The sequence below is a fragment of the Bubalus bubalis genome, chromosome 8 (assembly GCF_019923935.1).
Source record: "Bubalus bubalis isolate 160015118507 breed Murrah chromosome 8, NDDB_SH_1, whole genome shotgun sequence".
Classification (NCBI taxonomy): domain Eukaryota; kingdom Metazoa; phylum Chordata; class Mammalia; order Artiodactyla; family Bovidae; genus Bubalus; species Bubalus bubalis.
Genome location: NC_059164.1, coordinates 25,438,605 through 25,582,783, shown reverse-complemented (window position 1 = coordinate 25,582,783; position 144,179 = coordinate 25,438,605). Strand labels below are relative to the sequence as shown.

The 144,179-nt window shown below is 37.8% G+C and overlaps 1 protein-coding gene, 1 long non-coding RNA gene and 1 other non-coding gene across 3 annotated transcripts; 2 read left to right on the top strand and 1 right to left on the bottom strand.

Annotated features, from left to right (window-relative positions):
- Nucleotides 1–75,562: 75,562 nt before the first annotated feature.
- Nucleotides 75,563–128,398, bottom strand: AHR (aryl hydrocarbon receptor). The gene is made up of 11 exons (XM_006059489.4): nt 127,695–128,398; nt 116,219–116,406; nt 98,061–98,164; nt 93,077–93,166; nt 90,202–90,325; nt 88,268–88,398; nt 86,216–86,418; nt 85,431–85,540; nt 84,483–84,624; nt 80,600–81,842; nt 75,563–77,643 (listed from the first exon to the last, which is right to left on the bottom strand). Exons 1-11 carry the CDS (start codon nt 127,757–127,759, stop codon nt 77,509–77,511), a joined length of 2,535 nt encoding a protein of 844 aa, XP_006059551.3. The 5' UTR covers nt 127,760–128,398; the 3' UTR covers nt 75,563–77,508.
- LOC112586686 lies at nt 86,452–86,513 on the top strand. Its single transcript, XR_003111179.1, has one exon. It is a non-coding gene; the product is annotated as a small nucleolar RNA SNORD31 (small nucleolar RNA).
- A 7,015-nt stretch (nt 128,399–135,413) lies between the features above and the next one.
- On the top strand, nt 135,414–142,221 carry LOC102395971. The gene is made up of 3 exons (XR_327640.3): nt 135,414–135,964; nt 139,160–139,256; nt 140,797–142,221. It is a non-coding gene; the product is annotated as an uncharacterized LOC102395971 (long non-coding RNA).
- The last annotated feature ends 1,958 nt before the right edge of the window (nt 142,222–144,179 follow it).

The following is a 144,179-nucleotide window of genomic DNA, read 5'->3' as shown; positions in this document are numbered from 1 at the left end:
CACACCAATTTGAAATTTGCCACTATCAACTCCTAGGATGATATTTTCGCAGTATTTTCTGAATAATGTCTGCTAAGAAATATTCCAAACCAAGCACATTTTCTAACCCTCTTTCTGTTCAACAGGCTACTGGCTATATATCTCAATGCCTCTCTTTCTTATTGCACAAATGGCTTGTCTCTCAAGCCTGTTCTGTCATTCATCTAACTTAAAAATGCACCAGCCCATTTGAGAACTGCCTTGGTACTTAAAATCCTATCACTTCCTGATTTTATTGTACCCTGCTTCACGGTTGATTGATCTGCTGTGAATTACCAGTGAATAAATGGCTAGGTGTTGGTTTTAGTGGCAACCGTCCAATTCTACAGTAGTGATAAAAGACAGCTTCAATAAAGCTCTTGTTGGAATGATTGGGGTGGAAGTTCCAGAGTTATAAGTCACTTCACCACCAGAACATCAGCTTGAGGTCTGGTTTTCAGCTGTGTCCCTGAGGCAGGATGCAGGATCATCCATGACTCTAGAAATGGCTAGTAGAGCTGGTAGCTTGGGGCCACTCTGAACATTCCTATGATACCTACCTCTCCATGTTTTGTAGTAAAGTATCTTTTTATATAAAATTTGTAAATTATGCTCATCAAAGGATATTTGATTGGAAATGTTAGTAGAGAGGGAATGTCACTGAATATCAGATGATAAGATCTGGACTTACAGCTTTAGCAGTTGGCAAGAAACTGGGATGAAGACTGTGCTGAGGAAAGCCCCCATCTGCACCAGCAGCAGACCTGTCTGGTCCAGTTTCCCCTTCTGCTCCAGCTCCTGAGTTGCAGGCTCCTTCCCTGACTCCTCATTCACTCTGTCCTCTAAATAGTCCTCTTCCTGCAGTCTGTGTGTTCCCAGTCATCTCTTCTCACTCCACCTAAGCTCCTTATATACAGTTCTTGACGCCAGATTTACCCTCATGATTCCCGTGCATGTGCTGTTAGCTCTGATGGCCATCTGAGTTTAAGGTACAATTTCAAATTCTTTCTGGTTCTTTTGTTTAGAGGCACCAAAAATTCAACATGGACTATAGCCTGCCAGGCTACTCTGTCCATGGAACTCTCGAGGCAAGAATACTGGAGGGGGTAGCCGTTTCCTTCTCCAGGAGATCTTTCTGACCCAGGGATTGAACCCTGGTCTCCCATATTGTAGGCAGATTCTTCACTGTCTGAACCACCATGGAAGCCCCAAATTCAACATGACTGAAATTGAACTTTCTCCCTACTTGTCAGCTGTCAGATCTTATCATACCAGCACTGAATAAAATCTCTTTGTACTGTATTCCTTTCAAATTGCTCCATGAAATTAAAGAAAGCCTAAATATAGCCAAGGAATAAACCATCTTTCTTAATCATTAGTTGTAATTTTACCCACAACTCCAGTTGTTTTTGATGCAAGATGGTCTATTGTTCACCTCTAAGTAAAGAAGTTAAGCATGCTTTGTAATTTCTAAGTTCCTCTTAACCTTGAAGATTTACTCTCACCTCTAGGTTTACAGCTAAGTTCCTCATGGCTGATACTGCTGAAAGCTTCATTTAATAAAATGTTAATGTTTATATAAAAGAAATTATCTCACTAGAATTGTTTAATTGAAAAAAAAAGATTTAATGATAAAGACAGAAGCCAATATTAAATCTCTAAGTAATTGTAGACAACAGACAGGAAGAAAATAACCCCAAACCACTGGCTTCCCACAACTCTAAACCCAACATCTCTCACTTCCTGCTTGAAGCAAAGAAAGCAGAGGGACTTCATTCCATATGTTGCCATGGTCACAAGATAAATATGAGGTGTTATCATTTCTAAATCAATAAAGATGGTTCTGCTGCTCCTTTGGCAGCTGTTTGAGCCAGCCACTTCCTCTTCCCAACTCCAGTCAACAGTTCTCACATCTTGTGAGAAAATAAGTGGATGATATTTCCGCGAGCCTCTGCTACTGAGGTTGCCCACATTCAGGTAAAAGCACAGGAAATGGCTAAACCACTAAAAAGCCATTCCTGAAAAACAGAAGTAGAAAAAAGAATTTTACACATAAAAAAGAGAAGTTGAAGTGTTGTGGGGGAGGGGGTGAGGAGACAACTCCGTGAACATCCTCTCAAGATAAAATAAAATTGACGTGTCTGCTGCTATATTGGCAGAAGCCAAGACCCGTCTTTTTATAGCCACTCAGAGTGTCTTCAGGATTTCCAAGGTTTAGATATCTTCAACTTCAGCACCTGGGGCAACAGGAAGGGTGTAGACAATCCTGTTAGCTGTGCCCTTTGGAAAGGAAACTGGGTGAGCTCTTCAGTACTGCTTATCATTTCCCTTTTGTGAAGATAGGAAGAATTTAGTGACCTTTCCATGTAGCTTTATTTGAATTCCATGTGAGAGCAAAAGAAGAACATGATCACATTTCTTTTACACTTATTAGGTTTTTAAGGTCTGCTTTTGCATTCCCTGGTGGCTCAGTGGTAAAGAATCTGCCTGCCAATGTAGGAGACATAGGTTCAATCCCTGGGTCGGAAAGATCCCCTGGAGAAGGAAATGGCAACCCACTCTGGTATTCTTGCCTGGGAAATCCCATGGACACAGGAGCCTGGTGGGCTATGGTTCATGGTGTTTCAAAGAGTCTGAGGCAACTTAGTGATTAAACAACAACACAAGGTCTGCCTTAGGAGAAAATGAGCCAAGAAGAAAATAGTAGTACCTATGCTTCAGGGAAAAAAAAAAAAAAAAAAAGATAGTCCTGGTCTCACAATTGACTGTCTGCTGCAATGAACGTTGAGTTTGGTATTCAGGTTACTGGGTCTTATTTCTTTGTGTCTTAAGTTTTATTGTGTAGATGTTGAGTAATAAGGTGAGAGAGAGAGAGAGAGAGAGGATATGAATTCACAGTATTCATTGCAGCTTGATTTGATTTGGACTGGAAAGGATAGAGGGTTGCTACAAAGAAAACCAGACGACTTAGAATAGCTGCCTTGGTGCAGAGAGAGAAGATAGGAGCCATCTGGGACTGGATTAAGGAAGAGTTTGGGTCAAACTGAGATAAGGGACTGCAGCTGTCTTTCTGAAAGTGAGACAATTATAGGAGTGACAACAGGAAAAGAGAATTGAAAAATATTTTTCTGCCTCATGATTTGATGTCTCTTGGGCACTTTTCAAGATGCATCCATAGAGAATTAAACTGCTATTTAGCCGTGGTTTGTTGGTGCCCCTTGGATTGCAATGGGATCCTGAGATGGGCTGTAAGGAAGAAACAGAAAGTTCTAGCTGTTTACGTAACTTGAATCCACCCTACCACAACAGGCATTACATTCTCCTTAAGAAGAACCTACGTGGGTGTGACAGCAACATCTGTACTGGTCCCACCAGTACAGAGATAAATAATTCAATTCTTTGATCACAATAGTTTGTTACCTTAGTCCTTGTTATACTAGTATTTATTGTTACTGGGTGGGTGTAGTGAGTAAGGAGTTGTGTTAAGTGTTATGCCTGAGATAGTTTGGTTAATCCCTCTAAGAACTCTAGGAGGTCGGTGCTCTTTTTATCCTTATTTAAAGGCTGAAGACACTGAGACACAGATTTAACAATTTGCTCAGTCATACAGCAAATAAGTGGCTAAGCCAGGATTTGAATGGAAGCTGTCTGACCTCTAAGCCTGGAATTTTAAGCTCTGCCTCAAAGGATCTGTTTGATTTACATTAATCTGAAAATGGAACCATTGAGACAATTTCATATTGAGAGGTTAAAAATAAGTACTTAGATTTTTAAAAGCAGAGGCAGTGGTAATATACCCCTAAGTCCTGTCTTTGAGTTGACTGGACTAATCTTCCACTGGGAAAATGATACTGGTGTCCTTTGGAGAGAAAATGATACTTGGATTCTGTCACTAGAGCTTCCTCCTCAAGAGAGGGATTTTAAGTAGAAAAATGTTTCCTTTTCCTTAAAGCTGTTCCACACACGCTTACGGTTAAGTGGGAAGATTTTAGCTGTGAGATTGACTCATTTCCCTCTTTTCTCAAATCTAAGAGATCCTAGAGACGACCAATACAGGGTCTGACACCAAGATAGACTCCTTGTCATTCATCATCTTTGAATATCACACATCATTAAATGTGACATCAGTTACCCTCAAGAAACAAAGAAATGGACCAAGGAGATAGAGGGAGTTCTATTTCTAGCTTCTCATTCCACAGTTTCAAAACTTGACTTTCGTAGATTTGCAAGTGGACTTTGCAAACAGTATCATGTTCTTCCCAGATGGCTAAGAAAATGAATGAATATGTGAAAGAAAAAGGGCATTTTGTTTCTTTAGATCTTGACATTACAGTGACTATCTTTTCATTCATGTGCTCGTGCATGTGCACGTGCGCGCGCGCGCATGCACACACACACACACACACATCTTCCAGCTTGTACTCTGAGTCTCCACAATGGTATGTATACCACACACATACACATGTACACATACACAAACACTTACACACATCAAAACATTTTGATGTTTAAGTCACAATTCTTTTTAAGACGAAAGCTTTAAACAACACTATTGATGACTTCCAAACTGCAAGCTTCTAGCAGTTGAAGAATGTAGAGTTCTGGAAAGTCCCTAATGGATGCCACCTCACAAATAAAAACTTGTACTTTGAACAACTGCCTCTCAAAACATACTCCCTCATACATTATTCACTTGGGTTATCTGACAACATGTAATGAAAAGAAATAGTAATGTGACATGATTAACCTTAGAAAGGTGAGAATGACAAATGGCTGCCCAAAAATATATTCACCTACATGCAGGATGTGCTCCTTTATGAAAAGCATTCTAAGGGGAAATGAATAATTGTACCTTGAGTTGGGTATGTGAATATACAACACACAAATACAAATAATGCACTAAGGTAAGCCTACCCTGGTTTCAGAAAATTATAGAGTTTTTTTTTTTTAAAAAAGGAGAAAATCCTGGAAACTAAACTCTAAAGTTCTTTTTCTACCTTTCCTCTCTTTTAAGTGCTTTTTGACATGATTATTTGTAATTTTGAAATTACAAAATTCAAATCGTGTTCGAGCACAAAAGTGTTTTCTTTAAGGACTTTGGAAGTGTTTTAATATCATGACTGCAGAAAATGCATGTCACACACAAATGCACACACGCACACACACATGCCACACCCATGTATACATGTTCACATAGAAGCACACACAAATGCATGGGGGTTTGCATGTACATGTGCGTGCACACACACACACACCTTTTCCAGCTTTGACTGTCTCCCTGCTTTCACTATATACCTATCAACAGCCAGAATAATTTCTTTACAAATTGTGTCTTGTCTCGCTTATGCTCTCTTTGGCTTCCAGTTTTAATCAGGATAAAAGACAAAGCCTTGTCTCTGGCTATCAACGTCCAGTGTGATTTGACTTTTAACTCTTCAGCTCTTGCTGTCTATCCAACCCTTTGTTTGTGATCTCCTGCCACTGGGGTCTCATTGCTGTTTTTCCCACAGGCCAAGCTCATTTCCATCCCTGAGCTTTTTGTCAGCCTGAAATGTTCTCTTCTTATGGCTGGCTCCTCACTTTTCGTAGTTACTCCCTCCCTAAGAAAAGCCATCCCTTATCATCCAACTTGAAATCAGTCTCTCCCGTGATACTGTTCTCTGATGATACTCTGCTCATTTCTGCATATGCTTGTTAAAGTCAGTCTCTTCTGCTAGACTGTCAGTTAAAAGAAAGGCAGGAACAATATCTGTTTAATTTTCCATTATATATTCAGAACCTAGCACATTGATACACGGGTGTAGGCACATGTACTTATATAATTAATCAACTTCCTTTCAAATAAAAATTGTTTTACACTAAGTCACATGACTTAGTGACTAAGCAACAACAGAGCCTACTTTTCAGACTAATGGTGCAACTATTAAGAAAGAGAAACTAGTATTTGCTTATAAAAATGTACAGATAAATTGATACAGCGTACAAACTTTAGAACAATCTTAAGGTGAGGTTTGGAGGACTGTTTGTTAAGCTACATTTGGTGGCAAAAACTTTCATTATCTTTCTGAGATGGTTGAGTAAAAATCCCCTTCACTTTTACCTCATACTGCCTCCAGTTATCTCACAAGAAACTGAAGTTACAGTGAATTTTACAATGAAGTGAGGCAATATGAGACACTAAATACAGCTGCTGGTAGACCTCTTAGCCAACAACTGATTAACTAAGGAGATGTCACTAGCATCTTTTCTGGAAGAATTCCAACCTGAAATTTTGGTCCGTCTCATTGATTATCTGAGATATGGTGGGCAAGGTCATCCCAGACCTTAAAACTCACTTTCTATTGTATCACAATGACTACCTTAAAATTTGCCCCTATCATCCATGTTGGCGCCCCAACTATTCTGATAATGGAAAGTAGAAAACAAAACCAGTCAGATTGGTGGTTTCTATGGTGTAGACCAGGGAACAAGTTGGCCAAATTCTTCATTATCCACAGTTATTGTACTGTTGTGTTGACCCTGTCTTTAGCTTTAGACATTCTTCCAAGTAGTCACTGAAATTATCATATTTCAAAATGGTCTTGTTGTTGATGGCTGCTACTTACTAAGGCATGGAAAATAGCATGTCAGTTAATATGGCTCTAAAGAAACTTAGTATTTCCATCATTTTTTTTGAATAATGTTAGTTGGATCACTTTACATATTTCAGTTGCCATATTGGTTCACAAATAGAATTAAATTTCTCCCTACAATGCAGACTTTTTTGATTGCACTTTTGTAAAATGAAAAAAATAACTCTCTATGCACTGCAGGTCCATCCTCTGAGTGACTTCTCTTTCCTCAACACCATCTTCTAGCTCTTCCTTAGTATAGAGCTCTTCCTCACTGTTGCTACCTTTACTGCCATCACTGGTTCATTAGTATTTGCTTATTATCTTGTGGTAAGCCTACTTTTGGTGTTTCCCACATGACTCAGTGGGAAAGAATCTGCCTGCCAATGCAGAAGACATAGATTCTATCCTTGGTTGGGAAGACCCCTGGAAAAGGAGATGGCTACCCACTCCGGTATTCGTGCCTGGGAAATCTCATGGACAGAGGAGCCTGGCAGGCTAGAGTCCATGGGGTCACAAAGAGTTGGTTACGACTTAGTGACTAAACAACAACAAAACCTACTTTTCAGACTCATGATGCAAATATTAAGAAAAAGAAACTAGTACTTGCTTATAAAAATGGATAGATAAATTTACGCAGTGTACAAACTTCAGAAAAACATATGGACAATCTTAAGGCAAGCTTTGGACTACTGTTTGTTAAGCTACATTTGGTGTATATTTGGTGATATATATTTGGCTATATTTGGTGATAGAAAACTTTTATTATCTTTCTTTAGATGGTTGAGTAAAACTCCAAATTATTGTTCAAATATGTGTATGTATTTCAGTTTTTAAAATTCAGACACATATTAATCTTGTAGCTGGGCAAGCAAAAGAAAAACAAAGTTTCTAACTCCAACATAATATATTTTGAAAAATAAACAAGCAAACAAACAAAAGACAAACCAATAGTCACTGTGTTGGATCCATAAGCAACACATTTCAGATGTATTACAAAAAAATTTACTATAAAACTTGTATAATCCCAGGTAAATTATACTTAGGAATAAGTTTGTCAGTTGAAGAACATACCTCACAATTTTGGCTTGGAACAATACTTTTCAAATGTTAGTGATTGCTTCTTTTTTTAACCTAAGGGTATAGAAACATGAATTAGTTCTTTGAATTTATAAAAAAAAAAAAAGTGGAAAGCAAAACAGGAGTTTATTAGTATTGGATGCTTTTGTGCTTATGTAACAGAAAAATCTGGCTGAAGTGCTTTGGCAAGTATGCAGTGCATCATATAGGATCATAACTTATGGTGTTTGGAAGAAAAATAAAAGCTGCTAAGATATTGTGGTTTTGAACTTGGCAAAAGAGTTGTAGAATGAACTTGGCCCATCCACTTTCATAAGAACTTTCACAGTGGATAACAGACTCTCCAAGTATTACATATAATGAAGTAATAAGCAACTTACTATGTTGAATCCTACTGTAACCTTTTGAGTTTTCATATATTAAGAGGGTCTTGAGGTTATTTTATAGAGAAGGGTCCCTGGAACATCAACAGATGAACCTTTTAAATATAGTTTAAGAAGATCATACTTTATCTTATATTAAGGAGAAATTGCAATATATCAGTGTTGTAATTTAACATCAAAAAAGTAGAAACAGTGACATATTTTCTTTTCTTGGGCTCCAAAATCACTGTGGACAGTCACTGCAGCCATGTAATTAAAAGATGGTTGCTCCTTGGAAGAAGAGGTGTGACAAATCTGGACAGCTTATTAAAAAGCAGAGACATCATTTGCCAACAAATACCCATATAGTCAAAGCTATGGTTTTTTCAATAGTCATGTATGGACGTGAGAGTTGGGCCATAAGAAAGGCAAAGTGCTGAAGAATCGATGGTTTCAAATTGGGATGCTGGAGAAGATTCATGAGAGTCCCTTGGACAGCACGGAGATCAAACCAGTCAGTCCTAAAGGAAATCAATCCTAAATATTCACTGGAAGGATTGATGCTGAAGCTGAAGCTCCAATAATTTGACCACCTGATGCGAAGAGCCAACTCATTGGAATAGACCTTGCTGTTGGGAAAGATGAGGGCAGGAGGAGAAGGGGGCAACAGAGGATGAGATGCTTGGATGGCATCACAACTCAATGGACATGAGTTTGAGCAAACTCCAGGAGATCGTGGAGGACAGGGAAGCCTTATGTGCTGCAGCCCTTGGGGTAGCATAGAGTCAGACATGATTTAGCACCTGAACAACAACAACCCATTTAGTGAATACCTCCTGTGTGCTGGTATCTATAGATGATACAAGTATTAGTAAGAGAAGACAGATTCTTCCTTGCAGAATTTGTTTTGTGCTCTCCCATGTAGACATACGGGCCTCCCAGGTGGCTCAGCAGTAAAGAATCCACTTGCCAATGCAGGAGACACAGGAGATGCGGGTTTGATTCCTGGGTTGGGAAGATCCCTTGGAGGAAGAAATGGCAACTGACTCCATTGTTCTTTCAGGGAAAATTGTATGGACAGGGGAGCCTTGTGGGCTACAGTCCATGAGGTCAAAAAGACTTGGACATGACTGAGCATGCACACATGTAGGCATATAGCCATAATAGGTCTATATGCAAAATAATATAAGTTTATAAGAGAGGTAAAATATTTGGATGTTTCAGGTAGTGGGTCAGGAAAAGGTTCTACTGGTGTCACTCTCTAGTCACTAGGGGAGAGCTGACTATTGCCGTTTTCTCAATCAACAGCAAAACATGAATCAATAAGTAAAACCACTTTCTCCAAAGACAGAAGAATAATATGTGAGCCACCATGGGATAAAGAAAAGGAAATCCTTAAATATGCTTATTTAAGATATTACAATAGTGAGTGGAGCATTCATTCATTTCATGGGAGGATAGAAGAGTTTAATTTCCCTCTTTGTGGTGCTTTTTTTTCCATGAGTGCTGATATGGCTGATGTGGTCTTTATGGGATTGTCCAGGGTTCTGAAGCAGTATCTGTTTTAGGGCTTTTTGGAAAAAGAGGCACCTCTTATTCTTGGCATTGTATTGATAATAAAAGGATAAGGGGCAGTGGGTGAATTATAAGTGACCCAGCTCTGTGCACTCGAGCAAGAGGAGAGCTGAAGATTTGTTCCTAGTCCTTATTTTGAAATCAGGAACCTGTCACATTTTTTTTGGAGTGAATCCCATGAAAATAACCCTCAGAAATAAGCAGAGGTGTTGTCATAGGCCCCTGGCAGCTCATAAAGGATTTTAGGGTTTGGTTTCCCAGCTGTTCCTCCTTTACAAGCTTTATGAAAAATCTTTTGAAGTTAACCTTGAAAGTCACAAAGGATTTCAAATGGAAAAAAAAAAAAAAAGGGAAGAACATTCTAGAAAAAGGAAATAGTGCATATGCAGCTATGTAGAAGAATGGTGCAGGTTTGGAATAGAGGTAGCAGAGCTGGGAAAAAGTTGTAGGTAAGCATTTCAGGAGAGACAATGCTGGAAAGAAAGGTCGGGGTCATACTGAAAGCCAGCATGAAAAAGTCATGATAAATTTAGCAAAAGTTAATATGTCTCCAAAATTTCTGCTTGAACATATGCTGCTAAGTCACTTCAGTTGTGTCCGACTCTTTTCGACCCCATAGATGGCAGCCCACCAGGCTCCTCTGTCCCCGGGATTCTCCAGGCAAGAACACTGGAGTGGGTTGCCATTTCCTTCTCCAGTGCATGCATGCTTGAACATATGACCAACGTACTTTTCATATGTTCTCTAGGAAGGGGCCTTTTTTTCCCTTTCCATATCTGTCCCTTGAATCCATTCTGTAGACTTCACCCTCTTATTCCTGGATGGAATCTTGTGTAAATCTGGTAGCTTTCCTAGGTAATAAATAATTAGGTTCATTTTCCAAGTATTGAAATTCCTTGTTCAGTGTAATATCAAAACCAAAGCTGTCATCCAAAATACAACTTCTGTTTTTTATTGAGCTGGAAATCTTTCTTAAAAAATATACTTATTTATTTTTATTCAGGGTTTCATTTGAGGATTATTAAGGTCTAACACATGTACAACACATTTCATTGTGTTTCACTGGTTAGTGAGTTTTAGCAGATTTTATTTTATCCTGTAACAGCACTGTGATCAGGATTAGAGAATATTTGCATTCTAACAGAGCTTAGTCTCAGTTCCTTGCAGTCTCCCCATCTCCCAGTCCCTGCCAGTCATTCATGTGATTTCTGTCCCTATATTTTGCCTTTTCTAAAATGTCATATAAATGAAATCATAGAGTATTTTTTTTTTGGTTGGGATTCTTTTCTCTAATTCTTTGTGTATTCATCCAAGTTGTTCATATATCAGTACATTCTTTCTGCGGCTGAATAGTATGCCATTGTATGATACACCTCAATTAGTTATCCATGGAGCATTGATGAATATTTGAGTTGTGTTCAGTTTTCATCTGTTATGAAATTAAGATGCTATATAAAAGTCTTTATATAGAAATACGTGTTCTCTGGGTTTAATACATAGAAATGGAACTAGTGGGATATATGATACACACGCACGCACGCTAAGTCACTCCAGTCGTGCCCGACTCTGTGCGACCCTGTGGACAACAGCCCACCAGGCTCCGCCGTCCACAGGATTCTCCAGGCAAGAATACTGGAGTGGGTTGCCAGTTCCCTCTCCAGGATATATGATAAGCATGTACTTAATTTTATATAAGAAACTGCCAAAATATTTTCCAAAGTGGCTTTAACGTTTTGTACTCTTATTAGCAATGTATGAGAATTGCCCATTGTAGCAATTATAGTGGATATGTTCTAAATAATGTTTGAAGTTATCTTTTCTAATGACATCCTTGCCAGGTTTTTGGTATAAAGGGAATTCTGGCCTCATACAATGACTGAGTAGGAATTCCTTCTCTTACATTTTCTGGAAGAGTTTACTTTGTCTGTAAGTGTTTATTAGAATTCACCAGTGAAGCCGTCTGAGCCTGGCTTTTTTTCCCCAGGAAAAACTTTCTCTCCTTTTTGTTTTATCAATATATGGCTGACATACAGCACTATATAAATTGAAGACGTGCAGCATAATAACTTGAGTTACATATACTACAAAATGATTACAAAAAAAGTTTATTTTTGTCATCATATATAGACACCAAAAATAAAAGAACTTTTTTCCTTTTCTGATGAGAACTTTCCAGATCTACTCTCTTGCTGCTGCTGCTGCTGCTAAGTCGCTTCAGTAGTGTCTGACTCTGTGCAACCCCATAGACGGCAGCCTACCAGGCTCCCCCGTCTCTGGGATTCTCCAGGCAAGAACACTGGAGTGGCTTGCCATTTCCTTCTCCAGTGCATGAAAATGAAAAGGGAAAGTGAAGTCGCTCAGTCATCTCTGACTCCTATGGACCCCATGGACTGTGGCCCACCAGGCTCCTCCGTCCATGGGATTTAGAAACTTTCAAATAGATCTTCCAGCAGTGTTTGCTATAGTCATCCTGCTGTACATCCTCAATACTGATTCACCTTCTAACAGGAAATTTGTAATTTTTGACCAGCTTCATCCAAGTTTCCATGAGTTGGGACTCTTGCTTTGGGAATAGGGAGTAGTTGTTGCTTTTCTGCCTTGAAACACACTTTCTCCCTTAATTGTAGATGCATTTTCTTGTGATTGAAGAAAGGCAGAGAAAAGAGGGATGTGATTTCTTGATTGGTATAGTTAATAAGGCACTAGGGAGAAGGCAATGGCACCCCACTCCAGTACTTTTGCCTGGAAAATCCCATGGACGGAAGAGCCTGGTAGGCTGCAGTCCATGGGGTCGCTAAAAGTCGGACACGACTGAGCAACTTCACTTTCACTTTTCACTTTCATGCATCGGAGAAAGAAATGGCAACCCACTCCAATGTTCTTGCCTGGAGTATCCCAGGGACGGCGGAGCCTGGTGGGCTTCCGTCTATGGGGTCGCACAGAGTTGGACACGACTGAAGCGACTTAGCAGCAGCAGCAGTATGTGACAGAGGATGAGATGGCTACATAGGATCACCGACTCAATGGACATGAATTTTAACAAACTCTGGGAGATGGTGAAGGACAGGGAAGCCTGGCGTGCTGTAGTCTATGGGGTTGCAAAGAGCTGGACACAACTGAGCAACTGAACAGCAACAATAACCATCTAGTTGTGGCAGATGACAAAAGCTGACTCTCTTGTAGGTGACTTTGCAGAGTTCCTTGAACCCTGTGCCCACTTCACTTCCCAGACCTCCCACTCCACTCAGTTTCCATAGTGGGTATTTCTCTAATCATGGCCAGAAGCCCTCTTCCTTTTTAAGAGAGCTTGCAGCCAGCTCCCCACCTAGCCCATGGGAAACGTGCACACTTTATTTACCATTGGTCAAAGGAGAGCCCTTTATTTATTCCCTTTGCCTTCTCAGAATGCTGCCAGTTTATTGCTCTGGATTTAAAAATTTTAGACCATTCCCAGCCCTACACTACAAAGAAATATGACAAGTTCTTCAAGTGGTTCTTTCAAAACTCTCTTCATTGATTTGACACAAATAGGAAGACTTCCTTCCCCTACCCCATGGGAGAAACACATAACACATTTACTCGTTGCTTCAAAGTTATTACTACCTTCCATGAAAGGATTTATTCTATATAACTGAATGTGGGTGATTGGTTGGACAGTTTAGCTTGTGCACCTCCATTTAGGATCTTGGGCTTCTTGGAACTTTACTCGTTTTAGGGACTTCTGCCAAAATTTGGCAACAGAGAAGGTCTAATTTAACATCCTATTCCATGCATAAACAGGAGACTCAGTGTTATGCATGGCATATCTAAAGGTCTGGAGTGGGCTGCCATTTCCTTCTCCAGGGGATCTTCCCAACCCAGGGATTGAACCAGGGTTTCCTGCATTGCAGACAGACGCTTTACCATCTGAGCCACCAGGGAAGCCCATCTAAAGGTCTACTTGTGAGTTATTTATACAAATTCTCCTTCATTATTAAAGTTAACCAGATCTGTCTGGATATCTAATTTAAAATCTTGATTGAGAGTTATAAATCTGTTCTCTCCTACATTCTTAGAAGTTTATGTATCATTTCAACCTCAGGCTGAAAATATTTTAGAATTTTTTTCTGTGTTTGTTTTTTGATGATTACTGAGGTTTTTCCTTTGTTTACCCAGAATTATGAAACAATTGTTCGCAAAATATTTTGCTTTGTATGGCTTTTTACAGCAAAAAAATTTAGGTAGACTATTTGGAGAAGACCTGGTAAGAATACTTAAGAACTTAAAAATAGTGATCAGAAGTTTCTCATGTATATATGAGATTTGTATAAAATGATTTTTAATGCCTTTAGAACTTATATGCAAAGAAGCATTGCATCTTCAAAGTAATCACTATAGACAGATGCTGTCATTTCTCAAAGTATTTAAACACAGTCTTACTGCTTCATAGTCATATCTAATATAAATATGTAATACCAGTAAATATCACACATACTGCTACAAGTATTTATAACGATCACAAGATTTAAACTAGACACAGTAGCTGATTTTAAAGTTCTTCTGTATTCCAATAGAATATTGTTAAACTTTAGTGTTCATTGGAAGGACTGATGCTAAAGCTGAAACTCCAGTACTTGGGCCACCTCATGCAAAGAGTTGACTCATTGGAAAAGACCCTGATGTCAGGAGGGATTGGGGGCAGGAGGAGAAGGGGATGACAGAGGATGAGATGGCTGGATGGCATCACTGACTCGATGGACATGAGTCTGAGTGAACTCCGGGAGTTGGTGATGGACAGGGAGGCCTGGCAAGCTGCGATTCATGGGGTCGCAAAGAGTCAGACATGACTGAGCGACTGAACTGAACTGAAACTTTAGTGTAAAGTGAAAGTGTCAGTCACTCAGTTGTATTTGACTCTTTGCAACCCTATGGACTATAGCCCCCCAGGCTCCTCTCTCTCTGGAATTCTCCAGGCAAGAATACTGGAATGGATTGCCATTCCCTTCTCCAGGGGATCTTCCTGACCCAGGGATCAAACCTGGATCTCCTGCATTATAGGCAGATTCTGAGTCACCAGGAATTTTAAAGTTCTTCTGTATTCCAAATAGAATATTATTAAACTTTAGCATAATAACATTTGATATTTCAGTACTAGTCATATGGCCTTTATTTTGTAAAACTCTGTCCTTATTTTGCATGACTCTTGAAGCTACCCATGACTGAACTAGGTTATAGTCTAGACACTTATTTCCACACATCATAAGGAAACTCAAAGAATGACAACAAACCCCTGCCCATTAGCCACATACTATTTTTCTTACAAAACCATTAAACTGCTTCTTCAGGTATTTTATCTCTTGAAAGGGAAGAAATCTTCCATTTCTTCTTGGCTAAAATCTGTGACATTCAATAGGACACTGTACCAGCACCAACTCTTGGCTTGGTGACTTTAGTGTCTTCAAAATGTCTTTAAACTTCAGTCCCAGACTAACTGTAATGTTTTTTTGTTCTATTAATACTTGGATTTTGTAAGACTCTCTGTTGAATTCTCCACAATGTACATATGACTTAAGACAGCTCTTGGTATTAACTACTTAAATATTTAGAGAAAATAAATGCTTTTCTTAAATTTTTATCATTTTCTCAGTTGTACTGCCAAGTCAATAAATTGAATAGAAGTTGAATAAGAAGTATTAAAGACCTGATTATATCTACATTTTTAAATTGAAAGAAAATAGACTTGATTATTTCATAAGTTTCTAAAGAAGCAAGAGCTTCCTAGATTTAAAAAGAGTGGAAGAAATCATAATTGAAAAAGCAAAAGATAAAAATTCTAAACTTACATTTCTGGAAATAACTGAAATAGCCACTCTATTAAACATAGACATAAGCTAAGTAATTCCAGTGGGAGTATTATGTTACTTCTGTTTTAGAACTGTTTATTCAGAATGATGAGAAAAATACTAAGATGTCTAATAAATTCACATTCAAAGAACTAGCATGAACTTCACAAAAGAGAAGATATAAAAGGGAAATTTGCATGAAAGTATCTCCACTCAATGGAAGGGACATAAAAATACATGTAAAGATATGTTTCCCCATGAACTTAACCAATTAAAGTTATAAAAAAAATTCAGTGTTAGTGATATGTGGCTACTAGAGTACACTTTAGTGACTGTATCTGGGAACTATAAGTTTAAAAACTATTTTGGAAAACAATTTAGTAATGTGCATTGTTGTTGTTTAGTCGCTAACTTGTATCTGACTCTTTTTTGTGACCTCATGAATTGTAGCCCAACAGGCTCCTCTGTCCTTGGAATCTCCAGGCAAGAACACTGAAGTGAGTAGCTATTCCCTTCTCCAGGGGATCTACTCAACTCAGGGATCGAACTGAGGTCTCCTGCATTAAAAAGATTCTTTACCACTGAGCTACAAAGAAAGCCCAATGTCCATTATTAGTCTTCAAATAATCATGTCTTTCAATCCAGTAATTCACAAGTCTTGGGCACCAAATGATAGTTATAGTGTCATTTAAATGACAAAAATAAAAGCAATTTAAATGTCAGCATAAAGAAAATGGTCAAGTAAACTATGGCATAGTAACATGATGGAATGCTTTGATTCTACATAAAAAGATACGTATCTTAAAAATTACTCTGCTTAAAAAGCAGAGTTGTCTGCAGCCTGCCATTTTTCATATCCCCACTTAGTAGCTGTGTGTCCGTGGGCAAGTGACATATCCTCATAACATAATGATTGTCTTAATTAAAAAAAGGGGAAATTATTGAAGCATTTGATTTAATAAAGAAGGGCATGATATCTGTGCTCTTGAAGTTAAAAATTCAACAGAGGACTAAAGTTAAGAATAGACAGAACTATTATTTGGGGCAAAATATATTAATTACTAGCACAAAGAAAGTAGGGGATTTATCCAGCTGAGGATGGGTGAGACGCTTACAGGGAAGTAGCATTTAATTAATACCTGACTGAATTAGATTTAAATACATGGGAAGGTCTACCCTTTTCAGACTGTGAGAACAAGGATAAAGGTGAGAATTGAAAGGAACAGTTGCCAACAAATCACTTGAACCAGTTGGAACCTATGCTACTTGGACAAAAATTGAAAAGGTTGTTTGGCATCTACAGTGGAAGGTCTTAATTATCTTCTGAAAGCAATTGGGTGTATTCAGGTTTTTATTATCCACCATCTATTTAGAGGAGGCTATGGAGATCCAACCAGTCTATTCTGAAGGAGATCAGCCCTGGGATTTCTTTGGAAGGAATGATGCTAAAGCTGAAACTCCAGTACTTTGGCCACCTCATGCAAAGAGTTGACTCATTGGAAAAGACTCTGATGCTGGGAGGGATTGGGGCAAGAGGAGAAGGGGACGACAGAGGATGAGATGGCTGGATGGCATCACTGACTCAATGGACATGAGTCTGGGTGAACTCCAGGAGTTGGTGATGGACAGGGAGGCCTGGCGTGCTGCGATTCATGGGGTCGCAAAGAGTCGGACACGTCTGAGTGACTGAACTGAACTGATAAATGAAGGTTAACACTCACTGAAATATTACCTTCTACCTAAAAATATTAGACTATAAAGCAAACAATATTGCTACAGGCCTTTGATTCTTCAAAATGAATAAATTCTTTTTTTTAAGCCGGAGAATATATAATTACATTTGATTTCATTTATTTTTATCCAAGGTACAGATTTTTGTTTTCTTTTATTTTTTAATTGAAGGATAATTGCTATACAGAACTTTGCTGTTTTCTGTCAAACATCAACAAGAACCAGCTATAGGTATACATATGTCCCCTCCCTCTTGAACCTCACTCCCATCTCCCTCCCACTGCCACCTCTCTAGGTTGGTACAGAGCCCCTGTTTGAGTTCCCTGAGTCACACAGCAAATTCCCATTGGCTATCTATTTTGCATATGATAATGTAAGTTTCCATGTTACTCTTTCCATATATCTCACCTTCTCTTCCCTCCCCACCAACCCATGCCCTTAAGTCTGTTCTGTATATTTCTCCATTACTGCCCTGCAAATAAATTCATTGGTACTTGTCTTTCTAGATACCATATATATGCATTAGTATATGATACTTATCTTTCTCTTTCTGACTTACTTCACTCTCTATAATAGTCTCTAAGTTCATCCATCTCATTAGAACTGACTCAAATGTGTTCCTTTTTATGTCTGAGTAATATTCCATTGTATGTATGTACCACAGCTTCTTTATCTGTTCATCTGTCTATGGACATCTAGGTTGTTTCCATGTTCTAGCTATTGTAAATATAATGAACACTGGGGATACATGTGTCTTTTTCAATTTCAGTTTTCTCAGGGTATATGCCTTGGAGTGGGATTGCTGGGTCATATGGTGGTTTTATTCCTAGTTGGATTTTTTTTTTTTCTTTTTAAGGAATCTCCATATTGTCTTCCATAGTGGCTGTATCAATTTACATTCCCACCAACAGTGCAAAAGGGTTCCCTTTTCTCCATACCCTCTCCAGCATTTATTGTCTGTAGACTTTTTGATGATGACCGTTCTGACTGGTGTGAGGTGATACCTCATTGTAGTTTTGATTTGCATTTCTCTAATAATGAGCGATGTTGAGCATCTTTTCATGTGTTTGTTAGCCATCTGTATGTCTTTGAAAAACTGTCCGTTTAGGTCTTTTTCCTACTTTTTGATTGGGTTGTTTGTTTTTCTGGGATTGAGCTGTATGAGATACTTGTATATTTTGGAAATTAATCTTTTGTCAGTTGTTTCATCAAAATGAATGCATTTCATAGTGAACTTGCTCACATTAGTAACTAAAGTCCTCTGGTATCCGATTGCACCTGACTTCCCCAAGCTCTGCCCCTGGTGGCCTACCATCAATCTCCTGAACAAATATTCCTTCCCACATTTCCAATTTTGGTCAAGAAATCCTTCTGTCCTCCTGCTTATCTTTTTGACTGCAATGCAGATTTAAATTTTTCTACACTCAGCTCATGTGTGCCAGGACAGTCCTCTGTGTCTCTCTGTGCTTTTTGTCTCCTAAGACATGTTTAGTCTGTTGTGTACTGCCTTGAGATTCCTCAGTATTCTTGCCATGAGTATATGTTTTGGGCCTGGTGTTCATTTCGAGGAATTAAAAGTATATTTGGGTTTAGGGTCAATTGTGATACTTCTTGGTGTCCTCTGTGGACAATCATTTACACATAGTCAGTGTTCAGCTCATTTTTTTCAGTGCTTATTTCTTTGACCTAATCAATAAATCGGAGAAGGCGATGGCACCCTACTCCAGTACTCTTGCCTGGAAAATCCCATGGATGGAGGAGCCTGGTGGGCTATAGTCCATGAGGTCGCTAAGAGTCGGACACAACTGAGTGACTTCCCTTTCACTTTTCACTTTCATGCATTGGAGAAGGAAATGGCAACCCACTCCAGTGTTCTTGCCTGGAGAATCCCAGGGGCGGGGGAGCCTGGTGGGCTTCCGTCTATGGGGTCGCACAGAGTCGGACACGACTGAAGCGACTTAGCAGCAGCAGCAATCAATAAATTACTAAGCAACACTCTGGATGTACAAGAACTCCCTTTGTGGGTCCCATTCTGTTTCTACTCAGGAAATAGACTTAATTTTCTCATGAAATCCATGTAATGTTTAGTTGTTATTAGTGTTTGTGCAGTTCTTATAAAACTTATAACAAGTTCTAGATACTTAGCCATCATTTCCAAATAACCATAGTCAAACCAGGTTGGTTTCTAGTTTAAGGTTATCTCCTTGTATGATTTTTAGTTGTAAATGGAAATAATAAGATCTATATGTAGAACATTACTTGTTTTAATATGCACTGGGTAATGTTTACAGTTTAAAGCAGCCCATTTGGAGTCAGTTAAGTTCGGCTTCAGTTTTGCAGCTAATAAAAAAAGGTGTATAAAACCAAGAAAAGGTCCAGTTGATAGTGGGAGGATACTTAAGACATGTCATGATAAATGCCCTGAGAAGTAGTATTGAGATTTATAACTGATCACTTTTCCTTTTATCCTTGATACAAGCATGCACATGAAATATTTGTAATTTCAACCCAGTTTCATATTAAAAATAGCACTGGCAAGGATTTTTAAATGACAGACCTCAGAGATTGCCAAGGGTGTAAAAAAATGAGCCCTTTCCTACATCGCCAGTGAGGGTGTTGATGGGTTCCATATTCAGCAGTATAATTGAATACATATTGCCAGAGGCTTTGCATATCTTTTAATATAGCTGTCTTCTAGGAATTTTTCCTAAGGAAATAACCCTGGGTGTGCAGTCAAATGTAGCTATCAAGATGCTTGTTGTGTTCATTTTTATAATGTTTGGAATATCAAATCTCTATGCTGTATACCAGTGAGTCCCACAAAAACACAGCAACTAAAAGATACTTATCACTGAATGATTAACATAGTGATAAACTGGCAAAGACAAATGTCCTGCATTTGAAATTCTGAAATTTTACAATGATTGATAAAAATAATTTGTAATACACATATCATACACTGACATAGTGTTGTAGATCAGTTATACTTTAAGAACAGACTTGTAGAAAAAAGATCAGATATGTGGTTACCAGAGGTGGGGGATGAGGGGAGAAGGAATTGAATGAGTAAGAGTGGTCAGAAGGTGCAAGCCTCCAGTTGGAAGAATAAATAAGTACTAAGGGGTATAAGTTACAACATGATAAATGTAATTAAAACTGCTGTATGCAATATATGAGGGTTTCCCTGATAGTTCAGTTGATAAGGAATCTGCCTGCAATGCAGGAGACCTGGGTTCCATTCCTGGGTTGGGAAGATCCCCTGGAGAAGGGAAGGGAAGGGAAGTGAAGTGAAGTGAAGTCGCTCAGTTGTGTCCAACTCTTTGCGACCCCATAGACTGTAGCCTACCAGGCTCCTTGGTCCATGGGATTTTCCAGGCAAGAGTACTGGAGTGGGTTGCCATTGCCTTCTCCAGGAGATCTTCCCGATGCAGGGATCAAACCCGGGTCTCCCGCATTGTAGGCAGACGCTTCACCGTCTGAGCCACCAGGGAAGCTCAGAGAAGGGAAAGGCTACCAATTTCAGTATGTGATATAGTTGTTTCACTGTATGTGAAAGTTGTTGAGAGTAAATCCTAAGGGTTCTCATCACAAGGGGAAAATATTTTTTCTTTTATTTTGCATCTATATGAGATGCTGGATGTTCACTAAACCTTTTATGGTAATCATTTCCTGATGTATATAAGTCAAATTACTGTGTTGTACATTTTAAACGTATACAGTGCTTATGTCAGTTATATCTCAACAAAACTGGGAGAAAAAAGATTCAGAGTGGTTAAAAAACATTTAATAATGGATAACCAAAAATATTGAATTATAACACTGTAAATGGAGAAATTATAAATTTCATTGTGAGATTAGACTTAGATAAGTAAGTGAATTACATCTCAGTAAAGCTGTTTAAAACCAAAAAGCTGCTATTTGGAAAACCATGGCCCATAGACCAAATCTGGCCCACCATGTTTTTTTGTAAATAAAATCCTGTTTGAACAACAACATGCAATGAAAAAAACCCTGTGAAAACAATAGCAGCAAAAAGATGTTTATCACTGAATGATTAACATAGCGAAAAATTGGAAAGACCAATGTCCAGCATTTGAAATTCTGAAATTTTAGAATGATCGATAAAAGTAATTTATAATACATGCACACACACCTATATATACCCAGAGCCACTGGATATAGCTGTCTCGTGATGTTCTGGGAAAATATTTTCTGACGTGGAAAAATTTTCATAGTACGGTCAGTCCAATTAACAGACCTACAAATACTTGCTGAAAAACAAAAATGTGCCTGACATTGGTTGTAGGCTCAGCTGATATAAAAATATCAAGAGACATACTACAACCACAACAAATTAATTTCAAGTACTGCTGTGGATTATAAGGAGAATAAAATCAGGGTGATGTGATGAAGAGTGACAGGTAGGCTTGGGAGGGGCTGCTTTGTCAGGTCAGGGAAGGCCTCTCTACAGAAGTGACAGATGAATTGAAACCTGAATGAGGCAGGCACATGTAGATCTGGGAGAGAATATTTTAAACAGAAGGAACAGCAGTGGAAAGGCCTTACACAAAAATGAGATTATAAGGTCTATAAAGATGTGTATCAGAATGCTAACTAATAATGGGTATTTCCTACTAGTGAGATTGCAGATTCACTTTAGAGCAAATACTTTATTGTATTTGCTTACCTGTAATAGCCTACTTTTTTCTATAATCAACATGGACTTTTAGTAAGAAAAAAGGTAATATAATAATAAAATACCACTTTCATCTACATACTTTAGGTGGCAGTTTCCTAAAATGATGGCTTACAGTAACAAAGATAAGGTCTTAATCTTGAAAATAGGTGGGGCATGCTTTGCCAACTGTATGAATGAAATGGCCTATTTTATAAATCATTCTTATCTTGCTTGTTTCTTTGGGAAGTAATTCATTGAACCTAGTGAAGTGTTCCTATGGAAGCATGAGGGTAGTTTAGAGCTGCACATTTGCTGAAGAAACTAGATCTGGACATAACATGATGGTCACGCATAGTTCAGGACAAATTTATTTTGGCTCAGTGTTATGATAAGCGAAAGGCATCCCACTTTATAAAATCAAACAGGAGTTGAGTAGCAGTCTTTCACACATGACTGCTGGTAACACAAATCCATATTTAGAAGCAAACATGCTCAACACCATCTTCTGTACAGGACTTACATATAGTACCGACTCCTAGGGAGGAAAAATAAGACATCTGCTTTCTATTGATTCTGTATGGAGCAACTCACTGAATCATCACATTTCTTTCCAGTGAAATAAGCACTTTGGTCTTTGGTCCATTTTCCGATAAGAGGTTAATAAATGATCCAAATGAAAATACACATTTCAAATCATGCTGTATAGTGATTCTGAGTTTCTTTTTGTTTAAATCAGTTTGACTTAATCTCTAAACATTGGTTGTTTGCTGTGGCAGCAGAGAGAAATATGATTAGAACCACACAGCTGGTTAATTCACTAAAGATGCAGCAGGTCTATGGAGAAAGGAATTATTCCTTTGCAAATAATGTGAAGTTAACAGTGCAGAGGTTCTTTGGCAAAGAAGGAGAAGACTTTGACCTCTGCTGTGCTAAATTTTTATGAGCAGTTTTACCACAAAATTTAAATTAAGTTATGTGTGGGGTTTGGCTTAAGTGTACCTTTGGGGATACAGAAGAAGGGGAGGATGGATGTTTTGGAGGAAGACCAGGAGAAAACTCACTTTCTGTAAAATTTTTCTTTACTTTGGCTCTGCCTGAGGGATTTTTAGGATTTATCTGATCTCAGAAGTTCTATCAGACTTTACCTTTTAATGAAAAGCAGGTTACACTTAGAGTCCTAAGGGGCTCACTTGGTAGAAACTTTAATTAAAGTTGAAGGTTTGTAAGAATATTTATATTAAACCTCTCAGTCTTCTCATTTTTCTTTCAGATGCATCTACTCTTTTTAAAAAGTTTTTTAATTTCTCTGAAGGAATGAGTCTATGGTTTAAAGCCATTTATAAAGCAGACAGAGCTGTGGGCTTTCTGTAGACCAAAGGACCTCACAGAGTCTTGGTAGAACAGATAATAAAGAATAGTGTTTGCTTGGATTACATGGAAATCAAATAAAAATGCATCCGATTAATATCTTGAATAATGGAATTGTCAGAACATTTGTAGTTATTTGGAAGTGCTAAAAAGGGTTATTGTAGTTACTGCATTTATAAATAAAAAAGATTGGCCCTTCAGAGGGCATGATAAAATACAGTATCTCGCAAATGATGGAAATTCATAGAAATTGTAGAATCTTTAAATAAATTGCTGATTTGGACCTATTTTTACAAAGGTTGCTAGAAATCAGTAAAGATTCAAAAAAACATTTTATTTATCCCAAAAAACTTGTTAGAATTAATCAAAATATTTGGAAAACGTAAACCAAATGAAGTAGTAGTAAATAGAATAAATAAAACAGGAGTTCTTCCCTGATCGTGACCAGCACTAATCAGTTGGTGATTATTGTGTGCAGTTATTAAAATGAGAAATCCTGCAAATGTTTTAAACTTTTTTTTTTTTTGCTAACTAAAACCCTTCTGTGACTTAGCCAAGGAGCTCTGGACAGTTGTACCTGCGACTGAAAAACTGACGGCATTTACAATGAGTCTTTGGATATAATGAAAGGTATAGACAGCATTCCTTTAAATACATTAATAAGTACAGAAAATATGTCCAGAAGTGGCCTATTCTTTAAATTTCATGAAAGGAAGAGCAATCTTCAGGACAACCTGAAATTGTGGACTATTTGCATCTTTTTGCAGCAGTGGCATATTTATATTTTCTTTTCAGGTTTGTCATAAAAATGGAGTATTTTAAACACACGTGTCAAATTATATTTTTCTTTAAATAATTTAAATATAATGAGGTAGTTTGGCCACTACAAAGTTTTTTAGATCTTGGAAGAGGTACAATGATACATTTTTTTTTTTAAAAATTGAGATATAATTGACACAAACATGATTGTTTCACATATGTAACAATGATTCAATATACATATACCTTGCGAAATGATTGTCACAATAAGTCTAGTTCATATCCAGTATCATATCTAGTTAAAATTTCTTTCTTATGATAAGAACTTTTAAGAATATTTGAAGACATAGAAGAGAGCCTTAAACTCAAAATATAACATTTATTTTAAAAGTTAATAAAGCTCACATATACCATTTTAAACTGCAATTTGTAAAGATATTTAGAGCATTTAAATAAAACAGATGAGAAACTATAGTTTCAAAACTGTTTTGAACTCTCTTAATGATAAAATTATTAGAATTATGAGAAAAGCAATACAATCTAATAGTAAAGTCAAGATAAATTATTCCAACATCTAGAAAAATATTGTAACAAAAGGTTTTCATAGGTAAACTGAAACACATCTCTAAATTGTAAAAGGTGGAATGCTGAAGGATGCAACTGGCTTGTAAGGCGCCCTCCCTGGCCATGGGACACTCACATGTAGTCCATGACTCATGACTGCAGAAATGCTCTAAGTATCCAGGCACTGGTGTCAAAGGTAGACCAAATATTAGTAACATGTGGCCTGTTCTCTATTCATATGAAAAAGTAAATTTAATCTAAGTTCTGATATCAACTCCCTATACCCTATTGGATCCTTCAGTGCATTTCCTGGGAGGTAAGAACAATGCTTTAGAGCCTAATGCTCTTAGGTTGTTTTTGTGTTTTAAAATTCTACCATCAGGTCACTGTAACACTTATGTCCATAACTGATCCATTAGGCGCTGATCCTAATAAATTTAATTATTCATCTAATTGAATGGTTAACATTCCTTCTGTGACTAGTGGTCAATTTTTCCATAATACAAATACTTAACTTTAGCCAGTTAACACAATCATATTAATCCTTTGGTCTCTGGGGAAGAAAAATAAAGATGCTTGACTGTTTTGTATGTAATTTGTCTGAACACTTCTGTTTTTTCCCCATGTTTAAAATATTTGGGGATATATATATATATAGTAACATAATAAAAAGACGTTATTCATGGCAATGTACCACTCAGAGAATATTAACATCCTAAAAAACTACATCAGAAGAAAGTGCTTTGGGATGAGTTGAGTGAGAGGTTTTAGGATAAATCCTAAGAGCTGTGTGATTAAAAATAGTAAAACCCAGTCTGCTAGACATGCTGCCAAAAATACTCAGAACCCTCTACTAATCTAGGGACTACATTGTTAGAGTGGAAAGATGGGCACTCATTCAACTGAACTTAGTTCCACTTAAAGATAACCTGTGGTGGAGAGAAGGAGCCCAGACAAGGGAGCCCTCTAAGTGCCTGAACGGGAGGAGCTAGGGAGAAAGACTGGCCAAAGAGGCCTTCTGATTGCCAGCTACAAGAGGCTTGAAAAAACACTCTGATAGGGCCACAACTCCTGCAGTGGAGATAGTCTGTGTCCCTGCACACTTGGTGCCGCCAGGGTTCTGGCAAGCCAAGCAGATGTGCCCCCTTCACACTCAACTCTCACGGGGGCAGAGCTGCCACAGGCAAAAAAAAATAGTCTTGCGTTTATGCACACACGGTCGCTTTGGTCATGTCCGACTCTTTTTGACCCTGTAGACTGTGGCCTGCCAGGCTTCTCTGTCAGAGAGGGGGTTCTCCAGGCAAGAATACTAGAGCATATTGGCCAAGATGGACTGCCATACCCTTCTAGAGCACTATATTTCCTGCTGCCCTAGCCACCAACTCCCCTGAGTAACTGGTGCTGCCAGAACCCCTGTGACCCAAGCAGCTGCACCCTCTCCACACCTGGCCCTCACTGGGGCACACCCAAGCCGTCCAGGGCAGCCTCAGGAGCTACCCCCCATTGGACAACCCACATGTAGAGGTGGAAATAAAACCACAATTGAAACCCAGGGGCAGTGTGGCTAAGGAAGAAGATCCAAAACCTTCCCACCAGCTGTATGAGCTACAGATTAAATCCACACAATCAAGTAGGCAGACTCTGTGTCTGTGGAATATATAAAAGTTCATTGAGAGCGCCCACAAAAGAAAATGCACTGGTTCTGATAGCTGTGGACATTGGAGGCAAGAACACACAGGAGTAGGAGCAGATTAGAATCTGAGCAGCCCCACAGCAGGTCCAGAGATCAGCACAGTGTTGGAGGGCGTCCTAGGGAGGTGAAGTGGACTGTGACTCCATGCGAGGGAAAGGACTCTGACAGCAGAGACTCAAGAAAAACATTTATTATTCTTATTCTTTTACTTCTTCTGTAGATTCTTTCAGACTTTTTCTTTTTTCTCCCCCCTCTTTTCTCCCCCCTCTGTTGTAGTTGTTGATTTTTGGCACTAAGAAATACAGTTAACTGTTTGAGCTTTTTTTTTTCTTCCTCAGTCACATTTTTTATTGTTGTCATAAGCCTCAGCTTCTATGTTGGGCTTTTGCAGTTCTGTGGAGTTTTCCTCTTTTTATTTCTTTTCTCTTTTTTTAATTTTAATTTTTTTATTTATTATTTTTTATATAAATTTATTTATTTTAATTGGAGGCTAATTACTTTACAATATTATAGTGGTTTTGCCATACATTGACATGAATCTGCCATGGGTGTACATGTGTTCCCCTAATTTTAATTTTTAAAACATACTATTATTTTTTCTACATTTATTTCTTTGTTTGCTTTTCCTACTTCTTTCCTCCTTGCAGTTAGTCTTTAACCTATATAAATCTTCTTTATCTACCTCTATTTGCATATCAATTCTTTCTTTCTTTTCTTTATCGCCTTTCCTCTCAACATATTTGTTAGTTTTATTTTCATTGCTTTATTCCCCAACTGGCACCTTACTTTAGTTTTGTTTTCCTGTTTGTGCTTTAATTAGTTTTGTTCTGGCAGATATAATTTTTGGTTTCCTTTGTTCACTGGGTCAATCTATTGTGCTTTACTTTTGTTGGACTGCTTTGATTTTGCTTATGGGTGTATATGTATATGTGTGTATTCAGTCACATTTTCTATTGTTGTCATAAACCTCTGCCTCTACATTGTACTTTTGCAGTTCTGTGGAGTTGTCCTTTTTTTCCCCTTTTTTCTTTCTTCTTCCATTTTTTTCTCTTTTCTATAATTTAAAAATTTTAAGCCTATTATATTTTTTCTACATTTATTCCTTTGTTTGCCTTTCCTACTGTTCTTTTCACCTTGCAGTTAATGTATATAAATCTTCTTCTTCTATCTCTGTTTAACTTTGCATATTTATTCTGTCTTTCTTTCCTTTCCTTTCAACATATTTGTTCATTTCTTTTCATTGCTTTATTCCTCATGTAGCACCTTGCTTTAGTTTTATTTTCCAGTTTATGCTTAAGTTAGTTTAGTTCTTAACTGGTAAATAATAATTTTTTATTTCCTTTGTTTGCTGGATCAGTCTACTGTACTTTATTTTTGTTGGATGGTTTTCACGTTGTTCATGGGTGTATATGTATATTCCATTATTTTAATTATTATTTGCCTGATTTTGTAACTGCCATTTGTGTGGGGTTCATCTTTGGTTTCTTGTTTTTGGATATTTGTTTTAATTTTGCTTAATGCCATAACAAACCACTTGTGCAATCTTCGTTCCTGACCAGAGATCAAGCCCTGAGCCTTGGGAGTGGGAGCACTAACTCCAAGACCCTAGACTACCAGAGAACTAACCCTGGGGAGTATCAAATAGTGAAAACTCACACAGAGCAAACCACTTGAATACAAGACCCAGCATTACCCTGCGCAGGACGCCTCATCTGAACAACAAACAAAACAAAAATACAAACCCAATCATCAGCAGACAAGAGTACCACCTCACTCAGCCTTGCCCATCAGAGGAAAAACAAAAAAATAAACAAAAACTCAGCACAAATCCCACACTATACAAAGCTCACATAAACCACTGGACCAACCTTAGAGGTGCAAAAACCAAGAGGAAGAAAGAATTCAACATTCTTCAAGGAAAGAATTCAATTTTCTTTGAAGCCTGGGAAAAGGAGACCTCAAAAACAATAACTTAAAAAAAAAAAAGAAAAGGCCAAGAAATACTACACAAATGAAGGAACAAACTAGAAACACAGAAGTCCAAATAAATGAAGAGGAAATAGGAAAATTACATGAAAAATAATTCAGAATAATGATAGTAAAGATCAGAAACCTTGAAAACAAAATGGAGAAAATGCAAGAATCAAGGCAATGGCACCCCACTTCAGCACTCTTGCCTGGCAAATCCCATGGACAGAGGAGTCTGATAGGCTGCAGTCCATGGGGTCGCTAAGAGTCAGACACGACTGAGTGACTTCACTTTCACTTTCCACTTTCATGCATTGGAGAAGGAAATGGCAATCCCCTCCAGTGTTCTTGCCTGGAGAATCCCAGGGACGGGGGAGCCTGGGGGGCTGCCATCTATGGGGTCGCACAGAGTCGGACACGACTGAAGTGACTTAACAGAAGAATTAAAGAATAAACAAACAGAGACAAACAACACAATTACTGAAGTAAAAAATACTCTAGAAGGAATCAATAGTAGAATATCTGAGGCAGAAGAACAAATCAGTAAGCTGGAAGATAAAATGATGGAAACAACAGCTGAAGAGGAGAATAAAGTAAAAAGAATGAAAAGAGCTGAAGATAGTCTCAGAGACCTCTGGGACAATATCAAATGCTCCAACATTCAAATTATAGGGGTCCCAGAAGAAGAAGAGAAAAAGAAAGGGAATGAAAAAATTTCTTAAGGGATTATAGTTGAAAATTTCCCCAACATGGAAAAGGAAATAGTCAATCAAGTCCAAGAGGCACAAAGAGTCCCATACAGGATAAACCCAGGGAGAAACACGCCAAGACACATAGTAATAAAACTAACACAGACTAAACACACAGAAAGAATATTAAAAGCAGCAAGGGAAAAACAATAAGTAACATACAAGGGAAACCCCATAGGCTTAACAGATGATCTTTCAGCAGAAACTCTGCAGGCCAGAAGGGAATAGCAGGATGTATTTAAAGTACTGAAAGGGAAAAATCTACAACCAAGATTACTGTACCTGGCAAGGATCTCATTCAAAATTGATGGAGAAATAAAAAGCTTTTCAGACAAGCAAAAGTTAAGAGAATTAAGTATCACCAAAACAGCTTGACAACAAATGTTAAAGGGACTTATATAGTCAAGAAATACAACAGAAGAAAAAAGATCTATAAAATCAACCCCAATTAATTAAGAAAATGTCAGTAGGAACATATATATCAATAATTACTTTAAATACAAATGGATTAAATGCTCCAACCAAAAGACACAGACTGGCTGAATGGATTTAAAAAAAAAGACCCATATATATGCTGTCTACAAGAAACCCACTTCAGACCTAAAGACACATATAGACTGAAAATGAGAGGATAGAAAAATATATTCCATGCAAATGGGAAGCAAAAGAAAGCTGGAGTAGCAATCCTCATATCAGACAAAAATAGACCTTAAAATAAAGAAGATTACAAGAGATAAGGAAGGACAATACATATCGATCAAGGGATCAATCCAAGAGGAAGACATAACAATTGTAAATATCTATACAGCCAACATAGGAGCACCTCAATACATAAGAGTAACATAAATAGAAAAAAAGGAGAAATTGACAGTAAAACAATAATAGTAGGAGAATTTAACACCCCACTCACACCAATGGACATATCATCAAAACAGAAAATTAATAAGGAAACACAAGTCTTAAATGATACATTAGATGAGATGGATCTCATTGATATCTTCAGGACATTCCATCCAAATGAAGAAGAATACACCTTCTTCTCAAGGGCACAAGGAACATTCTCCAGGACAGACATCTTGGGTCACAAATCCAACCACAGTAAATTTAATAAAGTTGAAATTGTATCAGGAATCTTCTCCAACCACAATGCTATGAGACTAGATATCAATTAACAGAAAAAAAACTGTAAGAAATACAAACATATGGAGATTAAACAACACATTTCTAAATAAGCAACAGGTTACTGAAGAAATCAAAATGGAAATCAAAACATTTCTAGAAACAAACGACAATGAAAACACGACAACTCAAAACTTGTGAGATGCAGCAAAAGCAGTTCTAATGAGGGAAGTGTATAGCAATACAATCCTACCTCAAAAAAAACAAGAAAAACACCAAATAGACAACCTAACTTTACACCTAAAGCAACTGGAAAAAGAAGAACAAACCCCCCACAAAATTAGAAGGAAAGAACTCATAAAGATCTGAGCACAAATAAATGAAAAAGAAATGAAAGAAACAATAGTAAAGATTGATAAAACTAAAAGCTGGTTCTTTGAGAAGATAAACAAAATTGACAAACACTTAGCCAGACTCACAAGAACAAAAGAGAGAAGAATCAAATCAACAAAATTAAAAATAAAAAAGGAGAGGTTACAACAGACAATGCAGAAATACAATGGATTATAAGAGATTGCTATGAACAACTATATGGCAATAAAATGGATAACCTGGAAGAAATGAACAGATTCTTACAAAAGTTCAATCTTCCAAGACTGAACCAGGAAGAAATAGAAATTATGACCAACACAATTGCAAGCACTGAAATGGAAGCTGTGATCAAAAGTCTCCCAAAAAACAAAAGCCCAGGACCAGATGGCTTCACAGGAAAATTCTATCATTTAGAGAAGAGCTAATGCCTGTCTTTCTGAAACTGTTTCAGAAAATTGGAGAGGAAGAAACACTTCCAAATTTATCCTATGAGGCCACTATCACCCTGATACCAAAACCAGGCAAAGAAAACACACAAAAAAGAAACTACAGATCAGCATCACTGATGAACATAGATGCAAAAATCCTCATAAAATTTTAGCAAACAATTCAGCAACATATCAAAAAGCTCATACACCATGATCAAGCTGGGTTTATTATAGGGATGCAAGGATTCTTCAATAGATGCAAATCAATCAATGCAATACACCATATTAACAAATTGAAAGATAAAAACCAATATGATAATCTCAATAGATGCAGAAAAAGCCTTTGACAAAATTCAGCACCAAACTCTTCAAAAAATGGGCATAGAAGGAACCTACCTCAACATAGTAAAGGCCATATATGATAAGCCTACAGCAAACATTTTTGTCAATGGTGAAAAGCTGAAGGCATTTCCCCTAAGATTAGGAATAAGACAAGGGTGTCCACTTTGGCTGCTATTATTCAACATAGTTCTGGAAGTCCTAGCTACAGCAATCAGAGAAGAAAAAGAAATAAAAGGAATCCAGATATAGGAAAAGAAGAAGTAACACTCTGGCTGTTTGAGGATGACATGATACTATACATAGAAAACCCTAAAGATAATATCAGAAAATGACTAGAGCTAATCAGTGAATTTTTTGTACAGTTCTGTGTATTCTTGCCACCTCTTCTTAATATCTTCTGCTTCTGTTAGGTCCATACCATTTCTGTCCTTTATCGATCCCATCTTTGCATGAAATATTCCCTTGGTATCTCTAATTTTCTTGAAGAGATCTCTACACTTTCCCATTCTGTTGTTTTCTTCTATTTCTTTGCATTGATCTCTGAGGAAGGCTTTCTTATCTCTCCTTGCTATTCTTTGGAACTCTGCATTCAAATGGGAATATCTTTCCTTTTCTCCCTTGCTTTTCACTTCTCTTCTTTTCACAGCTATTTGTAAGGCCTCCTCAGAGAGCCATTTTGCTTTTTTGCATTTCTTTTCCAAGGGGATAGTCTTGATCCCTGTCTCCTGTATAGTGTCACTAACCTCAGTCCGTAGTTCATCAGGCACTCTGTCTATCAGATCTAGTGGAAACAGTGTCAGACTTTATTTTTGGGGGCTCCAAAATCACTGCAGATGGTGACTGCAGCCATTAAATTAAAAGACGCTTACTCCTTGGAAGGAAAGTTATGACCAACCTAGATAGCATATTCAAAAGCAGAGACATTACTTTGCCAACAAAGGTTTGTCTAGTCAAGGCTATGGTTTTTCCTATGGTCATGTATGGATGTGAGAGTTGGACTGTGAAGAAAGCTGAGCACCGAAGAATTGATGCTTTTGAACTGTGGTGTTGGAGAAGACTCTTGAGAGTCCCTTGGACTGCAAGGAGATCCAACCAGTCCATTCTAAAGGAGACCAGTCCTGGGTGTTCATTGGAAGGAATGATCCTAAAGCTGAAACTCCAGTACTTTGGCCACTTCATGCGAAGAGTTGACTCACTGGAAAAGACCCTGATGCTGGGAGGGATTGGGGGCAGGAGGAGACGGGGATGACAAAGGATGAGATGGCTGCATGGCATCACCGACTCGATTAACATGAGTTTGGGTGAACTCTGGGAGTTGGTGATGGACAGGGAGGCCTGGCGTGCTGTGATTCATGGGGTCGCAAAGAGTTGGACATGACTGAGCGACTGAACTGAACTGAATCAGTGAATTTAGCAAAGTTGCAGGATACAAAATCAATGCACAGAAATCACTTGCATTTCTCTATACTAACAATGAAAAATCAGAGAGAGAAATTAAGGAATCAATCCCATTCACCATTGCAACAAAAAGGATTAAATATCTAGGAATAAACTTACCTACGGAGACAAATGGTAAAGCGTCTGCTTACAATGTGGGAGACCTGGGTTCAATCCCTGGGTTGGGAAGATCTCCTGGAGAAGGGAATTGCAACCCACTCCAGTATTCTTGCCCCCCACCAAAAAAAAAAAGCAGCTCAAAGAAATATTTGGGGACTTCTCTGGTGGCTCAGATGGTTAAACATCTGCCTACAATGTGGGAGACCCAGGTTCAATCCCTGGGTTGGGAAGATCTCCTGGAGAAGGAAATGGAAATCCACTCCAGTATTCTTGCCTGGAAAATCCCATGGACAGAAGAGCCTGGTAGCCTACAGTCAATGGGGTTGCAAAGAGTTGGACACGACTGAGCGACTTCACTTACTTAAGGAGACAAAAGAACTGTACACAGAAAATTATAAGACACTGATGAAAGAAATCAAAGATGACATAAACAGATGGAGAGATATTACTGTTCCTGGGTAGGAAGAATCAATGTTGTGAAAATGACTATACTACTAAACGCAATCTAGAGATTCAATGTGATCCCTATCAAATTACCAATGGCATTTTGGTAATGCCAAACAGAACTAGAACAAAAAATTCTAGTTCACAGAACTAGAACAAAAAATTTCAAAATTCATGTGGAAACACAAAAGACCCTGAATAGCCAAAGCAGTCCTGAGAAAAAAGAATGGAGCTGGGGGTATCAACCTTCCTGACTTCAGATTATACTACAAAGCTACAGTCATCAAGACAGTATGGTACTGGCACAAAAACAGAAACACAGACTAATGGAACATGATAGATAACCCAGAAATAAACCCATACACCTATGGGTACATTATTTTGACAAAGGAGGCAAGAATATACAAGGGGCAAAGACAACCTCTTCAGTAAATGGTGCTGGGAAAACTGGACAGCTACATGTAAAATAATGAAATTAGAACACTTCCTAACACCATACACAAAGATAAACTCAAAATGGATTAAAGACCTAAATGTAAGACTAGAAGTGATAAAACTTTTAGAGGAAAACATAGGCAGAACACTCGATGACATAAATCAAAGCTAGATCCTCTAATACCCACCTCCTAGAGTAATGGAAATAAAAACAAAAGTGAACAAGTGGGACCTGATTAAACTTAAAAGCTTTTGCACAGCAAAGGAAACTATAAGCAAGGTGAAAAGACAACCCTGAGAATGGGAGAAAATAATAGCAAGTGAAACAACTGACAAAGGGTTACTTTCCAAAATATACAAGCAGCTTATACAAGTCAATCCCAGAAAAACAAACAACCCAATTAAAAACTGGGAAAAAGACCTAAACAGACATTTCTCCAAAGAAGAATACAGATGTCTAACAAACACATGAAAAGATGCTCAACATCGCTCATTATTAGAGAAATGCAAATCAAAACTACAATGAGATATCACCTCATATCGGTCAGAATGGCCCTCATCAAAGAGTGTACAAACAATAAATGCTGGAAAGGATGTGGAGGAAAGGGAACACTCTTGTACTGTTGGTGGAAATGTAAATTGATACAGCCACTATGGAAGACAGTATGGAGATTCCTTAAAAAACTAGGAATAAAACTACCATATGACTCAGAAATCCCACTCCTAGGCATATACCCTGAGGAAACCAAAATTGAAAGAGACACCTGTATCCCATTGTTCATTGCAGCACTATTTACAATAGCTAGAACATGGAAGCAACCTAGATGTCATTCAACAGATGTATGGATAAAGAAGTTGTGGTACATATACACAATGGAATATTACTCAGCCATAAAAAGGAATGCATTTGAGTCAGTTCTGATGAGGTGGATGAACCTAGAACCTATTATAGAGTGAAGTGAGAAAGAGAAAGATAAATACCGTATTCTAACGCATATATACAAAATCTAGAAAAATGATACTGAAGAATTTATTTACAGGTAACAATGGAGAAACAGACATAGAGAATAGATTTATGGACATAGGGAGAGGGGCGAAGAGGGTAGTTATGGAAAGAGTAACATGGAAACTTATAGTACCATATGTAAAATAGATAGCCAATGGGAATTTCCTGTATGGCTCAGGAAATTCAAACAGGGGCTCTGTATCAACCTAGAGGGGTGGGATGGGGAGGGAAGTGGGAGGGAGTTTCAAAAGGGAAGGGATATATGTATACCTATGGCTGATTCATGTTGAGGTTTGACAGAAAACAGCAAAATTCTTGGAGAAGGAAATGGCAACCCACTCCAGTATTCTTGCCTAGAGAATCCTGTGGACCGAGGAGCCTGGTGGGCTGCTGTCCACAGGGTTGCATAGAGTCGGACACGACTAAAGCAACTTAGCATACATGCATGCATTGAAGAAGGAAATGGCAACCCACTCCAGTATTCTTGCCTGGAGAATCTCAGGGATGGAGGAGCCTGGTGGGCTACTATCTGTGGGGTCGCACAGAGTCAGACACGACTGAGGCAACTTAGCAGCAGCAGCAGCAGGATTCTGTAAAGCAATTATCCTTCAATGAAAAATAATTAAGTAAAAAAAAAAAAACTACCTCCAAAAAAAATGATAACCAGTGGTGGATGCATGTAAGTATCAAGAGAGCTCACGTGCCTTCATGTTTGGTAGAGAGAAGGTAAGAGTACTTCATTATTTGGTAACCCTGGCTGACTTTCTTTTAAATAACCTTTTTAAACTTGACAATTTTAATGTGCATTTCAAAGTCCTTTAGGTACATATTTTTGGTCCAAATTCCATGATATCTTGAATAAATCTGTAACATTATGCATTACTGCAGATGTAACTGTGATTTAACAGCAATTAGATTAAATCTTTTGCCTTCAATGCTTGTCATTTTGAGTATGATTTTGATTGTGTGTACACCAGTCCATCACAGAGATCAACTCCCCCCCCCACACCCCCCCCAACACACACTCCTATTACGAATTTTCCTTTCTGTACGAGTCATAGAAAGTCTCAGATGGCATGTTAATGCATGTCATACGTGGCTGCAGAGGGGATAGAAATTTAGCTCCTAATATTTAGCAGTTTTCATTGCTCAGCGTTGAACCTACCTTCCAGTTTAAAGAGATCCATTGTTTTGTGATGTTAATTCCCAAGTAGATAATTAGTTATTTTATCATTTGAGACACATGATCAATAATTTAAAAACAGAACCACGAAGAGGTAGAATGTGCTCTACTAAGCATAACCCTGTTATAATTTTTTTTTTCCACTTTGGAAAAAGTATCAAGTGTTCCCAGGAATTTTAGAGAACAGCAAATTATCAGTTTAAGAAACACCTTTTGAACTATGTCACCAATTTAAAAACTAACAATGCCTAAATTCTGGAAGTGACAACCAAATGAAAGGTATTTTCAGGTCCTTGGAAGCACAACACCATGAGAAGGAGGGAAGGAAAATAGCTTCTTTGGGAAAACACAGGCACACCCACACACACGGACATTTACACAATAACCCATGACAATCCACTCATGTTCCTTCACACATGTGTGTATTTGTGCCTCTGAATGTTCTCATTGCTAAGTTTAGCTATGTATTTTCTATGGGCCTATTCACTTAGCTATTTTTCTAAGTCAATAATTTCTGCAAAGCATTTCACTCTGTCTCTAACACCCAGAGCAAACCTCTAGAGCACAGAACACTCACAATTAATGGGCTTCATGTACTTTTGTTTCCAAGCATTGAGTTGTGTCTTGACTGAGGTTCATTTTTACTTGTTTCAAACCTGTAATAATAAATATTACAAATGAAGTAAGTGTAACAAGGAAGAAATTTGCTGTGTCTATGAAAATTCAGTTTAAAGTTCTAATATGTTTTAAGAAGGGGAATCATTAAAAAATGCTTTTGAATTAATTGTGGGCAGAAAAGTTGTTACAAGAGATCAGGGAATAAAATGTTAACATTTTATGGACATTCTGCACTCTGCTTTCTTTAGGAGTGTCTCTGAGTTCTTACTCCATTTTTTTTTTAAAATGGGGCTAGTAGTTAATTACAGATATGAGAAATATAAGACAGTGACAAACTCTTATCAGTTGATCTATTATATCTAAGAAAAAGGGCTTGACTTTATATCAAAAGATCAATTAAAAGAGGTATAATTTTTATGTTTAAAAAATTTTTAAGATGTGTGTACATCATGTTTTCAAAAAAGTTTGCATTTAATTGGGTATTTCAACTAATCAATTACCTATTAGCCTGAATCTCATCATAGAAAAGTGCTTTTAATGTAATTAATGGATGCTGGTCCCATTCCATAAAGTATTTGAATCACCTTACAAAAACACAGATGTTTTTATAAAGTTATATAAAACATAGATATGTAAAATGTACAAAATATGTAAAAGTGTAATGTCAAAGCTGAGATTTTAAGGAGAAAAGGGGAAAAAGGAGAGAAAATAATAAAGCCAGTTTTATTTAGTTCTTGAGATTAAGTTCTTGATTTCAGACACATTAGTTTTTGAATGGCCAAAACAAAGAGAGAGGTCAACCACAAAATTCATAGCATCCACATTGAAATAAAAGAGAAAAATGAAAGCAGACTAGTTGCTTAGGCAAAATGCAGCTTTTTCTGATATTGAGAAAAATTTGAAAAATAGCATATCAATCTGACATGGTTGTTTGAATTCTAAAATAGAGCTGAAATAAAATACAATTTAAAAACTCCAAAAGACTTTATGGAATGGCAGTATTTCAGTGTAAACTTCCAAGATAAGCTTATATGAATACCAGGTCATTTCTGTGTATTCAAATTTACCAGAAACACTTCGTGGCTTACATGGATTATCTTATTATTTGCCACTGCAGTCAGAGTGTAGGTGGCATCATAGGACCATTTTAAAGTAAGAATCTGATGCCAGAGGCCAGGGTTGGAGGATTAGCAAGCAGGAGACCAAGTCCCAGGATGCCATACCCCTGCCCAACATCAGGCTGACACTTAACTTCTCAAGTAATTTTATTCCATTCCACTGAACCTAATCTTTGGACAGTTTCCCTGAATTGCTTTTACTTATATTTATAATCAAAACTGCTGGCCTATTAGAATCACCTGGGCAGTTTTAAAATATACTTTTGGGCTTTACACTCCAGCCAGAGATTCTGATTCAATCAGTCTAGGAAGGGACTTGGCATCAGTATTTTTTTTTTTAATCACCCTAGATTGAGACCTGTGGAGGTGAGATAAGCATTTCTTTATTCTTAATGACAAATGATGCCTTGAAAAATAAGGTCCTGATCTGTATCTTCTGGGTTTACTGTCCCCTTAGGATGTGCCATAATCTTTTTTCTCCTGCTTTCCCTACCTCCTTCCCATCCCAAGCACCTTTGCGCCTTTTTATGACTGAGTAGTATTCGATTGTATATATGTACCACATCTTCTTTATCCATTCCTCTGTCAGTGAACATTTATGTTGCCTCCATGTCCTGGCTGTTGTAAATAGTGCTGCAGTGAACATTGACGTGCATGTATCTTTTTGAATTATGGTTTTCTTCGGGTACATGCCCAGAAGTGAGATTGCTGGGTCATATGGCAGCTCTATTTCTGGTCTTTTAAAGAGTCTCCATACTGTTCTCCATTGTGGCTTCATCAATTTATATTCCCTGCAACAGGGTTCTCTTTTCTCCACACACTCTCCAGCATTTATTGTTTGTGGATTTTGTCATGATGGTCATTATGACCAGTGTGAGATGATGCCTCATTGTAGTTTTGATCTGCTTTTCTGTAATTAGTGATGTTAAGCATCTCTTTCTGTGCCTTTTGGCCATCTGTATGTCTTCTTTGGAGAAGTGTCTATTTAGATCTTCCACCCATTTTTTGATTGGGTTGTTGTTGTTTTTTTGGTATTGAGCTGCATGAGCTGTTTGTGCATTTTGGAGATTAATCCTTTCTCAGTTGCTTTATTTGCAAATATTTTCTCCCTTTGTGAGGGTTGTCCTTTCATCTTATTTATGGTTTCCTTTGCTGTACAAAAGCTTTTAAATTTAATTAGGTCCCACTTGTTTATTTTTATTTTTCATTAGTCTAGGAGGTGGGTCAAAAACTCTTGCTGTGATATATGTCAAAGACAGTTCTTCCTATATTGTCCTCTGAGAGGAAATATTAATGCATATATGTGGAATTAAAAAAAAACAACAACAGAAGGAACAGGAAAAGAGAATGAAAACAAAATCAGTAGCAGTAATTTGGATATTTATCACTTTGTTTTTCCTTTAGAATTAATTTTTTGATTATATTTGTATTCATTGATAAGTGCTGTGATAATATCAAAGAAAATTTTCAAGAAAATAAAAAAGATCACAAAAATCTCATATCCTAATACAGCTATTTTGATTCTAATTCATACCCACATGTATATATATATATTTCCATTGTAAACGCTTAATAAATGTAGGCTATTATTATAATTCCAAAAAAAAAAAAACCTTAGTGGTTTTAAACACCATCTCACAATCCCCTCAGATTCCCTGGGTCAGGGATCTATCTGGACATGGATGGCTTATCTCTGGTCCATGGTGTAGGTTCACTCGGCTGCAGGGGACTTGAATGGCAGTGGGTGGGAATCATCCAGAGTTATCTTCCCTCAGGTCTCTGGGGCCCCGGCTGGAATGACAAGAAGGCTGGCTGCAGCTGAGATTGTCACTGGTGCCTTCCACAGGCACTCTCCATGTACTCTGGGCGTCCCCACAGCTCTGCCTTATATGTCAGCTAAGGCTCTGAGAACAAAGGTTCTAACTGACATTCAGTGGCCTTTCCAGCTGTGGACGGTCACTCTGCCTCCCATCTGGTAAACTCTATTGACTGAAGCAGACACAGACCTGTTCAGAGCCCAGAGGAGACCAACACCCCACAGGTGCTTTGGACTCAAGAAGAAAGTCTCTTTATGTCTCCCTCAAAGTACACAGGGCATCCCAGATGGCTCAGTGGTAAAGAACCCACCTCCCAATGCAGGAGATGTGAGTTCAGTTCCTGGGTCAGGAAGATCCCCTGGAGAAGGGGATGGCAACCCACTCCAGTATTCTGGCTTGGGAAATCCCATGTACTGAGGAGCCTGGGAGGCTGCAGTCCATGGGATCGCAGAGTAGGACATGACTGAAGTAAACTAGCATGCAAAGTACATAATGTCTGCCTTAATGGGAACTATATCTAAATATTTGTTGAGCTAGTACAGCTGTTATACCATAGTTTAGAATGATTTTTACACCTACTGGAAAATAACAAAACTGAATTCTTTAAAGTGTACTTTACTTAGCAAGCAAACTGTCTAAGCGAGCTCCCCCACGTAGTCAGAGCAGGTATGATCTCAAACCATTTTTTCATAGATATGAGACATCGATTATAAATGGGATCTAGATAAAAAGAATGGGTCAAATCAAGCTAATCTAGAAGAGAGATTAAAAGCCAGGGTTCTATGATATTGTTACTTAGCAAGATCTTTGATAAAACAGAGCAAAATTCAGGATTTTTAGGGATCAGTTTTTAGTTTTCCTTTCACTTCCATGAAACAAGTTACAATTACAGGGCATCTCAATAATCTTTTCAGGAAGCCTGGCTCCTGGTTTTAATACAACAATGAAAAGTCCCAGATTTGTATCAGTATGTTGGATTAAAATTAATCAGTCAATGAATTTTTTCCAGACCTAGTCCTTATTTACTATAACTGGTTTAGGTAATTAGTTGGCCCCCTACCAATTTTTAACTAAGTTTAGTTTGAAGTTTAACATTGCAATACATGAATAATACCCCCCCCCAAATCCTAATCCCTTGTGAATATGTTACTTTACATGATAAAAGACTTTGCAGATGTGATTAAATTAAGGAATTTGGGATGGAGAGATTAGCCTGGATTATCTGAGTGGGCCCAAGGTAATCAGAAAAGTCTTTATTAGAGGCAGACAGGGGATTAGATGAGTAGAAGTAAACAGAAGCAAGAGGTTGGAGTGATATGAAGAAGTCATGAGCCAAAGAATGCGGGTGGCTTCTAGAAACTGACAAAGGCAAGTTTTAAAACAAACTTCAAACTAAACTTAGTTAAAAATTGGTAGGGAGCCAACTAATTACCTAAACCAGTTATAGCAAGAAAATAATTTCTCCTCCAGTTCCGGAAGCAACTAGTCTCGTTAACACCTTGGCTTTAGCCCAGTGAGCTGATTTTTGGGCTTCTGACCTCTGGAATGATAAGATAATAAATTTGTGTTGTTTTAAGCCAATAAGTTTATGGCAATTGGTTATAATAGCAATAGGAAACTAATAAAAACATTCAGGATAGACATCTGTACCTTCCTTTAGATTGGTCCAAATACTGGTGTTAATATTGATTCCTATACCATCTACTTCATCACTGTAAAAATATTAATGTCAGCTTTTGTTAGTTTAGATTTCTTTGACTACTTGAGAAAATACTGTATATGGCCATCCTGAAAAAAACTTTAAAGTCAAAATCCAGGATTAAAAAATCAGATAAAGGCTGGCCCTTTTACCAAAGGATGTTTTGTTTAATCAAAGGCAGATTTATTGCATGAGTCTTAAATATTGAGCCATATTAAAACTTTCTAAAGTGAGTCAGCTTAGAAAATTGCAACTTGCTTCCCAATTTTGGGAGCACATCTACTGCATAAAGAAATCAAGCAAGGAAGGAAGTGATAAACAAAGATAAAAATAAAAAGTAGAAAAATTTTAAAAATGAATGTAATTTCTTTTTTGAGCAGAGAGAACTCTACAATAGGCTTGGCATTATTAACCTTTATGCTTTCCTTATATTCCTGAAATATACTGAGTTGTAAAAATTAAGATAAATGATGTGGTGATGCCTGGCTTAGCATCTGGCACATGATGGGTGTATAAGTAATATTGGTAGAGTGTGAACAGAGGTGGTGTGGTGGCTACAGGGCAACAGGCTATTTATTGGAAGGTGATGGACATCCCCAGCTTAGAGCAGAGAGAGAGAGACCAGCTTTTCCTTTTCCTTTTCAGTAGAGGAGAGGGGAAACAGGGCCCCTTTAATCTGGCCCTGTGCCAGGGCCTTAAGCTATTAATATTAGCAACCATAAGTAATTTGTGTTGACACTGACACACTTCTCAGCCATCCTGTTTTCATAATGTTGGTGAATCCACAAACATGAAGTGAGTTTTTAAGTACTTGACCTGTGTTTTTTACTTCAGGGCTCTCTTAACAGTGAGCTAACAAATGGAGGAACAGGTGGTGCCTTTAGCAGACCATTGTTCAGTTCAGCGTTTGCCAAAAGGCAAATGTCTGATTGATTGCGCTCTTTCTCTCTTGCTGTCTCTTTTGTCAATAGAGTATTAGTAAAAACATTTGTCACCAATCCTGCAGTGAGAAAGCTTTTCTCAGAATCCTGCGGTGTCTGTTGTAAGCTGACCTACTGTCGCTGAATGGAAACGCAAGCTGTTCCAGAATTTAGCTAGCTAACTACAGGGTTGAGAAGCTGTGCGTAGTGGGTGAGGAATTTTATCTCGAAGTGATGTTTGTACATTTGCACTTTATGGAAGACTGAAGACATTTCACACCCTAGCTGGATACTTCCTGATCTGGGGATATGTTGGCGCCTCCACGCAGTTCAGGTCTCAGCTTTTCTAAGCTTGTACTGATGATGTTGAAGACAAGTACCGATTCCTCCCCACTCCCCACCACAGCAGCAAAGACTCCATCTTGACCTGGATTCTGAGATTTTGTTTAACTGAAGTTTGAACCATTGAAAAATGGAATACTGATAGTGTAGTACTTTACTATTGGAATAGAAAGAAATGTGACCAATAGTAGTAATAAGGGTCTTTCTGACTTAAATTCAGTGTATGACCTCAAGATGCAGGAAGAGCTCTAAGATTCCTTTTAGATCTAAACGTGTATAATGTTATGTTTTAAATCAGTTTTAAATGTTAGCCATCTTTTCTAACACAGTACAATTACTTTTTAAAGCAGTGGTTTCCAGCTTGGGGTGATTTTGCCTCCTATGGAACATTTGGCAATTTCTGGAGACACTTGTGGTTGTCATGACTGGTGGTGTGGTGCTACTGGCATCTAGTGGGTTGCAGCAGACTGCTAGTGCCCCCCACCCCCCAATTCATATGTTTGCATACCTTATTTATTCATTCACAAAACTGATGTGATGGTATTGGAGATGGAGCCTTTCAGAGGTAATTAGTTCATGAACCCCTATGATGAAATGACTGTCCTTGTAAAAAGAGGAAGAGTGCTAACTCTTGATCTCTTTTTACCAAGTGAGGATCTGAAAAGACAGCTCTCTATAAACCAGGAAGAAAGCCTTCACCAAGAACTTAATCATGTTGGCACCCTGGTTGTGATCTTCTAGCCCCCAAAACTATGAGAAATAAATGCACTGTGTTTCAGCCACCCCATCTGTTATGTAGAGTATAATGTGTGTGTGTGTGTGTGTTAGTTGCTCAGTTGTGTCTGACTCTTTACGACCCCATGGACTGTAGCCCACTAGGCTCCTCTGTCCATGGGACCCTCCAGGCAAGAATACTGGAATGGGTTGCCATTTCTTTCTCCAGGGGATATTCCCGACCCAGGTATTGAACCTCAGTCTCCTGCATTGCAGGAGAATGCTTTACCATCTGAGCTACTAGGGAAGCCCCAAGGTATAACATAGGGTATTATAATATATAATATAGGATGTTCTATTCTAGCAGCCTGAGCTAAGACATGACCAGAGCCCAGAGATGCTGCTGAAGAATTCTGCAGGGCACAGGACAGCTCCCCACAATCAAGATCCATCAATCCCCAAATGGCAGGTGTGCTGAAGCCAAGAAACCCATGAACGAGAGTCTGCAGGAGGAGGTTAGGGAACACAACTTGTTATGAGCAAAAGCTCACAGTTGTATTTCCTGGAAACAGTTTGCTAGTTGCGTAGTTGCAAGTTTTGCAATGTTGATTATTACTTAAGAGGAAGCAAAGCATGCTCCAACTGAGTGGGAAAAACAGACGTGAACTTTCTGAATTACGAGGTTCCTCTGCCAAGGACATTCAGAAGTACAATTTGGGTACTTACACAGATAGAAGACATTTAAATGTATCCATCCCCTTAATTTTACTTTTCTGAAAAGAGCACTCACAAGAAATTCCATTTACCTTAGGCACAGCAAAATAATTTTCTGATGGGAACTCCTTACCATTACCAGGACAGAATGAATTCTCAGTGGGAAGTCTTGCATACCTTTCAGCTGGAGGCTGAGATCCATTCCCACAAGACCAGAGTGTTGCCTAATACACACTTGATATTCAAACCTGTAGGCAGGCTACATGGGTGCCACCTCGGAGCTTGTTAGCAGTGCTAAATCTCAGGCCCAGCCTTGATTTCCTGAATCAGAATCTGCATTGTCACAAGATGTGGGTGGGAGATGGAGGTAGATGGCTAAGCATGTTCAAGATCAGGATGCATTGCTAGATGATCTTCATTCTATGGTAATCAGGCCCTAATTTTTGAACCTGTGAATGAAATGCATTTCACTCCTCTCAAAATATGTGGGCACTTATTTATGACCAGTGCTGGGCTTCCCTGTTGGTTTAGATGGTAAAGAATCTGCCTGCAATACAGGAGAATTGGGTTTGATCCCTGGGTCAGGAAGATCCCCTGAAGAAGGAAATGGCAACCCACTCTAGTATTCTTGCTTGGGAAATCCCATGGATGGAAGAGCCTGGTGGGCTATAGTCTAAGGGGTCACAAAGAGTTGGACAAAACTGAGACTAACATTTTCACTTTCTGTTGTATTGGGCAAATCAGTTCACCTTTTGGGCTTCAGCCATCTCATTTTTTGAAAAGAGGGAGTGACGATTAAAGGATCTCTAAGTTCTGTTCCACTTCTGACATGGTAGGAATAAATATAATTTTTTCATCCAAAATAAATATCATTTATAGCTGCCTGAGTTACCCTGGTGAAAGTAAACTTAAAGAGAAGGTCTCTGGCTGGTACGTACCATCAATGCACATAGAAAGAGACCCATGTCAATTCATAGCCACTGAATTTTTGTGTAAAATATTCTGCCTCCCACCTACTGAAGTCAGGGTGTGCCTCCTCTTGACTGGCACTTGGATCTGCTCTCTGTAGGAGCGTTCCTTGCCTCCCTGGTTACCTGCATCATGTGTAAATGAACCATGACCAAACACCCACCTTGGTGGGCTAGGACAGTGAACAGTCTGCCTGCCGTGCGGGAGACCCAGGTTTGATACCTGGGTCGGGAAGATCCCTTGAAGAAGGGAATGGCTACCCACTGTAGTATTCTTGCCTGGAGAATTCCATGGACAGAGGAGCCTGAAGGGCTATACAGTCCATGGGGTCGCAAAGAATCAGACAGAACTGAGCGACTAACACTTTTACTTCAAGTAGCAGCCTTGTCTGTACAAGCAGGCTCCGCCTGGTTGTGCCACGTGGGCCCCTGTGCAATGCCTACTTGTTCCTGGTCACGCCACTTAAATCCCAAAGCAGAAGTCACCCAGCTGCTTTCTTCCAGCCTGTCGCACTTGAAAACAGGAAGCCGGGGTTTAGGAAGATCTTGCAAGACAACTCACAAAGAAGAAAAGTGTTTGCAATCAGGCTTCTTTCAAGAGCTGTTCCTGGAGTGTGATTTTGGAGATGCTAGTTTGGCTTTTTGGTTTTGCACAATCCAAGAGATCATAAGGTCACAGACACCAGCCCAACCACAACACCACCACACCTCTGAAGCACAGGCAGGGCACTCAGAGTTCTTTTTCCTCTGGAAAAGATTGAATAATTAAGCAGAAAAGTGAGATTTCTTCTGACTATAAACCAGAGTATAGAAAAATATAATGGTTTTTTATTGTCTAGGTAGCCAGTGCAAACTGCTCCATGATCTAGAGTTGGAAATAATGTCACATTTCTTCATTTCCCATGGCAAATTAGAACCGGGCCCAGCTACTAGCCATTAGATGAGCAAAACATCCACAATTAGTGTCCTCGCCCAAGGGTATTTAAGAACTCAGAGAGCCTTTGCAGGTGGTGAGCTGGGAGGCTTGGAGGGGTGGGCATCTGGACTGTGGCTCCTACAGACCTAATGGTGGTCCTCACGCCAGGCTTTGCTCACACACAGTCCACCTAGCCTTGCAGCCGCATCCATGTGCAGCTTTCTGCCTGGGCCTGTGGAGTCTCCTCAGATGGGATAACCTGCTTCCACAGTCCCTTAGAAAGACATTAGACATTAAAGAAGCTGAGCTCTTCTACACCTCAAGCAAGAGAAAATGTATCTTTCCTTCATTCCTTGACATGTCCCCGTCTGCTTTCTATCATAATAGGTAGGAATTATAAAATGATTATTAATATTTGGTGCACTTTTGAACACTGTAGTAGGATTTACATTGCTATAATATTTTCAGAGGGAAGTTTGGCTATTATCTTTCAATATTTTAAATGTAAATATATATTATGTTAGATATTCCAATATGAAGAATTTAATAAATATCTCAAAGTACACAAAGATATACATATAAAGATGAGTATTCCTTCCTTGTTTGTAAAATAGTTAGAAAAAATTGTAAACAACCTAAGCTTCCATTAATAGGGGATAGTTGGATAATTTGTGGCATGTGCATACAGTAAATCACTACCCAAACTCCTAGTAAGAAAAAAACTGAATCATTCCATAGAAAATATGTTAAGTGAAAAAGCTTCATACACCCACACACAAATGAAACAGTGAAATGATTGCATATAGAGTATGATAGTATATACATCAATGCAGCAGGCCATTAAATTTTTACAATTTAAAAATGGTAAATTCTGGGAAATGGTTTGAAAAAAATGAAACTTTGACTTTTTGTTTTATGTATTTCTTTACTCTATACACTTTGCAACAGCAGAAACTACATTTGCAAATATAGGTTTAAATTTGGCTCTTTACATTGAAAATATATTACACCTATAATCTGAAACAAAGAATAAAGATGAACATTTTTTCCTTATATACCAATATAAGTATTACCAATCCCACCATTGTTCTGTAATGAGCGTACTGTCAGCCCTTACTCATTATGCATAATTTATTGTGTCAAAGGCCTCTCTTCTCAGTCTCTGTGTGAATAATTGTCTCCTTTCTAAGTGATCCAATCTGCTTGGTGATCTTTTACAACTAGGCTCCACAGAGCAAGGAACTATTTACTTATTTCAAGGGGCTACTGGAAAAGAGAAAGATACAGGAATTAGGTGTGCTCAGTCTTGTCCGATTCTTTGCGACCCTGTGGACTGTAGCCCATCAGGCTCCTCTGTCCATGGGATTCTCCAGGCAAGAATACTTTCATCTTAGGGGAAAAAAACAATTCTTTGGTTCCTTCCTCCATTTTTTAATTGAGGGTTTGTGTTTTTTTAAACTATTGGGTTTCTATATATGAAATTTTATGAATCTCATGAAAATTTTTTATGAATTTTTTTTTACTATTGGGTTATTATACATGAGTTCCATGTATAGCTTGCATATTAACTTTTTATTGGATATGGGGTTGGACTTTTAGTTTCTTGATTGTTTCCTTTACTGAGCAGAAGCTTTGTAGTTTGCTGCAGTCCCACTTGCTGATTTTTACATTTGTTGCCCTTGCTTTTGGTGTTAAATTCAAAAAAATCATCACTAAGGCCAAAGGCAAAGACCTTAACCACTTCCATTTTCTTTTAAGATTTTAAGAATTTCAGATATTACTTTCAAGTCTTTAATTCTTGGGTATCATGTAAGGTGGAGGTCCAGTTTCATTCATTTCATTTAGTTGTCCAGTTTTCTCAGTACCTCTTATTTAAGAGACTATCTTTTCCCACTGAGTATATTTGGATCCCCTGAAAAATATGAGTTGACCATATATGAAAGGGTTTATTTCAGGGCTGTCTATCCTGTTCCATTCATCAATATGGCTATTTTTATACCAATACCACACTGTTTTAGTTACAATAGCTTTGTGATGTAGTTTGACATCAGGGAGTGTGATATCTTCAACTTTGTATTTAATCTCAGGATGACTTTGACTATCTGGGGTCTTTTGTGGTTCCATACATATTTTAAGGTTTTTTTTTTTTTTTTTCCTATTTCTGTGAAAAATGCCATTTGAATGTTATAGATATTGTATTGAACCCAGAGATTGCTTTGGGTAGTATGGACTTCTTAACAAAATTCTTCTAATTCATGAGCACAGAATATCTTTCTGTTGTGTCTTCCTCATTTTTTTTCCATCAATAGTTTACAGTGTATAGATCTTTACCATTTTGGTTAAATTTATTCCTAAGTAGTGTATTATTTTTTGATGCTATTGTAAATAGGACTGTTAATTTCTCTGATAATTCATTGTTAGTATGTAAAAACATAACTGATTTTTGTATATTGTGTTTGTATCCTGCAACTTTACTGATTTGTTTATTAGTTCTAACCATTATTTAGTGGAGGATTTTGAATTTTCTTTTTCTAAAAAAAACGTATTGCTTTATAGTTGCTTTACAATGTTGTGTTAGTTTCTGCTGTACAGCAGAGTGAATCTGCTACACACACACACATATATATACACACACACATATACACACACATATATATATACACACACACATATACACACACACACACACACATATACACACACACATATATATATACACATATAGATCTCTATTTTGGATTTCCTTCCCATTTAGGTCACCACTAATATGCAGTGTCCATCATGAGAAACACTAGGCTGGAAGGAGCACAAACTGGAATCAAGATTGCCCGGGAAAATATCAGTAACCTCAGATATGCAGATGACACCACCCTTATGGCAGAAAGTGAAGAGGAACTAAAAAGCCTCTTGATGAAAGTGAAAGAGGAGAGTGAAAAAGTTGGCTTCAAGTTCAACATTCAGAAAACAAAGATCATGGCATCTGGTCCTATCACTTCATGGGAAATAGATGGGGAAACAGTGTCAGACTTTCTTTTTTTGGGCTCCAAAATCACTGCAGATGGTGGTTGAAGCCATGAAATTAAAAGACTCTTACTCCTTGGAAGGAGAGTTATGACCAACCTAGATAGCATATTCAAAAGCAGAGATATTACCTTGCCAACAAAGGTCCGTCTAGTCAAGGCTATGGTTTTTCCACTGGTCATGTATGGATGTGAGAGTTGGACTGTCAAGAAAGCTGAGCACTGAAGAATTGATGCTTTTGAACTGTGGTGTTGGAGAAGACTCTTGAGAGTCCCTTGGACTGCAAGGAGATCCAACCAGTCCATCCTAGAGGAAATCAGTCCTGGGTGTTCATTGGAAGGAGTGATGCTGAAGCTGAAATTCCAATACTTTGGTCACCTCATGGGAAGAATTGACTCATTGGAAAAGACCCTGATGGTGGGACGGATTGGGAGCAGGAGGAGAAGGGGACGACAGAGGATGAGATGGCTGGATGGCATCACTGACTCGATGGACATGAGTTTGAGTGAACTCTGGGAGTTGGTGATGGACAGGGAGGCCTGGCGTGCTGCAATTCATGGGGTCACAAAGAGTCCGACACGACTGAGCGACTGAACTGAACTAGGTCACCACAGAGTACTGAGTAGCATTTTCTGTGCTATGCAGTAGGTTCTCATTAGTTATCTATTTTATACATAGTATCAATAGTGTTGTATTTCAATCCTAATCCCCCAGTTCATCCACCTTTCCCCTTGGTATCCATACATTTGTTTTCTACATCTGTATCTGTATTCTGTATTTCTGATAGTCTATACCAATTTTTTTTCAGATTCCATAATATGCGCTAATATGATATTTGTTTTGCTGACTTCACTCTGTATGACAGTCTCTAGATTCATCCATGTCTCTACAAATGACCCAATTTCATTCCTTTTTATGGTTGAGAAATATTCCATTGTATATGTGTACCACATCTTCTTGATCCATTCCTCTACTGATGAATATTTAGGTAGCTTCCATGTCCTGGCTACTGTAAATGGTGCTGCAGTGAACATTGGAGTGCATGTGTCTCTTTGAGGTATGGTTCTATCAGGGTGTATGCCCAGTAGTGGGATTTCTGGGTCAATGGTAGCGCTGAGTTTTGCTTTCTGAGGAATTCCATGCTGTTTTCCATAGTAACTGTATCAATTTACATTCCCATCAATGGTACAAGAGTGTTCCCTTTTCTCCACACCCTCTCCAACATTTATTGTTAGTAGATTTTTTGATGATGGCCATTCTGACTGGTGTGACATGATATTTCATTGTAGTTTTGAGTTGCATTTCTCTAATGATTAGTGGATATTTCATGCAAAGATGGATACAATAAAGGACAGAAACAGTATGGACCTAACAGAAGCATAAGATATTAAAAAAAAGTAGCAAGGACACACAGATGAACTATACAAAAAAGATCTTAATGACCCAGATAACCACTATGGTGTTATCACTCACCTAGAGACAGACATCCTGGAGTGTGAAGTCAAGTGCAACTTAGGAAGAAGCATCACTATGAACAAAGCTACTGGAGGTGATGGAATTCCAGATAAACTATTTAAAATCCCCAAAGATGATGCTGTGGAAGTGCTGCACTCAACATGCCTGCAAATTTGGAAAACTCAGCAGTGGCCACAGGGCTGGAAAAGGTCAGTTTTCATTCCAATCCTAAAGAAAGGCAATGCCAAAGAATGTCCAAACTATTGCACGATTGCACTCATCTCACACGCTAGCAAAGTAATGCTGAAAATTCTCCAAGCCAGGCTTCAACAGTACTTGAACCAAGAAATTTCAGATGTACAAGCTGGATTTAGAAAAGGCAGAGGAACCAGAGATCAAATTGCCAACATCCGTTGGATCATAAAACAAATGAGAATTCCAGAAAAGCATCTACTTCTGCTTCATTGACTATGCTAAAGACTTTAACTCTGTGGATCACAACAAAGTGTGGAAAATTCTTCAAGAGATGGGAATACCAGACCACTTTACCTGCCTCCTGAGAAATCTGTATGTAGGTCAAGAAGCAACAGTTAGAACCAAACATGGGACAGTGGACTGGTTAAATTGGCAAAGGAGGACATCAAGGCCGCATGTTGTCACCCTGCCTGCCTATTTAACTTGCATGCAGAGAACATCATGAGAAATGCTGGTCTGGATGAAGCACAAGTTGGAATCAGGATTGCCAGGAGAGATATGAATAATCTCAGATATGCAGATGACACCACCCTTAAGGCAGAAAGTGAAGAGGAACTAAAGATCTCTTGATCAAAGTGAAGGAGGAGAGTGGAAAAGCTGTCTTAAAACTCAACATTATAAAAACTAAGATCATGGCATTGGGTCCCATCACTTCATGGCAAATAGATGGGAAAACAGTGGCAACAGTGACAGACTTTATTTTCTTGGGCTCCAATTTCACTGCAGATGGTGACTGCAGCCAGGAAAAAAAAAGATGCTTGCTCCTTGGAAGAAAAGCTATGACAAACCTAGACAGCATATTTAAAAACAGAGATATTACTTTGCTAACAAAGGTGCATCTAGTCAAAGCTATGGTTTTCCCAGTAGTCATGTATGGGTGTGAGAGTTGGACCATGAAGAAAGCTGAGCGCCAAAGAATTGATGATTTTGAACTGTGGTGTTGGAGAAGACTCTTCAGAGTCCCTTGCACAGCAAGATGATCAAACTAGTCAATCCTAAAGGAAATCAGTCCTGAATATTCATTGGAAGGACTGATGCTTTAGCTGAAACTCCAATACTTTGACTACCTGATGTGAAGAACTGACTCATTGGAAAATATCCTGTGCTGGGCAAGATTGAAGGCAGGAGGAGAAGCGGATGATAGAGGATGAAATGGTTGGATGGCATCACCGACTCTAGGGACATGAGTTTAGTCAAACTCTGGGAGTTGGTGATGGAGAGGGAAGCCTAGCATGCTGCAGCCCATGGCATCCCTGAGTTGGACATGACTGAGCAACTGAACTGAATGATTAGTGATGTTGAGGATCTTTTCATGTACCTCTTGGCCATGCATCTCTGTGTCTCTGTAGAAATGTCTATTTAAGTCTCCTACCCATTTTTTGATTGGGTTGTTTGTTTGTTTTTTTGTATTGAGCTGCATGGGTTATTTGTATATTTTGGAAATTAATCCTTTGTCAGTTGCTTCATATGCAAATATTTTCTCCCATTCTGAGGGTTGTCCTTTCATGTTGTTTATGGTTTCCTTTGCTGTGCAAAAGCTTTTAAGTTTAATTATATCCCATTTGTTTATTTTTGTTTTTATTTTCATTACTCTAGGGAGGCAGGTCAAAAAAGGTCTTGCTATGATTTGTGTCAAAGAGTGTTCTGTGTTTTCAAAACTTTGTGACACAGCTGGTCTGTGGCAGATTGAATTTTCTTTATGTAATTGCACAGCATCTGCAAATAGAGACAATTTTATCCTTTCTGATTTTGATGGCCTTTATTTATTTACTTGACCTTATTGCTCTGACTAGGATTTCCAGTACTATATTGAATAGAAGTAACAAGAGTGAGCATCCTTGTATTGTTCCAGACCTTAGAGGAAAAGTTTCAGCTTTTCACCATTGAGTGTGGTATTAGCTGTGGGCTTATCATATATGGCCCTTTTCATGTTGCGGTACATCTGCTCTCTAGCAAGATGCTTGGAAGATTTTATCATGAAAAGATGTGAAATTTTGTGGAATGCTTTATCTATGCTGACTGAGATGATTATATGATTTTTTATTCTCCATTTGTTAATGTGGTGTATCATCATATTTGATTTGTGCATGTTGAATCGACTTTGCTTTACTGGAGTAAATTCCAGTTGATTATGGTATATGATCCTTCTTATGTATTGTTGAATTCAGTTTGCTAACATTTTGTTGATGGTTTTCACTTCTATGTTTATTGAAGAAATTGTCCTGTAATTTTCTTTTCATTTCAGTGTCTTTGGTTTGGGTATGATATTAACGCTGCTGCTACTGCTGCTGCTAAGTCGCTTCAGTCATGTCCAACTCTGCACGACCCCATAGACGGCAGCCCACCGGGCTCCCCCGTCCCTGGGATTCTCCAGGCAAGAGTACTGGAGTGGGGTGCCATTGCCTTCTCCGGATATTAACGCTACCTTTGTAAAATGAGTTTAGAAGTGTTCTTTCATTTTTTTTTTTTAATAGTTTGAGGAGGATTGGTATTAATTCTTATTTAAATGTTTGGTTAAATTTACAAGTGGCTATTTGCTGGAAGGTTTCTGATTTGTGATTCAATCTCCTTAGTAGCAATTAGTCTATTAAGATTTTCTATTTTTTTTTCATGAATCAGTCTCAGTAATTTACATGTTTCTAAGAATATATCCATTTCTTATAGGTTGTCTAATTTGTTAGCATAATAATTGTTCATAGTCCTCTTTCATGATTCTTTGTATTCTTTTGTATTAATTACAATGCTCCCTCTTTCATTTCTAATTTTATTTGAGCACACTCTCTTTTTTTCTGGGTTAGTCTGCCTAAAGATTCAGCAATTTTGTTTATCCTTTCAAAGAACCAGCTCTTAGTTTCACTGACTTTTTCCTTTTTTTTTTTTAGCCTCTATTTCATTAATTTCATCTTTGTATTTCCTTCCTTCTTTTGACTTTGGGCTTGGTTGTTTTTTCTAGTTCCTTATATTGTAAAGTTAAGCTGTTTATTTCAGATCTTTTTGTTTCTTACTCTAGACATTTATCACTATGAAATTTCTCTTAGAACTGCTTTTTCTGCATAGCATGATTTGGTATGTTGTGCTTTCATGTTCACTTAATTCAAGATATTTTTATTGCACTTTGATTTTGTCTTTGATCCATTGGTTGTTCAGAAGTGTAGTGTTTAATTTCCACATACTTGTGAATTTTCCAGTTTTCTTCTTATAATTGATTTCTTGTTTCTTATTATTGTGGTTGGAAAAGATGCTTGATATGCTTTCAGTCTCCTTAAATTTATTAAAACTGAGAAGAATGTGTTCTGCTTTCAATAGAAATGTGCTGTAAATGTCTGTTAGGTCCATCTCTAACATAGCTTGGGTTCATTTTCTTATTGATTTTCTGTCGATGAGAACCTTTCACTGTTGAAAGTGGGATATTGAAATCCCCTAGTACTTTTGTATTGAAATTTATTTCTCTCTTCAGATAAGTTAGTATTTTCTTTAAAGATATTGTGTTCCTATAAAGGGTATATGCATATTTATTGACATAATAGCCACCAGATGAATGGACTCCTTTATCATTATGTAATAGCTTTCTTTGTCTCTTGTTTAAGTTTTTTGGTTAAAAATCTGTATTCTCTGATATAAGTATAGCTACCCCTGCTTTCCCTTGGCTTCCATTTGCATGGGATATATTTTTCCATCCCTTAAGTTTCAGTCTATGTGTGTCCTTAAATCTAAAATGAGTCTCTTGTAGATAGCATATAGTTGGTTCTTGTTTTTTGTATCCATTCTGCAACTCTGTGTCTTTTGATTGGAGACTTTAGTTCATTTCTATTTGACTATTGACAGATATGGACTCATTACCATTTTGTGAATCGTTTTCTTGTTGTTTGATAAATCCTTTCTTCCTTTCTTCCTCTCTTGTTCTCTTCCTTTGTGATTTGATAACTTTCTATAGTGGTATTCTTAGATTCCTTTTTCTTTACCTTTTGTGTATCTACTATAAGTTTTTACTTTGTGGTTAACATGAGTCTTACATAAGACATGTTATATTATAACAGTCTATTTTAAGCTGATAACATTTTCAAGTGCACACAAAAGCCCTAAATTTTAACTCTCTCTGCATTTTGTGTTCTGATGTCAAAATTTACGTATTTTAACTTTGCATATGGGCTTCCCTGGTAGCTCAGCTGGTAAAGAATCCATCTGTGGTGCAGGAGACCTGGATTCAATCCCTGTGTTGGGAAGGGCATGGCAGCTCACTCCAGTATTCTTGCCTGGAGAATCCCAGTGGACAGAGGAGCCTGGTGGGCTATGGTCCATGGGGCTACACAGAATCAGACATGACTGAGCAACTAAGCACAGCACAGCAGCCCTTTGTATATAAGTTAACAAATTATTGAAATTATAGTTATTTTAATGTATTTGTCTGTTAATCTTTGTACTAAAGTTATGTGATTTTCCCACCCCCTTTACCATATTAAAGAATTCTGAAGTAAATTGTATATTTACTTTTTACCAGTGAGTTTTATACTTTCATCTGTTTTCATGTTACTAATTAGCATCCTTTTGTTTCAGCTTGGAAAATCCTCTGTAGCTTTTCTTGTAAGGCTGGTCAAGTCATGATGATCTCCTTTAGTTTGCCTTTGTTTAGAAAACTCTTTGTTTTTCCTTCCATTTTGAAAGGCAGTTTTGCAGTAGAATATTCTTGTGGGCAAGTTGTTTTCTTTCACCATTCTATTAAATCATGCCACTCCCTTCTGCCTTGCATGTTTCTGCTGAAAATTCTGATCATAGGTTCCCTTACATGTAAAAAGTTGGTTTTGTCTTGCTTTTTTTTTCTTGTTTTTAACTTTCGACTATTTAATTATGATGTATCTTGGTGTGATTTCTTTGGATTCCTTTTATTTGGAATTCTGTTGGCTTCCTGAATCTGAAAATCTGTTCATTTCTGCAGGTTAGGGAAATTTTCAGTCATTATTTCTTTGAATAAGCTTTCTGCTCCTTTCTCTCTCCTCCTGGGATCCCTTATGGTTTGAATATTGGTCTGCCTATTGGTGTGACATAAGTTCCTTAAGCTATTTCATTTTTTTTCATTCATTTTTCCTTTTACTCCTTGATTGGATGAATTCCACTGCCTGTTGTTGAGTTTCCCTATCTTTTCTTTTAGTTGATCTACTCTGCTGCTAAACCTCTCTGTTGAATTTTTCAGCTGAATTATAGTCTCAGCTCTGTGATTTTTCCACTGTTTTAAAATATTTTCTCTTTGTTGAAATTCTTCCTTTGTTCATGCATTGCTGTTCTAACCTTGATGAGCATCTTTATGAGCATATTTTGAACTATCAGGTTAGTTACTAATATCCTGTGTCATTAAGATCTGTTTCTGGAGGTTTATCTTGCTCTTTTATTTGAAAAACATTTTCCTGTTTCTTCCTTTTTCTTGACTGTCTGTGTTGGTTTCTATGCGTGAGGTAAAGCAGCCCCTTTCCCAGTCTTGACAAAGTGGTCTCATGTAAGAGATGAAACTCATCAATCAGTCCAGCCTGACATCTTGGTTTTCTCTCAAGACTTTGTAGTTAACAAGTTGCCCTCTTTGTTGTTAGGGATTCCCAAGAGTTGAGGGCATGCCAAAACCTGTCAGTGTCCCTAGAAGGAGGATCATGCTCAGGGCCTAGAATGTGGACCATCAGGTGGAAGGGAATGTATGGAGTTAAGTCCCTTTCAAGGAGAAACCAGAGGTGGGCCTTTTTTCCCCCTCTGCTTCCCCTGTATTGGATCCAGGCATATTGTTGCAGGGATTTACCTGAGATTGTCACAGTCTTGTTGGACATGTGAAGGGAGGCCCCTGGTGTGTCATTACCTGACATACCAGGGATTTGCACCTTGGGCAGCAATTGCAAAACCTGGGACGTAGACATATATGTAAGCTCCTGCCAGGGATATACTGGTGACTTGGAGCAGGCTACCAGGAGACAATGAGAGAGGGGTTTGTTAGTTTCCATGATGTCTGAGAACTTTCAGCTATCCCCTATATGTGTGCTAAATTAAAAGCCTACATTTTAGGCAGCAGCTTTCAAAGTATACAGATGGACTCCTTTGGGGGAAAGACTAGGAGATGCACAACTTTGTCTGCTCTCTCTGTACCCAAACCTGGAAGAATAGCTCGATTGCAAGCACTTGCACATCCGTTAACAACTATTTCTTTATTTGCTATAGTCTTGTGGATCCAAGCCTCATCAGCCTTAAGAATTAGAAATTTTAGGGAGCATATACCTCCGTTGAGAGTTTTAAAAGTTGGGGTATTAAATGTTGGACAAACTCTTTGCTCCTCAAGGAGAATCTGAAAGTTAGAAGTTCCCTTCCAATTGTATGGTGCTGTTTCAGGTTATGGCAAGTATGTGTCTCAGCTTTTCCTAGCCATTTGATGCAGGCTATTTATTAATTTGCCTGATACATAGGGGTTGTTCCCTAGTTTCAGATTTCTTTCAGAGGTAATTGCTCTTTGTGTAGCCATAGATTCAGTGTGTACATAGGAAGATGGGAATTCAAAAGGCTCCTCTATTGCCATCTTGGCTTACCTCCCTGTTCATAATTATCTTAGTGGTTTATATCAAACCTTTAGATACTTACGGATTTTTAACTGAATCAATTAAGGAGGATTGAAGAATTTGGCTCCTGTATTGTGTATGATGGCACCATTATAAAACCAGAAAAAAATCTGCTATCATGAACTTTGCTGACATGCATTCCAAATTGAACTATGAATGAACTATTCACCCAGTATCAGTTAAGTCTGGTACCACAGCTTCTAGTAATCAAGAATTATTAGAACCAGAATTATTTTTCTTGATTTTTTACATGCATTATTTTGTCACTTTATCAAATTACTCCAAAAAGAAGAAGATAAATTTGATTAAAATGAGAACACATAAAATAGGATAGCATGAGCAGAAAAATAAATGCAAAATGACAGCAGAGAAATAAATTGGAGTGAAAAGTTAATACAAGTTAGGAAGAGATAAAAATAGAACACACATGTACAGTCTGTAGGAGCATAAATCATTGATCTAGTTGTGCCCTGACTTGGCTTTGTGCTTCTTGGTGTTCAGAATAAAAAGAGACTCCATTATAATTTGATGAGGTGAAAACATGCTGTTTTCCTAGTTCTGATACTAAAAAAGGCAAATGGATCTTTTTTGAAGGGACTTAAATACAATCTCTACAGTAATTGCCATAATGTATCTCATAAAACTGCTTCTCCTACTACCTCTCAAAAAAACCTAAAAACCTCCCAAGATAAGCTCAAGTGAAACTCTTTCTGCATATGGTTCAAAGTAATAAGGCTAAACTACAGAGTTTTTTTGATGGTCAAGCTGGATCAAAAGAAAAGTTTGTGGTATTTTTATAAGTGATATAGAGAAGAGCTCCTATAGTGAGTACTTGAGATGTAGAAATAACATTCAACTTTCCACATAGTAAAAGCTGGATTGAACGAATCTGTGTGCTTAGAGAAATGACAGATAATTTCAATGTGGATGGGTGTGTCATAGGTCTTCCAAGTTGCATTTGTAAAATAAGGACTCTGAGCCATAGGTACAATCCAAGAGAAGAACCTGGGATCTTTTGCCATAGATTATAGTTTTCTTGAAGTACTTTCCTTGACATACTAACATCATGTAATAATGAGGTCTGAAAATGGTTCCAGTGTCAAATAAGTTTGGTGAATATTGCACGTCAGTTCCATTTCTTGGAAAAGTAGTAGTAATGCCCGGTAGTACTACACACACACACAAATACTACACAGCACAGTAATACATTAGAGAACCATAATGAAGGAATCTGATTAACTTTTCTTTGCTGAGTGTTTCCCAAACTTATTTGATTATCAAATTCACATGTTAATATTTGGTGTGACTAATATTCTATAAAACAGACCCTGAAAAACATCTCATAGTTTCTGATGACATTAACTCAATGTGTTATTAAGATTAAAACCACTTTAAAAAACATCAATGTGAAGAACATTCTAGGAAACAAAACAGTAGACATTGATGCAGGGCTCCTGCATACCGGCAGCCAGAATAGGATTCTAGTACGTCTACTTCAAACAAGTATAAAATGGACATAGGGCTTCCTCAAAACCCCAGAAGGCTAATGAAAATTTATATAATGGATGTTTAGAACATGGAAGGTAGTGAGAAGTCAAAATTCTTTCTATAAGATAAAATCTTTTTGGTAACTTGATTTTTAAATGAATTTTCAAATGCGGTAGTTAATGAATTCAGGGAAAATATGGGAAACTATTATCTTAGTGTTGTCATATTTTTAAAGTGACATATTCTCAAGATTTTTAAGTCCAATTGGCAATTTAGGATTTTTCCTTGATATCTATATCTATCTATCTATCTATATATCAAATTCAAGATGGCATTTTGTCAATGGCCTTAGTGCAGAGGCACATGTTAATTTTTTAGGAACCATGAAGTTCTGTCAAGAGCAAAGAGCCATCTTGAATATTCTAGCTGTTGTGAATGTTGAGTGGGAGACATTTGTTTCATATCTCACTAGAATCAAGCAGAGAGACCTCTTGAAAGATTGGTCAGTCAGATGACCAGATGATTTTTGCTGCTGCTGCTGCTAAGTCGCTTCAGTCATGTCCGACTCTGTGCAACCCCATAGACGGCAGCCCACCAGGCTCCCCCATCCCTGGGGTTCTCCAGGCAAGAACACTGGAGTGGGTTGCCATTTCCTTCTCCAATGCATGAAAGTGAAAAGTGAAAGTGAAGTCACTCAGTCATGTCCAACTCTTAGCGACCCCATGAACTGCAGCCTACGAGGCTCCTCCATCCATGGGATTTTCCAGGCAAGAGTACGGGAGTGGGGTGCCATTGCCTTCTCCGAGATGATTCTTAAGTCTGGTTATAACAATTTACATGACAGAAGAAGGTCATTTTAGGTAGTGCCTGAGTGCATGCTAAGTTGCTTCAGTCGTGTCAACTCTTTGTGACCCCATGGATTGTAGCCCACTAGGCTCCTCAATCCATGGGATTTTCCAGGCAAGAATACTGGAGTGGGTTGCCATGCTCTTCTCTAGGGGATCTTCCTGACCTAGGGATCGAACCTGCATCTCTGATGCCTCCTGCGTTGGCAGGTGGGCTCTTAACCACTAGTGCCCCAACATTAGCATTAATTATCTCACATTCTAGCTTCAGTCTCCTCAACTGTAGGGATTCCTCACTAGTCTTTCCTTAGCAGATTCCACACAAATATTCCTGCCCTGCTATCTGAAGTTTAATTCACGGTGTAGCAGCTCAACTTCAAGAGAAACTTGAATTGCTTGATGCATGTAGTTAAACCAGTGATTCAATTCCTGTTGTATCTTATTGAAGACCAACCTGAATTATTTTTAAAAATTTTTGAACTTGGAGGTAAGGTCACTTCCACAGTTTTTAATCCTACCAGTTACTGGCGGTGTAGGGCTACATAATCTTCTTGAATGCTTCTTTTTCCAAAAAACCTCACCTTATATAGTCATTGGAAATTCTGATAATGGTTGTGAGATTGGTGTCCAAATACGGCACTGTGTGTCCAAATACACTGCCCTGCATTCAGCAAAGAAAAGCTTTCAGACAGTTCTGGGTCACTTATTCTCTTTGAATAGTCTTTTCTTCAACCTATCTGTGTGATAACATCATGGTCTAGGTAAAAACGTGTTTTTTCCCCATAGCACCATAGATGCGTAGTTGAAAATTGCATTCTCAAAAAGGCTTTATTAATTGTAAAAGAAGAACCAACACTTAGCTGTATATCTGATATTGCTTATATAATATCCAAATTACTGGAGTAAAGCCATTCTTCTCCTAGGAATCTGGCCAATTTTTCAGACTGGCCAAATTTTCAAAGACTAGACACATTTATCAGGACCCTTCTTTAGAAACAAAATGCAGGCTATAAGCAACATATTTCCTGGCCTCTGATATGAGCTAAATATCTGGAAAAGGCGAAGCTGTAATGAAACTGTGTTGGCTGTGTTCTCCCATGTTTCTTTGCCATGCCCAGGCAAGACTGGAGCTTACCAGGTACCACCATCATCCAGAAAGGGGAGGTCCTTTTTCCAGGCCCAGATGTAGCTGAGGTGGAGCGGAGGGATGGGGACTACTGCAGAGTAGTAGGAGAGGGGCAGAGAATGGCTCTTCTGTTTGTTTCTAGACATCATCATAAGTATAGTGTTAGTCATTCAGTTGTGTCCGACTCTTTACCACCCCATGAACTATAGCCCATTAGGTTCCTCTATCCATGGGATTCTCCAGACAAGAATCCTGGAGTGGGGTAGCCATTCCCTTCTCCAGGGGATCTTCCCAACCCAGGGATCAAACCTGGGTCTCCTGCATTGCAGGCAGATTCTTTACTGTCTGAGCCACCAGGGAAGCCCTAATTATAATCAACATGATAATAATGGGGGAGTAATTGTTTTCTTCCCAAAGGCCTTCTTTGCCTTCTTAAAATCCATAACCACTGTATTAGTTTCCTGTTGATGTTGTTACAGATTACCACAAACTTAGAGGCTAAACACAATACAAATTAATTATCTTAAAGCCCTGGAGGTCAGAAGCCCTAAAGTCAAGCTGTGAAAAGGGCTGCCTCCCTTCTGAAGGCACGAGGGGAGAATTGGTTTCCTTGCCTTTTCCAGCTTCTAGAGATTGCCTGCTTTCCTTGGCCAGTGGTCCTCTATCTTCAGGCCAACAGCAGAGTATATTCAAATTTCTCTCTCCTTCTGTCATCACCTCTCCTCTTTTCACTCTGACCCTCCTCCCTTCTTCTTATAAGGACTCTTGTGATCACATGAGTCCACCAAGGTAACAGAAGACAAACATTCCATCTCAAGGTTCTTCCCTAGTAACATCTGTGAAGACCTTCTTGCCATCCAATCTGGGATTATAATATGCACATCTTTGGGGGCACCATTATTTTATTTACCACCACCATCCTGCTTGTTTTGATTGCTTTTTAAAATAGTTTCATTGTGTGTAAAATTGGGATAATGATATTCACCCCCTGGGGATATAAAGTCAATGAGATAGCCTGGCTTCAGGCATCATAGCAAAACACTTGCATAGTGCCTGTTAGAAGATTTTTTTATGTGTTCTTAATTCAGAGATGCAGAGTTGAGATTCTGCTCTCACTGCTGCCTGTTACCTGAGGAGGCCACTTTGCCCTCGGTTTTCTCACTTTTTAAAAGCACAACTTGAGTTTTCACATCAACCTATGAGTAATGACTCAAGTTTCAATATAACCCCACCTATAAAAGAAAGGGGCTTCCCAGGTGGCTCAGTGGTAAAGAATCCACCTACCAAAGCAGGAGCTGTGGATTCAGTTATTGGGTCAGGAAGATCTCTTGGAGAAGGAAATGCAACCCACTCCAGTATTCTTGCCTGGGAAATCCTATAGACAGAGGAGCCTGGCGGGTACAGTCCATGGGGGGGTCACAAAAGAGACACGACTTAGAGACTGAACAACAACTTGAGTTTTCTCACGAGCCTGTGAGTAATGACTGAAGTTTCAATCTGACCCCACCTATAAAAGAAAGCACTTTGAACCTCCTCACAATCTCACCCACTTCTTTATAGGAGTGTTAAGGCACCGTCCTGCATATATCCACAGACCAGTTCTCCCAAGTCCTTTCTACTCTGGGCCCTTTTGGTTCACTCAAGTCCAGTAAAGAGAGCAGATAATCTGAGGAATAGGAACTAGTAGAAGATACAGGACAACTATGATTGGGACTATTAGATGAGTCAAAAGTCAAGTATTTCAAGCACAATTAAGTTCACAGTGTCAGAGAGAATGATCATGATAAATGTCGTCACCCCTGTGAAAGGCAGAGGAAATTGAAACTGTAACTCACAGTCATCATCCCTTCATTTGAAGGCTACTTCTGTCCTGAGACAAGTCTCCTGTTAATGCTTCCAAGTTTAATTGGGAGCATTAATATTTAATATTTTCTCTAAAAGCACTCGTGGATAGCCTATTTATCTCTATGAGCACACTCACTGACTGTATCTTTATAACGATAATTTATATCCTGCCTTAAAAGAATTTGTGGCAGCTGACATGAAAACTTAAAAAATGGACCCTGGTAGGCTGCAGTCCATGGGGTCACTAAGAGTCGGACATGACTAAGTGACTTCACTTTCACTTTTCACTTTCATGCATTGGAGAAGGAAATGGCAACCCACTCCAGTATTCTTGCTTGGAGAGTCCCAGGGACGGGGGAGCCTGGTGAGCTGCCGTCTATGGGGTGGCAAAGAGTCGGACACGACTGAAGCGACTTAGCAGCAGCAGCAGCAGAGAGAAGTGATGGATGAAGCAGGGAGAGTAGTCAGCAAACATGTATGCTAAGTCACTTCAGTCCTGTCTGACTCTGTGGCACCCTGTGGACTGTAGCCCACCAGGCTTCTCAGTCCATGGGATTCTCCAGGCAAGAATGCTGGAGTGCGTTGCCATGCCCTCCTCCAGGGAATTTTCCTGACCCAGGGATAAACCTGCATCTCTTACCTTCTCCTACACTGGCAGGTGGGTTCTTTACCACTAGTACCACCTGGGACACCCAACAGTAGTCAGGCAGAAGCACAAATAAACTTGCCAGGAATACAGGCCGAGGGAAGCTGTTGCACTGAGTACGAATCTGAATTCTGTGCTTTCTGGCAGCATGGAGAGGTAGATGAAATAAATTAGCACTTTGCCTGAAGAGAAATCTTTTTTCTCAGTCTGAACTCTTACTTAGTTCTGCATCTCAAAGGCGCCACTGAACAGAATAATGGACAGTGGAAAGGGCCCTAAACTGAAATTTTTACCAAATTAGGTTGCCTTATAATAATAATGATGATGATAGTTGTGATGGTCAGGTTTGGACAGAAAAATCTTTTCTGTTACTTGGGTTTCTATGAGGAAGGATGAACACTTCTAGCCTCTTGTCTTATCCCTTAATTTTCCCCTTGGAGAAAGGCTGGATGGGAGATGGCCACGGTTCAATTTCCTCAAATATATGAAGCAAATCTCTCAATGGTCCTGGGCATGAGGAATTTGGTCCCTTTCCCCTTTTCTTGCTCTCTCTGGAACTGTAAGAGACAGTGACATGGAAAAGCAGGCTGGCTCTGCCCACTGAAAATAACCCCAGAATAGTCTACACAGGGGTCTAAGTTAAAGACTGAAGAAAGGAGTGGTCAACTCCCGTTTGACTCTTCTAAGTTATAGTTTCTAATAATGATGACATTTTCCTCCATTACTTTTTTCTTATTTCTCAATAGCATCAAAATTCAGATGGAATCGAGAAGTGTTATTTATTTTTGGTCTTGGTCCTTCAGGTTACCCACCAAAATCTGTTTCTTCTTTTTCCATAGAAATAGAATTTTTGCTGGGCAGATGGTTGCAGCCAGGTATAATCTGAGGACTAAGTCCATGGGTACCAAAGTTGGGCAGAAAAAAAATGTATGCAAGTTGCGCCTTTAGCTCTTAAAGATCCTTGGCCTGAACAAGTTCTTTCCTTTCCTTTCTCCTGGTAGGAAAAGGCAGTGGCTGGAGCACACTGAGGCTAGAAGAGTTGCCCCACAAGCCTGGGAAGCATTTTGGAGCAGAGCCCACAGCCACTCACATGAAAAAAAGCCCAATTTTGAAATAACTCATTCTTGATCTCTTCATTATACCAAGCTGCTCACCTGACTCATTCATATGGACTCCAAAACCAGTAAGAGCTAACAATTCTTTAACATTTTTTTGGAGGGTTTTTTCATTGTTTTATATCAACATGTATTTGTTTAACAATGTTGTGTTTGTTTGATGTGTACAGCAAAGTGATTCAGTTATACATATACATGTATCTATTCTTTTTCAAATTCTTTTTCCATTTAGGTTATTACAGAATATTGAGCAGTTTCCTGTGCTAAACAGTAACTCCTTGTTGCTTATCTATTTTAAATATAGCAGTGTGTACCTGTCAATCTTAAACTCCCAGTCTATCCCTCCCACTCACCCTTCCCCACTGGTAACCATAAGTTCATTCTCTAGGTCTGTTTCTGGTTTGTAAATAAGTTCGTTTGTATCATTTGGTTTACATTCCACATATAAGCGATATCATATGATATTTGTCTTTGACTTACTTCACGTAGTATGATCATCTTCAGGTCCATCCGTTATTTCATTCTTTTTAATGGTTGAGTAATACTCCATTGTGTGTATGCACTACATCTTCCTTATCCATTCATCTATTGATGGACCTTTAGGTTGCTTCCTGGCTTGGTTATTGTAAACAGCCTTGTAAGGAACATTGTGGTGCAGGATCCTTTTAAACCATGTTTTCCTCTGGACCATATGGTAGGTCTATTTTAGTGTTTTGAGGAACTTCCATGGTGGCTATGCCAGTTTACATTCCCATTTCTCTGCGCCCTCTCTAGCATTTATTAGTTGTAGATTTTTTTGATGATGACCATTGTGATTGGTGTGAGGTGATATCTCATTGTAGTTTTCATTTGGATTTCTCTAATAATTAGCAATGTTGAGACTTTTTCCATGTTGGCCATTTGTATGTTTTCTTTGGAGAAATGTATGTTTCGTCTTCTGTCCGTTCTTTGATTGGATTATTTGTTTTGGTGATATTAAGCCTCATGAGCTGTTTGTAAATTTTGGAGACTCATCCCTTGTCAGGTGCATCATTTGCAAATATTGTATTCCCTCTTGTGGTTGTCTTTTTGTTTGGTCTAGGGTTTCCTTTGCTGTGAAAAAGATTTTGAGTTTAATTAGGTCTCATTTGTTTTGTTTTATGGCCATAAATTTAGGAGATGGCTCAAAAAATATTGCTATGATTTATGTGTCAAAGGGCATCTGTTTGTGTCATCTTGTTTCTTTCATCAGTATCTTATAGTTTTTGGAGTACAGGACTTTTGTCTCCTTAAGTAGGTTTATTCTTAGTTATATTATTATTTTTGATGCAGTAGGAAATGGGATAATTTCTTTAATTTCTCTTTCTGAACTTTCATTGTTATTGTATAGAAATGCAATGGATTTCTATGTATTAATTTGTATCCTGCAATTTTACTGAATTGATTGATGAACTCTAGTAGTTTTCTGGTGGCAGCTTTAAGATTTTCTCTGTGTAGTATCATGTCATCTGCCAACAGTGACAGTTTTACTTCTTTTCCGATTTGATTCCTTTTATTTCTTTTTCTTATCTGATTACCATGGCTAGGACTTCGAACATCATGTTGAGTCAAAGTGGTGAGAATGGACATTCTTGTCTTGTTCCTAATCTTAGAAGAAATAAATGCTTTTAGCTTTTCATCATTTTGAGTATGATGTTAGCTGCAGGTTTGTCATATATGGTCTTTACTACATTGAGGTATGTTCCCTCTATGCCCATGTTCTGGAGAGTTTTTATCATAAATGAGTGTTGAATTCTGTCAAAAGCTTTTTCTGCATCTATTGAGATGATTGTATGGTTTTTATTCTTCAATTTACTGAGGCAGTGTATCACACTTGGTGATTTGCAGATAATGAAATATCCCTGCAGCCCTGGGAAAAATCCCACTTGATCATGGTATATGATCTTTTTAATGTGTTGTTGGATTCATCAGCAATATGTTCATCAGCGATATTGGCCTGAAGTTTTCTTCTTTTTTTTGGTGGTATCTTTGTCTGGTTTTGGTATCGGGGTGATGGTGGCCCCTTGAGTGAGTCTGGAAGAATTCCTTCTTCTATAATTTTTTGGAATAGTTTCAGAAGGATAATAGTTAACTTTTCTCTCAATGTTTGATAGAATTTGCCTATGAAGCCATCTAGTCCTAGAATTTTGTTTGTTGGAAGTTTTAAAGTCAGTTTCAGTTTCAGTACTTGTGGTCAGTCCTCTTTAACACTTAATATATCATGTGCCAGGATCTGTGTGGGGCACTGTACATGTATTATGTCACCTGGGTCTCATCAATATCCTCTAAGGTAAAGTCATTACATTCTTTTTTGAGGAAAGAACAAAGACACAGAAAGGTCAAATAAGCAACTTATACTACACACACAGCAAAGGAGCAGAGTCAGAGTTCCAACACAGTGTCCCCTGCCTTGACTCTTAATCATCATGATGTCTTGCCCTTTACAAGGACTTGGAGCAGAGAACTGAAGGCAGGGTTTCTCTATTTCCATGGAGAGTCAGAACAATGTAACTTGAGGATAGAAAATGTTCAGGTTTGCCATGCAGCCCCTTGCAAGCCCTGGAGAGGGGAAGGGCTACCCACTCCAGTATTCTGGCCTGGAGAATTCCATGGACTATATATACCATGGGGTTGCAAAGAGTCGGACATGATTGAGCGACTTTCACTCACTTCACTCCCTTGAAAATAACTGAAATTATTTGAATTGTCTGTGAAGTTAGAACAGGGAGGCAGTCAACAGAGGAAGGATGAGAATTTTAGTTAGAAGGGCAAGCAGAACCCATCAGGATAAGTGCTGGAGACCATTCTCTGTGGGGCTCTTGTGCTTCTGCATGTGCTTGCAAGCAGAGGAACTGGCTGCTTTTGTTCTGAACCATCTTTTCAAGAAGTTTGTATCGTGAACAGCCTGAGAAGATATTGAAGGTATTTCCCTTCAGAGCAAAGGGTCAGGCATGTCTACCACCATCTTTAAAGATTTGGGTTCCCCTAAGTTCAGGGCTCCTTTCCTGTAACTGTGTGTGGGGATGTTTGTCTTGCCTTGTGGGGAACCAACACAAATGCGTATGCTGGCTGCTGTTACTATTGTAAGTAATCAACCACCCTTTGCCTCTGACCCAGAAATCATGTCTTTTTGCAGTTAGTTAATGTGTTGGCTTGAATGTAGGGGAGAGTCTTAAACTATTCAGAGTTCTTGACAATAAAGTAAGTTTTTCTATTCCCTTTTAATTGCAATGAATCACTCAGTATTCAAAGGCAGTTGGTCTGGATTTTCTACCTGTCGGTTGATTGAATAAGGAGAAAGGAAAGTCTTTAAAGATAATGGACATTAACACCCTTGAAATAGATATTCATTTAGTCAGAATTCATGTTAACCCAATTCCGAAACCCAGTTCCAAATCATGTTGACAAAGTTCCAAAATTAGATTTCAGTACTTTCAAATGTCAACAAATACATAGTCTAAAATGTTTTGAAGATACAGCATGATGGGGAAATGGAGTTGATAAATTTTTAGACATTCCACAAGGATTAGGATGTCCTGAAGCTTTACCTGAAAGGAGGGTGAAACTATAATTCTGAATAGAAAGAAAATAAAAATTTCATACATAGTGGTTAAAAAATAATGTTATTTGAATATTTTGATTTTCCTAACTGGAGAATAAAACCAATCTCTTGTGTTGGGGAAAAATTAGTGGTTTAGAACTCAAAATAGGTGAGATCATTTTATCAACTAATTGTGCAACTTCCACAAAAGAGTATCTGGGCCTTGTTCTTTCTTCAAGCATAAAACAGAGGTCATGAAATACATCATCTCGAAGCTCACATCTAACATGGAAGTTAATGAAATCCTAGACTCTCAGAAGTAGAAGGAAACAGTAGTGATTAAGTGTAATGTTTCAGAATTTTGAATTATTTTCTCAGCATAAATTCTAAGTGGTGTTTCTAGAGACAGGAAGATCATTACATTTCAATGAATCAGTTTATTTCATCTCTAGAGATATTTCAATAACAGTCTTCTTTATATTGAAGTAAAATCTGTTGTCATTATTCAGTCACCAAGTCATGTCTGACTGTTTGCAAACCCATGGACTGCAGCATGCCAGACTTCACTATTTCCTGTCCTTCACTATTTCCCGGAGTTTGCTCAAACTCATGTCCCTTGAGTCAGTGATGCCATCCAACCATCTCATCCTCTGTTGCTCCTTTCTCCTCTTGCTCTCAATCTTTCCCAGCCTCAGGGTTTTCTCTGATGAGTTGATGCTTCACATCAGGTGGCCGAAATATTGGCGCTTCAGCTTCAGCAACAGTCCTTACAATGTGAATATTCAGGGTTGATTTTCTTTAGGACTGACTGGTTTGATCTTGCTGTCCATGGGACTCTCAAGAGTCTTCTCCAACTTCATAGTTCCAAAGCATCAATTTTTCGGCACTCAACCTTCTTTACAGTCCAACTCTCAATCTGTACATAATTACTGGAAAAACCATAGCTTTGACTAGATGGACCTTTGTCAACAAAGTGATGTCTCTGCTTTTTAATATGCTGTCTAGGTTTGTCATAGCTTTTCTTCCAAGGAGCAAGCATCTTTTAATTTCATGCCTACCGTCACCATCCACAGTGATTTGGGAGGCCAATAAAATAAAATCTGTCACTGCTTCTATTATTTTCCCATCTATTTGCCATGAAGTTAATGGACTGAATGCCATGATCTTCATTTTTTGAATGTTGAGTTCTGAGCCAGCTTCTCACTCTTCTGTTTCACCTTCATCAAGAGGCCCTTTAGTTCCTACTGTAACATTTATCATTGATCCTGGAATAACTTCTGGACCATAAATGACAGGAATAATCTTTTCCCCCAATTCTAGTTTATTAGTTATTTGAAGTAGGTAATCACATCACAGATCTCTTCTCTTTTCTAATCTAGTAATCCCTGATTTCTATAATTTTTTCTACATATGAGTCTGTGTTCCTTAAAATTCTGGCTGGCTCTAAATCGTAAGCTGTTTCATGCAGGCCCATATACTTTAGACACCAAACTGAATTCTGTCCATCACTATTCCTGAAAAATTTTTCTAGAAGTGGAAGAAATAGTATCAGAAAATGCCCCCCACGGGCAGTGGATTCTGTCCAAGGTGGTGATGGTGGGGCTGGAGGTTGAGTAGGAAGCCAGGACTGATTCTGCCTAGTGGAATTTAAAAGTCTAAACGCATCAGCACAGGAAAGCTAATGGGGCCAAATTAAATTCTATCAAGCATGTGCACATACCTGGGGAAGAGGGCAGTTAACCTAATAAATGTGATTTTCTCAGTTGGGAGCCAAAGGATAGATTGGGATCACTCAAGTTACAGTGTAGCTTGCGACAGGCCTCCCTAGTCTAATACTTATATTGGAAGATTATCCTGATGGTTTTCATATTTTAATGTAACATACATCTCATCAGAGGAGTTTGTTAAAAGGTAACTCTCAGAAACCATAGATTCATTCTCTAAGTCTGTGAGTCTGTTTCTGTTTTGTAAGTATGTTCATTTGTATCATTTTTTTAGATTCCACATATAAGAGATATTATGTGATATTTGACTTTTTCTGATTTCATTTAGTATGAGATCTCCAGGTCCATCTATACTGCTGCAAATGACATTATTTCATTCTTTTTAATAGCTGAGTAATATTTCATTATATACATGGAACACACCTTCCTTATCCATTCATCTATCTATGAAACATTTAGTTTGCATCCATGTCTTGGCTATTGTCAACAGTCCTGCAATGAACACTGAGGTGCATGTATCCATTCCAATCATGTTTTTCTCAGGATACATGCCCAGGAGTGGGACTGCTAGATCATATGGTAGTTTTTTAAAGAAGTTCCATACTGCTTACCACCAATAGTACAACAGAGTTCCCTTTTCACCACACCCTCTCCAGCATTTAGTTTGTAGATCTTTTTCATGATGGTTATTATGACTGGTGTGAAGTGGCATCTCATTGTAGTTTTAATTTAGATTTCTCTAATAATTAGTGATGTTAAACATCTTTACATGTGCCTCTTGCTCTCTGTGTCTTCTTTGGAGAAATGTCTATTTAGGTCTTTTACTTGGGAGCGAGAGGGGGACCAAGAGCAATAAAATATTATCATGTTACAGAAGCCAAGGGTAATAAAGTATCAAGGAAGAAAGATTTCTTAACAGAACATTTTTACAAATTGGTAGTAAATTCACACTGTGAAGATTTAAGGAATAGGTCAGTAATGAAGAAAGCAAGTCATAGCAAGCTGCTCTATTTAGATGTAAAGCCATAAAAATGAATGAGTGAATGGACAGATGGACAAAGAATGAAGTAGTAGTGTGATTTATTGTCCTTAGAAGAAAATGGATGATGCTTGTATGCTGGAGAAACCAACACGTTCAATGTTTGAAAATGCAAGAAAAAGGAGTAGGGAAAGCCTGAGAGGATAACTGATTGATAAAAACATAAAGGTAAAAAAAGGAGGAAACTGATTATCACATCAGACTTTCTTTGAGTCAAGTCAGAGATAATGTATCACTGGAGAGAGTGAGAAGATGGAGATACCGTGGCAATCATAAAATGATGGGTTAACCAAGGCAGAAATCTTTTTTATCTCTTATATGTAAGAAGTCATGAGGTAGGCAGACAGGGTTTATTTTGTGGTTTCAAGTCAGGGACCCTGGCTTGTCCTGTTTTCACTTCACCATCCTAGTTTAATGGCTTCTGTCTTCAAGGTTCAGAAGAGCTGCTGAATCTCCACTGATCACATCCATGTGTGCTGGCTAGAAAGGAAAAGCAAAAAAGCACAAAAGACTTCTTGCAGCTGCATTAGTTCTATTTCAGCATCCTTCTTCGAAGTATCACAAAAGTTTTGCTTTCATATAGTTGGCCAGATCTTATATTAGCTATACCTATCGATAAAGAAGTCTGGAAAATGTAGTCCTTTTTCTCCCTCAATGATCAGAGAAAAGTCAGGGTTCTCTTACAGAGAAAGAAGGAAAGATGTTACTGGTGTTAGGTAATTGTCAGTCTCTGCCATAGACGTGGTAAAAGTTTGTGTGTGGTTCAGTCTCTCAGTCGTGTCCGACTCTGCAACCCCACAGAATGCAGCACACCAGGCTCCCCATCCTTCACTCTGGTAGTTCACTCAGATTCATGTCCATAGAGTCGGTGATGCCATCCAACCATCTCATCCTCTGCCGTTCCCTTCTCCTCCTACCATTAATCTTTCCCAGCATCAGGGTCTTTTCCAGTGAGTCAATTCTTCGCATCAGGTGGCCAAAGTATTGGAGTTTCAGCTTCAACATCAGTCCTTCCAATGAATATTCAGGACTGATTTCCTTTAGGATGGACTGGTTGGATCTCCTTGCAGTCCAAGGGACTCTCAAGAGTCTTCTCCAACACCACAGTTCAAAAGCATCAATTCTTCAGTGCTCAGCCTTCTTTCTAGTCCAACTCTAACATCTGTTCATGACTACTGGAAAAACCATAGCTTTGACTATATGGACATTTGTTAGCAAAGTAATGTCTCTGCTTTTTAATACACTGTCGAGGTTTGTCTTAGCTTTCCTTTCAGTTCAGTTTGTGGTGAGGCCATTATTCCAGTTTTGTCACTTTGTCTAGCAAAACTGCTTATCAGGAAAAGAAGTGGCCAGGCTATGTGCTGTACTGATGAGTTTTGGCCAGGGCTATGGATTGGAGTGTCAGTTACCTATAAGGAAGTGAGCAATTTCAGGGTACAAGCAAACACATTGCTGACGCCCTGATACTGAGAGGTCCAGGCTGATGGACTGAGAAAGAACAATGTGTACTCACAGGGCTGGAGATCACAAGAAGGGCAAAGAGCTAGTTGAACAAAGAAGAAAGGATCAGGAAAGTGGAAGATGGTGTGATTAGAAAAGGAAATTTGAAATTTGAAGTTGGCAAAAGTAAGGCAGTTACAAATGCTCAAAGTTTGAGATGTGATTGTTTTTAGCTGAAATGGAAAAATAGATTATTACATTGACGTGTAAGAGTTCTGGAAACACGGCTAGAAGGATCATTGATGAGGATGATAATCAGGAGATTAAAGTAGAAAGGAGCACTGGAGACTAAAAACCTAGATATTCATGAAATAAATAGGAAACAGAATAAGGTACAGTACCAATGTAGAGACTTACCTACAACTGAGGTTGACTGAAAATCAAAGGGAAGCAGTAATCATGGGCATTTATTCAGTACTTGCTATACGACAGTCAACAAACTGTGTTTTTAATACAAACATGATTTTTAAATAAACTATTTTGGAATAATTTTAGATTTACATAAAAGTTGTAAAGATACAGAGTTCCTTTATTCTCTCCATTCATTTTTCTCTAACCTCTTACATAACCATGGTACTTTGGTAAAACTAGGAAATGGTACTGGTTCAATACTATCACCTAAATTTTAATTTAGCTTTCTGCAGGTGTTCCACTAAAGCCTCTTTTCTGTTGCAGAATGCAGTCCAAGATAGTCTATTATATTATGTATTTATCAACAGTTACGTCTCCTTAGTCTTCTAATCTGTGAAAATGTCTCAGTCTCCAGTTTTCTTGACTATAACACTCTGAAGAACAACACTCCCAGAAATCTTGTGGAATCTCTCTAGTTTGGGGTTTCTCTGACATTTTCTCACGATTAGACTAGGGTTACGTGTTTTTGAGAAAATGCTGCAGAGCAGAAGTGTACTGATCACACCATTATATCTGAGAGGAACACCATGGCTTATTGTCAAACCCGACTGCTTGGTTAAAGTGGTGCTAGACAGATTTCTACAATGCCAACTTTTAACTTTTTCCCTTTCTTACTGTATTCTTTGGAAGCAAGAGGCTGAGTTTAGCCCACACTCAAGGGAAGGGGGAGTATTAAGCTCCTTGGAAGCTTAATTATCTATTAGAAGGCATAGTTATCTACACTCAGGATTCTTCTATTAGGAAGATTTGCCCTTTTCCCCATTTATTTATGCAGCTCTTTGTATCAGCATGGATTCATGGATATTCCATTCCTTGGGTTGTAATCCAATATGTTATTGTTTTGCTCAAATTGTTCCCATTTTGGCCTCCTGAGAACTGTTTTTACATAAAGTCTCTGTGGAATACCCCAACAATACAGTGAAGCATTACTGTTATCCTTATTTTGTAGAAACAGAAACTCAGACTCAGAGAGAGGAAGAAACCTTCCCAGTGATTCACATCGTATGTGTGCTGAAGCCAGGAGTCTGACCTCAGTGTCAGTGCTTAGCTCTACTCTGCTGCTCTTGGAAGGAAAGGATGCTCTATAAATATGGATCAGAGATAAGGTGTCTCTGCCACCATTCCAGAGGTAAGATCTGTTTTTGAGAGGATTCATCACACAAGTAGTCGTTGCATAAAGGATGTGCTTCCAGAGGGTCAGTGTGAAGAGAAGGAACCACACACAGTGATCAGAAATGAGACTCTTGCCAGGTGGGAGGAGAGGAGAGGAGTTGAAGGAATAATCGGATGCAGGGCAACTAATACCACAGAAGAGAATGGAGGAAAGAAATTCATTGAGGCTACAATATATTTGGCTGCAGGGCCACAGAGAACCAGCCTATGGTAAGAAGGAAGTTAAGTGAACTTCAACAGAGCAACGTAATGGGAGGAAAACAAGATTTCAGGAGCTCGACACTGTTTTAGAGAAAGGAGGCAAAGAAGTGATAAGGAAAGGGATGCAGAATTAAGTAACATTTTTTCCAGGATAGAGGATGACCTGTACACAGGTAAGCTTATAGGAGAGAGAAAAGATTCTGGAAGAGGAAAATACAGTGGTTTACAATGTTAATTTCTGTTGTACAAAGTGATTCAGTTGTACATACACATACATTTTAAAAATAATCTTTTCCATTAGAGTTTATCATACTGAATACAGTTCTCCCTGCTATACAGTAGGGCCTTGCTTATCCATTCCATATATAATAGCTTACATCTGCTGACCCTCCTCATGGACATAAGAGAATAGACTTGTCATTCCCAAGGGGGTGGGTGAGGGTTGAGGGAGGGTTGCAGTGGGAGGCTGGTGTTAGGAAGGATGTTTAATCTTGAAGGCAAGGGATCTTCTCCTTCTCCCTCACTGGAGGTTGGCTTAAGAGCAGAGGCCAATGGTACTGCCGGGGTCCAAGTACATAGTCACTTAGGATGTGCTGTGGGGTTTTGATAGTTTCAATTATTGGTGGAATTGGAAGCATGGTCCTCTGGAGACATTGGGAAAAAGCTTAGAGCAATATTCCTTAGTCTGGTGAGTAGCTAATAACATCCCTGGTCAGTGTCTGATAGGCTTGATAACAGGGGGGCAAGTTGAAGTCATTCATGCGGAAGGAAACCAACTGACTAAATGAAAGCAGGCATCAGAAATATGATTATCTGGATTTTTTTCTTGGTTCTTTGAGATCAAATATTTGAAACTGAATACATTATGCACTCTTCAGACCAAAGACAGTGTTAGTCTTTCTCAAATGTTCAGACTCAGGTGTAATGTGAATTTGCTATGTTACTATCAAGTTGTTATGATTAATAATAAGTGTAAAATTAATGTAAACAATTGTTACTGAGAATGAAAACTTTTTCTCAGGAATTTTTCTTCAAATAATGCCAACTGCAGAATTCAAGGTGAGTGTTTAATAGTTATGAAATACCAAAGGCTTAACATGCCATTTATATTTGATAAAGACATAAGTTTGGGCAATAACTTTTCTTATCTAAGCCGAAAATAGAACATGGGTTGTTTAAAATTTTTTTCATAAATATTCTTAAAATACTATTAAAATGGAATTAATACTACTACCACTAAACTATAACAGTGATTGTGCAAGGTTTAAAAGAACAGTCCATTGCAGAAGCATTTTAATCTGAGTTTCCTTGAAGACTTTTTTTTATATTCCAGTAAAGCCCAAAATATCCAGGGGAGCAGAACTTCCTAACAAGTTGAGGAATTACTGACATAACCTATCCTTAAATATTATAGATTGCCTTCATCTGACATAATTCTAATACTATAGTATAAGTGCTCATTTCCTTTATGTGGACCAAAAATAATTTGTGTTAAAACATACTATTCATACTTGGTGATTATTTTATTACCATAAATTATTGTATACAATTTTTGATAAGGATATTATAAATCATATTTTAAACAAAAATGTATGCATGGCATATGTAAGCAGTAACATCTTGAAGGAGAAAACACCCATGAAGACATTTACCTAAAATTTAGTAATACTGAAAAACACTAGACTGTGCAGAGGAATGAATAAAAGCTATGTGTAATACACTGGAACACTGGTAAATCTTCAGGTACTGGAGGAACAACCTGGAAAAAGATCAGAGTAGAAACAGCCACATCCTTAGAAGTGCACGTCATTGAAAAATAAATCCCTCAATATAGCATTACACAAAGATTCTTCCTTTGGCACTTAGCAATACAGACAAAGGTGTATTGGGTTTAATGTGATTTTATTATTAGGTAAATTTTAGTTACTTTATATAGATAAAAATATACAATATTGCTTTAAATTTTTAAGTGTATACTTGATCATCATCATATTCACATACAGTTTAGAAGCCTGTTTTTCCCCCACTAAACAGTTCATCCAGTAACATGTGGAAGAGACTAACAAAAATGATTTAGATGAAGACTTTTCATGAAAGGTTTCAATGTAAAAGTGGAATATTAATCTGGTCTAAATCTTTAGTGATTCCTCCTGCTAAAAACAAATTGTGAAATGTTTTAGACAAATTTATTTTTTTCAACACTTGAATTCATTGTCCAGGTTCAAAATTCTGTTGGAAAATGCATAAAACTGACTTAGCTGTTGTGTCTGAAGTCACTTTTATATACACTGATTTACTAAAAAAAGAAAAGTAATGTATTTTAATACTACATTTCAGTTTGGGATTTCATTGTGTTTTTATATAATACATGCAAAACATGTCTATGCCTTTCAGCTGTCCTATTTAAGTAAAAGAAAGTCAGATGGTGGCACTTTTAAGTCACCCAAGGATGGTCAAGTTATTAGTGGTCTGATTAATTTGCTTTCTTAAAAAGACACAGTGATAAAATATGTTAAGACCTGAACAAGTTATTTATGTGCATAAATAAGGTATGCACTATTTTTAAATGAAAGACTGAAAACATTTTACAAATATTGTTGTTCATTATAAACTATACAATGCACCATTTTTTTCACTTATACCAATACTTTGCACCAAACATTGCTATATTCAATCTTAACACTCCTCAAATATGAGAAAAACAAATAGTTTCCACTGTACTAAGAAGTGAAATTTATAAAGTCAACATACTACATTTTAAAGGATTACAGCTCTAAAACAGTTTTTAAAGAATTTATACATATTGAAACGGGTGCTGTACTTATTAAAGCTAAAAATAAAGCTGCTTCTCTTCATTTTAAGTTAATACTCAGGGTTGCATTTAACAGCAGATTCTTTACAGGGCAACATTCAACTATTAAGGTGGAGATTTTAGTAAAGCTAAATGGTGATATATCTCTTACTTTTGAAAACTCTTGAAATTTTAGTGCTGCTCTCTTACAATAACTAAAAAAAAATTTAGGAAGATATTTGCACTTCCAAAATTTTTCAACGTAAGGCACACGGCAACATTAAAATCTAGAAACAACTAGAGTAAGTAATAAACATTTCTCTTTTAAACCATTATTTGCTCTTTACCTGAAGAAAGTGGGTGAGTAGTGCAGTTGAAACATGCCTAGATTAATAAAAATGACTGAATTTAAGAAATACCAATAATATTTGTGTGCAGAATGGTATTAATTTTAAAAAGTATATTTTATGTAAATATATATTTTACATAAAATATACTCCCTACAGTGTTATAGGTAGAAAAAGTGTGAGGCACTTACATTACCAAGGAGGGAGGAGCATACTGAGATTATCTTTTTATACAAGCACCAAACCACTTGTTTTAACCTCTGAGATAAAAGCAGAAGCTAAAAGTAAAAGGAAATAGTTCATATTTGGTACACTAATAATCTACAAGTTCAAAACTCAAAGTATTTGATTTTAATCTGATGGAAGTAATTCCACCAGAGAACATTTTTTCATATTTAAAAGTGTCATAATATCTCCCTGAAAAAGTTCTGCATATTCTGTGGTATTATTTCAGAATACTGTAAACTGGAGATGGTATTTCGCTCCTTTGTGACAGCATACTATTCTAATGATGGTAGCATAGGTGATTAACTCCTCTTATTACAAACCAGATTTTAATGTTTTTATAACAGTAAAAATAACACGTACATCAATGCCTCCATGTGAACTTGCTGACATCCAACAAGGACAGTCTTATTACTCTGTGATGCTTCACAAACTACTCAAAAACCAAGGTGAGGAGTGGGCTTGGAATTACAGGAATCCACTGGATGTCAAATCAGGGTAAGGTCTGGCTTCTGATGGGTGAAGACGGGTGGCAGGCTCAGTGTTACGCATGCTATTTAATTCAGCTGGATACGTTTCATTTAAAATTGCTCCGTTCTGAAACTGCAAACAGCAACTTATTAGAACAGATCCTTCATATATATTAAGCCATGTGAAAATGTAGTTCTAAAGTCTTTATCCTCCGAGTTGTTATTGTACCTCATTCAGTGAAGTCATATTGAACACAGGTATTAGTTGCACTTACAATCTTGCAGTTTCTCCATTAGATAGTATAGGTGAGTGATATCATTGTCTCACTTCAGATGTGGCACTCCATACATTGACTATTTGATCAATGAAATGCCTTTGCTTTGGGCAGGAACCACTGGATCAGAAAGTCCCAGTCATGAACCACAGGTACTGTTCTCTGTCATAAGTAAGTCTGCTTTGACCAGATTGTATCTCAGTAAGTTTTAGGTATCAGTAAACTAAAACTACATTCAAGATTACTACACTGGACTACAGATAAGCCAGAACTTTCTGAAAAGAGGCAAGTTATGATTTGCAAGAGGTTTCTTAATATGCCTTATATACTATATACCATGAGTATGATTTCTAGAACCAATTTTATTCATAATATGCTTTCAAAGTACTACTAAAATTATTGTCCTAATTGTGGAAATAATAATTACCAAAGTAAAGTGCTTGCTCTTGCCTTTTAACAATGAAATTTAGTCTCATTTCCGTAAGTGCTACTGGGAAAAAAAGGAGGGAGGGGAGGACCCTGAGACACACAGTTCTGTGGAATTACAGGAATAATGCCTGTTACTAAAATTAGTTGGTGATGGACAGGGAATCCTGGCGTGCTGCAGCCCATGGGGTTGCAAAGAGTTGGACACGTATGAGCGACTGACCTGAATAATTCCTAATAGTTCTGTAGGTTTTTATAGATTACAGAACTTTTTGAATCTTAGTATAAGTAGTGAAAGTAATGGACTATAATCATACCTTCAATTGCTTCAAATGAAATTTACCTTTCTAAAGCCTATGTAACATGAGGTTTCTGTCCTTCTAAACTTTGTCAGGTTTTCAAAGGGAAGGTAATAATCACCCAGCAAAAGGTAGGTTTTGGATAAATTACTTTCATCACTGAGTACAATGCACATCATCAGCAACGGTCTTTAAAGAGACTGTGTGCTAAGTCACTTCAGTCGTGTCCTACCCTTTGGGATCCTAGCCCACCAGGCTCCTCTGTCCATGGGATTTCCCAGGCAAGAATACCGGAGTGGGCTGCCATTTCCTCCTCCAGGGTATATTCCCAACCCAGGGATCGAACCTGTGTCTCTTATGTCTCCTGCATCGGCAGGCGGGTTCTTTACCACTAGCGTCACCTGAAAAGACTGCCTAGAGCAGTGCTAGTCAACAGAAGTATAATGTGAGCCACAGATGGAGTTCCAACTTTTTTTAGATTTAATAACTCCTTTTTTTTTTTTTAAAGTTGCTCAGTCATTTCCAACCTCAGTCTTTGCAACCCCATGGACTGTAACCCTCTAGGCTCCTCTGTTCATGGAATTCTCCAGGCCAGAATACTGGAGTGGATAGTCATTCCCTTCTCCAGAAGATCTTCCCAACCCAGGGACTGAACCCAGGTCTGCTGCACTGCAGGCGGATTCTTTACTGTCTGAGCCACCAGCAAAGTCCAGTAACTCCTTGGGGGAATATATAGGTCCAGAATTCTTACTGTTCATATGGAAGTAACACAAAACAGTGGGAAAGAACACACTGTAAGGAACTGGTGCTAATGCAATCCCTCTTCAGAACATAATTTTACAAAATTCACTTCTCTACAGTTTACAAGTTACCTACCTGTGCTTATTCTGCAGCAATGTTGTGAGATAGACTGTAACTCATTGTTAAATTTTAATATAACTGAACAATGTCAGGAATGAGGATAAGAAAAGTTTTCACAGTCTTTTTCTAGGGAAAAACTCATATGTAATCAAACAAACCAAGTGTATAAAAAAGATCAGAAAAAAACAATTAATGAGAAAGCTGCAAATGACATTTATAAACTATTATTACAGTCTTATTGGGATTTGCTTCACAACTAAAATACACAGCATGAACTCAATATTTTCTAATGGAAAAGCATAAAGGCAAGCATAAGACATTCCTGGGTGGTCACAAAGAGCAGCAATCATTAGGAAGCACTTTAAGTTACCATCTTGGTAGAAGGGTCTGAATGACACATTTAAAACCATCCAGCTTGAGTCTCATGATAGAAAGCCAGGTAAGTTACCTTTCTTATTTTTCTTAAGATACCAGGGAAAAAACTATTTTACCTTGAAGGATAAAATGAAGATAGAACACTGAGGAGCCTAGGACTTTTACCAGAGATCACCTAGGACAAAAGTATTTGAAGGAAACACATCGATACTGGTTTTAACCCAATTTCAACAGGAAGAGAATCAACATATAATAATAATGAGTATAATCTATAAAAATACTGAGTCACTGTGTTATATACCTGAAAATGTAAATCAACTATGTCAGAAAAAAAAAAATGAGCTTTGAAAAAACTATTTTTAAAACCTTAAAGCTTTCTAAGTCAGCATGTTTAAAAGGTCAGATTTTTAAAAAATCAACATTATTCTAAACCATGTACTTTTAACTAATTTGGTAATTTTACTTTTAACTTATGGATGTATTCATACTGCTTTCGTCCTTGATTTCTTTTAAATATTATATACTTGTATTAGTAACATAAAAGTACCAGCTTACACAAAATAGTCAAATTAGAAATGTTTTCCCATACATGCTACAGATATAAGGTTAAAATCAGTGACTGACAGAAAACTCATAATTTACATCTGTTTATAATGTATTTATTTCATGCATTGGAGAAGGAAATGGCAACCCACTCCAGTATTCTTGCCTGGAGAATCCCAGGGACAGAGGAGCCTATTGGGCTGCCGTCTATGGGGTCGCACAGAGTCGGACACGACTGACGTGACTTAGCAGCAGCATAATGTATGAAGAGGCATTTGAAAGGACTTACTCAGTTTGAGAACATACTTACCTTGTTTACAAATGCCTGTGAGCCTGGTGTGGTTGGGTTGTACTGCATCTGAGCCAGCTGGCTGTGCTGAGGGTCTGGCTGGCACTGGTACATTGAAACAGCCCCGGCGTAACACGTCTGAGGAGCTACCATGGCCGACTGTGGATTGAGTCCATGCTGTTGGTTTTCAGGAACTTGTAAACATGAGACAAAATCTTCTAAATTAGAAGCAGTGGTAGGGTACGGGGCTGATTCAAAATCGCCCATGGGAAAGTCTAACTGTGTACCCTGAGGTTGCGGTGGCAACCCAGGCTGACTACAGGGGATCAAGTTCTGGGGGTAAGGCATAGGATCAAGCTCAGGTTTGTAGGGAAACTCCTGACTAGTCCCAGGTAAGTCTGCAAAGACGTACTGCTGGAGGTCTTGCTGAGGACAATTCAAAGGCACAGATTGGTTAGCGTTCCAGTTTGCGAACATGCTGTTAACTTGCATGTGCTTCATTTTCTGACACAGTTGTTGCTGCTGCTCCACTGCTGTGTGCCTCTGATGGGGCTGCAGCTGCTGCTGGTCTAACTGGAGCTGCTCCTGGACCATACAGCTAGGGTTCAGAGCCATGGATGGCTGCTGAGGGTACCCTGAACACCCGAAGGCAGGCTTATTTAAAGAGTCTTCAACGTAGGTCAGAATTTCATCTGTTAAGTCAATATCTCTGAAGTCATCTTCACTGGAAAAGTCAGTTCTGAAAAACTCCTCATTCTGTTGCATGTGTTGGATGTCTTCAAAATCAATGCCTAGGTGTTTCATAATGTTGTACAAGTCACTGTTTCTGTTATCTGCAAAGAGCCCGGCATGATCTCCAGAGAGAGTTGGGTTCATGTCCTGAGACTGGCTGATCTGCTCATGTTTCAGGATACTGTCACTCCCCATGGGTACAACACTGTTTTGCCAGTTACTGCACTCATTCAGAGAGTCACTGAAAAAATTCCTTTCAAAAGGTGTACTAGTTGAAGCAGGATAGAGATAAATAGCCTCGTCTTGTTGCATCATGGCATTCAGGAGGGAATTGGGGTTGAGGGAATCCTTACTTAGAGTTGATGTGGTGGTTGACTCTTTTCCACCAGCACCAGTTTTAGTCTTTATTGGTAAGGGATCCATTATGGAAGGAAAAGGGCTGCTTATCTCATATAGAATGGCATCTCCAGTGGTAAACATAAATGGCAACTTCATATTGCGCTTGTTTAAGTGCTCCATTCCTTCTTCATCTCTACAATTGGGCACAAGAAAGTTTGCATGTATTAGAAAAAGCTGTATCCTAAATATTTCCAAAGTAATAAATTAAAAAAAAGAAAACTAGCACGCAAAATACACAGTAGTTAAGTTTGCTAGAGGTGAACATAAATTTGAGAGAAATCTTTCTGATGACGAGTACTTAAAATTGTTAAATTTAGATACAATTTGTCCAAAAATTTCACTCTCAGATTCCATCCCTACCTGAAAAAATAAATTCCGAATGGAATACAGATCCAAATATACAAGTAAGGCATGCTGAAATATAAAGCTCTAAAGGAAGATTGACATATGAAAATTAAAATTTTTTGCATGGGAAAAGAATTCATAAGTTAGGTTAAGGCATGAAATAAATGCCATAGTTTCATATATACTATGTAGTGTGTATATGTGTAAAATTTAATGCTGGTATTAGGTAAAGAGCTCCAAATGGGTCTAACAACCTCTTAATAACTAATAGAACAAGCAAACAAAAATAGCAAATGTATAAAAACATGAACAAAACAAACTAGACCACTGATATGTAAAGAATACTATACATACAAAAGAACGTGTAGTCTTGACAAGAGTATGTAGGATATTTTATCAACACTGACCATACACTAGATTATAAAATAAACCACAACAAATTTCAAAGGACTGAATTCCTTCAGGCTATTGTCTAACCTCAGTGGAATTAAATTTAAAGTAACAAAAAGATAACTAGAAAATCCCCTAGTATTGAACAGTACATAACACTTATGTTTCTAAATAATTCCTGAATAAACAAGTCAAAATAAATACTAGCACATACTTTCAACTGAATGATAAAGACAAAGGACTGTGGTTAAAATCATACTTAAAGAAAAACTAATACCTTAACCAAATACATTAAAAAAGAAAAAGGTGGAAAGAAATTCAAATTATACCCAAGAAGAGTAGAAGGAAGGAAATAATAATGAACAGACTTAAAATAGGTAACAAATGTATAATGGGAAAAAAATCAATAAAACAAAAGCTGACTCCTTGAGAAGGATAATAAAATTAATGGCCTTCTAGGAATAGTGACTAAGACAGGGCACAAATTCCTAATACCAGAAAATATATCTTAAAATTATATGAGTACAGAACTTATAGAACAGAAAGAAAATAAGAGCATAAAGGAGAAAAATCATGATGTTGATGAATGTGAAGTAAGTATTTGGTGTAAAAATTCAACAACCACTCATGATGATGATATTCTGATAAACTAAAGAAAGGGATGCTTTTAAACCTGAAACAATAAACCCAGTACTTACAAACATCATATGAAATGATCAAGTATTTGAAGTCTTTTTCCCTTAAAGTTGGGAATAATCATTATTTCCATTGCATTCTACTGAGGGCCTAGCCAGTACAATGGAAGAAGTTAAAGACCAAAACTAAGTCTAAAGGTTAAAAGAAAAAAATTATTTGCAAACTACATAGGACATATTAGAAAACCTTAAAAGTCTACAGACATCTTATTAGAATTAATAAGTGAGTTGAAGTAAGGTCACTAGATATAAAGCACCAATATTAAAAACTCAACTATTTCTATATATTATATATAATATATATGCACACCAATTAAAACATCATAGAACATATCTAGGAATAAAATTAAAATATGTATAAGACTCAGGTAAGAACAATACAGCCCATTATTAAGATAAAAACATGGGTGCGTACACATGGACCACCATATTCATGGGTTGCAAGATTCAATATAAAGATGTTAATTTTTCCAAAAGGAACTATAATTTCAGTATAGTCCCATTAAAAATCTCAACAGATTTTCCCATAGGAATTGGCAACTGATTTCTAAATATATATGGAAATATAAAGGGTAAAGAAGAGGCCAAGACTCTATCCAAGGAGAACAAAAATTCTGAACAAACAAGATGGTGGGCATAAAGATATCAAGGCATATCAAGATACAGAATAGTTAAGACAGACAATGTGCTTTGGAATAAAAACAGCCAACTTGACCAATGGTACTGAGAAGCAGAATCACAGATGATACAATCCTCTGATTGAAATGTAGTACAGTGAGGAAAAGGTGGTCTTTTCAAAAAAATCATCTTTTCAATAAATGTTACTAGTTGATTAAATGTCCATATAAGGGAAAAAGACTAATTCTGATCCTTACCCTCAAAGTCACATACACAAATCAATTCTCCAGAGTAGAGAAAATGTGTGCAATGTGAATATTTGACAACATACTCACTTCTAGAACATATAAGCAACTTAACAATCACTGCCTGCTTATTAGCAAACATATGCTAAATAAAGCACTGTTATGTTTTTATTTTAACAGAAGGCCCTGGCTTTTCACCTTACTTTCAGATACCCAGGATGAACCCTTGGAGTTTTTGTTAATTATTCTCTTCAATAGCTCTACATCCATAGTTGTTCAAGAAAGTTGGTTAACTCTGATTTCTCAGTGTCTTTAACTTACCTATGCTTCTCTCTACACATAGTACCTTTTCAGTGTTTATTTCCAGTGTAAATTCTCCTAGAATTTACTTTAAGGTTTTCATGTAAGAGGATTTCTAAACCAAAGTGTTAAAAATAAAAAAAAACCAAAACATGAAACATTATAGGTCTTTGTGCTTACGTTAGAGGTCTCTGAGTTGCAATGATATAATCTGGTCTTCCATTTTTATAAACTAAGCGTGCATTTGACTGCACCCAAGCCCATCGATTGTCTTTCGTAAGAAGCCTGAACACTATCATGCCACTCTCTCCAGTCTTAATCACTAAAACAAACGAACAAACAAACAAAATTAAATTAGCAAATCTAAAATCAACACAGTAAAGAAAATCTCTGTAATATTTCTGGATGTAATTCATGTATCACCAAAGATGATAAATACACTGATGACTTCTAAGCACAGTATATTAAAATGCATCAAGATAGTTCTTCAGCATTGCTGTTTTTTCCTGTTTCAGACTAAAATTATTCAAGGAAAGATTAAGTCAGACAATTCAAGTAATATGTGAAACTACAGGGAGTAAGTATAGTTTGGGGGGGAAATTGTTTTCATTTTTAATAGGGAACATGTCCTACAGTCTAATATTTTACTATACAATTTTAAAGTATAATTTGGGCTTCCATGGTGGCTCAGATGGTAAAGGATCGGCCTGCAATGCAACAGAAGCAGGTTCAATCTCTGGGTCAGGAAGACCCCCTGGAGAAGGGAATGGCAACCCACTCCAGTATTCTTGCCTGGAGAATTCCATGAAGAGGAGCCTGGTGGGCTACAGTCTGTGGGGTTGCAAAGAGGCAGACACAACTGAGCAACTAACACTTTCACTATATTAACAAAGTTATGAAATAAATTGATGAGACAAAATGGCCATTTTCAGAGTAATTAAGCTACTCCATTACTGTGTGGCAGCTAATGAATTAAGAGTGTAACTCCAGTTACTCACAGTTGTGTGATACTGAGTAGAAGCTAATCCAGATAGTTTCCTTAAACACTTTTTTATCAGTAATAACCTGAAACATGTCCTAGACTTTAAGGTATTTTCTCAGTCAAGTTTGTAAGAAACTACAACTTACTTCGGACGTGGTACTCGGCACAATAGAGCATATCTGCAGCATGAACAAACTGGTATCCTGATCCTCTCATGCTCAGCTCTGCTTCAGTGTAGCCTAAAACAAGTTTTCCTCTGTTTAAAGGGAAAATAATAACAAAATTAAAATTTAACACAAATGAAGTCACCTACATAAATTATTTAGTTATTTTCTGTACTATGTTGACACTCAGAATTTCACAGTAGCAGGTAGAAACGAACACATTTCTATAATTGCTCTCTTTTGCTATGTCTGCAAATTTCAGTTTCAGATAATTTTCATGGTCTTCATTCAGGAGCATAATCACTAAAGATGAGTCTAACAGAGTAGATTATATAGATGAAATACAAAATCTTTAATTATATTCTAGAATACATTTACTCCATTTGGAGGGGCAGGGTTTCTCAAACCTGTATGCATTCTCATACTAGGAAGGAGAAAAGCAGTAACATACTTTGGTTACTGAACTTCCAGGGCTAAAGGCAAACTTTGTAAAATAAACCAGCAATAAATGGATACTGAATCTTATTAATATAAACACATCATCTATAATACAGAAATTGTGGCAATACTGTAAGATATAAAATAAATGATCTGTGAACGTGATGAAATTATTTTAAAAGGCTATGCTACAAACTATGAACTAATACTAGCTACTATGATAATAAACAAAGTTAAAAACTAAATCATATGGAAAATATATATATAAGACAGACTTACTGCAATAAAATACACATTTGGTAAAATAAACCCGAAAAAGTTTCGCTTACTTGGCATCACAACCAGTAGGTGTGAAGTCGAGTTTGTGTTTGGTTCTAAAGATGAAATTTTTGGTTCGAATTTCAAGTATGGATGGTGGCTGCAGCGGAGTAGCTATTGCAAACAAAGCCAACTGAGGTGGAAGTATTGATCCATCTTTCCCTTTCTTGTTCTGTCCATGAAGATATTTCAATCTCCCTTGGAAATTCATTGCCTTAAGAAACAAAAAGTTCATTAAGATTAATGCTGTATAAAGGTTCCATATCACCCCAGTCTGATCACTATGACAAAGATACTTTCTGAGCTGTGACTTTGCCCTGGGGTGAAAAGTGAGAGTAGTGGAAAACTGAGTAGGCATTATAGCCAGCAGGAAGCTTTGGGGACTGGCTGGCTGCTTCTACAAAATGCCTGTTATATCTTCATCGCATATGCCTGTCCTCTGGGGATGGCTGAGAGACTTAGTTCCCAATCAGTTTTTTCCAGAGGAAGGCAGTAACATTTCTGCTCAACTCCAGTCTGAAGTTAAGAGGTCTGAAGAAAAAGCAAAGCACACAGAATGTAATCCAGCTCTCTGATGATGTAAAAAGTGGAATTTCCTTATACAACTTACCTGTTACATTAGCATACAATCACTTCAGTTTCAGCCTTTTTAAATAAAAGTTTTGTTTTTTTTAAACCTTTGAAAAATAAAATGGTTCCGTTTTAAAGGGCTCAATCAAGGCCATTTTCAGTGTTTTGATAATTCCACAAAAGTTCATGAGGTTATCAAATGCTATTGTTGTTCCCTTCTTCCCAGGAAGCCCATTAAAAATATCCTAAAAGATAGTATGAGACTGTCCTCAAGGGACTGCTAAGTGACCCACTCCTTGTTTTAACAGATCACAATAGGAAGACCTACATAGTTTTCTGAGCTTGCAGCTGCCCTAGCATCTATGTCTAGCATGGGTCCGTGCACAGTACACGCTCAAAATCTATTTCCTGAACAAATGAATTGTGATAAAGTCAGCAAGTCCACATTAATTTTCAAATACACATGGGCTAGATTCCATAGCTCAGAGTATATTTCAAAACTCAAGGAAATCTTTTCTGTAGAGAGAAAACACAACTGTTCAAAAACACTAAAATGAATCCTAAAACCATATAAAGAATGCAGACCTCTATTAGGATAAAGAATAATTTTAGAAGACAGAGGAAACAGATAATCATGACCATGATCAATTTGGTTGCTTAAAACAGGACTGACCAGGCCAAGGAATGACTCTGACATCAATATGACACCAGTTCAAGGGAGAAAAGGCCCAATTACACAAAGAAATTTCACCTAGAAATACATCCTAATTGGTCATCAGTACAAGGAAAACTATCTCAAAGCACAATTTTAATTCTGGGTAAGCAAAATTCAGACATAAACACACCAACAAAAATCATTTTGTTAACAGATCTGTGGTGGAGTGCACTATCTTAAGGATACAAGCGAGAGCCTGGACCATCCACCTCCACTCCTAGTGTTCTCCCTTTGCTGGTCATCCTGGGAATTCACACAGGATGTTGTGATGGGAGTTCACTCCAACACATGGGAGTTCACTCCAACACATGAGAGTTCACACTACACAAGAGTGTCTTATACCAGATGAGGATCCTGCAGTGATGAAGATGCAACCATTTTTCTACACGGCAGTTATTCTAGCCATATGGAAAAGGCCATGATAATTTTTCCATCTAGCAGGCGTTAAACCCAAAGAGGATAATAAGCAGTCTGCCACCAAAAAAGCGCTACCTAATTATCTTATACCTACAAAGTCCAAAAGAAGGGCAAAATGCAATGGTCAATGCTATTCCATTCAGTCTTTGTTATACTGCATCCTAAAGGATAGAGGCTCTGAGTTACGGAAGATATTTTCAAAACTCTAAAAAGACTTTTAAAAAGTTACTTTCCTTTATAAAACTATTTAATTAAGTAGATTTTTAAAACCCAAACTCAAATACATTCAAATTTGTTTCACTTTTCTTTTTAATTTTCTACGACTTCATAGTAAATGCCAGTATAAGATGCTGCACCTTACCAGAAAACCAGATGAATTATCTAGCAGACACCTGAGTCGGCAGACGAAGCACCTCTCCATAAATGAAGAGTTCTCTGGAGGAATCTGGTCTGGGTTATAATACACGGCTGGCTGGGAGAGTCCATTAGCTTCTATAGAGATAAATAGCAACACAAAGTTACTTTCCATTTTGCTAAAAATTAAGTGTTTGGGCTTCTCAGGTGTTCCTAGTGCTAAAGAACCCACCTGCCAGTGCAAGAGACATAAGAGACACGTGTTTGGTCCCTGGGTTGGGAAGATTCCCTGAGGGAGGTCATGGCAACCCACTTCAGTGTTCTTGCCTGGAGAATCCCATGGACAGAAGAGCCAGGCAGGCTACAGTCCATGGGGTCGCAAAGAATCAGACACAACTGAGCAACTTAGCACAGCACAGCACAAGTGTCTGAATAGCTGAAATTTGTGTTCATTTCTAAACCAAAGCTATGTTCTGATTATAAAAAAAAAAAAATCACTTTCAGAAGAGGAGCTAGTGAAAAGAAATTAAATCTTATTGAATAATACTTTTACTACATAGAACTTTACCTATTCAGCTGTTTTTATTTCTATTGAGCTATCACTGTCAACAATTTCTATATTTTCTAACACCTTTTTTCTCCTTTTTAACATTTTTACATATGTATGAAGATACTGCTTTTGTTGAAAAAAGTATTTTTTAATTCTTTCATATGCCAGTTTGCTTTTATATTTGGTGCATTTTCTTATATGCAGAGTACATCATGAGAAACGCTGGGCTGGAAAAAGCACCAGCTGGAATCAAGATTGCTGGGAGAAATATCAATAACCTCAGATATGCAGATGACACCACCCTTATGGCAGAAAGTGAAGAGGAACTAAAGAGCCTCTTGATGAAAGAGGAGAGTGAAAAAGTTGGCTTAAAGCTCAACATTCAGAAAACGAAGATCATGGCATCTGGTCCCATCACTTTACGGGAAACAGATGGGGAAACAGTGGAAACAGTGTCCGACTTTATTTTTGGGGGCTCCAAAATCACTGCAGATGATGACTGCAGCCATGAAATTAAAAGACGCTTACTCCTTGGAAGGAAAGTTATGACCAACCTAGACACCATGTTAAAAATCAGTGACATTACTTTGCCAACAAAGGTCCGTGTAGTCAAGGCTATGGTTTTTCCAGTGATCATGTATAGATGTGAGAGTTGGACTGTGAAGGAAGCTGAGCACCAAAGAATTGATGCTTTTGAAGTGTGGTGTTGGAGAAGACTCTTGAGAGTCCCTTGGACTGCAAGGAGATCCAACCAGTCCATTCTGAAGGAGATCAGCCCTGGGTGTTCTTTGGAAGGAATGATGCTAAAGCTGAAACTTCAGTACTTTGCCCACCTCATGCCAAGAGCTGACTCATTGGAAAAGACTCTGATGTTGGGAGGGATTGGGGGCAGGAAGAGAAGGGGACGACAGAGGATGAGATGGCTGGATGGCATCACCGACTCGATGGACATGAGTTTGAGTGAACTCTGGGAGATGGTGATGGACAGGGAGGCCTGGCGTGCTGCGATTCATGGGGTCGCAAAGAGTCGGACACGACTGAGCGACTGGACTGAACTGAACTGAACTGAAACATGAAACAATATATACACACTCCAGAATTAGCCTTATACATTCCATCCCCTCTTTCACAATAGTGTAAGAATTATTTTTATACACTATATTGCTGAGTATATGGCTATACTTTATCACTTGGAATTCATCAATGGCTGTCATCTCTCGAGGTCCTCCTTAGGTCATCAGGCTTCTTGTGACCTGGTTCTGGCCCATGGCTAGATTCATGTCTTTCCCCTTCTTCCTCATCTTCACTGTGGAGTTCTATGCCCCTAAAGATTCTCTGCCTCCTTTCAGAGAATTCAATTCCCAACACTACCTTTTGGTAAACATTCTTACCATCAATTCTTTGTCCAGAGTCTGGACACTGTTGAGGGTTTAATGCCCAATGCAGCTGGCGCTGAAATTCAGCTCGGTCTTCGGTATGGATCAGTTCATACACACTCTGATGGATGACATCAGACTAAAGAAAAAAGAAACAAAGAAATTAACAAGTAGTGTTGATTTTTAAAAGGACTTCCTTGGTGGCTCAGTGGTAAAGAATCTGCCTACCAGTGCAGGAGATACAGGAGACGTGGGTTCAATCCCTGGATTGGGAAAATCCCCTGGAAGAGGAAATGGCAACCCACTCCACTAGTCTTGCCTGGAGAATCCCAAGGACAGAGGAGCCTAGTGGGCTATGGTCCATGGGGTTGCAGAGTCGGATGTGACTGAGTGACGGAGCACGCATACACTGATTTTTTAAAATGTGGTTTATTAATATCAAAACCTAATTGCTAGATTACAGGATGCTTTTTAGTGGTGATGTATGCAAATCAAACAATTGCAAAGCTCTCCTGGAATTCAAGACAAGAAAAGCTAGAAAGACACAAGCACTACAGCCGACAAGTCAAAGGTTATTTGCCATCACTGCCCTATGTGAACCACCTTTTAGTCAAAGAAGTCACGTTCCTGTTCCTTAACTGCAACACATTAGGTTCCGATGATTTTTATTTATGGATCTTTTAAAATAGAGCCTCTTATACAGAGTGAAGTAAGTCAGAAAGAGAAACACAAGTATCATATGTTAACACATATATATGGAATCTAGAAAAACAGTACTGATGAACCTAGTAGAGAAGGAACTTGTGGACACAGCAGGGGAAGGTGCAGAAGGGATGAACTCAGAGAAGAGCACTGACATATATATGCCATCATGTGCAAAACAGACAGTGGGAAGTTGCTACATCCCACAGGGAGCCCAGCCTGGTGCTCTGTGATGACCTAGAGGGCTGGGGAGAGGGGAGGGAGGCTTAAGAGGAAGGGGTTACATATATATAAAATTATGACTGATTTGCATTGTTGTATGGCAGAAACCACAAAACACTGTAGAGCAATTTTCCACCAATTAAAAATGTTTAAAAAAATCTTCCTTTGACAAAACTTGTCTGAACATTCAGTTAAATAAATTTGACTTCTCTCAGCTTGAAGTAGTACATATTTACTTCACTGCTTTCTAACAATTTTCCTGACATGAAATTTTGACTTCTAGCAGATTCCCTAAGACTAAGGGATTATGCCTTTACAAAGGTCAGAGTCTTTCCTCCACCTCTTGCTTCTCAGCATTTACTACAGTGCTGAGACCTTAGCCTTTCCACCATTAGTGTTCTAACCTTTTTATTGCAACTCACAGCAAGAAGTATTTTCCATCCATTGTGTGTGTTTGTGTGTGCATACAGACATGGAAAAAAGTTCCACAGAGCACTTTTATGTGTGACAATATTGTTTCTTATTTTATTTTAAGCAGCTAAAAAGAATGACTGTTGATCCTTTATATCAATTTCATGACCCACTCATGAGTCATGACCTACAGTTTTAAAAATGGTGCCATAAACCACCATCAATGTCAGATATAAATGTTTTCTTAAAGAATATCCAGGTTAGGTATAACTAGGAAGGAAAAAAAAAAAAACAAGATTGGGAAATAGCTAAGCTTTTTGATTTCTTAACTGTTATGAATAAATCAAATAATAATTAAGCTAGTTATGTAATGAAGTTTCTAACAGGTTTTTCCATGGACATTAATACATTTCCTTTAAAATTCAAAAACACTTAGGTTTGGTGTCAGGAGCCAGATTCTACCACTTTAGCTATCTGGACTTGAACCTTCCTATGAACCTTTTCTTCTAACATGAAGTCATCTCTATGCCTTCCATTACACAACTGCCAGAGTTATCTTGTGAAATATAGATTGGAGCACACGCATTCCCTTCAACAAAAGTATTCAGTGGCTTCTATAGTGTGTATGACATAATTTAAACTTCAGGCTGTATAACAGTGCAGACAGTGTTATTCAACCATCAGTCTTGGCATCACCTGTTGAGCCTGTTAGAAATAAAATACATGGGCTCCACTATGACATAATGAATCAGATTATATGGGACTGAGGCTCATCGATTATATGACATTTTATCAAGTTCTTCGGTGATTATTAAGAACATTAGAAATTAAGAACTACTGATATGTAAGAGTGGTGAGCATTCAAGTGTACTTACAAACTGTTCCCAAATCATATTGGATGTCTTCGCCCCTCAAATATACAGAACACCTTATGAATCCATATTCACCATATACTTAGTAACATTAAACCAGACACACTTACCTCCTTCAAGGCCTTTCAGCTTACTGCCTTACAGTATGGCTAGCTTTTATTCTCTGCGTTCCCTCCACAACTGTCCACTCATCTGGACCCCACATTCTCTTCAGATTAAATACCATTTCCTTCAGGAAAACGTTTATAATCCACACAAGTAGGAATTAAAGGGATAAGCCACAGTATTTTGCTTGTACCTTTACATATTACCTCATTCATTTCATAGTTACCACTTGCCCTCCAATTTCCATAACTAATTTGATGGCAAATATTCTCCTGTCTGCCCCCATCCAAACCCCATCTGCTCTTTCTTATACACAAGAATTCCTTATAAATGAAAGAAAAAACACAAAACCCACGAATCACATGTACCTTTAAGGAAATTATAATGCAGTAAAATATTAAAAGCATAAAAATATATTAGCTGCAAACATACACTTTTTTATTCTATAACATATGTATTTCAATTATATTTTTATCTAAAAATTAGATAAATGTGTCCCTAAAGTATAAGATAAATAAAAAGTAGTAAGTTAATTTTCAAAAAAGAATTTTTTAATGACCTAAGGAAACTATATTTACCTGCTGAAACCCCAGGTAATCTTGTATGGTAGAAGAAGCATAGAAAACCAAAGCATCTGTAGTGACAACCAGTACAAAGCCATTTAGTGCCTACAAGGAGAAAAGTTAGAAAATTAGTAATGTGACTAACAATATTATCATCCATTAAGTACTGACTTCAGTTAAGGTTATTATTTTTACTGATGAAAAATCTCTTAAATGGTTAAAATGATTACACCCCAGAAATGCAGAAACACCACACCCCCAGTGGTGAAAAGAATCCATTCTTTTGATTTGGCCAAAGAAAATCTTAGAGCTCACTGAATACTCAATCACAATAACTTGAATAAAATATTGATTTCTTCTTCCTAATGCTCTATAGATTTCATTTTTAATATACTGGACATGTTTTCTAAACATAATTGTACACATATCATTTACTGCACTCTGTCACGCTGTTTTTAAAGGAAGATAGCATGTAAAAATGTTGATTAGAGCCTTAAAAGAAATTTGATAGCAGAAAAATCTGTTTAAAGATAGTTTAAGCACTAACGCAGTTTGAAATTTAGATACTCTCAAAGTATTATAAAACATTGAAAACATTTTTATTTTACAAAAGGAATACAAATGGACTATACATTAGAACTAATATATACATGTAAGACAAGTATATAGCAAATTAAGTTCTATTTAATATAATTACTAATAATATTTAGGTTTAAAGTGATCATATTTTATGGGTGTTATTTCTATCTGTTAACCTATATACTATGCTACTTTTTCCACTTTGCCTCCGTTGGGCCAATCATTTTTTATTATCCCGTTTTCTTTCTTTTAGTTTAGAAGTTATGCTCTCTTTTCCTATTCTTTTAGTGGTTGTTTGAGTCCTATGTTAATATCTCTATATGGTAATAAAAGTATTTAGATCACCTTAAGAATTCATTGATCACATCTTTTAAATCTCAAGCCCTCATTATTGCCTGCTTGAGTTCAACTCAGTACTTGTTTTTCTTCATGCTATATGCGCTGATTGTTAAACCCTCCTGAGACACTCTTTTCTCTGTAAAGCGAGACATGGGATGGTTTAGTTTAAGAACCACATAGTTTGAGTCAGAATTTGGACTAGATTCTTCTCTTACGAACAGTGTGGTTTTGTTATTTACCCGTTCGAGCTTTAGTGTCCCTGACTGAAAAACAGGCTCTTCATCAGGTGGATAGGATGACTGTGTCTCAGCTACCGCAGCGCCTGGTATAGAGCTGGCGCTCAGCTCATGTGAGGCACCATTGTTATAACAGGCAGCTGTGGAAGTGAGCACATCAGGTAGTACCAGATCCTGCTGTGTGAACTACAGGGACACATAAATGATAGCAAGTAGTCTGCTCAGCACTTAATAAAATGTTACACACCGGACAGGACACGTGCTCAGTACTGAGATTCACAAATGAACAAGCCGTCGCCCCTGTGCGTATGATGCCCACACACTAGTAAATACCCTCGCTGTCAGACAGGGTGAAAGAAACACAGTGACTGCCTTCCGTTTCACTCCAATCCCTTTCACCTTCAGGATCGCTGGTCTATATTATACTTCTGAGAGCAAACAGCACCTACTCTTTAACAATCACTTTTCTAAATGGTTTCCATGTATTCAAGTAACTCTTAATTCCCGCAGCAATCCACAGAAGTAGGTGTCGCAGTCCAGTTTGTAAATCGAGGACACGGAAGTGAAGAGCCGAGAACAAGCTGAACCACAAGGGAGAGGCTGGCTCTAAAGTTTGCCCACTTAGCATCGTACGTCATATCATGATCTGCTACCTTTAAGTGTTACTAATCACCAACTGTTGCATGGCTGTAACTCACAATCACAACTGGGATCTGAGATCCTTGACTTCACATATTATGCCTTATCATGCCTGGCAATTTCCCCAGGATGAAGAATGGCAATGGCACCCACCAAGAACTAAAGTGTCTAATGACTGAAGGTGAAGTCGCTCAGTCGTGTCCGACTCTTTGCGACCCCATGGACTGTAGCCTACCAGGCTTCTCCGTCCATGGGATTCTCTAGGCAAGAATACTGGAGTGGGTTACCATTTCCTTCTCCAGGGGATCTTCATGACCCAGGGATCAAACCTGGGTCTCCCGCATTGGAGGCAGACGCTTTAACCTCTGAGCCACCAGGGACCCCTCAAATTGAGCATTCTTAAGTTTTACTTGGTTGTAGTAGGGTTATGTCCATTACTGCATTTTTTTTGTTTGTTTTGAAAATATCTTCCTTCCAGACAACAGTATCCATTGATCATATGCATATTATTTTAGAGAATATCATGTTTTCTGAAGAGTGGAAGAAATTTAGTACTTTCCAATAAGCTCATTAGTGTATTCCAGGAGACACGAAGAGAATTTAGGGTATGCCAGTAACTTTTAGACAAATGTTAACTGTCAGAAATAAACCAAAAAGCCTCTTAAAAATATATATGTACATATATATATATAATGATCTGAAATACCATGTGGAATGAAGTTATACTGAATTACTATCTTAGCAAGTTAAAAGAAGGAATAAATTTGGTAATTACATACTAACAAGATTATTATTATTAGTCTCAGTCACAACTATCTGAAAATCAGGTTGAGCTACACTTACTATTTAATAAGAGAAATGAATTGCAATTAATACTGTTATTTATAATTTGAACAGTTGTTATTTCAAAAATGAAGCTGTAGATTTTAATAAGCACAATATTAGGTATCACCAGACAGAACATATATACATAATGAAAAGATACAAAAGTTACTTATTGTTTTATTTTCATTCCTTGTAAGACAGTAATAAATTTAATCAAGAAAATAAATATTTTAAACTTTTGTTAAATATTTAAAAATATTTTCTTCATGTGCTTCCTTTGTTAAAACCAAAGGCAAAGACTCACCAAAGTTATAAGCCAAATAGTGTGGTGTACCTCTGGACATATCCTCTTTGGTAACTAGTTGATAACCACACATTATGGTAACTATACATAATGAAATATCCCATCTTCACATGTCTACTATGCTTTTGGTCATCTACTTCATATGGGATAACAAGTATTGTCCTAAGTAAGGGCTTCCCAGACTGTGGTAGTGCTAAAGAACCCACCTGCCAACGCAGGAGACCTAATGGACAGGGATTCGAACCCTGGGAAGATCCCCTGGAGGAAGAAATGGCAACACACTCCAGTATTCTTGCCTGGAAAATCCCATGGACAGAGGAGCATGGGCGGGCTACAGTCCACGGGGTCGGAAAGAGTCAGACACGGCTGAAGTGACTTAGCACGTCCTAAGCAAATTGTACAGTGTGTGATGCCTCTTGCTGGAGAATAATCTACAAATGGCATAAAACAGAATTAATGATGGACTATTCATTTTAAATATTTAAATGCTTCCAATTTTTAGAAAATTAAAAAGTGAACACCAGCTTGCAGCAGTATATTTTTATTCTGGGCCCTTGACATAGGATATGTTGACAATCTGTAAATGTTTTAGGGGGAAAATAAAAATCACTGCCCCATAATTTAAGCCAGTTTAAGATAAGTGTGAAGCATGCCACATTTGTCTATTTTCACTTGAGATAAAGAACTTCCTTATTACGTTACTATATAAACCGAGATGTATTTAATCACATTGTGTGTGTGTGTGTCTGTGTGTGTGGTGTGTGTGAGCGCGCACATGCTCAGTCGTGTCCAGCTCTTTGTGACCCCCATGGACTGTAGCCTGCCAGGCTCCTCTGTCTATAAGATTTCCGAGGCAGGAATACTAGAGTGGGTTGCCATTTCCTTCTCTAGAGGATCATCCCAACCCAGGGATCAATCTGGCATCTCCTGTGTCTCCTGCAATGGCAGGCAGATTCTCTACCACTGTACAACCTGGGAAGCCCGCTATGTTTAATCATATTAAGCAGCAATTATTAGAATGCTTTCCTGTGACCTAAGGGGTCTTTGTGTTTCAGCTAATATATCAATACATAGAAATCCTCAGCCAGAGGCAGGAGGATGACTCATGGTTGAATATATTTAACTGTTTTCTAACATAATGGAAGCAAAAGTTAATTTTCCCTATCAGGGATTTGAGCACAATTATAAAATTATAATTTGTTATATACAATTTTATAAATTATAATAATATGTTATAAATTGTCAGATTACACTTAACCATTTACTGAATGGAGTTACTGAAACTTACAGCTACTTTTTAATCACAGTTGCAAATTAAGTTCACATCTCAGTTCACTGGGAAGAATTAGAAATCATTATGTAGAATTAAAAACTCTGTAGAATTAAAAATCTGTAATATAGTACAGATTACAGCACACATCTTTTTAATTTTGAGTTTCTTCTCTTTAATATTTTTAAATTGAAGTATAGTTATATATACATTCTTTATAGCATACATCTTCATTCTTTAACAGAATAAATATCTGATAATTTAACTGACAAACGAGCATTTTATCGGCTACAAGAGAAATAAAAATAGGAAAAGATTTAAAATACTTTCACAGACAAACCTACCAGAAACTCTCAGAGTTCTAATGCATGACAATAGGGCTGATAGAAGCTAAAAAAAAAATCCATAGCATGTTGGTAAGCCATACACAGCTGCTAAAAGAAAATATAGTTACAAAAACACATTGTTCAGGTTAAGAACAATTTCGAACTATTAAATAAAATTATTTTAATGGCGCTATATTCCTAAAAACATATACCTAAAACCACTGTCTTAATGAGAACCTTCAAAATGATCTAGAATTTCTTGCTATTTAAAGAAATGCAACAGGGAAAGTGATAGCTGGACTTCTAGTACTTCATAAAATTCCATTTATTCATGTACTAGCATTATACCACTACTGTAGTTCAGATGAAATTGCTATGAATCACTGAGTCCTAAAGAAATGAGGGACAGTTAAAAGACTGTTAACTAATTTTCCATTTATAATGGTTCTAATGAAAGAGAACTATATCTACTACAATTTACCTGTAGTAAGAATTCTCCTTCCTGCAAGTTGAGGCCTTCTCTGAATTTGGTTCGACAGTTCTCCTGGACTCCGTTTCTGTCAGCTGGGGAGGACTTTAATGCAACTAGGGAAAAAAGAGGGAAAAACAAGGATACAGTAGTTAGTTTTTAAAATAAGCCACAATAACAAACGGAAATGATATAATTTAGACTTTTAAAAATCAGGCATCAGGACTTCACTGGTGGTTCAGTGGTTAAGACTTCACCTTCCAATGAAGGGGTGCAGGTTCGATCCCTTGTGAAGCTAAGATCCCACAAGCTTCATGGGCCAAAAGGCCAGACGTAAACAATAGAAGCAACATTGTAACAAATTCAATAAAGACTTTTAAAATGGTCCAATAAACTTAAAAAAAAAATCAGGCATCATCCTGGCAACTAAAAATTGGCACTTACCAAGAACAGTGCCAATGAATGAACAACAAAGGCATTTGCCATCTGCCTCTACAGGAGATTGAACCCTGCTGCTATAGCTGTTGACCTTCAACAACCCCTGAGGGAGTTCAGGGTGGAGGGAGGCACTCTGTGCTCCAGGGAATCTGGTAGGACAGGTCTCTAGATAGTTGGATGTTTTTAGGAACAGATTTTATGATCTCAATCCTTGCATCTCCTCATATGTACAGAAGCCCTAAATCCCTTCATGATGACATCAGATCCTCATAACTAACAAAAAACCTTTTGTAAAATGAGTGCTTTGTGGTATCGAACTCCTCCTTCTCCAGAGCCTTATATATTGACTTTCCCCCAAGGCCGCTTTGGAGAAGTCTCTCAGAGCTATCTGAGATGCTGCCTCCCGGGCTGCAGTCCTCCTTTTGTCCCAAATAAAACTTAACTCGCCACTCAAAAAAAAAATAAATAAAATAAAATAAGCAATTTCAAAGAGCTCTAAGAAAAAAAAACACCTATGTACACCAACAAAAAGAGACAATTTGAAAAATCGGTATCTACTGGCACTGCAATGACTAAGTAAATAATCCTTTGCCAATGGGTGGTTTCTAATGTCAGCTGACAGATTCTTACAGACAATTTTTGATGAGTTCACTATATGATTTTTGGCATATTACTTAAGAAGTTTCAAGTAAACTGTTTCCTAGGTGGCATGACTGGTAAAGAATCTTTCCTGCCAATGCAGAAGACCCAGGTTTGACCCCTGGGTTGGGAAGATGCTCTGGAGAAGGAAATGGCAACCCACTCCAGTATTCTTGGAAAAGCCCATGGACAGAGGAGCCGAGTGGGCTATCGTCCCTGGGGTCACAAAGAGTTGGACACGACTGAGCACACATTATTATTATTCAAAGAACTGCATGACATCGCTATAACACTCCTCTGGTTCTCATCTATTTAGAATAATAAGGTTCCTCACAACCTAATCTATAAAAAAAATGAATCTCTCTATATATTCATCTAACTTCTGTGAACCAGGGGCAGTAAGAGAAAAAATCAATCAAACACCTTATTAAAGAGATATATGTCCATCAAAGTTAGGAGCCTTTAGTTTTAGGGTAAAAAAACTCTTAGTATTGTTATTAACTTCATATGAAATTTATAAATCAACTCATGGAGAATTAACATCTTTATGATGTTGAATCAGTCTGTCCAAGAACATGCATGTTTCTCCGTTTGTTCAAGTCTCTGTTTTTTGTCCCACTAGAATGCTTTAAAGTGGTCCTCAAAAAAAGATGTATTTTTATGTCTGTTCCTAGGTGTTACACCTTGTAACGTGGCTTCTCTTTCATTAAGTGAAGTGAAATCACTCAGTTGTGTTTGACTCTTTGCAATCCCATGGACTGTAGCCTACCAGGCACCTCCATCCATGGGATTTTCCAGACAGGAGTACTAGCTTGTGGACTGCATATGTGAAGGAGAGGTGGATAGGATGGTGAGATACTTACAGTAGGAGATACCATGCTCTCAAGCAGCATGTATCACCACCTTCCCATCTCTCTCCTGTGTGTTTATGTGTGTGTGTGTGTGTGTGTGTACACATTTAGTCTGGGAGACAGCATAGCTGAACAAAAATAATAACAGCCACCATTTACTTATTCAGCGTTTTCCTGAGCACTGTCAAATATTCTCTCCGTTAAAAACATGTGGACATTGGTATCACAGAGAATTGAGTTCAAATCTCAGCTCTGCCATTTCCTAAATGTGGGAGCTTTCTGAGCCTGTCTCCTGGTATGTAAAATGGTAATTGAGAAAACAAGAAATTACCCTGCAGGAGCTCTTATAAAAAATAATCCAAATATATGTGAAATTTCCAGCACAGAGGAACTCAATATTACTTCAGTAAATGGTAGCTTTAATTATTAGCAGTATTTCCCAGAGCTTACGGATTTCCCTGTTGTAAAGTATGGACTTTTAGACACTATTACAGTACCTTTCTATTTTACTGATCTTTTTGTAACCTGTGATATTTGAATAAGAGAAGCCATTAAGCAAAACAAACCTTGACATTCTTTTTAAGATCTCTTACTTCATTAAATTTTTATGTGCTAAGGATAATTGGGCTCAGTGATAAACTAGAGATTTATTAATAACCAAATTTCCTCTCAGTTTGAGACAAGTGTTCCACATAAAACATTTTCATGTTTGAAGTGTATTTTCTGGTAAATCACCAATGTATGTGTCACATTTCAACCTCATGCCAAGTTCTGGCCTTTGCAGAACTTTTAAAACATGTCTCTGAAAGAAGAGGCCAAAACACTGGCCTCTGAATGTAACAGTTCCAAAAGGCCACAGAACAGATTTCCTTAGGCCAAAAAGCAGTTTGAGGTAAACTAACTGATCTAACAGTTCGCCAAGACCAAAGGAAAAGGCTCAATCTCTTCTCACCGAAAGGTAAAGGACAGAAAGGTTTTTCTCCCCTTTATATCCTGTTTCTTCCCTTTACATCCTGTAAGTTCTCCTGTTTGCTTTCTAGCGGCTGCACTTGCTGGAATCCATTAAAGCCTCACAATGTCAGGGTTAACTACACTCTCCTACTTTTCCAAAAGCTCCAGCATGAAGGAGAGGAGCACTGACAGGCAAGAATACCCGAGTGGGTTGCCATTCCCTTCTCCAGGGGATCTTCCTGACCCAGGAATAGAACCCAGGTCTCCCACACTGCAGACAGATTCTTTATGGTCTGAGCCACCAGGGAAGCCCAGTATATACACTACCATGTGTAAATAGCTAGCTTCTGGGAAGCTGCCGTACAGCACATGGAGCTCATCAGTGGCTCTGGGATGACCTGGAGGGGTGGGATGGGGGTGAGGTGGGAGGGAGGCTCAAAAGAGAGGGTGCGTATCTATACTTATGGCTGATTCACTTTGTTGTACAGCAGAAACTAGCACCACATTGTAAAGCAATTATACTCCAATAATGCAATACAATAAAAGGCAGAAAAGTTATACCAAATATTGATAAGATTTGTTACTAAAAAAACAAAATCCAAACCCTGATATTATGAAAGAAGCAAAGTCATCCTAAAAATAGATACGAATAGTGTCAAATTTAAATGTCTAAATTTTATCAGGAATCTTTTAAAATTAACTTTCAATCAAAAGAATCTATGTCAGTTCCCACTAGTGTTACTGGACCACTGAGAAGCTGAATAAGAAATGAAAGAGGCCATTCATCTCAGTAACTTATTTGTTTCTGGTCTTGTATGGGAGATACCAGCCAATGTAATTAGACATTAGACAGACTCTGCCTTTAAGTAGGGCATATAAGCTATGGAAATAAAAAACTAGAAAAGAATGCCCAAAATATTAAGTACCAGCATGGAATTTAATTAAAATATTAGAGAAACTTGAAAGAGACAAAGTATAAACTCTCTCTAAACAACAATACTTACAATTCTAACTGTTGGAGGGACAATACTTAATAGGCATAACTACTGCTTAAGTAGGAAAAGTGATGAGTGCATTTTGGAGAAGGATCACTAGGGCTCTTCCAAAGACAAGCAAACAAGTACTTCTGTTGCTCTCATGTTTAAGGCTAATAATCACTTAAGAATTTAAGTAAATATTGTGCAAAGATCAGTCCAGGAAGGGTACACTCCCTTCCCATTCTCACCTAAAAAAATACTAATATGACTTTTTAGAAAACTCAGATCCTAGAGACTTGTCCCAAATTATGTAATTATTGCCCTTCCATGAATCTGTCCTCTATTTCTTGATTTCATACCTACCACCTCTGCCTTCTAGAAGATGTATTAATTAATAATACTCACTTTCACATGTGCATTTCTTGCCTTGATTAGAAAGCAACGAAGAGTAAGAAGCAGATGTGGGGAGATGACCTTCCTACCATCTGAGTGCCCTTCAATAATTGCCTTAGTAATAATGTGTGATACTCAGAGCTCGCACTCTATGCCAAGCCATTTCCAGGTATTACATCTTATTTAATCTTCACAAGAGTTCTATGAGACTGGCCTTATTGTCCTTTCAGTAGATTAGGAAACTGAGACTTAAAGAGGTTAAGAAACTTGCCCAAGGTTATACCTTGAAATGGTAAAGCCTAGATAAGAACCCAGGTAGCTAGACCCCAATAGCATGAGCTATTACCAACCACCTACCAGACTCCTCCCCCATGCTAACCACCTGTCATCTGTCCTTTCCTCATCTTTAAATCAGGACAGTGATACCTCTGGAGACAGATTCTTATGAGGGCTAAAATAGCATGCAGAGTACTTGGGTAATGCCTGACTCTATAACTGACAGTCAAGTACAGAGAGAATAGGCTGTGCACTGAGTTTATACACCCTCAAACCATGACGGCAGCTGGCACTAAAAGTTACACACCAGGGATAACTGAGTGTTTTCTCATCTCTAACCAGGGAGCATTAATGAGTGTCTGACAGGACTGCTATGATGACTACAAACATAAATTTGAAGGTATTTCAAACTTATAAATTGTTATAAAAATTACATGCATAATCAGATGGAGAAGACACTTTAATCATCACACCCCTGGAATTAAATACATGGCAGTTTACAGAAACAAAATATACTATCTGAAAACAAGTCATGAGTCCATTCTGCGATTGGGAAATCTCTGCCCTACTGCACAGACCTTGTTAAAACCCTTCCCTCATCTGTAGGAACAGCACATCTTCCAAAGTCTGCTGTAAGGCTCTGACTTTGAGCATTCAGCGGGATATTAAGGTTATAGCCCATCACAATATTTCAACTATTTCCTCTGAGAGATCAATGAAACAGCTGTACAAGAATTTAATTGATAATAGAATTCAGAGTGTAAATATGTCACAGCATTATCAGATTGTAAGATTTTAATTATTACCAACTGATTCAAGTCTTTTCTCCATATTCAAGTCTTATTCCCACATGCATTCAACTGTATCCATGTTTCTTAACATGGCACTTTCTTTCCTTACATAGCAAAGCGGAGATTTCCATTTCTCCCTACAAGCCAAATATTTCCTCTTCCTAAACATGCTCTGAACTGTTCAAGAGAGAAATTCATGGGGAACAAATATTGGCATGTAGTAAACTATACTTTGTATTTTGTTACTGTAGTTGGCATTTAAACAGAAGGATGTCATGATAAATGCCTTGCCAGGAAAAAGCATAAGTCTTTTTAATCTCTGTTGATATAAATTCAATTTCTTTTACAATAATATTTATCACCCCCTTTATTACCTCTGGCAGTAAAAGTTTAAGTTCTATTCCTACATTCATATAAGCATGTAAGAGAGCAAAAGTATCACCAAAATTTAAAAAGGGCTAAATAATGCTGCTAAGTCACTTCAGTCGTGTCTGACTCTGTGTGACCCCATAGACGGCAGCCCACCAGGCTCCCCCGTCCCTGGGATTCTCCAGGCAAGAACACTGGAGTGGGTTGCCATTTCCTTCTCCAATGCATGAAAGTGAAAAGGGAAAGTGAAGTCTCTCAGTCGTGTCTGACCCTCAGCGACTCAATGGACTGCAGCTTTCCAGGCTCCTCCATCCATGGGATTTTCCAGCCAAGAGTACTGGAGTGGGGTGCCATTGCCTTCTCCGCTCAATAATGCAGTATGTATTGAATATAAGGGCTTCCCTGGTGGCTCAGAGGTTAAAGCGTCTGCCTCCAATGAGGGAGACCCGGGTTCGATCCCTAGGTTGGGAAGATCCCCTGGAGAAGGAAATGGTAACCCACTCCAGTATTCTTGCCTGGAGAATCCCATGGATGGAGAAGCCTGGTAGGCTACAGTCCACGGGGTCGCAAAGAGTCGGACACGACTAAGTGACTTCACTATACTATACTATACTACTGAATATAAAAAATACTATATTACTTAATACTACATCCCCCAATTGAGTATGGATGAGTATTTACAAATAATTTCCAATCATATATAAGTGGGAGTTTATGGGAGTTTATATATGGGAGTTTCTTCTAGATCCTTTGAGCTAATAAGATATTTCGCTTCAGTTGAAGTTTGCTTTTTGGTAAAGGAAGTATTGCCCTTTTGTGTGAAAGAAGAACTGAAATTAAAAAAAAAAAACCCATGTTATATTCTAGGAGAATATATACATATTATATTTTCCTAAGTCTCTAGGAGACAAAGATGTATATAGTTCAGTGGTTTCTGATGATAGTCACAGATTATTTTTTCTGCCTGGAAGTTGCTACTCACCAAGGCAGAATAAAAGTAAATTTGGTTTTTAAAAATGCAAATGTTAGTTTATAATGAGTGAATGTAGGCTAAAGTGGTGGTTACTGTCTTTTTTTAGCAAATCTAAAAAAAAAAAAAAAAAAAAAAAACCATCATTCTAAAGTTGAAAAAGTCCTTAAAGTTAGATCAAGTGGAAATTATCTAACTTACTCTCCATCAAGTAGAAACTGACTTTGATAGATATTACTCAAAAATTTTCAGTTTTACATTTTAGTTATATGTAATTCTACTGTAACTACATGTTAGGCCTCTGAATTAATGAAACCAACTAGAGCAATTAATTTACCTTTTCAGTGGGAACTGAGTTGCATTTGACTTTCCATGTAAACAGTGAAATTAAAACTACATTCTAAGTAGGAGAATTTAATCAACCACAGCAATGATTCTCAAACTTTCTCAGACATCAGAATCATCTGGAAGACTATTAAAACACATTGCGGGACCCCAGCCTCTAGAATTCTGATTCACCAGGCCTGGTATGGGGCCCCTCAGTCTGCTTCATTAACAAGTTCCCAAGAAATGCTGAAGAGAAGGTACCACTGCTCCAAGTGACTCAGAAAATCAAGATTGAGGAAGTTAACTCACAATGTTATGGATCTCATTCCCTCAAATTCTCTAAAATTATCATTCATCTGCTTAAAGAGTTCATTGTTAACATGAATGTCTTCAGGAAGGAATTCTCATCTCAATTTTATAAAGAAGAAAGTAGAACCACAGAATTGACGACTGAAACACAGGGCAGTAACAAAAAATTGTATATGTACAGCTGACCTGTGAACAACATGGGGTTTGATCTGGGCAGGTCCACATATATATGGGTTTTTCCCAGTAAGTAACAACACTACATGATCCATGATGGGCTGAATCCACGGATGCAGAGCTTTGGCTAGAGAGGAACCATGGATGGGACTGACTATAAAGTTTCATGCCTATTTTTGACTAATCTTCATGTTGTGCAAGGACCAACTATAAACAATTTTAATTTCAGAATCTGGTTCACAAAGATCTTACTATTTAGGATAAATCCACTACAAACTTACATCAGGCAGGCAAGCAAGCATTCATACTGTCCATGCTGAGAATATGAAAACTCTGTGGAACAGTGAGGATATAGGTCTAATCTAAAGCCACACGGTTAGGTAACTGAAGCACCTCCAAGTCCCCTTCCTGCTGGTGTTCTCCTTATGCAACAATCTCCCTCTACTGGGCCAGGACAAACAGAGGGGAGCTACCTCTGTGACACAGAGACTGGACACTATCAAAAACAGTCCAGTGGACAACAGATATTCTGTAAAACTGACCCTAAAAGCCCTCTCACACCATGCAGGCAAACTTAAGGCTGAATGAAGAGAAAGTGGCTTGGTCATGTCCAACTCTTTGCCACCCCATGGACTGCAACCTGCCAGGCTCTTCCGTCCATGGGATTCTCCAGGCAAAAATGCTCAAGTGGGTAGCCATTCTCTTCTCCTGGGGATCTTCCAGACCCAGGGTCTGAATCCAGGTCTCCCCCTTTGCAAGCAGATTCTTTACCATCTGAGCTACCAGGGAAGCCCAATTTAAGGCTAAAAGAATTCCATACAGACAACTTTAGGTTCCAGTTGATCCAATTTTACTGTCTCTCCTCTCAACCTCCCACTGCAGGCACCTGGATGGCTTAAATGTTTTCTATGGACAACCAAGAACCAGAAATTACTTCCTCTAGTATTATTATTTTTCTGTGGACTTTAATTTCATTTTAGTTTATACTTTCAGGTATAATTTTCTCCTTGACCCTCTAAGAACTTGAAACACCAAATGAGGTCATCTTTGAGCAAACATCACCATAATGATGTTTGCGGAAACTGTATCACAATTTCATGTCACACATACACACATATGTGCTTTCCTCTCTCTGTGCCCACTCCTAAAACATTTTATCTTTGGTATTTTTCCTCTTAGTCTATAGGCTTTCCCCAGGAATATTTTATTCATTTTCATGGTTTAAAACACTATTCCAATGACACTATGATGACTCCTAAATTTAAATCTCCAGCTATGAACAAATAAATGAATTTGAACAACAGATTAAAAATTATTGATCACCCCATGCACCTATGGTCAATTAATCTATGACAAAGGGGGCAAGACTACACAATGGTGGAAAGACAGTCTCTTCAACAAATGGTGCTGGGAAAGCCGGACAGCTACCTATAAAAAAATGAAATCAGATCATTCTTTAATACCATACACAAAAAATAAGCTTAAAATGGATTAAAGACTTAAATGAGAGACTGGATACTATACAACTATAAAACACAGGCAGAACACTCTGTGACATAAGTCATAGCAAGATATTTTTGATCTGCCTCCTTATTCTAGGAAATAAAACCAAAAATAAACGGGACCAAATTAAACTCAAAAACTTTTGCACAGCAAAGGAAACCACAAACAAAATGAAAAGACAATCCACAAATTGGGAGAAAATATTTGCAAATGATGTGACTGACAAGGGATTAGTTTCCAAAATGTACAAATAGCACATGAAGCTTAATACCATAAAAACAAATAATCCAATCAAAAAATGGGCAGAAGACTTAAATAGACATTTCTCCAAAGAAGACATAAAGACAGCCAAGAGGCACATGAAAAGACATTCAACATCACTAATAATGAAATGCAAATGAGGTATCATCTCACACCAGTCAAAATGGACACATGCACCCTAATGTTCATTGCAGCACTGTTTGCAAGAGCAGCCTAAATGTCATCAACAGAGAAATGGGTAAAGAAGATGTATATACATATATATATGCAATGGAATATTACTCAACCATTAAAAAGAATGAAATAATGCTGTTTGCAATAACATGGATGGACCCAGAGATTCTCATACTGAGTGAAGTAAGTCAGACAGAGAAAGAGAAATATATGATATCCATTATATGTGGAATCTAAAAAGAAATGATACAAATTAACTTATTTACAAAAATAGAAACAGACTTACAGACTTAAGAAATAGAACTTATGGTTACAGGGGGCGGGGGAATAGTTAGGGAGTCTGGGATTGGTATGTACACACTGCTATATTTAAAGTGGATAACCAGCAAGGCCCTACTGTATAGCACAGGGAACTCTGCTCAATGTTACCTGGCAGCCTAGATGGGAGAGGAATTTGAGGAAGAATGGATACATGTATATGTATCACCGAGCCCCTTCACTGTTCACCTGAGCTATCACTATACTCCAATATAAATCTACTATATTAATCAACTATATAAATCAACAGTATTAATCAACTATACTCCAATATAGAATAAAAAGTTTTAAAAAGGATACCACACACACAAAAAGTTGATCAAAAAGTCAAAAAGCCATAAGAGCATTAAAAAATAATACATATATATAATTACTGAATAAAAATGATTAGTGGTAGTGTTACTGTGTCTCATTACAGACCCTCAAGGGATTAATTTTACATTATATGTGAAAATAGTTTTTAAAACACTACAACAGGGCAGATGTATATTTCCATTAACCAACAGTGAAGTCTCACAAAACGCCTCACAAAGTCTCTCAAACTAAAATTTAACTAAAGACATTTACAACCTGTACTGGGGGTGGGGGTGGTGGAGGAAAGAGAAAACTACAAAAGTTGGGCTGGCTTTAATATTTCCCCAGTGGTAATCTTCCTTTAAAAAGAAAGCTAAGCCCATAAATTTATAACCAACTGGAACTGCTCATGGCCAAGCAAGTAAGGATCAAGGATCCTAGAGTCATATAACACTAGGAAATGATCAAAGAGAAAACCCATTAAAGCAGTAAATTTATAAGAGACAAGAAAGAAGCAAAACATATTATAAAGACCATAATGAGCGCAGGTTCTGATATGCATGTCACTGTGTTTTTAAAGAATACTTGCCAAAGCAAAGAAAAACACTCTACATAAAAGTATCCTATATAAAACATCATAAAATAATTTTGTCATTTTACTTATTTATTCAAAGAATTTAAGGGTTTCCCTGGTAGCTCAGTCAGTCAAGAATCTGCCAGCAATGCAGGAGACTTGGGTTTGATCCTTGCGTTGGGAAGATCCCGGGGAGAAAGAAACGGCAGCCTGCTCCACTATTCTTGCCTGGAAAATCCCATGGACAGAGGAGCCTGGCAGCCTGCAGTCCGTAGGATCACAAGACTTGAACATAACTTAGCGACTAAGCCACCACCCATAGAATTCAATGCCTCTTTTGCTGTAAGTTAGACTATACATGGAAAAGAGACATTAAATTCCTGACCCATATAGATCATATTATTAAATATAAGAGCCAGGACTTGAACGTACTATTGCTGCTGCTGCTGCTAAGTCACTTCAGTCATGTCCAACTCTGTGCGACCCCATAGACGGCAGCCCACCAGGCTCCCCCGTCCCTGGGATTCTCCAGGCAAGAACACTGGAGTGGGTTGCCATTTCCTTCTCCAATGCATGAAGGTGAAAAGTGAAAGTGAAGTCACTCAGTCGTGTCTGACTCTTTGCGACCCTGTGGTCTGCAGCCTACCAGGCTCCTCCGTCCATGGGATTTTCCAGGCAAGAGTACTGGAGTGGGGTGCCATTGCCTTCTCCTGAACGTACTACACCCTGACTCAATAAGAAAGTCCTACCATTCTTTTCATGTATCCATGTTTCCATCTGCATGGATCTGATTATATTGTCCATAAATTAAAATTTAAAAGAATCTCTAAATTTTATGAGTTTATTTATGGAAGGTATCATGAATGTTAAGAGTTTCATGTTTTCAGGTTCTGGGAAAAAAACACATAAATTACCATCTGAATACAGCGGGTTAATGAAACACTATTGGATGATTTCAAATGTGTTGATCTTTTAGGACATTTCTAGAATTAAGAAATTACAGTTGCTATGTATGATACTGGAAGTTTTGTGAATTACTTGGCCTACAGTATTTTTTTTAAAAAAAGGAAATAAAGTTAGCATACAAATTCAGTAAATGTAAAAAACACATATACAAACACCTTAAACTTTTATATCAACCCTTAAAAAGGCTCTATTACTTAGTTGGTTTTTACTGCTTGTTCAAGTTCATTCTTCAAATATATACTTCAAAAAAAAAAAAAATATATATATATATATATATACTTTTCAAGATAATGTTCTGAAATTGAGAGAAACACACAAGCTAAAGATGAATAAACACAACTCTTTTTTAAAAACCTAATGAACTGGAAGCGAATTATTAAATATCTACAAAAGGAAGACCAAGAAAAAAGCACATATAATTTCTAATTTAAAACAGTCTACCAAGATCCATGGTAAACACTGAGGCTGAATATATTTTAGATCACCACATATCAGAAGTTAATGCTTCTCATCCTCTCTTCTCACAGCATTTTTAGACTCTATGAATTTAAAATACTCCAATGTGTAAAATGTTTATGCTTTATAAGACAGTGATTATTTAAGCATGCACAGTGATTCATGACTCACTGCCCCTATGTTATCCAGCTTTCTGTGTTGTGTGTACTAAGTCACTTCAGTTATGTCGCTTTAACTTTGCGACCCTATGGACTGGAGCACACCAGGCTCCTCTGTCCATGGGATTCTCCAGGCAAGAATATGGGAGTGGGTAACCAGTCCCTCCTCCAGGAATCTTCCCAACCCAGGGATTGAACTTATGTCTCTTGCATCTCCTGCATTGGTAGGTGGGTTCTTTACCACTAGCGCTACCTGGGAAGCCCCATCTAGTTTTACAAATAACCAGAAAACTGTCCCCCATGACAGCTGCAAATGCAGAACTTTGAAATTACAAACTCAGATCCGCAAACTCACCTATAGACACAATCACCTTTTCCTGTTTCTGAGTTTTCCTTTCCACAAATTAAATCTGTACATCTTCATTGTAAAGATGTCATGAAGAGTAACTCATGACTGAGGTATAATGAAGGATGTAAGATTTCAGTTAAAGACTATATTTAAAGGGACAACAAGTACTATGGATATTTTACAGAATGATCAATTCTACATGCCCTGACACCTACTATTGTCTCAAAGAAAGAAAACTTGTCTGCCTTTTTTTTACTTCATTATAGATATTTGTGTTTCAACACAGAAGTGGATTAGTCATTCTCATTAATTTTGGGGAGGGCTGTCAAAAAGTAGAATAATGTAAATGATACTTACATGATGATGAATATTTTTTAAAATGATAATGAAATCTTATTTAACATTGTTCACAAGTTGAAGTTACTCTTACTAAGAATAAAGCATTACCATACTGATTCAGACTGGCTAACAAGCACAATGCCCACTGGTTTGATCCTGGCTTTAAGAGATACAATGAAGAAGGAAACAACCCTTTTCCTTCACATCAACCAATTTCAAAGACTAGGTTACATGCAACTCCCCAAATCTAAGTCTCTCTTAATAACCTACTATTGATCACAGTCATTAAGTTATTTAAATTTTATTCTAAATATATTCCATCTCAGAGGTAACATGATATGTGAGTTTAAAACTCATTTGTGACATAGATCTTTCTTTTATTTTCTACTTAAAAAAAAAAATTAGAAAAGGACAGTTGTTTTAACATGATGTTAAAGATTTTAGGCTTTCACACTGACTTGCCAGGTCACAGGTCTACTTGGTCATTTTCTGTCCTGAGGCTTGCTTCTCTTGGATTTAATCTATCAAGCAGCAAAAACTGCACTTTCTTATGTTCCTATTTAATTACTAACATCAGAAAACAGTAATTTGGAATTTTTAAAATTTGTTTTCTAAAAATAGAGAAGACTCCACAGAAAAACTTCACAGATACATAATTTAGAAAAGCCTTTCAACCGTGAAGGTGGGAAGAAAGGAAGGTAACACAGAAGAGCAATGCTGCTGAGGAAACTGAACAGAACTTAAAACACTTACAATTCCAATTAATCTAGTATTAATATGTGGTTGTTCATCCTTAAGCATGTCTAAATGTGTCCATGGTGCAGAAATTAAAATGTCACTAAACTCTGGCATTTTTCATCTATTGAATGTACAAAGAGAGTGCTTTTTCCTTTTAAGTTCAGAGTCCTATTTGTACATCCCATCGGCGCTGACAAAACTTAAAAATACACCTAGACTGGCAGACTACTGGGAAGTGCAGCAGGGACAGCCAACAGGGAAGAAAAGGACCCTGGCCCAGGGGCAAGATAATAAACACAACGTGAAGGCAGAGAAGCCACAAACACAAAGGGCTGCAGGGAGAGCTGTGCGAAAGGGCGGTGAGAAGCCAGTTCAAAGCAGACTGGGTCCTTCGTACTTCCACATGTCTCACTGTGATTCAGCCAACTGATGAAAGACCATGTCAAAACCTCTTACTGCTCTAGCTCCTTAAAACAAACATTCCCTGCGTCTGTAGATTCTGAAATAAGAAAATAAAATAACTGGTAGAACCAATCATAATCATTGTAAGTGGCTATTCACAGAGAGATTATCTGGAAAATCGCACAATAGTAACATCATAAACCAAGCCCCAGAGACACATTTCATATCAAGTATATAATTCAGAATTTCAACATGAATTTTACATTGTTTTTCAGATATGTTAAATAGGCTTTCTGAGTGCCCACTCTGGGGCAGGCGCTGTCCCAAGTGTTTCAGGTGTAACAATAAACACGATATTCTCAAGGAGCTTCTATTCTAGTGAAAAAAATAGGCAATATGCGGCATGTTTAAATGCACCCAAAAAACCATAAAGCATTGTATTATGAAAATGAAAATGCTGTAATGATTACTTCATCTATAAAATAAGTAGAAATTACAAACTGAAAATTCCCTGGGCTTTACTATCTATAATACCTGTAGTTCAATAGTTTTCAAGGATTAAACATTCAAAGACTTCCTCCATTATTTCCTTAGTTGAAACCAAAACTACTAACAAGCTTCTAATCCTTTTCCCTCCCTTGAAAATACTCCCTAACTGTTGCATTATAAATATTTCATATGCACATTTTTAAAGGATTTCACATACTGTATTTGTCACAGTTTATAAGACACTTGATCTTGATCTATTAGAGGGCAAAAAAGCCTTTTCCCCCCTTTTTTTCTTCTTCATGAATTTAGCACAGTGCACGGTATTTAGAATAAATAAAGCACAATCTTGAATTACAAAATGTATTTAAAAACCATTTTAGTTTCATAATGGTACAGAAACACCTTCTAACTTTACCATAATGACTGAGTTTTGTTCAAGTACTCTAAAGTTATAGTTTAGAATGTTCTGATTAATTAAAAAATGGATCAAGATTAATGTTGTACTTGAAACTTAAGTGCTGCTTTTCAGACAGTCATAGCAATAGAGTCATGGCTTCAGAGTTTAAGAAGATCCCATCCAAGTTGGATTATTTAAACTTGCAATAAATAGATGTATTTTCTTGGAAAAATATCTATTGTTACAGTAGAACTTGAGTTTCCTTTCTAACAAGATTGTATGATTACTCGTTTATATTGTTCTTTCCGCAGGAATTAGCACACCCCCTGTTTGCATCCTGTTATTCACTTAGAGCTTCCCTTCGCTCTACTCTTTCCCTAACAGTGGGAGAGTGGTTTTCAGCACACACAGAAATCCTAATCACTGTCCTCATGCTCCGTGTTTCCCTGTTTGCGCTTAGTATCTGTTTAGGTCATACCGATCACCTGAAAATTGTATTCTCTGTGTGCTTTCAAAACTGCATTGCCTTCCTAGACCAGTGGTGGTCTGGGGCAGACTTTGGGATTTTTCACTGATTATTTCGCTCACCTTCCACCTAACTCTGTTCCTGTCCTGAACAACCCTACAATACCTGCTTAGAGTACACATTCCACTGAGCCTCAAGCAAACACACATAGGTCTTTCTAAAACTGTCTACATCTGGGTTTGTCTTTCTAAAGGCAAAGAAAAAATATTTAAGTAACACAGGGCATAAAATCAGATTAAATCATTGTCTTAAACTTTTCTAGGTTGCTTATAAAAATACAGATTCCTGGGTTCTGGATAAACCTACTCAGAATCAGCAAAAGAAAGGTCACATCCTAGAATGTGCATTTAACAAGCTTTCCAAGTTATGCTGAGGCACACTTTAGTATAAAAACCAGTAATTCAAAGGACCTCAAACGAAAGATACTTTGATTGATGAAGGAATGATGCTAAGAGGGTAGTAAGAGCCTACTGTCAAACACACTGAGCCAGAATAAAACATAAACGCATTAGTGAAGAGCTCAGAAAACCCTTTTTAACAAGTAACAATTCCATAAGGAGCCTTGCTAAGCTACGACATTCTTTATAAGGTAGATTTTGGAAATGCTTTTACTTGGGGGATTGAACAGGATACACATCCAATCATGAAAAAATATGTATATATAGTTTTAATTAAATATGCATATATTAATGTGTATATGTATATGTGTAAGCATAAACACATATACACACACAGAGAGAGAAAGACAGCCTCAAAAGCAGTATGTATTAATATATTAGTACTTAAATGGCACACTGGCTATTCCTCTAAGCAGCTTCATTTCTGCCCCACTGCTTCTAAACAGGAAAATCCTACATATTTTTTCCCCCTCTTTTTAACATATAAGCTGATTTCCCATGAGAGAGGAGCAGGAAACAAAAAGGCAAAATGATCATGTCAGTACATCTTTAACAGAGTGAAGGAATGCCTCCTTGTTTCTAGACTATAAACTCTCTAAGGGCAGAGACCACATTGTACGTGTCACAGAAGCCCCATCACAGGTCTGACAGCACCGTGTGTGAAGAGATGCTGAAGGTCAGGACTGCATCCCAAGAAGCTGGGAGTGCCCTTGAGGTTCCAGTCGACAACAGGGGCTCCCAAACTTGCCACCACACCAGAGTATTTGATTCCAATGCGCTCAGTAAGGCTCAAAATCTGTTAGAAATGCCCAGTGGACAACTAATGCTGACCATCTGGGGACTAATAGTTTGAGAATCACAGACCGAGGGAAAAGTCCTCAGGATTTTGCTATATATATGGTTCCCAGAAGACAGAAGTAACTGAGATGTGGTCTGCAAAAACAACAGAGGGAATCTGGAAAGTTAGTTTCTAGCTCCTGTCACAAAATGACTGTACAGCTGATACACACACACACACCACTCAATATCTCATAACTCACCCCAAAGATGAAGGGTCTGGAAAATTCAAAGACCTTTTTATACAGAACAGAGAAAATGTTAAGTATCTACTATGAACCTTTAAATATACAACCCTCCCTGAAATTATCATCCTGAAATCAGTGTATACTGCTCAGATTCGCAATGACTGAACTATATAGTTTTTTAACCCAAAATAAACAATGTATGGCAGGCAAACAAACCTATAAATAAAAAAGATGCTCAGACTAAACACAGCAAACCATCTAAACACAAACCTAAAGGGAAATAACTGTCTTGCGATATTCTGCACACGAACTGCAAATTCAAGCATCTGTAACTGTGTCAAGGGTGGCACCGTTAGCATCATCTGACCGTCTGTAAGAAGTGCAAGATCTCTGACGGCAGCGAAACCTACGGAATAGGCATCTTCATCTTATCAAGGTCCCTATGTGATTGTGAGCACGTTAAAGGTTAAGAAGCACTGACCTAAGTCGTTGAGATTTTATCATTAATTCTCTACTGCTGTCGGGCAAATGGCAAGATACATGTAAAAGACTGAACAGCTTCTAAAAACTCTGACATATAAACAGGAAAAGAGAAGACAGACAAAAGAGAAATCGAGGAATTGTTTTGCAAGAAGAGACATACTGAAACATTATTTTCAAACCAAAACTTCCATTTAGAATACTTTATGACTATGATAGACTGTGCGATTAACAAAGATTACCTAATTCAAATCCCTTGCTTTCAGCTGAGTCAAGCGATGCTAAAAGATTAAAGTAAAATAGTTGTCAGTGGCACACTGGAGGCTGAAAGCCAAGTCTACTGCCTCCAATAACAAAACGCTCTTCCCGGTGGAAGAAGATATTTTAATTACATTTTCCTGGAGTAAACATATAGTTAATTATAAAGCAGCAGAACTATACATAACTTTCAAAGGACAAACAAAATGATATATCTGTGAAACACAGTGAAAGAAACCCAGCAAAAATATATCATAGTAGTTAATATGTCTCATTCTTTCCATTAAAAAAAGACTTTAAAAATTTGAGTTGGAAGGAGAAGAACTGGAAAGTGTCATACTTCACATGTGTTATAATTTTCAAAGAATGACATATGTATCCTTTAAGTGGCAGCATCTGTTTGATGAAGAAATCGGGAAAACTGATTTTTAGAAATATTAAAAATTAGGCTTTGTAACCTAAGTTTTATTCAACAGCAATAAACAAAACTTTTTCACATAAGGCTAATTTTTTCAGTTTTCAACACAGAAGTGGTAACAGCCATAAGCAACATAAATACTTGGTAAGTGATTATAGAAAAATTAAACCCTTCTGTCTTACCATCAAAGAAGCTCTTGGCTCTGAGATAACTGACACTGAGCCTAAGAACGGAAAGTTTGTCCAGCTTGTTAATAACATCTGGTGGGAAAGGCAGCAGGCTGGCCAGACGGTCCAGTTCTGTATTAAGTCGGTCTCTATGCCTCTTTGAAGGATTCGATTTGATTCCTTCAGCTGGGACTGGCTTGACACTGAAAAACAAACAGAATTCCGTAAAATACATGACAATCTAGAGAGCAAACATTTTTATCGTGTTATAACATCTCAACTATTTTTCTAACAAGACATCTAAAACCCACTGCAAGTTTATATAAATTTTTTTCCAAAATGCTTCTTTCACATCTTAATTAAGAAAAACAAGATAATAGGTAAACTCTTTTGTAATGTTTTATTAAAAACTATGAACCCATCACAGGAAAACGCCAAGTACCTCTTCCACACCTCATACATCTGTGGTACATGGTTCCCAATTGACAAATCTACTAGGTTTTTTCCTCCCTCAAACACAGCCATTGCTAGGGGGAAGAAAGAAATCTCCATAAGTTAGGTAGAATTATGCCTCCTTTGCTATCTTTCACAAGAATCATTTTGGCATCATTTAGGTTGTAGATAAACAGAAATGACCTTAAGTACAAAGCTGTTTCTTCATCACCCTCAGCTTCCTGTATTAAACACTTTTCATCCTGACAGTGAGAACCTCTCAAAGCCATTCCTGCATCTCCACAGGGTCCTCCAGCCATCTAATGGGGTCCTCCAATATTAAGGCAAGAAAAATTTGACCTCAGTTATTAGTATTTGTTGACCGACAAATATTAGAGATTAATTGCTTACCCGCAATTACTGGCAAATTTTGTATCTTTATGACATAATTTGTGTCTCAATTAGAAAATCCAATGAAATTCCAACATTTAGCATGATTTTCATCTGAGAGAAAAGATACTGATGGGTAGGAGTAGAACTTGAGTTCAGAAATGAGAAACTGAACTTCACACAAAGGCCTTACCCAGGATTTCATAATAGAAATCCATAAAAGTGAATTTACAGATCATCAGATACCCAATGTTAAAATATAGAGAAGATATTTAAAAAACAAAGTCATTTTTAGATCATGTCTCTGCATCCTTCCATTTACCAGAAAATATAAAGAATATTAAGAGCATTCTTAAGATGAAGACTTCTTCCTCCAGTTTTACTGGAGAAGACAAAGTATTTTTGATGATTCAAACTATAGTATTTTAAAAAGTATAAATTGGCTTGAGTATAATGCTATTAATTTGATTCAATCAAAACATTTCTAGATAGCATGGTTTCAATGTTACATGAAGTAACATGAAGTAATACTTTTTTTAAAGAAATAATACTTCATGCAAGAATATGATAGAAAGCAATATGAAAATTCAGCATATTTTTTACACTGTCCCTAATGGGTAATTTCTTCAGAACTTGTCTATTTCTTTTTGTTTCTGTTATAGTTCATGTCATTCCTACAAAGAAATAAGAGTATGAAACTGGTTAAGTGGCATGGATACAAAATAAGTCCTAAATACTTTCCTCCAAACTCTGTGCATAACTCCATACCTAGTCGAAACTGGAGACTATCTCTCTAGCTATTTTCCCTAATCACATGTAAAATGAAACTCAAGTCACATCTAGTTATTGCATTTCTCCAATTAATCAACTGAATTTCAACTTTTTTTTTTTTTTTTTTTTTTTTTTTTTTTTTTTTTTTTTTTATTTATTTATTTTTTTTTTAATTTTATTTTATTTTTAAACTTTACATAACTGTATTAGATTTCAACTTTTACTTATAATGCGTGTCCACCCCATTGAATAATTCTCTACCAACCAATCACCTGTTAAATATTTGTTTGCACCTATTATGTCCTGGGCAGTCCCAGAAAACATTCTTCTCCTCTATACTGAAAGAGTGTTACAGGAGCTGAGGACAGTGAGCAATTGCTTGAAAAAGCATTTTTATACAAAAGGTGGTATATGAGCTGAACCTTGAAAGGTGAACAGGATTTCAGGAGGCAGCACAAGTGAGAAATGGTGAACAGTGAGAGGAACTATCTGAGAAGCTCAGAGTGCAAGAGAGAGACAGGGAAGCCGGTTAGGGCCAACTCCCTTCAACAAATATTGACCACCCACCACATGCCACACCCAGAACACTGAGCAGTGAACAAAACATACTAAAGCCCCTGTTCTCCTGAAGCTTACATTCCGATGGGAGGATCCAGAAATACACAAATGAAGAAAGAAACAAATAAGCATATAACTTCCCAGGTTAGTAAGTGTTGAGAAGAAAAATAAAGCAAGATAAGGAAGTAAGGAGTGATGCGGTGCTGGTTTTGATCAGCAAGGAAGGTCTCTTGATGCGATGGTTTAGCACAGACAAGGATATAGTGAAGGAGTGAGCCATGTGGGCATCTGATGAAAAAAAAGTTCTTGAAAGAGGGAACAGCAGGTTTCCCCACAGAAATGGTATGAAGTTGGCCCTTGGTATCGGGAAGTCAGCTTCAGCTCTCAGCTGGGGTTTGCATGACCAGTCTTGGGCTGCCCTGACTCTGGTGATGGAGGGGATGGGATGCAGGGCAGATCACAGCACACAGCCAGTCCTCTTTTCTCAAACATAAATCTGTCACTCCTCTGATCCAAACCACTCAGCAGCTCTGCACAGTCCACATTCCTTAACCTAACAAACGAAACCCCCTCTTGATCTTTCTATGGCCCTGAACTCTTCCTCTGGTCTCTGATCCCCCAGGCAAAACCTTCTTTGCCTGTTATTCTCCAGAGCAAAGACAGGACTTAAGTCACCAATACGTACTCTGATGCTCTCATACACGTTACTCCCCAGTATCCCCGTGTTCTGTCACAACAGCTTCACAGTGCTGTCAATTAGATCGTGTTTGTTGTCTTCCCCGACCCACTCCTACCGGATTCCTCGCATCCGACTAGGTACCATGTGCATCTTATGCAAGTGCCTTCAATAGCCATTCCACGAGGGAGGATTCTGGGCTGATACCTTTTCCCACAACTGAAAATAAAATCCAGTTGTGTGCTCTTGGGAGCTTTCCAGTAATGATTATAAAACACTGGGGAGAAGACAGTAACACAAACACTGAAGCAAGACAAGCTGCTAAGACACAGAAAGAAATAACAACAGTCGGAGAAAGAGGTTCAGCGGTGCTTCTACACGTGATATTGCTGCCTAGAGTCTAGTACTGGCTCTTTGCAAAAGTCAGGTCTGCACTAGCAGAGACTATTTCTTTACGCACTGCAAACTGTCCACAGTACTAATATATTATTATGCACGTACTGGGATATTTAGCAGAAGATCAACTTGCCTAAGTGTTATGCAACCTATATTGCATATACTTATGTGTTACTCTTATTACGATGTAAACTTCATCATTTATATCTCCAATGCCCAGGATAGTACTTGACACAAAGAGGACTCTCAACTGATGGCTGCTGATCAGAAGAGTCCAGAAAGGAAACGACTGGAGCCTGACCAAAAGGAGTGACTGTGGGGTAGTAAGGATGGCCTGGCTTGCGATTTTTTTAACAGCACTTTGAATCCACCACAAAGCTCATACGCAGCCAGACTCAAATGGTCACTCAACCAAACTGACTTGCTGACTTCCTAGGTAAGGGAGTAATGGGAAAAAAAAAAATTGGTGAGGAGAGGTCACAAATGACTGGGATTTGGAGCTCAGGATAACAACTACATTTTCTAATGGAAGGTACGCCAAACAGAGAGAAGATACTCAAGGATAGACCTCAGTGATGTCAACATTTAGGTATAAAGTTGAGGAAGGGCAATGGGCAAAAAGAGGACAGAGAAGAATCAATAAGGCAGACAAGAAAAGAACCAGGGTAGAATATTTTGCAGGTCACAGAACAAAGTCAAATGCACAAAGTTACTAAGGAAAGCCAGGGCTGAGAAGTACCTACTGGACTTGGCATTTGAGATCCACTGTTGTTAAAGCTGAAGGAATAGATCTGACGTACCTTTTCACTGATTTTGTGAGAAATATTCACAACTATTTTGTGAAAATACTTCACCCTTATCCAGACCTATTTAAGATGCACCTAACAGTAAAAAGAGAGAGTAATTCTACATCAATCACACTTGACTTGAGTTATGCAAGTATTACTTCTGTATTCTCTTCAAACCTATGCCAAAACACACTGCCAACCATCTATTTAAACAAAAGGCTAGCATTTGAAATATAAATAAATGTCTCCAAAAGATTGGATTTGAGATATTTTTAATTCAGACATCTTCTGAGAGACGGTAGATGCTGATCATGTAAAGGAGTCAATTTATTATTTTTTTTAAGCCTTAACCACAAAAATCTTGTCCTAACCTGTAAACCAAAACGGTTGTGAAAGCAAGCCTTCAGCTGACTGCACGCCGTGCTTTGCTTTAGAAGCCGCGTGTGCCCTAAGTGCTGGGGTAACAGGCCCAGTGGCATGTCCAACGCCAGCTAGCATGCTCCTTGCAAAGCCTTTTTAATGTCCCGAGCTGAACTGTCTCTTAGGCTCATAATTTGTGCTCAGTATTTGAAATACAGTTAAAAAACATAAGGACCCAGTTTAACCATAAAGTACTGTAATTGTCGATGTTCGTATTTTTATGTGACATTTACCATAAAACCTCAAAATGACATGCAAAGACTGTTTCAGTAATCCTTTGAGATTAAGGTGACATTTTCTAATGGAGATTACCTATCACAGGACTGAGTCTGCTCTATCAGCTTTTTCCTGTGGATGATTTAATCTACTCTCACTGCTTCAAGCTACTTATCAATAACTTGTTTATTTCCAGTCTCTGTACCTGAATGTCCTCAAGTTCATGTTTTTCAGAACTCTGAGCACCCCTTCTCTGCATCTACAACGGTATGACTCTCATTCCAACAGCTAGGATACTGAAGTACTTCTCGATAAATCTCTCTACCATATCCCATTAAGCCCAGCTCCAAACACATTCATTCTTCATGTCCTTCCTATGGCTTCAGTTCATACTTATTTATCTCTAAATGCTGAATATTTACCATCATAAATTATATGCCTAATGTGATACTGGAGAGGGGAATCTATGACATGAATAAAGTCAGATTTCACATTAAGCTCAATACAGCTGGATATCTACTTCCCTATGTGAGGCAAAAAAGGTCTATAAAAACTTCTGAGCATTCTGACTGGCAGTTACTTGTAAGGAGTCTGAATTTCTCAGTTACTCTCCTGTTCCCACTCTATAGCTATGATGGCTTCTTCCCTTTCCTGCTTCTGCTATGCTCAAGGAGCAGTGATAAGGTACAAACAGCATGTAATCTTTAGCACAAGACTTTCACAATGAAAACCAGAACATGAAATACGCCCTGGAAACCACTGTTACTTCCAAAATCCTAAAAGGAAAAACAAAAAACAAAAAAAATAAGGATGATCCCTTTAGCCTCTTCTGTTTTGAATATGCACTTTTTTCTATGTATTTTCCTTGGAACCCATATATAATACATCTACCATATAAAAAGCACTAAAACATGAAAAATTTTAAGTGGTGGGCAATTGTTAAATTAATAAATAGTCTCAGATATCTACTATGTGCATGGTACTAAGAAGCTCTAGTTGCTACAAAGACAAAGGAAAGACACCTATCTTTACAGAGCTTGTCTTTCTTACTAGGAGAAGATGCAGTCTATAACATGGCAAAAATCAAACATAATGTATTGCTCAAAAATGTAGGTGCCTTAAAAGTTATGCTGGAAAGTTAAGGAAGGTAAGATTCGGCTACAGGTAGAATAAATGGGGAAGGTTTCATGGAGATGTGGCTTCTCAATCAGGTCTTAAGAGATATGTAAATCGCTTCCAGTTCCATGATGGCTGAGTATATGGCTTTCTGCAACTATCCTTCTCTTCCAGAAAACCATGCCAAACAACGAAATCAGAGACAGAAACACAAAATCTGTCTTGGATAAAGCAAAGACATAGCTAAGCTCAGATGTAAACACAGATATAAACAATATGAAGATGAAAAATAGGTAAACAATGAAATCGATGACAATGGAGAACAGAAAGGAAAATGTAATCAGAGTGTATCACTTAACTCAGCAGTAAACAATATATATGGTTTAAAAAATAATGAAACACTGCAAGTGAATTGAATACAAAATTGTGATAAAACTATATTGGGAGGATGAAGAAGAGATTAAATAGCATTGATAACCATAACTATCACAATAAAAGATCATCAGATAATGCTTAGTATGCCAAACTTGACATTATACATGTATTTTTGACTTCTTAATGTACATGTGTTGTTTAAAATGAATACTTTTCAAAATGGTATTTCATTAAAAATAAGGTAAAAGAGCAAACTGAAAAACATAAGACAAAGAAGACATCTCTAATAGAAAAATCTGCAAACATACTATTATTCCACACATACAATCTCAACATAGAAGTTCAATTGCCCACCCCATCTTTTTTGCCTATGAAGTTGACAATTAATATTTATAAAGCAAAAATGCAAGGATATAGGCTCTCCTACAGACTACCAATAGGAACATAATTTTTTTTGGTAATCTGACAGTATGTTTCAGAGCATAATATCTGGCTCAACCTTAAAATTACATCATATCTTTGTACCCTAAATTTCCACGTACAGGAATTTTCCCCAAAGGAATGAACTAAAAATTCATACAGAAATTCACAAAACTCAAGGATATTCTTTGAAGTACTACTTGAAGTATTTAAAGATTGGAAAGAAAGAATTTCTGCCTCAAAATAAATTACAGAACATTAGCAGAAGGGACTACTCTGCTGCCACTGAAAACAGTGTTTTGCAGGAGGTGAGGCTGGTAGTGCCTCAATGAAAATAGAAGGAAGGGAACCTAAGAAGGCAGGGCATGAATGCACATATGGAGTGAAACAAGCACACCATCAGGTAGGGGCAATGTTGAATAATTTATTTCAGAACACTACTCGAGAAAAAACAGTGAGCATTATAAGGAAATCTCCATATACGGGTGTACCATACGCATCACTGAACACATTCACCTGGACAGGATTGTGAAGCTGGAACAAACACAAGCTTTGGAGCCAAAAGACCTGGAATCTGATATTCAAACTCAGCTTTTCATTTACTACCTAACAACTCTGAATCTGAACCTTAGGTCCCTACAGAGGAAACTGAAATAATAATAAAAACTTTTCATAGTACTACTATAAAAATGAAATAAAAGGATGTCTGCAGAGCACTGTGCATGCCTGTGTCACAGTGAACACTAACAAAGAGCAGTTTTTTGTTACATTAAACCAGTATGCAAAAAAATCCATTTTAAAAGAAGCATAGAAATAAAAAGGTACTGGTGTCAAAGACTTGCATGGTATTAATTTCTAAGTAACTGTCTTAATTATGCGCATCAATAAGCAATACTATGTTAAGTTTTTCACTAGTGGAGTACCGCATGTCATCACCCACAATTGAGAACATATTCGTAGACTGCCTCTTACTGTTGCACAGGAGAAATGGTTATTCTGTGACAGTGTAGGCTAGAAGTATTTAAGAATGAAATTTAAGAGTTTCTGTTTCATCTCTATCATTAGCAGCCTTTACAGATTATAAAACACTTTTCTCCTGCTAATTTTAGTTGTGAGAGTGGCAGTGTAGGTGTGGACTGCCCTGCCTTATTGATCAATCACTTGCCCCGACCAACCAAAGCAAGGAAACCAGACTGCACCTTTTAGTTTAGAACTAGTGTTTTTCAATCTATATCTCACTGTTTTCTCTTTTCATCATTTATTTTGAATAGGTTGCTGCTGCTGCTGCTAAGTCACTTCAGTCGTCTCCAACTGTGCGACCCCATACACGGCAGCCCACCAGGCTCCTCCATCCCTGGGATTCTCCAGGCAAGAACACTGGAGTGGGTTGCCATTTCCTTCTCCAATGCATGCATGCATGCTAAGTCGCTTCAGTCGTGTCCAAGTCTGTGCGACCCTATGGACAGCAGCCCACCAGGCGTCTTGGTCTACAGGATTCTCTGGGCAAGAATACAGGAGTGAGTTCCCATTTCCTTCTCCTTTAATAGGTTACCTATAGCTAATCACTTTCACTCATTTATTTCAGAGTTCTAACATGTAAGAGCCTCTATATCCACTACGTGTAAACAATCTGAAGGAAGCTATTTGAAAGAAAAACAACAGTGAAGAAATAAGTATGTAACTAACAAGACCTTTTTTTTTTTTTAGAAGCTACTTAGGTAATTGTATCATAGTACATTTATATCAAACATTTTCAAGAAAACATTGCAAAATTTTATTCAACTAAGTAGGCATCAATATAACTGAGATTCATTTAGTGTAGATAGAAGGAATAGCAATTTCATAAAAACAGCAAGGAAGACACTGCTTTCCTATTACTGTTATTAGTATGTTACCAAAGTTAAAGGGTCACCTAAAGGCTGAGAGTTATTTCTAATTCTGACACTTCATGATAGCTGGTTTGATCATCACTACTATTGATATCATTTTCAAGTGTAGATTTTATTTACTCAACACCTACTATGTGCCAACATTCAGCACTAATTTTCTGCAGAAACAGTAAACTGAAGTACCACTAAAACTTTTTATGTATTAATAAAGCTTAAAAACTATAAAAACACATCCAAAGTTATTTTCATTGGCAGGGGGTGGGAATCCAGACTCTAATTCAGTACTGTGTTTTTCATCTATTTTCATGATGTAAAGTAATTAAAGAAATGAGTAACAGGTCTTTCACCACCAAAGAAAAATACTGATAAAAGAAGAGGTTTAAGTAAAAACACTGCTTTTTCTTAAATATAAGGTTTTTTTGTTTTTGTTTGGCTTATTTTAAGGAACATTTAAGGAAACAGAGTAGAACCTATTCCTAAGATATCTTTGAAAATCTCTTTAGGAACATAGATTGGATTCAGGGCTGCTTCAGGTCCTTTAATTTTCTACCCTTCATTACCCCAAAAAGAAAGGAAACATTTATTGAGTGTCTACTATGTACAAGATACTTTAGTGGGATTAAACTGAACACGTTTAAAATCATTTTGTACTATCAATAATGATGATTTTGAATGCTGGACTTCACCACTAGGGGGAGTTTATCTTGCTTAATAAATACCATCGAAGACGGGGAGATCTTCAGGTTAAAATGATGTCACCCATTTGATTCCAAAATTTTATAGAATTCTGTATTTAAATGGTCATTTTATTAATAGTTCTATGATTATGCTACAACGTATTTTCTTCTAAGTAAAATACAGTGGCTCACTTACAGGGTCAAAGTTAAACATATCTTAATATCATTTTCAGCTCAAGATGAATTTTTCTGACAATATGCCACCATATTAGAGTGTCTATTAGTTATAAACTAGTAATTTTACTTAAAAAATATTAAAATACTGGGTTTATGGCTCCATTCTTGAAATGTACTCTAACTGCATTTTAAGTTCATCATTTTTCATTCAGTTAAAAACAATTTATGAACAACTTCCCGTGATTCTGTAAATTTCAGCACTAGGCTTTTCTTATGGAGCAGTGACATTTTAAGGCATTTGTAGAATTAGAAGCCATGCATGATGCTCAGTAAAGATCTGATAAACATCTCTACTAATTAAATAAAATAAGGGTGAATGTGGAAATACTTTGGTTGTATTACAGGAGATATTAAACACAAATATATTAAAGTCTTAGAAAGCATATTTAAGTGCTAAGATCAAATAATAAAAGGTACATCCTTAAAAAAAAGAAAATTTGCAATAATATATTTAAAGGGAAAATCTTTAATAAAATGTTAACAAGAAGCCCAAAATGTTAAACTTTAAAATGAATACAAAAATTAAAGCATTTCATTGAAGTCATCTAGGTCCTGTGTAACATACTTCCTGAAATGCAATAACTTACCAATTCTCAGGTTTTCTAACTATACAAATAAAACCTATGATATACATATATGTATTATACATTATGTCAAAGTGTACTATTGTATTAACTAAAATACACAGAGGTGTCTGTGATGCCTTTCAATTTTAAATAACCATCAAGGACAAAGTCAAATTAGACAAACACATTTTTTATAAGAAACAATTCTATAAAACACAAGTATTGTAAACCAAAGTCAACAGAATTGCCAAGACAAAAACTGCTGACTTGACAGTATTCCTAACGTCAACCACGCTGCAGGATAAGTCTTCCAAATTTTAATCAGTCTATTTATAGATGAATATCCTCTGTTGATGCCAAGTCTAGATCTGAAGGACTGCAATCACTGAAATTCTAAATGTAAATTAAAACCCCAGAATACTGAAACCTTTAAACTGGTCTTTAATATTAATCTTAAACTGCTATGTTTCTGGTTTGGATTAGTGACCTAAATTTAGTCTTAAGCCACATGCACACTTCTGATTTGTTCTGAGTAACCGTTTAAAGTGTTCTTAAAATTGTTTATGAAAGTTTGAAAAATGTGAAGTAAAATAACTCAAGGATAATAATTAGGAATAAACACATGAACATTGCCAACTCGCAAAAGTAAATCTGTGTTAAGCACGGATTTTTCTTTTTTTTTTTCTGAAAAAAATTAAAGTATTTGCCATAATCACACAAATATCCCACCCAAACAAACAAACCTAAGTTTGTACTTTATCAGAATTGACCAAACTTTGAAGTAGAGGGAAAAGGGAATTAAGAGAATGATGCTAAGAATGAAAACGTCTGTTTCAATAATTCCATCTCCAAATCATTTGCAGACCCTAAAACCACCTCCAAAGTGATAAATCTCCCCCAAAAGATGACTTAAAATACAAATCTTCTACTGTATCCTGGCTACTACACTCTCTCAAAGCTGCTACCACCACTATACATTTTATTGATATGTTCACGCTGAGCGCTACAAGATTACTGCCAAATAAGTAAATAAGAGTATAACAGAAAGCCAGTTTCGGGGAACCAAAAAAATACCTTCAGAGGCACTCAGCCCCTTTCTTGCGCACAGCACGTGTTTAGCTATTTAAAGCATCTCGCCCTACCAGGAGTAAGAATGGTGACCGTCCTCTAACCTAACAGAGGAGGATATTAAATGTGAAAGGGGATTTCAAGACGGGCTTAGGTTAACTAATCCACCAGCCCCACAGGGCAGAGGAGAGCTGTCAACAAATTAGGACCACAGCACAGTGAACAGCGCTGCAAATGGCTGGAAGTGTGAAAGGGTGCTCTGGAGAAGGGGTGGGGGGCGCAGAGAACGGGGGCACAATTTGTAAAATGCAATCATTAATCACGGAAAAATCCAAGGCCTGGGTTTCTCGACCGGCCTCCAGATCTCGATTCCACAGACTGCAAAGGGAAGGGACATAATCCCCCGGCCTCGGGGATTTGGGGGCGGGGTGCGGCAGTGTCCCGCGCCTGAGCGCCCACCCCCCCACCGCACAGAGGATAGGCTCCGGAGACTCACGTTTTCTGCACCGGCTTCCGCCGCTTACGACTGGCGTAGGTGATGTTAGCGCTGCTGCTGTTCATGGTGCCTGGCTGGCTGCGGCTCCTCCCGGGAGCGGACGGCCCTGTCCCCGGGACTCGGCGGCAACCGGGACGGGGTTCCACTTAGCTGTGGCTGCTCCACCTGTGCCCTCCCGGGGCGATGACGGAGACGCAGTACCCCAGAAGCCGCGCGGCTTCTGCAGCCCCGCACGTCCAGGTGCGCGGCCCCGGCCTGGCGCCGGGGGGCGAGGGGCGGAGACCGGGGAGACTGGAGGCGCAGGTGCCGTCTTTACCAGCAGAGGCGGCGCCGCGCTGCCCGCAGGTGAGTCGGCGCGGATGGAGGAGGAGCCTGGGCTGCCTGTTTGAAATCCCGGCCTGGGTCGCTCGCTGTGGCGGCGTGCCCCGTGACCGTCGCTGCGGCCCCTTGGGTGAGGGAGGCGCCGCCGCGCTGCGCTGCTCCCGGGACTTCCCCGATCCCGGGTGCTTCCCGCCTGCGGAGCTCGGACTCCGGCCGCCGCTATGGGTGCCACCAGCTTCCGCTCGGCTATGCGGCTACCTCTGGTCTGAGCCGGTGGTCCCAGTCACGCTCTCAGAACCTAGCATCAAGTGGACTCGCCCTGCGATGCCTCCCGCTGCTGCTTGCACCGGCTGAATAGCAGAAGCGCCCCCGACCCCTCTCCGGCCCCGCCCCGCCCCTCGTAGCCCCGCCTCATCCTACTTGGCCCCGCCCTTCGCAATATTCCCCTTGAGGGCCCCACCCTCCCGGCACGTGATGACGTAAGGCGTAATGACCAACCCCCCCCCTCCAGTAGCCATCTTCTTGAGGTCAAGGGGAGGAATTTGTGGACACATTTCCAGCTCAGAAAGACATGTGACAACAAATTATGTGTAGCCAAACTCTTTGTAATTAGACAACCTCAAGGAAAGAAATGCCAAGTAGTGAGCTTAAATTCACCTTTGCAGGAGACAGTGAGTCAGCTAACTTTTGGCTAAGCAGTACAGTGAGATGGCAGATAACCTGTGGAGCTGTAAATCTTCCTAGAGGAGAAGGCTTCAGGAGGCCACATCTGAGTTGAAGGCTAGGCATTTTTCTTCTTTTTGTTTTGACTTTGGTTTTTGTCTCCGTACAAGACAGTATAGTATCTTTTCCCCAGTCAGAATAACTGTTACTCTACAGTCAGATTTCAGGAAGGTGGGAAGGCAAGCAGGCAGGCAGCAGGAGGCATTTGACAATAAGCAGTCTAGTATAGCTGGAGAGAGAAGCTGGAAGTGAAATCCAGGAATCTAGGGTCAAATCATAAAGCCTAATCAAGAGTCCAGATTTTATTCTGCAGTCAGTGGAAACTTTTGAAGGATCCACAGCAGGCAAGTGACATTCTGGTGTTTTGGAAGTTGTAAATGACAGTGCAAACTGGATTACAGGAGAAAAAGACTGGATGCAGAGAGAGTAGAGTTGTTGAAGCACTCCAGGTGAAAGTCCAGGGAAGTGACAGTGGGATGGAGGGAAAAAAGAGCAGATAATATGGAAATAGACAAGCGAGAGAGAGCAATCTCAAGTACCTCCAAGATTTCTGACTCCTCCTGTGCCCTTAACCAGAAGAGTAAACACAGGAGTATGTTTTGCTTGTCAGGAGAAGGGCAATCATACTAGGAAGTCTAGATGAAATCTTGCACCATGTCCATTCCTACATTTCAAAATGTCATCAAGCCATTTCCATCTAGTGAGTTTGTTACCTCACATTCAGAACATCAATAAATTGAACATTGTTTTCTTTAGCTGAAACCTCACTGTTATATACTCAACCATTCTCCTATCAACCCTATGAAATATCTTCAACTCTTCTACAACTTACATCTAAATATTCCAACAAATACTATTAAATTTTGTGTATTGCAACATCCCTAATTCATATTCTGCCACGTTATTCTTCAATAATAATACAAAAATTGCCCAACTCAAATGCTTTATCATTCGAGATTCCTACTCAAATATGTTGTGCTTCCCTCCTAGCTCAGTCGGTACAGAATCTGCGTGCAATGAAGGAGACCTGGATTCGATTCCTGGGTGGGAAAGACCCTCTGGAGAAGGAAATGGCAACCCACTCCAGTATTCTTGCCTGGAAAATCCCGTGGACAGAGGAGCCTGGTGGGCTACAGTCCATGGGGTCTCAAGAGTTGGACACAACTTAGAGACTAAACCACCACCACCACCACCATACTCTCAAAGAATATTGTAATGGAGAAGCACATGATTAAGTATGGTCTCCTAGTAGAGACATTTGGTGGGCTGCCATCTATGGGATCGCACAGAGTTGGACACGACTGAAGCGACTTAGCAGCAGCAGCAGCAGAGACATTTGACATAGTCATTGAGACAAAGGTAGCTTTCCCAAAATCATGATGGTGGAGTTGAGGTCTGATGGATAAAGTCTTAGAAGAAAAGAGGGGAAGACATGGCAAGTCAATGAAACAGTACAAGCAACAACCCTTTAGTGGAAGGAGCCTGGCAAGTTGTATGAGGGACTAAAACAAATTCAGGATGAGCAGGGGAGACAGGCACGAATGATCAAATTTATCCTTCAAAATATCACCATATCTTCAGGGTGTAAAAGAGGTAGGAGCAGAATGCAATGGAAATGATATTCCATAGGAAGCCATTTGCAGTACCCCAGCCAATAGATGGTAATTATTGATACAAGAGTGAAGGTGATAATGTAGATGGAAAAAAGTGAATAGGTTCCATAGAATTCAAGGAGGTCTTAAAAGACGGAATGGATGGATATATGACACTGAAGGAAGAAGATGTGTCAAAAACAACATTTTTTGGACTATGCATTAGGCTATGTGAAGATGGCATGTAATGGCGGGAAATTATTAATTTAGCTTGGATCACTTATAGTTGAGGTGGCTCTGAGCTATCTAAGGTGTCAAGTGGGCCACAGGATATATAGGTTTGTAACTCAAAGATTATGAGCTGGAGATATAAATTCAGAAGTCATTTGCATTTAAGTGACAAGAGATTATGAAGGTTGTAGAGTTGGAGAAGGCAATGGCAACCCACTCCAGTACTCTTGCCTGGAAAATCCCATGGACGGAGGGGCCTGGTGGGCTGCAGTCCATGGGGTCGCTAGGAGTCAGACATGACTGAGCGACTTCACTTTCACTTTTCACTTTCATTGGAGAAGGAAATGGCAACCCACTCCAGTGTTCTTGCCTGGAGAATCCCAGGGATGGGGGAGCCTGGTGGGCTGCCGTCTATGGGGTCGCACAGAGTCAGACACGACTGAAGTGACTTAGCAGCAGCAGCAGCAGCAGGGTGTGGATATATGTTAGAAAAGGAAGACAGGACCCCAAGGAACTTCAGTTTGTAATATCTAATAACTGCATAGAAGATGATGGTCCTGTAAAACTGTCTGAAAAAGAGTTTCCAGAATGTTAACAGGAGAATAAAGAGACTGTCTTGTCATGGAGGACAAAGTGGATAAATGTTGGAGTGGGTCACAGAACTGAATGGTGTTGAGAGGTTCAAATAAGACTAGAACTGAAAATGTCCTTTGTGGCTTCCTACCATGGGGTAATTTTGTGACTTTAGCAAACACTGTTGGTGGGCTAATGGACCTACAAATCAGATGGAAGGGGAACAGAACTGAATTGGAGATGAAGAAGTGATATCAGCAAACACAGACAATTCTTTAAAAAAAAAAAAAAATCTGTGACAGAGACCTAGGACGGCAGCTAGGGGGTGTAAAGGGTTAAATTAGGTGTTGTTTTTTGTTTTGTTTTGTTTTTAAGTGGGTGATACGTAAACAGATCAGAAAGAGGCGAGAGAAAGATTGAAATTGACTGTGTAAAAAAGACGAAAAACACTAAGAAGAATTGAGGCTGAAAATAGTGAAGGAAGGAAAGAATGCTAAAGCAGAAGAGGGGAGTGAGGATTACTACTGTAGTTAAACAATAGCAGAAACAGCTCCTCTAGTCCTAACTCTTCAGAGGGGTTCACAATGAGGTTATAAGAAATGCAGTCTCTGGGTGTCCTTACTGACTCAAAATCTGAATCTCACAAGATCTCCCAGGTAACTGAAATGTACATAAAGTTTAAGAAACATTAATGTACAGAAGCTGGGGGACAGAAGGGTGGTGGGTGAGATAGAATAGGCTGGTAATTTTGGATCAGAAAGATAAAGAAAGTGTGATGAGGAGGGGTTTCTAGCATGACCTACAAAAGTACAGGTGTGTTTTGTGGTTGATAGCTTTTTTTTTTTTTTTAACAAGACTATAAGGTAAAAGTGATCCAGGATGTGGCAATAGGGTACTATGTGGACATCAACTCTGTATCTTGGATATGTGATGAGAGAAAATAAACAGATACTATTTGGGAGATGATAGCTTTGGGGAGATCTAGCTTTTAGTTTATGGGAAAAGATGAAACAAGTTCCTAAAGAAGACAGTGCATACAGGGGAGTTTGCTGTTTATGGGTTAGCAATTCCAGGTGCACAAGATCAACCATCTTTATCTTGCCTTCTCTTTTATTTCCCCATCTCTGTATTTTTACCCATAGCCATTCTGCCTAAAAATGTATAAAGTATAATCAAATAATCTTCTCTTTGCCTAAAAACTTTAAGGGTGAGAAATGCATAACAAAATATAATTTACCAATACTGTATCTTAAAGCACTTTTCAGAAAACAGATATACTGAATGCACAAAATCCATGAATCAATCTTAATTTACTATTTTTTTTTAAAAAGTCCACTTTTTTTTAAAGTCGTTAATAGTTATTTAATGCAATTGTTCACTATCTTACTTTGTCCTACACCCATATCCTTACTTTCTGTTCACTTTAGGATTCTGTTTGACTTTAGTTGTTGATTTTTATACCAGGATGAAAATAGAATATTAATAAGATTTTCAGAATTCATTTCAATAGTGACATCATACACTTCCCTTAAAATTTGTGCTTAATATGTCAATAAAATCAGGCTTTGTAGTAGAGTGTCATTAAAAAAAATAAGCTGCCATTTTCTAGAGATTATCACTTTTCTACTTCTGATATCACTACTGTAGAATATGTTTCTCAAAGTGTGGTCTGGACCTTTGATAAAATTTTGAAATTTTGTATATGAGCAACTTTTATGAAGTAATATAACTTTTTCTACCACAAAGCTAAATATAGATCTACAGAATAGGATACAAAGTCAGGTACACCATGCACCTATGGGAACCATATCTATGACAAAGCAGGCAAGAATAGACAAATGAGGAAAGACAATCTCTTCAATAAGTGGTTCTGGGAAAACTAGGCAGCTGCAGGTAAAAGAATGAAATTAGAACTTCCGTAATGGTCTGGTGGTTAAGAATCCGTCTGCCAATGCAGGGGACACAGGTTCAGCCCCTGGTCTGGGAAGGTCCTGCAAACAGTCCAAGGCAGGACAACTAAGCCCATGCACCACAGCTACTGAGCTCCCAATCTAGAGCCTGTGCTCCACACAACAGAAGCCACTGCGATGAGAGGCCTGCTCAACGCAACTAGAGAGTAGCCTCTGCTCACAGAAACTAGAGAAAGCCCACGTGTAGCAGCAAAGCACCTAGCATAGCCAAAAATAAATAGTTTTTAAAAAAAGAATGAAATTAGAACATTCTCTAATACCATACACAAAAACAACTCAAAATGGATTAAAGACCTAAATATAAGACCAAATACTATAAAACTCTTAGGGGACAACACAGGCAGAACATTCTCTGACATAAATCACAGCAGATATTTTTGATCCATCTTCTAAGAGTAATGAAAATAAAACAAAAACAAACAAATGGGACCTAACTAGACTTAAAAGCTTTTGCACAGCAAATGAAGCCATAAACAAAATGAAAAGACAACCCACGGAATGGGAAAAAATATTTGCACATGAAGCAACTGACAAGAGATTAATCACTCAAGTATACAAATCATGCATACAGCTCAATATCAAAAAACAAACAACCCAATTAAAAAATGGGCAAAAGATCTAGACATTTCTCCATAGAAGACATACAGATGGTCAAGAGGCATATGAAAAAATGGTCAGCATCATTAAGTATTGCGTGCATGCTAAGTCCCTTCAGTTGTGCCCAACTCTTTGCAACCCCATGGACTGTAGCCCACCAGGCTCCTCTGTCCATGGGATTCTCCAGGCAAGAATAGTGGGGTGGGTTGCCATGCCCTCCTCCAGGAGATCTTTCCAACCCAGGGATTGAACCCACATCTTTATGTCTCCTGCACTGGCAGGTGGGTTCTTTACCACTAGCGCCACCTGGGAATCCCCACTAATTATTAGAGAAATGCAAATCAAAACTAGAATGAGGTATCACATCAAACCACTCAGAATGGCCATTATCAAAAAAGTTACAAACAATAAATGCTGGAGTGGGTGTGGAGAAAAGAGACCCCTCCTATACTGTTGTTGGAAAAGTAAATTGATATAGCCACTCTGGAGAACAGTATGGAGGTTCCTTAAAAAACTAAAAATAGAGTAACCATATGATTCAGCAATCCCACTCCTGGACATATATCTGGAGAAAACCATAATTCAAATAGATACATGTACCCTAATGTTCATTGCAGCACTATTTGCAATAGCCAGGACATGGAAGCAACCTAGATATCCAAATAAATGTATGTATAATTGCTGCTCTGAGAGGTGGTATGAAATGACTACTCTGAATAGGTTAATTTGACTTGCTTAAGGGAGGTTGCCCTGAGGAAGTTTGAGCTGAACTGTGAGGCAAAGGTAAGCATTTTGTAAGTGACACGGGAAGGGAAGGTGTGCCCCATGCAGACATCTATTATTATTTTTACTTTCTCTTGAGTCCTGCAGCTTCTTAGCCCAGGCCTTCAGAATGATCTATTTCACTCATTCTCTGTTTCTACATCTCAGATATTGTATCTCAGATATCTCATATTGTTAGTTACATTAAATATTTAAGAGAGTATAGCCCATCCTTCACAAACTGTGTACTGAGGCACCCCAAGGGCATCACCAAAGTCAAAAAGGCACCCTCATGGGATATTGAAAATTTTCAAGGCCAACAAAGTGACATCAGCTTGACAGTATGCAAGACACTACCTTCAGTTAGCTTAGAACTTTAACATGAAACTGTACTCAGTCCTTTCGATTACATCTTATGAGACAGTTTTGTAAGCTGCTGTTATAATACTCAAGAACCATGGGAAAAAGACTGTGGAACAGGAAATGAAGGTATTGGTTTCCTATTCAATTCAAAGGTTTCAGAAAGATGTAAAGTACTCAACAAACATGAACATACTGTTAACAATATAACAAATTTTTTTTAATGTTTGTGCATTATTTTGTGAAATAGCAACTAAGTAGTTACGACAGAGATACATCATAATAAGTTCAGACCTAACTACTTAATAAATGGCATTGTTATTAATAGGTAGTTCTTTTAGCCTCCATAACATGAAAAAATTTCTGAGACACTAAGAGAGCCATGAACTGGGAAAATTCGGGAATCTTTGGCATAGCTAAACCTTTCATTAACAGATGAAAAACCTCAGGGCCAGCAAGATAAAGTGGCCTGCTAATCAGCCAAGAATTCAGGTCTCGTGACCTCTATTCCAGTCAAAAAATATATTTTATCTCACTGTGAAGTAACTTGATTCATTTCTTAAAAAATAATCTGTTTACAAATTGCCTGCTTTGACTCTAACACAAAAGAACAGATATAAACATCTAAGGGCTAATTCTAAATGCTTAATGCCCTCTTCCCTTGCTTGGATATGCTACACGATGTCATAACCAGAAGTGAGAAAAAAGTAACACCTTTTTGGTTAATGCTAACCTGAACACTGATAAGGAAACTAAAATAATATGTAGGAATAATCTGTTATTCATCAAAATTATTTCTGTTTACTTAGGAATAATGCTTTGTTGTCAGAAATGTTAAGATTTTTTGAAAAAAATGTTATCTGTAAAAATAATAACATGTATTAGGTTCAGATTTTGCCTTTAGCTTGCTGCATCTTTTATTCTTATGAATGTAAAACTTGATTATGAAAAAGTTATGAAGTTTTATATTTTACAGGCCAAGACTCATGTCTGACACTAAATTTGCTCGAGCCCTTCATATTCCAGGAAACAGATGGAAGATAAGTGAAAGAAGACTCCAATGAAATTTCTGCACTTCTCTGGTTTGGGAAAAACTTAAAAGCCAATGTCCCCATTTTGCAGCATCCACAGATTGAAGAATGTATGTATACAGTAGTTATTTGTGCCTTTTGAGAATTTAGCTGCTTTAAGCTAATCTCAAATTGTTCATTTTGCTGTATCCACTAGCTACTTACATATACTAAACTGCTAGTAGCTTCCATTACCTTACAAATATTTTTCATTTGTTCTTGTACTGTACATTTGAAATTTCTTCTTTATACACTCTTTTGCTTATACTGCCTGACTTGCATAAAACTGTATAATGCATCGGAAGTCAGGATTTATATGTGTAAGACGCATACTAAACTAATTGCTTTAAAAAAATCTTTTGGGAAAAATATTAACTTGCACCCCAACTTAAATCTTCTCACATTAATGCTATGCAAGCATCAGAAACATCTGCCATTACCTGACTGGTAAGTAGATACTGATAAAGGAGATCTGGTTACATAATTAATCAAGGGGATGTCGCTGAGGGTGGAGTGTCCTGTGTAACAGTGGGTTCTCCACCCTTCCCTCCTAAGGCAGGGTGAAAGAATTTCCCTTGTAAAACTTTAAACTTTAGTTGAGCTTCTTTCCTGCCTGAACCTAGATCGAGTTGCCATCTGCCTTTACAGTGGCGAGGATTCTTGAAGGGAATAGGTTATAAGGATTCAATTTATTCCCAGCTTTTGGATACATCTTACTCTTACATCCCTGCTTTAAGTTGAATCCATTCTGGTTATCTGGGTCTATAAATAATAACATAAAGCAAATGGGTTTCAGAAAAAAAAGCATGGAAATCAGTAACTGTTTTGGAGTACACTGGTATTTAATGAAATGCCAACTGGTTATTTTATAATGTAAACAATTCTCATCTAAATTCTTCAGGAAATAGGACTTTAAAAATATTTATTAGATACCGTGTCTTTCCATATTTCCTCATTTAAACTAAGATTTTGTGATCTCAGATTTATGTCATTTTTTTGCATGATTCTTTGAAGCAAAGCACCACCACCACCACCACCACCAAAACATACACCTGCGTTAGTAAAAATACCAATCTAAATCCAGCTGGACTGTTTTGACAGTATATAAAAAGCATATGAAAGATTGAAAATGCAAACTTTGACTCATTTTTTCTTGAATAACTCAGAGTTGAACACTAACTTTGCAAGAACTAGGTTTTCTATGTAGTACCATGAATTTAACCCCTTCTTTTAATTGTAACACAGTATAATTAATAAACCTAAACAGAGATGTCTAAATAGACATTATCTAGTAATTGATATTATAATGTATAGATAAGAAGTGTCTGTACCTCAATCATTAAATGTGCATATTTTAAAAATGTTCCCAAAATTGATTTAAAAAGCATGTGGAATGAAAATTGTGATATATTTATACTAATGAGATATTAGAGATACATTAAAATTTTTCCATTTATCCAAATACTTTATTTGTATATTCCATATTTTAAATTTTAATATTGAAATATACACTTAGGAAGATTTCTCAAAGTGGAGTTTCAGCCTTCTGTTTTTCTTTTATGCATGATTAAAATTCAAGAGAATTTAGCATCCCAAGTTTTTTCCTTTTAAATGTTTTCCTTGCACTGTTAGCAGAAAATGCAAACAAATAAAGATAAGGGACAAATATTGCCAGATTGGCTGTTTTACTCAGTAGAAAGAAAGCCACTAATGTACTCTAATGATGTCCTTTCCCCCATTCTAATAAGAAGGTTTGTGTTGTTCTGACATTAAATGGATTAAGCAGCAAGCCTGCTGAGAAAAATACTCAAAGGTATTAAACCCTTGCAGTGTTGGTTTAACTGTAAGTACTGTAAAATAAGATTAAGTCTGAGTTTGGAAGAAGAACTAGATTTGACATAAGACTAAAAGGTAACAATATTCACAGATGCCTGAATTAATGCTTCATTGAAAAATATAATTAGCACAAGATTTGAAAATATGTCTCCTTTGGCAAATGTCTTCAGAGAGTAATCAGTGCTAGAGACTGATGTAGTGGAAAGAGCACTGGGCAAGTGGCCAAAATCTCTGAACTCACATTTACTGCTCCAGCACGCGCTAGTTCTGTGACCTTGGATGAGAAATTTCGAAAGCCTTTGAATCGCATGAGGTGGATGTGCTTGGTTGGCAACCATTCCCCACTTTGTAGTGTGCATCCCTGGACTGCAGTAGCTCAAAGGCTGAAAATTGCACTTCCAAGATTCCTGCGCAATTAAAGTTGCAGATGCAAATGATGTTCAACCAATTAAATGCACCGGTTGAGATTTAGAAGGCAGAAGTCAAGTGGAGGTCATCTTCCTGCTGCTTGTCTTGTTTTCTGCTAATAAGTAAGATGGCAAAGACATGACTTTTGTGTGATGGTGTCCAGCATCCAAGTTCTACATTTCATGGGTTTTGAGAGGCTGTTGTGGCAGCAGCGGTGGTTTCCTGATTCCTTAATTCTAGCTGCAGTGGGCACTTTTGAACTCCAATTCTGTAGTGACTTCTGGATTCCTCACCTTTCTAACTGAAGCAGAAGTAGAGGTTCCCCTAATACGTCAGCTCTGCAGTGTTCTGGAGCATACAGCCTCCATCTCTAGCCTTTCCAATTATTTTTTAAGCTTTTAATTCCCTGTATTTAGTTTCCATCTCCTTAAAGAACCTGGGACTTATTCTGGTTCCTTTCCTGATACATACATATGCACATTTCATTCAAACCTCATAGGGTCGTTGAGAAAACCAAACCATGCTATTCAAGTATATTGAATATTGTTTCCTCCTTTTTTTAAAAAAAAATAATAATGGGTGTTTGTGACATTACAAGCAGCTGTTAAAAATGTCTCATTGCACTTCCCTGTCATTAATTTTACTTGCATAATATTGGTCTAAACACATTTTGTGAAATGTTGGTTCTGTTGAACAAATAACACAGAAGCAGCAATTGCATATTCTATAGGTATCTAGATATTACAAATCTCTAGTCCTAAGAAAGCCCATGACTTTGGATGGAACCTTTCTTATAAGTGAAATGAAAATCTTCACTTCAATTTTATATGTTCCTGTTATTATTATATTTCTAAGATGATAATAATTAGAAGCACTGTGGAGGATTGTGCAAGTGGAAATGGACTGATGGTCTGTCAAGATTTTGAGCAGATTTGGAAAAATTTGGCTGGGTGCTCTCTGACCTCATACTTTCTAAAGTAATAAAACAACCTAACCTTTTTCTATCATCCTTTTCCCCACAGGAAGTTTTTGCTGCATCTATGGTGCCCAGAGAATTTTTATCTTTAAACCAGCCCACATGCCAAACCATCATGAAGGCATCAATATTTTTCAAATCAGGTACATACTTCCTGACTTTGCTTCACCTCTCTCTGATGTCAGCCTGGCTACTGACTCATCTCCATTTCTGTGTGTGTCTTTTTCTGTGCCCTTGAGACAGACAGACAGATACACACAGACCCTTATACATTCATGTATACAGATAAAGCTAGGAATAATTTTGGTCTCTCAGGACTTAAATTCATTTACTTGGACCTCAATTATGATAAACACTCTCCAGTTCTCCCCAGTGGGAGAATTCAGAAAACAAAAGAATTACACTGAATATTTATGACTTTCTTATATTTGGGGGGCTTGTGGCTCAGCTGGTAAAGAATCTGTCTGCAATGTGGGAGACCTGGGTTCGGTCCCTGGATTGGGAAGATCCCCTGGAGAGGGGAACAGCTACGCACTCCAGTATTCTGGCCTGGAGAATTCCATGGACTGTATAGTCCATGGGGTCACAAAGAGTAGGACACGACTGAGTGACTTTCACTTTCACTTTATATAATTTTAAATATTGGACAAAATCGCTCGCTGGCTTCAGTTGTGTCCAACTCTTTGAGGCCCTGTGAACTGTAGCCCGCCAGGATCCTCTATCCATGAGATTGTTCAGGCAAGAATACTGGAGGAGTGAGTTGCCATGCCCTCCTCCAGGGGATCTTCCCAAACCCACATGTCTTCTGTCTCCTGCATTGGCAAGCGAGTTCTTTACCACTAGCACCACCTGGGAAGCCTATGGAACATAATAAACTGCATCCAATTGTCTAGTGTGCTGTGTGTAAAAGCACACTATTTACCCCCATATATGTAAAATTCTATCATGTAAACACATTTTCTTGATTTCATGTAAAAGTTTGTTTTGAGCCAATTTTAAATCTTAGTAAAATAGTTCCTAATAGTTCCTAATGTTCCTTAGTAAAATAGTTCCTAAATCTTTACCTCAAATTCCCCGTTCCATCTTAAATACTGCCACAAAGTTTGTTCTGAAAACACTTTGCTCTGAATAAATGTCACTTCCCTTCTCAAGAACCTATAATTTCTTCTTGTCCACAAATCAAGTTGAATTAGCCATACTAAGATATTCCAGAAACTAATTTATCTTTACTTTATCTAATTGTTTCTTCCATATTCCCTAACACGTCTCCACTTCAATCAGACTAATTTACTTGTGACTTCCTGAATATGTCAAATTCATACTTTTCTCTTCATCATGTTGGAAAACCTCCTCTCCACTTATTCAACTTGAACCTATCAATCTCATAAAGTACTTCCTTGTACCATGTGTTTGTTCTTTACATTAACTTCTATTTTATCATATTATTTATTTTTTCATTAACAAGCCATAATTCTCATGTAATTGAAAAACATGTTGGTAAAATGTTAAGTACTTCATATGTGTTTAATTGAGTTGAATTTATATACTAAACACAACAGAGCCTAGACATTTGAACTTAAACATCCTAAAACTTACACTTATGTTATATTTAATCTGGAGTCAGAAGAAATGGTGTTTCAGGAAATTAAGTATGCTTTTTTTTTTCATTTTTCATTCACCCAGATCTCTGTGAACCATTTTATGATTGTGGCCTTTTCTGAATTTTAATCTCTGACATACTTCATTCAAAGTACCTCCCTGATAAATTGGTAAAATTTGTTGCATTTCATCATCATTCAATGTTGATGAATTTACAGAATGTCTTTTGAAATGACATTCTTAAGAAAGGTAAGTTCCTTAGATATTCCATAGCTTAGGGAGCAGGATTTCCTAAAACTGCTGCACTTAGCTAAGCTGCACACCTACTTCTGTAGAGAGTCAACTTGTCATCAAAACAAAATTAATATTGCATTCTCTTTTGGTCAAGGACACATTAAACATTTAGTGCAGCACACATCTCTCAGGAATGCAGGATCATAAACAATCAGTTGCATATACTTCTTATCAGATAAGGTAGCTTCTACAATATGCTGTGCTACTATTTAAAATTCACTGCTGACCACTAAGTACTGAACCAATGAAGACACTAGAGGCTGGCATAATTTATCCCTAATAATTGTGAACTTTATTTTTGCTACTGGTAGTGGCTCCATTGATGATAACAGCAAACTCTGACATGATTATTATAATTGCATTCTATATTTAAATATCTTGTGTGATGTATAGCAACCAAAATATTAGTCACAATGGTAACTCAGTAATTGGTTTACTTGATTGTTGGATGGGCTGTTGTGTGTCTATCTCTAGGCCAATGACCAGACTTTGTTATTGTGATGAAACTTAATAGGAGCATTAATAGCGTGGTGCATTCACTTCAGTATAAACAGTACTAGTCAGAAAAAAGCTAATAAGTGGTCTACTGTCTTTCTTAGGATTTATTAGTGTTTCTGTAAGTACTATTTTGATTTTTAAAGTTTTAATACATTTGCATTCACTTCCCATATAGCTTTTGTAAACTATGTAAACTACAATTGTTTTCAATTCTCAAAAATGAATAACCTCTATCTTTTCCACTTAATCCTTTTAAAAAGTGAAAATTAGTGTTTATCAGATATAGATTCTGCACATTTTACATACTTTCATTTAGTCTTACAACAACCCTATGAAACAAGTGCTTTTAAAAATAATTCAAATAAAATTTACATACCATAAAATTCTGTGGCGGATTCATTTTGATATTTGGCAAAACTAATACAGTTATGTAAAGTTTAAAAATAAAATAAAATTAAAAAAAAAATTCACCATTTTAAAGGATGCCAATTGAGTGGTTTTTAGTGCATTTACACGGTTACGAAACCATCAATACGAACTAATTCCAGAACATTTTCATCACTTCCAAACCCTATATTCTTTAGCAGTCACACTGCATTCCCCTTCCTGCCAGCTTTTAGAAAACATTAATTCACTTGCTGCCTCTAGGGATCTGTCTATTCTGGACATTTCATATAAATGGAATCATACAGTATAGCCTTTTGGATCAGCTTTGTTCATTTGGCCTAACATCTTCAAAAAGTTCATCTGTGTCCTACCGTGTATCAATACTTCATTCCCTTTTATATATAGTGTTGATATATCTATCACATTTTGCCTATCCATTGATCAGTTGATAGGCAACTGGGTAGCTTCCATTTTTTGGCTATCTTGAATAATGCTACTATGAACATTCATAAACAAGTTTTTGTGTGGATATATGCTTACTCCTTGGAAGGAAAGTTATGACCAACCTAGACAGCATATTAAAAAGCAGAGACATTACTTTGTCAACAAAGGTCTGTCTAGTCAAGGCTATGGTTTTTCCAGTGGTCATGTATGGATGTGAGAGTTGGACTATAAAAAAAGTTGAGTGCTATGAGGTACCATTTCACACCAGTCAGAATGGCTGCGATCCAAAAGTCTACAAGTAATAAATGCTGGAGAGGGTGTGGAGAAAAGGGAACCCTCTTACACTGTTGGTGGGAATGCAAACTAGTACAGCCACTATGGAGAACAGTGTGGGGATTCCTTAAAAAACTGGAAATAGAACTGCCTTATGATCCAGCAATCCCACTGCTGGGCATACACACTGAGGAAACCAGAAGGGAAAGAGACGAGTACCCCAATGTTCATCGCAGCACTGTTTATAATAGCCAGGACATGGAAGCAACCTAGATGTCCATCAGCAGATGAATGGATAAGAAAGCTGTGGTACATATACACAATGGAGTATTACTCAGCCATTAAAAAGAATACATTTGAATCAGTTCTAATGAGGTGGATAAAACTGGAGCCTATTATATAGAGTGAAGTAAGCCAGAAAGAAAAACACCAATACAGTATACTAACGCATATATATGGAATTTAGAAAGATGGTAACAATAACCCTGTATGCGAGACAGCAAAAGAGACACTGATGTATAGAACAGTCTTATGGACTCTGTGGGAGAGGGAGAGGGTGGGAAGATTTAGGAGAATGGCATTGAAACATGTAAAATATCATGGATGAAACAAGTTGCCAGTCCAGGTTTGATGCATGATACTGGATGCTTGGGGCTGGTGCACTGGGACGACCCAGAGGGATGGTATGGGGAGGGAGGAGGGAGGAGGGTTCAGGATGGGGAACACATGTATACCTGTGGCGGATTCATTTTGATATTTGGCAAAACTAATACAATTATGTAAAGTTTAAAAACAAAATAAAATTAAAAAAAAAAAGTTGAGTGCTGAAGAATTGATGCTTTTGAACTGTGGTGTTGGAGAAGACTCTTGAGAGTCCCTTGGACTGCCAGGAGATCCAACCAGTCCATCCTAAAGGAGATCAGTCCTAGGTGTTCATTGGAAGGACTGATGTTGAAGCTGAAACTCCAATACTTTGGCCACCTGATGTGAAGAGCTGACTCATTTGAAAAGACCCTGATGCCAGGAAAGATTGAAGGCAGGAGGAGAAGGGGACGACAGAGGATGAGATGGTTGGATGGCATCACCTACTCAATGGACATGAGTTTGAGTAAACTCCGGGAGTTGGTGATGGACAGGGATGCCTGGTGTGCTGCAGTCCATGGTGTCACAAAGAGTAGGACACGACTGAGCCACTGAACTGAACTGATGTCTTCATTTCTCTTGGGTATGTATCTAGAAGTAAAAATGCTGGGTCACAGAGTAATTCTATGTTTAACTTTCTGAAGAACTGCTTTCCAAGTAGTTGTACCATTTCATATTCTCACCAGCAATGTATGAGCATTTCAATTTCTCCATAGTTTTGGCAAACTTTGTTGTTATTGTTCTATTTTTAATTATAGTCCTCTTAGTAAGTATGCAGTGGTATTTCACTATAGTTTTGATTCTAATTTTACAATAGCTAATGTTAGGCATATTTTTGTGTGGGTTTTTTTTTTTTTTTTTTTTTTTTTTTTGCCATCTGTATGTCTTCCATGGAGAAATGTCTGTTCATTTCCTTTCCTCATTTTAAT

Excerpts from the sequence above, each read along its gene's own strand:
- AHR (XM_006059489.4), bottom strand. The coding sequence starts at position 127,759 with ATGAACAGCAGCAGCGCTAACATCACCTACGCCAGTCGTAAGCGGCGG. Across the intron at positions 93,167-98,060 it reads AAGGAGAATTCTTACTACAG|GCACTAAATGGCTTTGTACT; the intron begins GTAAATTGTAGT and ends TTCTCCTTGTAG. Across the intron at positions 86,419-88,267 it reads ATAATTCATCTGGTTTTCTG|GCAATGAATTTCCAAGGGAG; the intron begins GTAAGGTGCAGC and ends TTGTTTCTTAAG.